General features: G+C 52.2%; 7 protein-coding genes across 11 annotated transcripts; 5 read left to right on the top strand and 2 right to left on the bottom strand.

Annotated features, from left to right (window-relative positions):
• The first annotated feature begins 12,488 nt into the window (after positions 1 to 12,488).
• On the top strand, positions 12,489 to 22,018 carry CDC42EP2 (CDC42 effector protein 2). The gene is made up of 2 exons (XM_079102946.1): positions 12,489 to 12,626; positions 17,173 to 22,018. Exon 2 carries the CDS (start codon positions 17,507 to 17,509, stop codon positions 18,167 to 18,169), a length of 663 nt encoding a protein of 220 aa, XP_078959072.1. The 5' UTR covers positions 12,489 to 12,626; positions 17,173 to 17,506; the 3' UTR covers positions 18,170 to 22,018.
• A 4,766-nt stretch (positions 22,019 to 26,784) lies between these two features.
• On the top strand, positions 26,785 to 41,072 carry DPF2 (double PHD fingers 2). The gene is given in 14 exon segments (XM_079104186.1): positions 26,785 to 26,910; positions 30,653 to 30,813; positions 31,422 to 31,529; positions 31,845 to 32,008; positions 32,900 to 32,992; positions 33,167 to 33,245; positions 33,752 to 33,793; positions 34,797 to 34,931; positions 35,447 to 35,575; positions 35,724 to 35,770; positions 35,773 to 35,832; positions 35,834 to 35,839; positions 37,157 to 37,238; positions 39,797 to 41,072. Coding segments are annotated over 14 exon segments (1,215 nt in total). The 5' UTR covers positions 26,785 to 26,878; the 3' UTR covers positions 39,874 to 41,072.
• Positions 41,073 to 42,906: 1,834 nt separating this feature from the next.
• Positions 42,907 to 45,397, top strand: LOC306639971 (tigger transposable element-derived protein 3-like; the record flags this gene model as incomplete). The annotated part of the gene is given in 5 exon segments (XM_079103667.1): positions 42,907 to 43,081; positions 43,963 to 44,494; positions 44,496 to 45,248; positions 45,250 to 45,366; positions 45,368 to 45,397. Coding segments are annotated over 4 exon segments (1,416 nt in total). The 5' UTR covers positions 42,907 to 43,081; positions 43,963 to 43,978.
• Positions 45,398 to 52,803: 7,406 nt separating this feature from the next.
• Positions 52,804 to 58,060, bottom strand: LOC306639974 (solute carrier family 25 member 45-like). Its single transcript, XM_079103674.1, is given in 7 exon segments — positions 52,804 to 53,392; positions 53,517 to 53,775; positions 56,026 to 56,166; positions 56,169 to 56,213; positions 56,504 to 56,575; positions 56,787 to 56,830; positions 57,837 to 58,060. Coding segments are annotated over 7 exon segments (867 nt in total). The 5' UTR covers positions 57,874 to 58,060; the 3' UTR covers positions 52,804 to 53,123.
• A 3,525-nt stretch (positions 58,061 to 61,585) lies between these two features.
• On the top strand, positions 61,586 to 114,916 carry FRMD8 (FERM domain containing 8). Of its 5 annotated transcripts, none has more exons than XM_079103672.1 (13): positions 86,313 to 86,460; positions 88,542 to 89,239; positions 89,366 to 89,429; positions 89,553 to 89,637; positions 91,306 to 91,473; positions 95,144 to 95,245; positions 95,448 to 95,506; positions 95,594 to 95,760; positions 104,325 to 104,552; positions 106,755 to 106,878; positions 107,731 to 107,874; positions 111,215 to 111,419; positions 113,357 to 114,916. In XM_079103672.1, exons 4-13 carry the CDS (start codon positions 89,553 to 89,555, stop codon positions 113,473 to 113,475), a joined length of 1,401 nt encoding a protein of 466 aa, XP_078959798.1. In that variant the 5' UTR covers positions 86,313 to 86,460; positions 88,542 to 89,239; positions 89,366 to 89,429; the 3' UTR covers positions 113,476 to 114,916. The 5 variants fall into 5 exon arrangements, with proteins under 5 accessions (XP_078959794.1, XP_078959798.1, XP_078959797.1 ...); XM_079103671.1 differs by having other exon boundaries at positions 89,366 to 89,456; XM_079103670.1 differs by having other exon boundaries at positions 88,542 to 89,429.
• On the top strand, positions 70,402 to 73,502 carry LOC306639510 (tigger transposable element-derived protein 3-like). The gene is given in 3 exon segments (XM_079103163.1): positions 70,402 to 70,576; positions 71,454 to 72,187; positions 72,190 to 73,502. Coding segments are annotated over 2 exon segments (1,413 nt in total). The 5' UTR covers positions 70,402 to 70,576; positions 71,454 to 71,469; the 3' UTR covers positions 72,885 to 73,502.
• On the bottom strand, positions 80,333 to 86,125 carry SLC25A45 (solute carrier family 25 member 45). Its single transcript, XM_079103673.1, is given in 13 exon segments — positions 80,333 to 80,711; positions 80,713 to 80,781; positions 80,783 to 80,880; positions 81,004 to 81,025; positions 81,027 to 81,079; positions 81,082 to 81,169; positions 81,173 to 81,208; positions 81,210 to 81,260; positions 81,262 to 81,264; positions 83,521 to 83,706; positions 83,996 to 84,067; positions 84,276 to 84,319; positions 85,323 to 86,125. Coding segments are annotated over 13 exon segments (996 nt in total). The 5' UTR covers positions 85,360 to 86,125; the 3' UTR covers positions 80,333 to 80,474.
• Positions 114,917 to 115,316: the final 400 nt, after the last annotated feature.

Here is a 115,316-nt window from a genome sequence, read left to right as displayed (position 1 = left end):
GGAAAACCCCGGGCGGGCTGGGCCGCGTGAGGGAGCAGCGGGCTGCCTGTACCTTGACTCAGAGGTAATAGGTGACTTAACAGCGGCCAGCCCTGCCTCCCGCCTCCTGACGGTGACGAGAATCAAGCGGCAGATGGACTGGGCCTGGGCAGGACTCCCTTTCAGCACAAGGAGCTGCCGCTTCGTTTCGCTATTTTTATAGCCACCTCAGTTTTACTTTTTTTTTGTTTGGCTGCGCTGGGGATTGAACCCAGGGCCTTGTGCATGCAAGGCAAGCACTCTACCAGCTGAGCTGTATCCCCAGCCCTACACCTCAGTTTTAGAGACGAGCCCCAAACTGGGGAGCTGAGTCCTCCACCAGCTCCTCCATACAAAGCACGCTGTGGCGCTGGAGGAGGCGAGGTCCCTGTCCCACAACCTGATTGAGTCACCCCAGTTCAAGAGCCTTTGTGTATCTACTAAATATCAGCCAGTAACAGCCCCTCCCTGCCTTGGGAAAGCCAGGCCTGGGAAGATCAAGCAGCAGGCTCTGGCCATGATAAAGGAGGGCTGGGAGCCGCATGGGGGACATGGGGGCCCTTATCACCCCAGGCGATGAGGCTCTGCCGGGAGCCACGGCCCTTGGCAACTATCCTGTTGATTCTGAAGAAGCCTCTGGGGAATGATAACATCTCGCCCCCCCCCCCACCCCTCTTCTTCCAGACTTGGGAAGATCTGGAGGCAGATCGGGATAGGACTGGGGTGCTGGCAGAGAGGAGGGCGAGTGCAGGGAGGGGCCAAAGGCCTTGGAAAGCCAGCTGGAACTCCCTGTCTCCAGGCATGAATGACAGCCGGGAGGCTGTTGCCTGGATACAGGTCGTGTGACTGCTGGAAATGATCCGCAGGCCGAGCAGGCATTTAAGATTCAAACAAAAAAGGCAGGATGCAGCCCAGAACGCAGACAGGTCTGGCAGACGCGTCTCCCAGCCTCTCTGCCACCAGACGTTTCCTTTTTGCTCTCATCAGGAAGTCAGTGCCAGGCGTCTGCCAGCTGACTGTCCCTAGACCCTGCTAAAGCTGTGTCCAGTTTCCTGCAGCATCTGTCATCCCCGGGGCTTGTGCCCGCATGCGCTGGGACACACAGAGGGAGGCATTGGTGGTGGAGGGTGGAGGCTGACTGGGTCCGGTGCTTGCACCCCTCCTTCGTGGCATCTCCCCATGTCCCAAGACCAAGGGCAGTGTAGCTCTGAAGAGGCAACGTCCGGCCCTCACCGGGGTCTCCTCCTCACTCCCACAGGGAGCCTGGGCTCAGGAGTCAGGCCTCGCACTGCGAGGGTCAGGGGATCGCTGGCAAGGAACTGAGGCCCCCACGGCTCCTGCGTGTGGGAACTCATCACGGGAGCAAAGCGGTGAATTCGCCCGAGGGGCACCCGGGGTGGGAGGGCCAGGCCAGGCCATGTCGCTGGCACTTGGACCTCTCCATCCTGCCTGGCCTCTGCAGCCACCCAGCTTGCTGTTTTCTTTCCTTTGACCCGAGGGTCACCCAGCCCCGCTCTGCCACTTCCTCTGGTGCTGGCAGTAGCCATCTGGGCTGATTCCTTACTTCTTCATTTCCTCTGCCTGACCCTTGGCCTGGCTCATGACAGAACCACCTGACCTGAGAGCCAGTCCTGCCTGGGCAAGCATGGCCTCCCTCCCAAATGGGAGCCTCAAACTTGGCACGAAAGGCCTTGACTGACTGGATGGAGGAAGGTTTGACATTTAAAAAGATTTTATTGAGGTACAAGAACTGTGCACTTCTGTGATTTTGCACATATCCACAGCGCTGTGCAAATATCTCCACAGCATCCTTCTGGAATATTCTCACCACACCAAAAAGAAACCCATACCCAATATAGCAGTCAATCCTCACTCCCCCTGCCCTAGGTCCTGAGAATTACTAATCTACTTTCTTTATAGATTCACCACTCTGGGCATTTAGTATAAGTAGCATCACTCAAACAGGGTCCTTTCTGTCTGGTTTCTTTCACTCAGTATATTTTCAAGGTCCACTCCTGCAGTACCACGTGTCAGTACTTCTTTCATTTTCCAGGGCTGTGTGATATTTCACTGTAAATGCTGAACTGTATTTCATTCATTGGTTCATCCCTGGACACACACCCTGAGGTTGTTTCCACTGTTGGCTGTTGTGAATATCAGACACCCATGTATACGTTTTTGTGTGAACATCTGTTTTCAGTTCTCTTGGGTATGTTCCCAGGAATTAGGGAGGAGCGAGCGGGTTGCTGTAGATTTAAGGAGGAGAAAGAAGGAGAGGAAAAAGAAGAGACAAAAGGGCGCAAAGGGCCTGAAACAGTTTCAGGAGCCAAACAGTAGTGTCTAGACTGCATGGCAAAGGAGCTTGGGCTGGGTTCTGTCACCCCAGGACACCTCCTGAGGCTTCTGAGGAGCAGGGTGGACAAATACAACCTGCATCAGAAGCCTGGCAGTGCTGGGGAGAGTGAAGTGAAGCTGGGGAGCTCAGAGGCCATTTTATGAACTCTCAGCAGAGAGTCACCCAGCACCCACTCCCCATTCCTATGGGAACAGCGCCCCAGCCTCTCCACAGGGTAAGCACCTTTCCTCCGCACTCTTTTTTTTTTTGCCTGAACCCAACAAAGTATTGCATATCCTGGCTTCAGTGACTGGTCAGGAATGGGTGTGACCTAAGGCTTTCCAAAAATAATGACTGCAGGGCTTCTTCCAGGGCTAAAAGACACAGCTGCGATGGCAGAGTTGCTGCAGTCATTTTATCACCATGAGGAGAAACACATTCTGAGTGTTTCCTCTGGAGGAAACCAGAGGACACAGTGCCAAGAGATGAATAGGGGGGTCAGGACCAGCTTCTGGTGTCTAAACTGCACTGAAGCTAGCCTCCTCTATCCCAAACACAAACCACAACTGTCCCTCACCCTTTCTTTTTTCTTCGTCTTTTTTTCTTCAGCTTAACCTAGTTTGAATTTTCTGTCACTTGCAACCAATACGATGAACGAGGACAGCAGGACGTGAAGGCCGTCAAGGAACAGGCAGATGAAAGGCAGCTCCGATCAGAAGGAAGGGGAGCAGCGTGTCCGAGGAACTGCGCGTACACTGACACAAGCTCACGTCCAACCCTCCCAGGAAACCCGCCAGCAGGCTCTGAGGCTCTGAGTCACAGGTCTAAGGAAGCCGCGGGCTGGGATTTAAACCCAAATGCTGTCTTCCCACCCTGCCATGCTGAGGAACATGGCCACCCAACCAGGACAGACTTAGGAGGAGTCCCAGGTACCAGCCCCAGCGCCGGGAGCACGTGGGGGCAGGTAGGTGAGGTGCTGGAAGGTGCCTGGTCTGCGGGGCAGGATGGATGAGGACAGCGCCTGGGGTCGCCGCTGCTGGGAGCAGCTCTGGAGAGGGAGACGCAGGGCTCGAGAGCTGGGAGCCCGGAGGTGGCGAGAGGGTGGGCCAAACTGGGTGGAGGGGACCTTGGACACTTTTCCTTAACAGCAGGGCAAAGGGCGGGACTGGCTTGGGGAGGGCGTGGCAAGTTTCTGGCAGGGAGACCAGAGGACACTCCTGGACATCCATCTACGCCAGGCTCAGCCAAGTGCCTTCAGGAGTTTGGACCCCTCTGTCACCCACCCCCTGCCACTCTGGGTTCTCTGTCCCCGAGTAGCCAGGGCTGTCACTGTTCCCTCCAGGTGTGCCCTGGAAATGCCCTGGGGCCCAGGCTGGGCCACCCTCTAGTCAGATTGGGCACACAGCCAGCTCCAGATTCCCGTGCCCAGAACCACCCTCCTCCCCGTCCCCCTCATCCTCCTGCTCCTCCTCCTCTTCCTCCCCCTCCTCCTTCTGGGCTGCAGGCTACTCCCTGCCCGCCCAGAGCCCTCCTGACAGCTGAGGGCCTGCAGCTGCCCAGAGCAGGGGGCCTCCTGAGAGTCTCAGGGACAGCTGCTGCCCCCTGACCCTGCTGACCCTGCTCCCTGGCAACCCGGGCTCCTGTCCAGTGGCCTGTGGGGTCTCCTCCGCCTGCTCTTATCCTTGCCACATCCTCCTAGGGTCTGAAGTATTTCTGAGAAAGAGCCCCAGGGCCTCCAGGGCTGAGTCAGCAGCCCCCCTGCTGGGGGAGAGGCGGGTGGGCAGAGGAAGCCCCCAGCCCGGCAGAGGAAGTGGCTCCCCCAGCAGGAGTGGGAGGCTCTGGGCGAGGGTCGCCATCCTGTCCCCTCGTCAGCGCTGGGCCCTGCTCGCCTGCTCTCCCAGCACGGAGCAGGGCAGGGGGGCAGACAGGGCTGCTCCAGATTCCCGGCAGGGTCTTCACCAAGCCACTGTCCCCTCAAGGACCCCAGGCCCCTTGAATGATCAGCTTCCTGGAACACTTCTGGTGGCCGAAGACGCCTCTGGGAAGGGTGCCAAGGGCTCGGGCTGCAGGTGGGAGAGCTCAGGGAAGCATCTCATGTCCACCCTGAAATCTTTTTTTCTTTTCTTTTCTTTTCTTTTCTTTCTTTTTTTTTTTTGTACCAGGGATTGAACCCAAGGGCACTGAGCCACATCCCCAGCCCTTTTTATATTTCAAGTCAGGGGCTCACTAAGTTGCTTAGGGCCTCACTAAATTGCTGAGGCTGGCTTTGAACTCGCCATCCTCCCGCCTCAGTCTCTGGAGCTGCTGGGATCACAGGCATGCATCTCTGTGCACAGCCTCCCTTAAATCTTGCCAGAAGGGGCTGGGTTTGTGGCTCAGTGGTAGAGCGCTTGCCTAGCATGTGTGAGGCACTGAGTTCGATTCTCAGCACCACGTATAAATAAATGAATTAAATAAATGTCCATCAACATCTAAAAAAATTAAAAGAAAAAATCTTGCCAGAAGTCTTTCGTGCATGTGAGGAACAGCGTTGGTACAGGATGACTCCCTGCGGCCCGAGATGTGCCTCTGTGACTCACAGTCCACTCTTGTGCTGGAAAACCATGTAGCTATAACAACGTGACGTTGAGAACATGCTCCTCATGGTGTAGGGAGAGATTCGGTTCATTTTCTGTTGCTAACCATGCAATACAATAGACTAGTAGGTAATAAAGAAAAGAGGGAGCAGGGGATATGCTCAGTGGGGAGAATGCTTGCCTCACAAGCACAAGGCCCTGGGTTCTATTCCCAGCCCCGAAAAAAAAAGAAAAGAGGGGTTTTGTTGGTATTTTTTGTTTGTTTTGGTACCAGGGATTGACCCCAGAGGTGCTTTACCATTGAGCCACGTCCCCAGCCCCCCCCTTTTTTTTAAATGAGGAAACCAAATTTATTAATTATGGATGTTCCAATGGCAGTTTATTAGATATTATCATAGCTTATGTTAACACCTGTTTGCAGAAAAATTATATCCTTTATTTTTTTTAAATAATTAATACTTCTGCAAGGTAAATGTCATTCCTTGAAGTAGCAAATTTTCTAATTCTCTGACATGTCACGGTTTTACCTTGCTATCAAAGTCATTTTTCTACAATGTACACACTAAACTTTGATGTGGACACAAAATTCCTTTTACATGCTCTGGTTCTTCATGTTAAAATATGGTCACCAGATCCAAAATGCCAGGGTTCTTTTAAAGGTTAAGATTTCAACAGAGAAAAAAAAAAAAAAAAAATATATATATATATACATACTTTATTATATATAAAGAATAACAAAGAGTTTAATTAGATAAGCAAAAGAATATAAATTTTAGTCATAACTGATAATTTTGAAAATTCTTTAAATCAAAGTGACCTCCTCCAAAAGACATAGGCCTTAGGATGGGACCTCAAAGTCATGAATCAGAATTCTGTGCAGTTCTCCTGTAATAGCAGTTTATGTTCTGGAGAAGCTGGTTTTTGTGGGGGCTAATAAAGGAATGACATGCTTTCATAGCTAGGGAAAACCAATTAAAGTATCCCTGAAGGAAGCCCAGCCTTTTTATTTTATATTTTGAGACAGGGTCTAAGTTGTTCAGGGCCTCACTCAGTTGAACTTGCCATCCTCCAGCCACTGGGACTACAGGTGTCCACCACCATGCCCACAGAAAAGAGATTTCATTTGGCTCACAGGACTGGATGTCCAAGGTGGAAGGGCCACATCTTGGTGATGGCCTTCTTGCTGGCAGAGTCCTAGGCTGCGTAGGGTATGAAATGGCAAGAGACAGGGAGTATGCATGTGTGTGTGTGTACTGGGGATTGAACCCAGAATGCTTAACCACTGAGCCACGCCCCAGCCCTTTTTTATATTTTATTTACAGACAGGGTCTCACTGAGTTGCTCAGAGTCTTGCTAAGTTGCTGAGGCTGGTTTTGAACTTGAGATCCTCCTGCCTCAGCCTCCTGAGCCACTGGAATGACAGGCATGTGCTACTGCGCCAGCTCACAATGGGGCTTAAACTTCAGTTTGAGATTTTGGAGGAAACAAAGCATATTCAAACCTTTGCAACTGGTCTCCAAAACAGTGTTAGCTGAAAAAAGGCAAGGTGAAGACCAGAGTAAACAGCAGAGGCTTGATGGGAGGTGACTTCCCGTGGCCCCTTGCAGAGTCACCCCCTCTGCCCCCATCAATAGAACCTGCAGGACTTTGGGGCTCTCCTTATCTATAGATTGGCCAGTTGCATCAAAAAGATGGAAGGGGCTTTGGTTGTACTTGCAAAGAACAACTCTGGCAGGGGGACAAGAAACTGTCAATCACTGCCAGTTGTCTCTGGGCGGGGAAGTGCGTGACAGAGGGAAGGAGACTTTGCCTCTCAAATCGTCCGAATTTCAAACGACCTGAAGTCATGTCCTTGTACAACAAGTAATTCAAATGAAAAAACTGCAAGTCGGCTCAGGACACAAGACCCTTGCCATCCTCCAGTGCACTCAGAAACTCCCCCGAGCTACGCCCGCCTGCAGTTACTCTGTAATAGGATTTACCTCTTGGTGGCGAGTAACAGAACCCCAACCCCAACTGAATTAAGCAGAAACTGGAATTTCTTGGCTTATGCAATGGAAACCCTTTCAGGCATGACTGGTTCCGGGAGCACAGGCAATCGCATTGAGCTTCTGTCTCTTTGCTCTGCTTTGCTCTATGTTAATTCTCAGGCAGACTCTTCCCTCAGGGTGGCAAAAATGAGCAGCAGCATTCTTGGGCTGGCATCTTGGAATTTGTAGCCCTAACTCCCAGCAAGTCCCCAGGCTGATGCTGCGTGGTGTGGCACGCCCATCCCTGAGCTATTCCTATGGCTCAGAATGGCCAAGCCCAGGCTTCGAACCCACTTTTAGAACTTGGGGGGCAGGTTCCATCACACGGGAGACTCTACAAGATTGCATTCTGGATGTCACCAGAATAAAAGGGGTGGACACTGGGCATGGAAGACAGTGCTTGTCCTTTCCCTCTTGGACTGCCCCCTCCTAGGACAGGCCTCCTGGACATCTTGCCTCCTGATCACATGGTGCCTTTGCTCACAATCCTCCCGGCCTTTGCCTGTACCGGGCTTCTTCCTGCTCCCCCGGTGGTGGACACAGCGGCAACTCCAGTGTCCTTCTGTGTCTCCACCTGGCAAACTCCTATTCATCTGTCAACACCCTGCTCACTTACCACCTTCTCCTTCAGTCCCTCCTGGCTCTCCCTTCTGCTTCCATCGCTTGGTAGAACAAATCCTTCTCATGACTGTTCTCTTTGGTTCTTCAGGCAATTCCCAATTGCCACCTGAGCCGAGCTGATTCAGAGCCTGTTGGTGCCACAAGGCCCTGGCCCTGGCACATCTCCGACTGACTTGGAGTCCGTCATCTGCTTCCTGAGGGGTTAGCTATTCTCCGAAGGTGGGCCACCTGTGTCTTCTCACTCCAGTTCAGCCCTAGGCAAGGAGAAGATGGGTTTTGAGATTAATGATGTGGTGTCCCTGACGGCGTGGGAAGTGTTGAAGACGTTCCCTAGGCCAAATGACAGCCGTGGGGCTGGATGTTCCCAGAGGCTCTGGGAGGAAGTGCCCGGGCCTGTCCCTGCTAGGACAGGGCTGTCACCACTCTGGAAACCCCCATGTCACTGGGTCAGAGGCCAAAATCCAGGCATAAAGAAGAGTGTCCCCAGCAAGGCCCTGCCACTACCCGACTCCCAAAGAGGGGTCCAAGGCAGAGGGAGCGGGCTGAGGGTAACACAGAGTGACCACTCACCTCCAAGCCCAGCCTCTGCTGGGTCAAGTTCTCTGAAGGGGGTGAAGAGCGAGTAGGGCAGGGCTGCAATTGGCGGGAACCCTGGGCGGAAGGAAATGAGGAACAATCAAGACAAACTTCAGCCCAGGCCTGGGGTGGGCTCAGGACATGGCCCTGCAGGCTGCGCTTGGCTGGGACGCTGGGACACCCACAGGTAGATGCTGCTCCTTTCCAGCTCCCAGCTGATCTGTGGGCCTGCTCAGGGAGCCAGGTACTTCCTGAGACTTCATCTCTTCTCCTCACCTCCCCTGGACACACGTCCAAGAGGACCCCACCCTTCCCCTGGGGCTCTGCTGCCAGGTCTCCATCAGGGTCCTGCATCCCCAGGTGGTGGAGTAGGAGGAGAGAGGACTTCCTTTATGGTCTTCCCATGCTGGCCACCCTTGCAGGAAGGGACTTCCGACTGTGGTCCCTAGGGCCCTTAGTGACTGACGGATTTCCAGGAAGAAGGAGCCAGGAAGGAAGGGCTGAATCAGTCCCCTTTGTGTGTGTGTGTGTGTGTGTGTGTGTGCGCGCGCATGTGTGTGTGGTGGTCAGAGTGGGGGAGGGGCTGTGGGGCTGTGGGACTGTCCCAGGGCATGGGAGGCTCCAGGCAGAGGGAAAGGAAGTTGAATACCCCATTCTGGTATCTCTGTACTGGGGGCTGCCTTGCCCCAGCCCTCTTGACCACCAGAGTGTCCAGGAGCTCCTCCAGCCCCCAACTGAGTCATCAGACCCAGGCACAGGGTCCAGGCTGGGGGTGACTCTTGCCTCGGTGTCTTTTGGGTCAGAAATGCAGGACACACACACACACACACACACACACACACACACACACACACACAGAGGCAGGTACCGGCAAATACCTGAGACGCTGTGTGAAAAAGCCAGTTTTAGTAACTGAAGTCCCACTTTAGAAATGCTTAATTGCAGGTCCCTGAGGCAATGCTGGGTGTGTACACAAAGACTTCATCCGTTCAGCAGAACCTCCTCAGCGTCTCCGGGTCCCCAGCCAAGTGACAGCCTCATCTGTGAATGGGGAGAGGGAAGTGCCCTGCGCTCTTGCAAAGGGCAGAATTCAGGGTGTTGGCAGGAGTGTCCAAGCAGCAAGGGGGCTGGCCCTACACAGAGGTTTGTCACACGGGGCCCTCAGAGCACAGATGGCAGCTCCAGTCCCGGATTGGAGCCCCGGTCTGGCCTCCAGGCTGCAGGAGGAGCTCAGGGGCTCAGAGGCTCTGCTGCTCTGGACTTCCCTCCAGGGCCCGAGCCCGCCCTCCTCAGAACCTTTGCAGAGAGCTCTCTAGGATGGTTCCTGCTCTGGTGGCTCTGACCAAGAGCCCAAGCCCTCTCCAATCCTCCATCCCTGGAACTCTGTGTGTCCTCATTAGGTCTGAATACAGCTCCTGACCCTCCCCAACCCCCATCTCCAGTGAAGGACTTTGGGGGGCATTGTGTAGGAGTGGGGACTTCAGCTCAGCTCCGGGTGGCTTTATCATTAGAGCTGCTCCTGGTCAGGCGGCAAGGCCAGCTGCCCACTACCCACAAACACTACTGTAATGTTTCATGAAACTTGCTCCCTGGGGCCCACGTGTTCCCGTTAATAAAGTGCATGCAAGGTCCTTGTCTGGGACTCATATGGCCTGATACTATTCCCCTGTTTTACAAGCAAGGACACTCTGAAAGGGAAAGTTCTTTACTGCAGGCCTCAGAGCAAGTCATCAGCAGAGCCAGCTCAGAACCTGGTTGGTGGCTCAAAGGTCAGAGCTCAGGGTACTGAGCTGTCCCTCCTCTCCCAGCGATCCACTGGGGAGGGCAGAGAGGACAGTTGCTGAGAAGCCTGAGGGAGGGGGCCTCCTTCATGTGCTGCCACTCTCAGGCCAAGCAAATTATGGTAGCACCCCAAAAAGAGTCTCTCTTTTTAAAATGTTTTAGGTACTGGGGATTGAACTCAGAGGCACTTAACCACTGAGCCACATCCAAGCCCCTTTTAGATTTTATTTAGAGATAGGTTCTCACTGAGTTGCTTAGGGCCTCAATAAGTTGCAGAGACTGACTTGTGATTCTTCTCCTGTCTCAGCCTCCTGAGCCACTGGAATTACGTATGTATGCCACTGCACCCGGCCAAATTTGAGTTTCTCTTTTACAAGGGGATAATGATTTGAGCTCTGGCCAGTCACCAGGCCCACAGGAGGAATGGCAGTATTCAGTGACAAAAGGCAATTGGTAAGGGCATAGGTGGGTCTGAGGGGGTAGGTCCCTGGCAACACCCAGTGGCAAGAAGGCGGAGAGGCACAGTCTTTAACCATACTCTTGGTCCATATTCTGCTGCTATAACACAATACCACAGACCCGGTGGCTTATAAATAAATGGAGATTTATTTGGCTCATGATTCTGTTTTGTCCAAAATCACAAAGCCAGCAACTGATGAGGGCCTTCAAACTACGTCACCCCATGATGGAAGACAAGAAGTGGAGAAGGAGAGACATTGAACTTGCAGCCTCAAGCCCTTTTATAATGGGCACCAATCCATTCCCATGACACAAACACCTCTCATCACATCCACCTCCCAACACTGTTTTAAGTTTCCGAAACATGCTTTTGGGAGGACATATTCAAACTGTAGCACTCACCTACTCCACAACTGGGCCTTGGGCCATCCTTCCCTCTTCTTGAACTTTTCAGACCTGTTTTCCTCCAAGCCACCAGGCTAGTCCTGGCAGAAACCTCCTCACCCATCCTCCCTAGGGAGCTGAGAGGGGAGCTGAGCAGGCTCAAGATTAAAACCTGAAACTTCCCTGTATTTGTTTTTCCACTGCTGCTGGAACAAATTAACACAAGCGTGGTGGTTTAAAACAGCATGGATTCATTATCTTATATTCTGTAAGTCAGAAGTTCAACGCAGGTTGCACTGGGTTAAGATCAAGGTGTCAGCAGGGCCGTGTTCCTTCTGGAGACTCTTGGGGGAGAATCTATTTCCTTGCACAAATTCCTTGGCTTATGGCCCCTTCCTCCATCTTCAAAGACAGCAGCACCGCATCCTCTGGCCCTTTTTCCAGAACCACGTCTCTTTCTTTGACTCTCCCCTCTGTCTCCTCTTCTATTTTGAAGGGCCCTTGTTATTACACTGGGCCCACCCAGATAATTCAGGACAACCTATTTTAAAGTCAACCGAGCTGGCCATGGTGACACATGCTTGTAGTCCCGACTACCTAAGGGCCAAAGTAGGGGGATCACTGCTTCAGCCCAGGAATTCAAGACCACCCTAGATAACAGAGTGAGACCCTATCTCAAATAATAATAGCATGAAGTCAACTGATTAGCAAATGTAATTCCCTCTTTTGATGTGACAAAACATTCACAAATTCCAAAGACTAGAATATGGACATCTTGGGGAGAGCATTCTTCTGTCTACCAAAACCCCTTCCCTCCTGACCCTGCCTCCCTAAGGGCCCCTCCTACATTCACAGCATGGAAGCTGAATCTCCTGGTCCCACAGGACCTTCTGGGCTGACACCCTGTAGAAAATGCAGTTCCCCTCACCTGATCACTATCCACCTCTTTCTTTACCTCGCTCTTAGCACCAACCCACCTGAAAGGATGTCACTTTGTGCTTGGGACCTTGGATTTCTTGACTTTCCCTTTATTGAGCTTTAGGTTCCAACCCAGAGGGGTTTGAATTCCCACAGCTTAGTCCATAGTAGATGCTCAACAAATACCTGTTGAACACTGAATGGAGCAAGGACAGTTTCCCTCCAGACACTGTGTGCCTGTCAATATTTCTAGTACCTTATGACTCTATGTCGTGAGTCAGAGCCCCACCTCCGCTCTGGAAGTCACTTAGCTGGACAGCAAATACAGGTGTGTCTAGACCACACACTGTTTGTGGTCTCTCTCTCTCCACCTCTCGCTCTTCTGGGAGCTCATAAGCTCTTCAAAACGCTCATAAGATTGTGAGGTTTTAACGTGAACACTTCCAAGGCCCATTCATTCGCGTAGTAGCCCTTGAATATACTTGTGCCAGGCCCTCCCGGGACACAAGCCATAGTAGGGAATCAGTCCAATGCCCAGTGGATTATGAAGAATTCCATCTTCCTGCAGCAGCTTCCCCGGGCTTTCTAGAACCAAGGGCTCGGTTCCTGGGGTCACACCCTGAGTCCACGGGGAACAATCGGTATCCGACCGCGCCGGCCAGCCCTGGACTGAGGCCTGGGGCGCGCGCGGCCTCTGTACCCCAAACCAAAGCCCATGCCCGAAGGGCGCACTGGGCGGTGCCCGGGCGGGGCAGGGCTGTGGGCGGGGTCCTACTGGGGCGGCCCGGTCATTGGACTTGCAGGACGAGGGCGGGGCTTTAGGACCACTGTCCGCACAGTTAGTTCACAGCCCGGGTCCGGTCCCACAGCCTCTCGGTCGAGCTCGGAGCGTTTGCCGCCGCGGGTCCGCCGACCGCGCTCCTTACGGTGAGTTCGGGTCAGGGTCCTGCAGCTCTCCCGCGGCTCCTCGGGGACCCCTGGGAGGCCCAACCCGGAGGCTCCGGGTCCCAGCTCTCGCCCCGGCCCTGGTCCCACCACCGCTCAGGTTCTTTGGCGGCGCCTCGGGCTCGGTGGGGTTTTCCTCTTGCGCCTCGGTCCTCGCCGCCCCGCCCGTGACTCCCACGGCCCCTGGGGCGCCGCACCCCGCAACCTTAAAGTCTGCCGGAACCTCGGTCCGAGCCCCGGACACCCAGAAGCGCCCTCCTGCCACCCAGTGTCCCCGCCCGGGCTCCGGCCGTATTTTTAGCCGATGGTGAGATGGTCTCCTATCTTTAGCCGCGGCTGCAGTGTCCTGAAACGGATCCGGGCTGGGCTGAGCTGCACTCGGACAGGGGACCGGGAGGGGTCGGCGCCGGAATCCCAGCCCGGGCGGAGGAACCCGACCCGCGGGAGGGGCGGGGGCTTGGACGCCAGAGCTCTGGCCTGGCGCCGAGCGGACACTCGGACATCGCCCAGGCCGGGAAGCACCAGGGAGGCTCCTCCCAGAGCTTGGAGACAGGGGCAGAGTCCCCCATCGCCCCTTTCCCCCACTCATTGTCTGATTGTGCGACCAGTAACTCCCAAGAGAAAATGATCCCGCAGACAATCCGCATCTGATACTCGAACACGCAGTTCCTCGGGGACTCCTGCCTGGAGCCCGAGGCGCGCTGGAGACCCTGTTGCGCTCTGGGACTCCTCCAGGACCGGACGATAGCGGGAGCGCGCGCGCCACCTAGTGGCTGCAGAGCCAGGCGCCGTTCCGCACCCGACGCCAGGAGACCCAGCCGCCCGCTAACCAGTACTTGGCGCTGGCCAACTCCGGGCTGGCTAGGAGCAGTTAGTTCTTGATGTTGTTGGAAGAAGCATCCCACAGAACCAAAGTGCTTGAGGAGGGCCTTGCAGATATTTGCTGAATATCCATTTGACAGGACCGAAAGTGGCCCCTGCGCCTACTATACAATGGAGCCCTCACTTGCAGTACAGCAGTGAGGCCTCCAGTGGTCTCAGCCCATTTTCTGGATGAGGAAGGTGAGACCCAGAGAGGAACGGTGTCTTGCCCAAGATCACACACTCCCGGATGGAACTGGATCTAAAGCCAGTCTTCTGGTTTCTAGGTCGGTGCCTGCTCCTTGAACATCCCTAAGGGGGAGTGGCCTCATATTCCTCGAGCCGCTATCTCCAGGAAGTCATTTTCTGTGAGGGAGGTCCAAAAAATCCCAGAGAACCCGGATGGCTCCCATCTGCTCCTCCTTCCGCTGCCTGGGGCTATTCCATTGGCCACCCAGGAGCAGTGTTGTCCTTACAAGATCTCATTCTCATGTCTCTGGACACTTGCAAGTTGAGGAGAGCCGGGAGCCAAAGGGCATGACTAGATGGAGGAGGCCTGGGAACCTCTCCTACTCCCAATCAGATCACACTTGATGTAGCCCACTACATTGGAGCCACATGGGCCAGGCTGGGTATCAATGCCAACTCTTGCTAATTAGTTGGCCTTGGAAAGTTCCTTAACATCACTGGGGTTCAGCTCCTGCTTCTGTACAGGGCAGTAAGGACACTCACTGGGATGTGACTGGGAACATTAATATGGGAAGCTGCATGTCAGGCTGGGGCCTGGGGTCTTGTGGTTGCCAAATCTAAATACTTGAGTCTTGTTGGTTGTAATTCCCAGCTCTCCCCTGGGTGGTTGCTGTGGGCCCCACCCTTCCCCTTAGCCTCTGTTCTCCCCACATCTGGAATTGGGTGGGTACATTGGCTCTGAGTGAGACAGCTGTCAGGGACGCCCACTTTGCTGTGGAAACACTCAAGCTGGCTTGGTGCTCTAGTGTGATTTAGGGAGGGGGGGAGGACCTGGCCCAGACTCTGGGCAAATCCCATTAGTCAGCCCCTCTCTCCATCAGTGAAAAGGAAGGAAAAGCTATCCCAGGACTCCCTCCTGACAAGGAGATGGAATTGAATATTTGTCAGCATGCCCCTGGGCCCGGCGTGGTAGACATAGGACGAATCGGTTTCCAGGACCCTGGGAGGCCCACCACCTCCCCTCCCTGAAGCTCCTTCCAACTTTGGCTGGAATGCTGCCACGGAGAGTCACTCCTTCGTTTCCTGTTCAGCTGCAGGTGCTCTGGGAGGAGCAAGAGTCCATGGTTCAGCCTGATTGACCTGGGGTGTCCGGTCTTGGGGTGGGGTTTCCTAAGCCAAGGCCTGCACTGGGGGGAAGGAATGCATGCCCCTCCTGCATCCTCCTTCCTCCTTCCCGCCTCCTCCTGCCCAGGATGGACGATGAGGAAGGGGAACTGGCAGATGCCTCCTTTGCTCAGCGCCTGGCTGACCTAGGGGGCAGGGCAGCAGGGGAGTGCAGTGGGAGAGGGCAGGCTCATCCTGGCTCTGCCCATACCTGCTGGGTGACCTTGAACAAATTTTTTTCTTTGCCTTTCTATGCTGATTGCGCATCTGGGCTCCTGCATGTCTGTATTGTGCCAACCAGGCCCTCCATGAACCACCCCCAGGAAGCAGAGGACATACTTAATCCATTTCCTTTTTTGTTAAACCAGTATGACACCCTTTCATGGTGTATTTATTTTTTCCACATTAAAAAATAGCTTTATTTTTTCCTGACTACAAAAATAATATATGCATATAAATAGTGCATGTTCATTCTTACGAAGTTGATGGCACACGCCTGTCATCATCAGGACTTGGGAGGCTGAGGCAGGAGGATTGCAAGTTCAAGGCCAGTCTGGGCAATTTAGAGAGACCCTGTCTCAAAATTTTAAAAATGAAAATTAAAAGGGTTAAGTGCCCCTGGGTTCAATCCCCAGTACCAAAAAGAAGTTGATGACTGGGTGCAACTCAGTGGTAGCACACTTGCCTAGCATGTTCAGCAAAGCCCCAGATTTGATCCCCAGCAACACACACACACACACACACACACACACACACACACAAGTTGAGTTTACAAGTCTGAATGAGAAAGAGAAAGAGAGAAATTAACCTGATATGCTACCACCTTGAGACAATCACCGTCAGCATTAGGACAAACACTCTTTGGTGTTTCTGAGTACCACACACGCACACCACGTTCTAGTACCCGGACCAAGTGTTACAGATCACTTTTACTGAGGATACCTTTCCTTCCTTCTCAGTGACTCCACACCTCCTCTCTGTCGCTCAGCCATGTGACAATCTAGATTCTTCCAGAGTCATCTGTCTTTATAGAAGATAGACTCCTATACAGACCCATACATGTATATTCTTATATGTACACATATGGGAAGGAGTCATTACTCTCAATAAATGGCACCATCTATACCATATTTTTGCATTTTCTTCTCTCTGCAATACCTTGTAGGAATCCTCCAAAAATAACTTTTTTTTTTTTTTTTGTTTTGCTGGGGACTGAACCTTGCATGTTAGCCAAGCATTGTACCCTAGCCCTGATACCTCTAATTTTTAATAATTTTTTTTTTTCTGGTGCTAGGGATTAAACCCACAGCCTCACACGTACCAGGCAATGACTCTACCCTGAGCTACATTCCCACTCCAAAGCCCCTAATTTTTATAGGGGGTGATAGCAGGGTGGTTGTATTGATTGAGAAAAAGCCCAGAGGAATGGCAGGTATAGGGTTTCCCCTGAACACATCTGTACTCCCCACCCACCTGCTCTTTAGGTGTGGGCGGGGAGCAGGGCTGCATTAGGCCAGGGGCCCGCCCATAAGAACTTCTAACATGGAGGAGGAGAAAAGGGAAACTCCCAGGAACTCCCCTCCAGGTGGGATGTGAGTGGACCCGTGGGAGTTGTCCTCCCACCCTCACTGTTGGCAGAGCACCTACTGCGCATCCTGCTGCAGGTCACAGCTAAGCAGGAAAGACAGTTTTCAAGTTCTCTATCCCCAGTCGAGTCAGGTATTGAGACGGTGTGTGAGACCACCACACATGACCGACATACATGTCATGAGGCATAACGTGTCATGATGTGCAGTGGAGATCAGGGTGGGGAGAGATTCTGGGGGGGGGGGGGGCGGTGGTGATGGGCAGAGCCAGGGGTGCAGGGCTAGAGGTCAGAGTAAGACTTTGTACATGACTTCACACCTATTGTTCAAGTTCCAAGCCTCAGTTTTGTGCATGTAAAGGGAGGGGCTTGGAGCCAGTGTACTGCCCCTTTTATTGGGGTGGGAGTACTGGGAATCAAACCCAGGAGTACTTTACCACTAAGTTATATCCCCAGTTCTCTTTATTTTGTATTTTAAAACAAAGTCTCACTAAGTTGCTACAGCTAGCCTCAAAATTGCAATCCTCCTGCCTCAGCTTCCCAGATGTGTACCCGGCACCTGGCTAGTGGTCTTCTCTTTAAGATGCGGTGGATCCATGAAGACCTGCTTCTTCCAGGCTTCCCCAAGGAGAGGAGCCGAAGTTGGACTCTCAGAACTAATGCACGGGAACCAGGAATGAGACAGTTGCTCCTCCTGCCACTGACTTGTATATCCCCTTTGTGTTTCAGCTCCTCAGCCCTGGACCCAGTGGAGAATCTCAGGAACAAGACCAAAGCACATTGCTGACATCAGATTCTCCATCTTTCTGCCTCCAGTTCTCAGAAAAGAATTTCCAACCCTTTGGGAAGAAAGTGACTTTTGTTATCTCCACCTCTGCCTTCACTGGCCTTTAATCATCTTTTTTGCAATTCCTTGGGTTAACTTTGGTTCCATCCCGCACCCTGGTCTTCAGCCCTTTGGCAAGTTTCGGCATCTGAACGTTACACTCCGCAGTCAGAGTTTGGTGTTGAGAGGAGGCGCATAAGCTGTGGGCTGAGCAACCAGGCCTGGGGTGAGGTCACCATGTCCACCAAGGTCCCCATCTATCTGAAGCGTGGCAGTCGCAAGGGCAAGAAGGAGAAGCTGCGGGACCTGCTGTCCTCGGACATGATCAGCCCACCACTAGGGGACTTCCGCCACACCATTCATATCGGCAGTGGAGGTGGTGGGGACATGTTTGGGGACATCTCCTTTCTGCAGGGCAAGTTCCACCTTCTGCCAGGAACTGCAGTTGAGGAGCCCGAGGAGGATAGTGGCTTCGACCTCCCCTTCCAGTTCACGCGCACTGCCACCATGTGTGGTCGGGAGCTCCCCATGGGGCCATTGCTTCCTATCGAGCCATCGCCTCTGCTCAAGAATGCCATCTCCCTACCTGTCATCGGTGGGCCCCAGGCCCTTACCCTGCCCACAGCCCAGGCCCCACCCAAGCCCCCTCGCCTGCACCTGGAGACCCCTCAGCCTTCCCCACAGCCTTCCCCACAAGAGGCAGGAAATGTGGACATCTGGAGGACTCCAGAGGCTGGCTCACCCCACAATGGGTTGACCCCAGAGTCAGGGGCTGAGGAGTCCTTCCTGTCTCATGCCAGCTCTCTGCTGTCCCTGCATGTGGACCTAGGGCCTTCCATCCTAGATGATGTTCTCCAGATCATGAATCAGGACCTGGACAGCATGAAGATCCCTACATAGGACCTCCGTTGACCAGGCAGGGTGCCCAGGCTGGGGTGAGGCCAGGAGGCCGGGTGTGGACATGGCTCTGGCCCAGGAGTCAAGGATGCCGGGCCCACCTGTGGTCTCTAGCCAGTGATTCTCCTTGTGAGCCTTTTATCCCCCTTCCTCCATCGTCTCCCCACAGGCACAGTGTGCCTCCTTGGTTTCCCTTAACAACCCACCAAGGACACCTGCAGAAGTCAGCCTAGAGTGCCGTGAGCATCTTGGACCCCCTGGATCCCCTGGACCCCCGCTGCCAACTGCCCTTTCTCCCCTCAGGTTCCTCGGGTGAAAGCTCTGCTGAAAGAGTCCCTTTCCATTTCCTCTCCACCTCCGCCCCACTGGATGCCCTGCCTGAGGGCAGGGAAGGAGGTAGCTGGAGAACTTGGGCACTTGGCACACTGCTCCGCACCTTTGGTTTTGTGTCCTGGACTGGGAGCCTCATATCAGTGATGTGTCCTGCCTTGTGCCCTGTCCCATCCCTTCCTCACATGACCAGGGAATTCTGGTTGCAATAAAACGTGCTGCTGCCAATGGCTGAGCATCCTGTACCCTTGCCCCCAGTTTCCTCCTGAAGGTGGGCCAGTCTTCCTGAGCTGTGGGCTCATGTGGGGAAGGCGCCATGCCAGAGGGCTTGGTGCAGGGCGGGCCCTACCCGGCGGGCCCTACCCTCAGGAGGGTCGTACCTGATCAGATCGCTGAGTGAGAACGCAGCAGGAGCAAGCCCAGTGTCCACTGTGGGTCTTCAGGTGCTTGCTGAGCTTGGGTCCAATCCCTGCCTGGGCAACTGGGGTTGGACAGGGGAGACCAAGGAGCCTGTGCAAGGGACCAACAGCAACATATGGGAAGGAGGGCTGGGCCTGGGAGAGACTGACCCTGCTGACCAGTGAACTCCATCAGCAGCTGTTTATTGAGCATCCATAGTCCACCTGGCAGGGCTGCCGGTGCTGGGGACCCAGGGCAGATGGGATCCCTGCTCTCCTGGAGCTTGCATGCTGGTGTGGGGAGGACACTAAACATATGAACCAGTAAAACATGATCTCCAGCTTGGTAAATGCTAGAAAGCAAACAACACTATCAGGAATGCCAAAGGGACAGGTGTGCTCCCTGGATGGGGCAGGTAGTGTCAGGGCACAGCAGGGTGATTTGGTGTGGCTCTGAGCCAAACCTGAGCTCAGTGGTTTATGCTCAGGCATGAGCAAAAGACACTGAGGCACCAAAGTGAATGACAGAGGAGCTACTGTGAACCTGGGTAATGGGCTGGCATCTGCTGGGAACATTTTTGCTGCTTGCCAGTCTGAAGCTGAGGCATCAGAGTTACTGAAAGATTTGAAGCAGGAGAAACACGTGGTCAAATCTAGATTCTAGAAAGGTCATCACCCAGGATGAGTGGAAGATGGGGGCAGCCTGAGGACAGGAGGACAGAGCAGAGGGAGATGTGCTAAGGACACTGGGTACCTGGTGCAGACCAAGTGCAGGCCACAGCGGCCCCACCCTTCCCCTCTCCACTCTTATTTATTCTTTCCACCCTTCAGCCCCAGACTCTCATTTTACCCCATCCTTCTTGCCTCCAGGAAGGGGCAGAATATGACCAGGAGACCTGAATTTATTTGTGCACACTTGTGCACCTCTCTCTCTCTCTCTCTTCCTGGTTTCTTTCAGTACTGGGGATTGAACCCAAGGGAGCTCTACCCTCTACCACTGAGACACATTCCCATCCTTTATATTTTGAAACAGGGTCTCAATAAGTTGCTTTGGCTGGCCTCAAATTTGTGATCCTCCTGCCTCAACATCCCAGATTGCTGGGATTATCAGAGAGCACCACCATGGCTGGCTGCATTTTTTAAAATTGTGGTAAAATATGTGTAACATAAAGTCTGCTTTTTTTTTTTTTTTTTTTTTTTTTTTTTTTTAACACACTGAGGATGGAACCCAGGGCCTTGTGCATGCTAGGCGAGTACTCTGCTACTGAGCTACATCTCCAGCCCCAAACTCGACTGTTTCAAGTGTACATTTCAGTGGCACTAAGTACATTTACACCATCACCACCAGTCATCTCTAGAACTGTTTGTTTTCCCAAACTGAAACTCCATACCCCATAAACACTAACTCCCCAGGTTCCCTTCCCTGATCCCTTGGACCCCATTCTACTCTCTCTCCCTATGAATCTGACTATTCTAGATACCTCATGCAAGTGAATCATACAGTATTAGTCTTTTTGTAACTAGCTTATTTCATTTATCATAAATCCTTGAGATTCATCCATATAGTAGCATATTTCAGAATTCCCTCCTTTTGAGGATGATTAGTATTCCATTGGATATACAGGCCACAGTTTGCTCATTCATGCATCCATCGGTGGACACTTGGACTGCTTCCACTTTTCAGTCATTGTGCATAACGTGGCTATGACATGGGGAGATGCAAATATCTGTTCAAGATCCCGCTTTTAGTTCTTTGGAGGATATACCCAGAAATGGAATCACTAGATCACATGGTAATTCTATTTTTAATTTTGGGGGGAACCCCCGGGCTGCTTGCCATGGCACCTGGGCCATTATACATCCCCTCCAAGCATGTTATTTTTCATTTGAATGTTTTACCCTCCTTCAGAGGTTGGGGATTCACTATCCGGAGTGGGATTTGACCCCCAGTCAGAGGGACCCATAGCCTGTACTTGACTGCAAACCTCTATCCCACAGGGCTACAGTTGCGGGCCCTGGTAAAGTCTGTGAAGGCCAAGGGTGGGGGAGCCACAGGGCCAGCACCTTCTCACCTACAGTCTTCTTGGTGCTCAAGAGGCCTGTTCCCTTCTGTCTGGGGTCATCTTCCTTAGAAGCTCACCCAACCAGCCTCACCGTGGACCTGAACTGAGCCCAGAGGAGCCATGGAAGGAGGACATTGTTTTCCTGTGTCCCCAGAAGTGCTCTCAACTCACCCTGCACCAGGCATCAGCCACAGGATCCTGGGAAATCACTCAGGATTGCCATGTTGGAATGATGACTTGAATCATCAGATTTACCTGATACCTCCTTACAGGAAGCTGAGGATAGAGAGAAGAAAGACTTGCCCTTTTCAGCTTGTAAAAGCACCATGTCCCACAAACACCATACTCAAGAGGACTTCCCCAAGATGGGGAGAAGTTGTTGGACAGACAAAAAAAAAAAAAAAAGAAAAAAAGAAAAGAAAAGAAAAGAAAAGAAAAATATCCCCACATTCCACTGCTTTTTAGATGCCTTGATGCATGTCCTTATTCTGGTATTTAGTATTTGTTTAAGAAAACAAACAAACAAAACAATGTATTTAGCCTACCTGTTGTCCTGTTAATTCTAGGGCCCCTGGAGACCAAAATCTGTTAGGTAAAATGGTATAGTATTTACATATAACCTACACACACACCTCTGCATGCTTTTTTTTTTTTTTTTTTTTTGTATCAGGGATTAAACCCAGAGGTGCTTAACTTCTGAGTCACATCCCCAGCTCTTTCTATGTTTTATTTTGAGACAGGTTCTTGCTAAGGTGCTCAGGGTCTTGGTAAGTTGCTAAGGCGGGCTTTGAACTTGAGATCCTTGAGATCCCTCCAAAGTTGCTGGATGACAGGCGCGCACCACCACACCTGACAGAAGCTACAAATTTTTACTACAACAAACCTGTAACTGGTTTGAAGACCAGTCCTCCATAACCCAAATTGTGTTCCCTTTGCTTTCAGCCTGTGTTTTGGTTGTGCAGGTTGGCATGACCCAGAACTAGAACTTCATTAAAAAAAAAAAAATTAGAGCCCTTGATGACTCTTCCTGTATAGAGTTAACTTTCTCCCCAAGCTTATTTCAAAAGATTTTAAACTTAAAGAAATGGAAAGAATAGCACAGTGACCATTTACACAACCTTCATCTAGATTTACTAATTATTATCACTTTGCCTCCTTACTTTATTTCTTTCCATGTACAAACCTTTTCCTGACCTTTTGAAAGTAAGCTGCAGATGTCATATTTTATACTAAATATATTAGCACTTTTTTTCCATTGTCTTATTTTATTTATTTTATTTTTAATTGGCACATACATTGTACATATTTAAGGGGTACCATTTGATGTTTCAATACATGTATACATTGTGTAAGATTCAAATCAGGATAAACATATATATTTCCTCAAAGATTTATCATTTATTTGTGGTAAGATATTCAAAATCCTTTCTACTAGCTTTTTTTTTTTAACTATACAGTACATTATTATTATCTATAGTTACCCTACTGTACAACAGAACACCAAAACACATTTCTCCTATCAAACTATAATTAATATCCATTGACTGATCTTTCATTAACTCTTTATTTAGTTTGCTTGTGCTCTATTTGGCTTCTTCTATTTGGGGACTGGGGTCTTTCAGCATTTTGAAAAATTAGCAGTCATTTTCTTTAAATATTGCTTCGGTCCTCTATTTTACCTTCTAGGACCCCAATTAACATTCATTGGAGCTCTCACTATTTCCTCTTTGTCTCTAATTCTGTATTTTCTGTTATTTTGTCTTCCCATGCTATATTGAATGTAATTTCTTCCTCTCTTCTGTTTCACTCATTCTCTCTTCAGTTGTGCCTAATCTGCCTTTAATTCATTCATTCATTGTGTTCTTTATTTTGGTTACTGTATTTTCTGGTTCTAAAAGTTCTGTGTGGTTCTTTTAAAACATGTCATGGCACTTTTTAATACATACTTGTTTCCTACATATATTTTTATGCTTGATTTTAATTTATTTAAGTAGGCGATGTTATTTTATGGTATCTTAAATCTTTGTGGGTCAATTTATGTTTTCTACTGTACAATGTTTCTTGTTGTATAATTGATTTTTTTTTTACTATGAGTTGGACATTGTGTCTCAAAATATATTTTTTAGAAAGGATAATAACACATTCCTTCAGAAAGAATATGACTTGGTACCAACTGTGCTTGCTTTTGCCAGGTAAGTGGGAGCATTATAAGAATAGGTTCACCTTAATTCAAGTTCCAGGCTGACCTTTCCTGTATCACCCAGATAATGGGAGTCCATAGAATGTGGGTCCCATCTTAAAGTGTGTACGTATCAGTGAGGAGCATCTGACTTCCTGGCTTGGGCAAGTTCTGGGTTTTGATTTTTGTTCCTCCCCCTAAAGACTGACAAACGAACGTTAAATTTCAGAGTTCTTTTTTTTTTTTTTTTTAATATATTTTTTAGTTGTCAATGGATCTTTTATTTTATTTATTTATATGTGGTGCCAAGTATTAATCTCAGGGCCTCACACATGCCAAGCAAGCACTCCACCACTGAGTCTCAACTCCAGCCCCCATAAATCTCAGAGTTCTATCTTTCGGAGTAGTAAATGCTCCCAGGACTAAAATTGCTTTGAATGCTGGGCGTGTTCCCTGGGTTTTAGCCTCCTCAATGTTGGCCCAGGAAGTCCTCACTGTATCGCAGGGGAGTCACAGGTTTCCATTCCTATTTCGCCCTGCCCCACTGGTCACAGCGATCCTATTTCCCCTTGACAATCAGAATCAATGACCCCAGCCAACCCTGGACTCTCTATTATGTTCGTCCTCAGTGGCATGTGGAACACAAAATGGGCCATTGACAAACCTAGCTCATGATTTAGAGAAATCGTTACTGTGCTCCCTGGTGGAAACATTCCTCCCTGGAATCCTAAAGACTAAGTCAGCCAGAGTCCAGAGTTGCAGGAACAGGAAAAAAACATTTTGCAAAAGAGTCATAGTTGAGATTACAAGAGACAGCACTCCCATGTTCACTCCTTGCTGTGAGAGAAACGTGTGGATTCTTGTTGCTGGTTCAGAACATGTACAGTAGCTATTACTGGACGACATAGCCTCTCTTAAAAGAAGTTGGGTATGGTGGTGCACACCGGTAAATCCAGCTACTAGGCAGGTTAAGGCAGGAGTATTCTAAGTTGGAGGCTGGCCTGGGCAACTTAGTGAGACCCTGTCTCTAAATAGCAAACAAAAATTGTTAGCTGGGCGTCTGGCGCATGCCTATAATCCCAGAGACTCTGGAGGCTGAGGCAGGAGGATCCCAAGTTCAAAGCCAGTCTCAGGAACATAGCAAGATCCTAAACAACTTAGTGAGACTGTGTAAATAAATAAATAAATAAATGGAAAGGGCTGTGTATGTGGCTTAGCGGTTAAGCATCCTGTATTAAATCCCCATAAACATGTATACACACACACACACACACACACCACAACTCTAAAAAAACTGAAAGCTCAGTTCTTTTAGATGCTGGGCTCATCAATTACCTTTCCAATTATATGGATCTAGTCTACTTGTTATTACTAATACTTTAAATTCAAACTTTTTGTTGAAATATATAACACAGAGAAGTACATAAATATTGTGTAGCTCAATTAATTTTTACAAAGGGAAACAAAGCTGTGTAACCCTGAACCAGATGAAGAAAAAGAACATAACTCACAACTCAGTAACCAACTCATGCCCCCTTTCCTGACTTCTACCCCCATAGATTAGTGTGTCTGTTTGTGTCACTTTACATAATCATACATTATGTCTTCTTTTAAATTTGACTTCTTTCATTCCATAATGTTCTTGAGATTCATTCATGTAGTTGTAAGGTAATACATACTATACACACATTGCCATTTTTGTATTTGGTGTTTTGGATGGAACCCAGGGCCTTGCCCATGCTAAGCATACACTCTACCACTGAGCCCAATGGTATTTAATCCATTGTATTGACTGGCAGCAGGGTTTCCAGTTTATTTATTACAAATCATGTTGCTGTGAACATTCTTGCATATAGTTTTTGGTGTATACATCCAGGAATGGACTTGCCAAATATGTTTTTTCAGCTTTAAGGCTAGTATACTTTTTTAAAATAAATAGTTTTAGTTGTAGATGGACACAATACCTTTATTTTATTTATTTATTTTTATATGGTGCTGAAAATTGAACCCAGTGCCTCACATGTGGTAGATGAGCACTCTATCGCTGAGCGACAACCCAGCCCAGGGCTAATATACTTTTGATTCCTGCTGTGGAGTCACCTTTGATAACCCTCATCCACACTTGCTTCCCTGGGGTAAAAAAATTTGCCCATGTCATCTCTGGGTCTTTCTTCCAGACTGCCAAAACCCACTCTGCAAGTTTGTTACTGGTACAGAGTCAGCACTGACAAACACCTCAGAATTCTCACCTCCCAAAACTGACTTTAAAGTACATCCGGATTCTGAAATACGACAATGTGGAGGGAACCCGTGTGCATCTTGGAATAGGTGGAATAAGGAATATCTGGGACATGAAAAGGACCAAGTCCTGGGGATCCTGGCAGGTTGAACAGGGGAGACAGGCTGAAGGAACCGCCAGAGCAGCAGGACAGAAAGTAGTGCTCAAGGATGTCATGTGGGTTGACAGGCTCACGAGGACAGTGAATAGATCTCTAAACCTGTTGGAATGGAGGCTGTGGTGACTTTGTAAGAGCTGTTTCAAATAGACAGGTGAGAACAAAATCACCATTAAATTGGGTGAAAGACAGACTTGGAAACAAGGCAACAGAGAGGGAATATAAACAGAAAATCTGCTTTGAAAGGGTGAAAAGAAATGGTGTGACAATCAAAAGCTGACTCGGACATAAAAAGAGGCTTTTGATTTTCTAAAAGGGGATATGAGTCCATGTTTGCACTCGGATTTGCGTGAATCAATAGTGATGGAGAAATGAATGGTACAGAAGAGAGAGGGATAGTTGCAACAGGCAAATTCTTCAAAATCTAAGCGAATGGAATGAGCTTAGATAGGAGTAGGAAGCAAGGGAGAGGAGGCAGATACCAGTGAAGTTGGGGGGATGAGCTTAGGGGCAGGGAAGTAAGGTATCTTTGGTCAGATCGCAAAGATCAGGCCAAAAACGCCTAAATCAGGGTGTTCACGTTTCTCTCTACAATGGGCAGTGCCGTGCTTGCCTAGCACGCGCGGAGGCCCTGGGTTTGATCCTCAGCCCAGCATCAAGGAGTTTATCTTTACCAGGCGGTGGTACACACCTAAAATCCGGCTTCTCAGGAGGCTGACGCAGGAGGATCCTAAGTTCAAGGCCAGAATGCGCAACTTAGTGAGACCCTGTCACAAAATGAAAAGGACTGGAGCTGTGGCTCGGCGGCAGAGCACTTGCCTAGATGGGCGAGGTCCTGGGTTCACTTTCCAGTACTACTAAATAAATAAATAAAATAAAATAGGCACACGTTTGGGAGCACAGGTGGACTTCAGCTACCCACCAGCCCTCCCCTGAGAGTGAGGCTAAAGGTCAGCGAGGCTGGCGCTTGCGTTCCAACCAGCCCATCTCCGGGCCTCCCAACTTTCACCAACCCTTGCTCTCTCATCTCCGCACCAGGTCGAACCTCCCTCCGTTCTCCCGCTCCCCTAATTGGGAGAGGCGTGGCTCCAGCTGGAGCTGGAGCTGCCGGGTGAGCGGCTGTCTCCAGTCGCGCCTGCGCGCCGCCCGGCCCATTCCCCACCCACTTTTCCCTCCCGGCGCGGGCAGATAGTGGCGAAGCCGGTCCTCCAGTGCTCGCTCTCGTGCGCGTTCGCCCCCGGGTCGCGCCTGCGCAGAAGGACGAGGAAACGGTGCCCCGTGCGGTCCTGGCGCCTGCGCGCTGCGGGCTCCGGGGCCTCCCGGCCTGAGGGAGAGGAGCAGGGAAGATGGCGGCTGTGGTGGAGAATGTAGTGAAGCTGTAAGTGGTCGTTTCTTTCTCTCCCAGGCCGGGCGGTCTCGTAAGGGTCCCCAGAGGGGCGGTGCGGTAGACAAGACGCAGAGAGGGACATGCCCGGGAAGGCCATGCCGCGACTCCTAGCGGGGAGGGCCACAGGAGACTCCGGAGAAGACGTTGCGCTTCTTTGGAAACTTGTGGAGGCCCTGAGGGGGGCACTCGGGCCCCGCACGGACAGCCTCCCTGCGGGACTGGGCGGCGGACGCTGCTCGGGGCTCGCGGCCTCCGAGCGTGGTGCCTGGCGGCCTGCGACTCCCGGTCTCGGCCCCTCACCCCGGACGCCTCGGTCGGAGGAGCCGGGCGGCCCCAGCGGCCCCCTCCCCACCGCGGCCCGCGGCGCCCCGAGCCGCCCGCCGGGCCGGCCCTGCGGGGTCGGTGCAGCCGGCTGTGTGGGGGCAGGGCAGCGGGCACCCAGGATTAGAAATAATTCTTGGGAGGAACTGGTCAGAAGGGAGGGAACTTGGGGGAGTGGGCACTTGCGCCGTCGAAAGCCGGGAACCGGACCGAAGCCGTCCGGGACGACTTAATAATAGGCCACCCAGGCCTTAAAGGGGGACATTCCCGGTACCGTTCGCCACGTCGTGCTGGTCGGATCGCCAGCAGTTAGTTACTGGTGTTGGCGACCGGAGACAGGCCTTTTAGCTGCGTCCGGTAAACTAAAGGTGTTTGGGGACTTCTGTATATTCCAGATTGCTTTCTTCCTGAAGAAGAACTCGTGCGTTTTCAGATGGATCGGTTCATTAATGCCCGGTGGGCAAATGATGCAAGAATAGGACAATTGAGAGTTGTCTAGCTGTCCAGTCAGGGTATTGGGTTTGAATGGATGACAGGGTGAGGTTTGGGACCCATACTTGGACTCAGCTTCTTATCTGTCTTTGTCGTAGACTAAACCCCACTCTCCCAAGGGCCTTTTTTTTTTTTTTAAGGTTAAGTTGCTTCTCCCCCCCTGCCTGGAGCCTTTTTCTTCTAGAATGCTTTCCCACTTCCATTAAGCTAAGTGCCTTTTCCTCTTGTGGGTTATTATTTTTTTTTTTTTTAACTTGCTTTTTGTTCTATCCTGCTCTTTCAACCACCCCTCCCAGCACTATTATCTTTCTGATCTGCCCACTCCAGTTTCCCCAGCTCTCTCTTCAGGCAGACATTTCGTCAATTTAGAAATGATGCTGTGGATCTCCCATTTTTATCCTTGTCCATCCTGATTCAGATGTTCTTTGTTTCCCTGCCTTTCTCTTTGTTGACTTTCCCCATCCCATTGTAAAGGGAGGATTTCACACAGATTTCATGATTGCCAGAAAAGGATCCAGGCTTCTAGGTTTTGAGAGTTATATGTAATGAGGCTCCTCATGTTGAAAGACTTTCTTCAAGAAAATGGGTTGCCAACCCTTTCATGTAGTGTTGTAAGTTACTGGTTGCCCATTTATGTAGAGCATGACTTTTCATTTCTCTTTAAAGAGCTGTCGAGATTGTGAGGGTCACCAGCCACTGACTCCTGAGTACAAATAATGAGAAAACAGCTTTCTCCTCAGTTGTAGCTGCAGAGGGCTGTGGGCCACAACTAATACCTTCCCCCACAGAACTTTGACTTCCAGAAGGGGCTTTTATTCCTCTTGTACCATTCTTGCCATGGAAAGAGATGCTTTTCTGGCACTTCTCTTGATTATAATGTGACTATAATGTGACTATTTTCTGACAGTTGAGGTTATGTGTTCAGGTCAAGACTTCTAGCTCGTCTTTTCTGATTTTCATCTTGCCCTGGGAGAAGAAATTTTGTATTTGCAAATTCTGTGTCATTCCCAAATGAGAGGTCAGAATTGAAGTCTTTAAGGGGTCTTACTAGAGTAAGATACTAGTGTAAAGTAACTGACTGCTGACTAATTTGGAAACTTTTCAAGTTAGGTAAAAAGATCTAGAGAATTATGTTAGCTTGCTACAGCAGCTCTAAGTTCATAAGAGCTCTTTCTCTCTTGTTCTCTTATCAGACTCTCCCTGCAACACACATTAGTATTTCATTCCCAGCCCTCTTACCCAAATGGTTGCTTATCCCACCTTACTTAGAAGAGCTCTGACAGAAGAGCTCCCATCCATTCCCCAAAACCTCCTTGCTCTGATTTCGCAGCCTTCAGCCCGTCTGGCCTTTCCTTCCATTTGACTTCCAGTGTCAGTATCAATTCCCATCAGCAGAAACAAAGGAGCTGCTGCACTCAGCCTTGTTTATCCAATTTCCCTGTGTGATGAGGACGTGGCTGCCTCCTAAAGGCGAGCAAATGTGAGCCTGTTTGCTTCTCTGCTTTGCTCTCCAACACAAGATTCATGCCTACCTCAAATTACAGTCATTATATCACTTCGAATCAAGCCAGGCTATGCTTGGGGTGTTACTGACTCTGTGTGGTGTGTGTCTTTTTCATTTGCTGGGAACAGGCTAAGCTGTGCAGTGCTGTATTGTGGCCACTCAGTAACAGCCCCCTCAGATTCCAGAGCAGGGTTTGTCAGCATAGTTTGAGTTAGAGAGAGTAAGGCCACAGAGCCTTACTCTTTGCAGCTTCTTAAGCTGGGCTCTGTGTCAGATCCTGATAATGTTAGAGCTCCTCTGGTCCAACCTTCCCAGTTCATATAAGAGCAACAGAGGTCCACATGAGTTGGTGAAATATGCATATTCGTGTGATGACTTGCAGCCAAGCCAGGTCTTTTTACTCCCAAATCCAGTCTGATGTGTCCCAGACATCTTCATGGGTAATGGGGACTCTTTGGGAAAGAAATTGCCTCTGCTCTCATTTTATTAATTTTGTGATTGATTGAATGTGGCTCAATGCAGGAGGCCCTGGAAGATTGATTAAATATAACTGTTGCAGTTAGTTTAACCTCCCATTTCCAAAATGCTTATTAAGCCCTGAAAGACACGGACAAAATTGATTCTTTGTACAGGATTGCTTCATTGTATGTGCTTCTTGGAACCACATAGTTCCTGGCAATGTGCAGTTTTCCAGCTTTTTGAAGCACTTAAGGATTTCCTCTTGCTTCAGCTCTCATGTTAAGTCTTAGTGTCCTTGTCAGTAGTGGTGCTCAGTAAAAGCTTCCAGGAACTTCAGGTGTTGAAGGCCTGGAAGCCTGCAAGTTCTTATTCACCTTTGGTTACACTAATGGTAGCATCTTGTAACACCTCAGCACCATACCTTGCTTTTTCCTAGTTATCATCAAAATTGATTGATATCAGTACATGATATGTATGGCTAAATAGTAATTCATGGGATGCATTTTGAAAAGTCCACTGGGCCTTGGTAAATTCACTTCTGCATTTGTAAGATGGGTTAGCATATTCTGCTCAAAGCCATGAGGGTTAAGAAAACTAGGATCTTAGCTAGCCAGGGCTCTTTTGAGAAGCAGAGGAACATTTATTTCTCCCCCTCTCTTTTTTCTTTAGTACTGGAGCTTAAACCCAAGACTTTACACATGCTAGGCATGTGTTCCACCACCAAGCCACATCCGCCAGCACCTTTTCCACTTTTTGTGGGTTAAGACTTAAGTCTGATTAATTTGTAAAGTGCCTTTCCTATGATGACTTAGTGAAGGGACTTAGTTCCCACAAAGCGGAGGTGGAGACAAATAGAACTAAAGATACAGTGTCCCATTCTCCTGAGCCTTCTAGAGAGGCAGTTGTAGGGGAGAGGATGGCTCAGCAACTGTGTCCTTGTTTATATCTTCTGGCAGGCCTTGGGGAGCAGTACTTACAAGATGCCATGGAGCAGTGCCACAATTACAACGCCCGCCTCTGTGCTGAGCGCAGCGTGCGCCTGCCATTCTTGGACTCACAGACTGGAGTAGCCCAGAGCAACTGTTACATCTGGATGGAAAAGCGACACCGGGGTCCAGGTGAGGGTGCATATTCAGGGGAAGGGGACTCAGGAATGCAAGGAGGAAGAATCTCCTTCTTCTTATGGAATAGTTGAGGGTTCCCACACTGTTTCCCACCTGTATGAATATGGGCTTCCCATGATTAGAAACCAGGGATGATGAAGCAGATGGGTTTGTACCAGCACCTTTGTTTTCTGCACTGCCAAGGCCATTATTGGGCTTCTGGAGAATAATGTGTTAGCCAAGCCCCTAAGCTCTTTTTTTTAATACTGGGGATTGAACCCAAGGTACTTAATCCCTGATCCACATCCCAGCCCCCCTTTTTTTTTTCTTTTTTTACTTTTTGACACAGAGTCTTGCTGAATTGCTTAGGACCTTGCTAAGTTGCTGAGGCTGACCTCGAACTTATAATCCCCTGCCTCAGGCTCCTGAGCTGCTGGGATTACAGGCGTGCACCACCACACACAGCTCACATCTTTCTTTTCTCCCCCTGAATATCCTGTCAACCCTGGCCTCTCATTGTTAGTTTTTCTCCTTTGAAAAGTCAAGGGAGCCTACTCATTTAGAAAGTGTTTGGTGTCATTTTCTAGGACTGAGTTAGGGGATAACTTTTCTTCTTTCTACAGGTTTGGCTTCTGGACAGCTGTACTCCTACCCTGCCCGGCGCTGGCGGAAAAAGCGGAGAGCCCACCCGCCTGAAGATCCCCGGCTTTCCTTCCCATCTATTAAACCAGGTAAGCGATACCTTCCCTGAGTAGGGGCATGGCTTGCTGCATGGCAAGAGGCCTGCTAATCAGCTGTCACTACCAGGCTTGTGCTAGATCACGCAGATGTTAAAATGAACTTAGGTATGATTCCTTCCTTCAGAGAATTCAGTCTAGTAGTAGAGATAGGGAAACATCTAAGCTGCAGGCCACATGAACTAGGGTTTCTTGATTCCTAGGCAGCTAGAGAAGAGAAGACAGCGGGTGTCCTTTTTTTGGTCCTGGCACTGTGTAGACTCAGAACTTCACCCTTCTGAACTTTATTTCATCCTGAACCTGTTTCAGACACAGACCAGACCTTGAAGAAGGAGGGGCTCATCTCTCAGGATGGCAGCAGTTTAGAAGCACTATTGCGCACTGACCCCCTGGAGAAGCGAGGCGCTCCAGATCCCCGAGTTGATGATGACAGCCTGGGCGAGTTTCCTGTGACCAACAGTCGAGCACGGAAGGTATGAAATTTCCTTATGTCTAGGAAGCTTTGAAGAAGGCCAGCCTCCTCTTCATGGGAAAGGAAGCACCTAGTTAGCAGAACTGAAACAGATCAGTGGGAGAGTTTGTCCAGCAAACATGAGGTCCTGATTCAATCCCAGCACTGTAAAAACAAAGCAGAAGCTGAGGCAGCCCCTTCAGTTCTGTTTCTGTACTGAATGGATTCTCTGTTGCTGTCTTGACTTTCCTACTCCTTTGCTTTTCAGTATGGATTCTCATTCATTCATCCTTTTTTTTGGTACTGGGGATTGAACCCAGGGCCTGGTGCATGCAAGGCAAGCATTCTGCCAACTGAGCTATTTCCCCAATCCTACTCATTCATTCTCTTTTGCACAAAAGTTTCTATCACAAAGTTTTTTGGCATAAGAAGACCTAAAGATAATGCCAGGCACTCCCCCCTTTAACCCTGTACAGCTTTATGAGGTAGGTCTTGTAATCCCCATTTTGTGGGCAGGAATGCTGAAGCAGAGGTATTTTAAATTTTTCCACAAAGTCACGCAAGTAAGCAACAAAGCTCTCATTTAAACTAGTTTGCCAGAAAGGAACTACCAACAGTGTTCTCCCATGGTGGCCAGAGATAGGCATGGCAGGAAAGCTTTCTGGAGCATGGCATTTGGGCACTCAGAGATGGTGGGAAAAGCATTCTAGGTAAGGGAACAACATGAAGCAGCACAGAGGAAGGAAAACATTGAAGGGAACAGGAATGCAATTGTAGCGGGGGATGAGGCCGATATGAGTGGGACCAGGTCACAGGGGAGGTTTTGGGCAAGGCCGTGAGTGGCCAGTCCTGTGGCGAGGGAGCTTTAGGATCCACGCTGTTTCTGCTCACTCTAATCCTCTTGTACACTCAGCGGATCCTAGAACCAGATGACTTCCTGGATGACCTTGATGATGAGGACTATGAAGAAGACACTCCCAAACGTCGGGGCAAGGGGAAGTCCAAGGTGAGGGACCAGTGTGCTGCCTGCAACTTGGGGCACTGTGGCCCCAGGAAGTCTAGGTTTTATTTCTTGTTGCCCTTTTCCTTTTTAAGGGAGATTTGCAGCCACTCACAGGAGAGGTTTAACTTCTGCAGCTCAGATACCTTAGCAAGGTCATCATTTTGCTTTTTTTGGCAGGGTAAGGGTGTGGGCAGTGCCCGGAAGAAGCTGGATGCTTCCATCCTGGAGGACCGGGACAAGCCGTATGCCTGTGACAGTGAGTGCCTCATGAGTGGGTGGGTAGTCCTTGCCCTGGACTCAGCTCCTGCTCTGGATGTCAGAGGAGGGAGGGTTATGTTCTTGCTTTGAGTAGTAAAACAAGCCTGGGCTCTCATCCTGCCTGCTGACTGGTTCCCCCCAAAACTCCAGGGAGGCCTGGGCCTCTGCTCTACAATGGGTGGGACCTGCATGCTCTGGGAGAGATTTCTGCTGTCCCCTGGGACAGGGGAGTGGGGAGGGCTCCAGCATACAGGGTTGACCTCTCAGTGGGCAGCATCCAGGTCTGCTGGCCCATCAGGCCAGGGTGCAGGGGGCTGGCCCTGAGGTCTTCAGTGTCTGTTCTCTTTCCCTTTGCTTTGGCTTGCCCCACTTCGTGCCTCCACCCTGGAGCACCATCGCCGCTGGGGTTCTCTCTCGCTTGCTCCGCTTTCCTGCTGCTGCTGCCGCCCCGTCTCAAGTGTGTCAGGCCTCCTTTCTCATGCACTTTTTCTTTCTGTCTTTCAGATAGTTTCAAACAAAAGCATACCTCGAAAGCGCCCCAGAGAGGTAGCTCTCTCCAACTTTCAGACTTTTGTTTTACCTATCCCTTTTCCCTCCTCCCTTGTTCCTTCTGTCTTTCTCATCTCTGTGATGCTAGTTTGAAATGTCTGGAATGGACAATGGGGGAAGGAAACGTGGAACTGTAGTTGTGCTCCACTCTCAGAGTTCTGGAACTGCCTTTACCACTGCTTGTCACCACAGACTTACTCTTAGGGCCCCCCGGGCCTAGTGCATGGGTAACTTCAAAAGCATTTAAGGAACCCTTTAAAGAGATATCTGTGTGTTCTCCCCCCTTCCCAACAGTGCTGCTTGGTGGTCAGCTCATGTTCCCACCATCCCCCCCCACTCCTTCTCCATCCTCTTTATTCCTTCCTGCTGGCCCTCTTACCCTTCTTGGTGTCACTGCTCAAGATTATAAGTTGCCTTGTGGGGATCTGCTTTCCTTGCTAGTTGGAAGGGATGGATAGGGCACTGATTGGGAGTGTGTTTCAATATGTTTAGGGACTAGCTGCCCTAGCCGGCTTAGTTGGTAGGTTGTCCCCAAAATTCCTACCCCCAGTCCTTTGTCCATTCAGCAGGTGTGGCTCGATGGTACACATGGATAGCATGAACCTCCCAAACTACTGAGGAGTGAGAGTTGAAGTCTCTTCCTTGCTTTTCCCCTTTGTATCATAGTGCAAGACCTAGATACTTTTCTTCCCTTTCCTGACTTGGAGCTTCCCAGACTGTTACTATTCCAGGACAAGTGGCAATGCAATAAGGGCTGAGCCCCCAAAAAGCCAACATGGAAGAGTAGTGGTGACCATGGGGTTGGGTTTTAGTGCAGGGTTTAGTCCCAGAAGTTTCGGAGCTCCAGGGCCTGCTGTTCCTTACTATAAAGGGAGGGGGCTACTGTCAGGGTTTGCCTCAGAACAGAGCTGCTGGTGCAGGGATGGTTGGCCCTATGCCTCAGAGTGGGGATGTGGCACCCTGTATCCTAATGCCTTTCCCTGTAACTTCCTCCACTTAGTTTGTGGAAAACGTTACAGAACGACCCGGCCTCAGTACCACTACGCCCACTCCCACCTGGCTGAGGAGGAGGGTGAGGACAAGGAAGACTCCCAGCCACCCACCCCTGTTTCTCAGCGGTCTGAAGAGCAGAAATGTAAGCTGAGGTGTCAGAGGAAGTGGGCAAGCGGGAAGGGGAAGATTCCTTATGAATGCTCCTCCTTGCGGGAATGCTGAGCAGCCTAGGAACCCTCAAAAGCATCATCAGAATTCTCTTGCCAAGTGTGGTGGCGCATACCTGTAATCCTAGTAGCCCAGGAAGCTGAGGCAGGAGGATCAAGAGTTCAAAGCCAGCCTCAGCAACTTAGTGAGGCCCTGGGCAACTTAGTAAGACCTTGTCTCAAAACAAAATATAAAAAATGGGCTGGGGGGCTGGGGAGATAGCTCAATTGGTAGAGTGCTCGCCTCGCAAGCACTAAGGCCCTGAGTTCAGTCCCCAGCACTGCAAAAAAATAAAAAATAAAAAAAATAAAAATGGGCTGAGGATGTGGCTGAGTGATTAAGTGCCTCTGGGTTTAATCCCCAGTACCAAAAAAATAATTTCTCTCTCCCTCTCTCCCCATCTCCCCCTCTCTCCCCACTCCCCATCACCCCCCCCCCCCCGCCCCCCAGCCAAGAAAGGTCCTGATGGATTGGCCTTGCCCAACAACTACTGCGACTTCTGCCTAGGGGACTCAAAGATCAATAAGAAGACAGGACAACCTGAGGAGCTGGTGTCCTGTTCTGACTGTGGCCGCTCAGGTACCTTCACTACCAAGGAGAGGGCTGCCACAGCGCCCATTCCCCGGGAGCTCTTGGCCTGCTGACTTCTGGCACTGTCGCAGTCAAGCAGCTCACCTCGCTTCTCCCCACATTTCTGGGCCACCTGTTCACTCACCTCCCCCCACAGGGCATCCGTCTTGCCTCCAGTTCACCCCAGTGATGATGGCAGCATGTGAAGACCTAACCGCTGGCAGTGCATCGAGTGCAAGTGCTGCAACCTCTGTGGCACCTCCGAGGAATGACGTGCGTGTCCCACCTGCCCCAGGGTGGCTCCTCCCAGGCCTCCGCTGCTCTCCCCACAGTTCCCTACAAAACGAGCTTTCGTTTCAAAGGAGCAAGATCCCTCCCACAAACCCCTCCCCAGCAACCCCATGGAACTTGGATTTGTCGGCAAATTCAAGTTCTTGAGCTCCAGCTTTAGGTCAGACATTGTTCTAAGGCTTCCGAGGATTACTAACAAGACAGACAAGATCCCCTGCTTTCATGGAATTTGGTGCTTGTGGGAACAGCAATAAGCAAGGAGATGAGAGCTTTTATGATGTGCTTGAAGAAAACGAAACCAGTGATGTGGTGGCGAGTAACTGGATACTGATTTAGATTATAGTCAGAGATGACTTTTCTGAGGGGGGTGAGGTTGGTGTTGAAATTTGGATGATACCAAGGAGCCAGTCCAAGAAGTTTGGAGGTAGATCATTTTCTTTTTTTTCTTTTGTTTTTTGTTTTGCTTTTTTATGTGTGTGTGTTTTTTAGTACCGAGGATTGAACCCCAGGGGCGCCTTACCACTGAGCTACATCCCTAGCCCTTTTTTATTTGACATGGGCTCACAGTTGCCGAGGCTGGTCTTGAACTTGTGATCCTCCTGAGTTGCTAGGATTATTCATGTGCATCAGTGAACCTGGCAGTAGTTAGAGCATTTCAAGAAAGAAAGCAGCCATACGAAGCCTTCAGTCTGACAGGCTGGGTGTATCCAGAAGGCTGGTGTGGCTGACTGGAACCTTCCTATGCAAGGGAGAGCATGAGAGTAGATCAGAGAAGTAGGCACTGCCAGACCTTGGGTTCTGGGGTTCTTTTGGGGGTGATGGGGATATCCTGGAGATTGAACCCAGGGCCCCTCATACTGCTAAGCATGTGTTCTACTACTGAGCGTTCACAGGGCCCTGGACCTCATGTTCTAATTCAAATACAGTATAATGTTGTTAAAGTCTTTTAATTAGGAATGTATACTCCGTTTTACATTTTAAAAAGATAATTTTGGGTTCTTCATGGAGAAGAGATTTTATGGGAAGGGTGGGATGCCATTTGATCAGTTAGAAACTGGTAGGATCCAAGTGAGGGGTGACTGAGTTGATGTGGGGTGGAGATAAACTGCAGTAGTTTCCTACCCAGAGATTCGCACATCTGTTCCTTACCTGCCACTTGTCCCTGTCAGAGTAGCAGTGTTCTCAGAAGCCCTCTTCCTGTCCCTCCCTCTCCCTTCCCTTTACTCCCCTCCCTCCCTGGGCCTTACTAAGGCACATAAATCATTGAGTCCCCTTCCTCTTCTTTATTGTCTTCTGTAGGACCAGCTGCTCTTCTGTGATGACTGTGACCGTGGCTACCACATGTACTGTCTGACCCCATCCATGTCTGAGCCTCCTGAAGGTAGGTGGCAAGATCTTTTTATTTAAAACAGTTATTTTGTTAGTAACTTAGAAAATCACCTATACAGAAATATACTGAGCTCTGTGTCTTTATATTATCACTTTTTTTGTTATTTTTTGTTGTGTTTTTGATTTTTTTTTTTTGGCGGGGGGGTGGTGTTAGAGATTGAACCCAGGGCCTTGTGCATGCTAGGCAAACACTCTACCAACTGAACTGATCCCAGCCTCTATATTATCAGTTATTTATTCTTGCAGGTTAATAAATAAGACACCTTGCTTAGCTCAGTTCAGGATTATTCCTAGCATTTCAGCCTGAATGGTTTAATGTTTGCCCCTTATCATTGATTATATTTACAAACAGCAACCTATGAGAAAACAAACTGAGCAGAAAAAAGTCACCCAGAAGGGGGAGCTTGGCCTTTCAGCCAGTGCAGAAACTGAGTTGATTTGTCCGATGTGAAGCTTCTCTTTCATCTCTCTGAACTTGACAGATTTGAGTGTTTGCTTCCTCTCTGCCTCTCCAGTAGTTTACTTTAATAATGCTCCAAGTTTAATGTTTAATAATGTTTAGAGTTTATGGAAACTCATTGAAACCAGTAGTGGCCCTAAGAAGCAGCTACTTCTCCACAAGTCCCCCTCCAGCAGGATTTCTGTGCCTAGACACCCTCCTATGTAGAAATTCAGAAGCTTACTGAGGAAGACACTAATGTCCAGTAGCTGCACTGTGCACAGAGGATGTGGGCCAGCATCTAGGTAATAGAATTGGTTCACTGTGTGCTGAAAGCTAACTTACAATTTAAGTCAAACTGCTGTCACCTTATAGAAAACGAGGCCACTAACAAAGACTGAGTTCTTTAGTAGTACAGGGGAGCACTCAGCTATTGCCATGCCCAGTTTATAAATTAGCTTGGAAGAAGTAGTGTTTTGTACCCATCAAATAGCATCTTACAGATGAAATCTGTGTTAACTCCAGAACGACTTTCCCATTGGTGTCCTGTCTGACACCAGGTAAGTGGATAGCTGCAGCTGAGTGTCCTCTGGAGTGTCAAGGCCACCGAGTGGCAACCCCTGAAAATCACTAGATGGTCTCGGACCCTAGGTCAGGGTTGGCAAACTAGTCCGTAGACCAAATCCAGCTGCAGTTTTTTTGTATAGCTTGCAAACCAAGAATGGTTTTGACATTTAAAAAAAAATTTTTTTTTTTTTTTTTTTGTAATTATAGATGGACATCATGCCTTTATTTATTTATTTGTTTCTTATGTGGTGTTGAGGATTGAGTTCAGTGTCTCACACAGGCTAGGCAAGCACTCTGCCCTGAGGCACAACCCCAGCCCCTAGTTTTTACATTTTTAAAGAGAATTTCTAAAAGAAGAGGAAGATTCAAGTGTAACTATGTGGCTTCCAAAGCTTAAAATAACTAACATTTTGGCTCTTTGTAGAAAAGCTTACCAACCCCTGCTCACTGACCTTGGGGTTAGAAAGGACCTTCCTCTTTCTTTTTTAAGTCACATATCTCTGAAGAGTTAATAAAAACTGTGGATTCTTTCTCCCAGAATAATGTCCAAAGTCACATGTACAATTATGCTTAGAATTTTAAAAAATTAAGGGCTAATTTTTGTCCCTCTCTTAAAAAAAAAAGAAAGAAAGAAAGAAAGAAAGAAGAATCCAGTCATAGTAAACGTTAATAACAAGATCTGAGCCATTTATTTTTCTTACAAGTGACAATTATCTCCTATTTTTCTGTGAACTTAGTCTTGGGTCTTAATGATTGAATTATCAGAGATCAGAGTTCACCCCATTTTCACAAAAAGCTGTCTTTTGTTTGTTTTTGTTTTTGTAGTATTGGGGATTGAACTCAGGGCCTTGCATGTGCCAGGCAAGTGATCTACCATTGAGCTGTATCCCAGTTCTTTTTATTTTTTATTTTGAGACACGATCTTGCTGAGTTGCCCAGGCTGGCTTTGAAATTGTGATCCTCCTCCTTCAGCCTCCCAAGTAGCTAGAATTGCGGTGTGCACCACCACACCCGACAGAATTGTTTGTTTGTTTGTTTGTTTGTTTTTACCACGGAACCACATCCCCAAATCTTTTTATTCACGTATGTATTTATTGAGACAGGGTCTTGCTAAGTTGCTGAGAACTTCAGCCTCCTTAGTTGCTGGGATTACAGGCATGTGCAGTCGCGCCCGACTCTGAGGCCTCTTTGCATTACCTTTGTTCTTCCTTTGGGGCCATGAATACCATGTCTGACTCTTCTGTAATAATACAGCTAAAACTGGGGCACTTTAAAAACTTGTCTCTGCCAAGGCCCTCCTGCAAGTCCCAGGGCATCTGATTTAACAGGGCCAAGAGGTTCTGGGCGTCTTTATTTCATCCTACAGCTGATTGCTGCTTTCATGTTCATGAAGAATGGTATTTCATGGTATTAAAGACCAAGAAGGCGACCATGAAACTGCTGCTGCAGGATTTCTCTCATCCTGCTTGGATGTGTAAAGAGTGGAAGGACAGCAGATAGGGGTGGTGTAGGGCCCACCCTGACCTCATTGTGCTTCTCTGCAGGAAGTTGGAGCTGCCATCTCTGTCTGGACCTGTTGAAGGAGAAAGCTTCCATCTACCAGAACCAGAACTCCTCCTGATGTGCCACCCCCAGCTCCCCCACATATCTAAGGCTGTTTCTCTCCTCCACCTTGTTTTTTCATACCTTTCCCTTCCTCCTCTCTTTCACAAGTCCAGAACCTGGGGTGGTCATGCCAACCTGCCTTTGGCAACAGCAAGCAGAGGTGGCAGCTCTGACCACCTCTGGCCCCAGGCCCTCAGGGAGAAAGGAGCAGCACGCTGTCCCGAGGTAGACCTGTGGGCCCAGCTTCTCTCTGCTCTCCATGAAGTGCATTCACTCTGCTTGCCTTGGGCCCAGGCCTTGGTGATCACAGGGTTCAAACTGTATCCTCCGAGAAAGAGTGGGAGAGCAGCTCACTTCTCTCTGCCCAGCTTCTGCTCTGGTCTCCAGGGTTTCCTCCCCAGAGGCGAATTTGGCCGGGCCTGCTTGATGGGAGCATCTGGGAGTGAGCAAGCTGAGGCTGCGCACCAGGAGCCTTCCATGCCCTTTGTGCTGCTTAGCTTTGCCTCCTCCTTCCAGGGTGACCCTTTGTCCTGCTACCAGGGGTCTTTTGCCTAGCCAGGATGCTCTTGGTCACCCTCCTGGCTTTGCCGTATCCTGCCCCACCCCACCCAGGGGAGTAGCAGCTCCACCTGTCCTTCTTGTGCTTGCCTGGCTCACTTACCAGTGCTCTCTGGAGACCCAAGCATTCCCCACCCTCAGAACCTCCTGTCTTCTGCCTCCCTCCTTGTTCCTTTTGCTTTTGTGGGGAGAAGGGACACATCAGGGGGCCAGGCCAGCAGTTTGGGGGCCACAAGGAGACGTTGGATAATGTGCCTGTTTTTTAACTCGACAAAAAAGCCTACCTCCAGAATCCCCTTTTTGTTCTTCCTGGACCTGGGCATTCAGCTTCCTGCCCTTTACTGAATTGGAAGCTTATGCCTCCTGCCTGTGTATCCTGGCTCCCAGGTCACAGGAAAGCCGCAAAGATGTCCCCTTCTTCCCTTGCACGCTCGCTAGCAGCTGGTAAGGTCTTCATGCCCTGATTCCTTGGTTTTCTGCTTAGTGGCGCTGACATTAAGTAGGAGAGGGATGGTCCATGCCAGGACACCCTGGAATGGCCTTCCCTTTGCTCGTGGGCAGGCCCTAACTCACTGTCGCTTTGGAGTTGTGTCTTTTCCCCCCTTTCTTTAGTTCCTGTATTCTAAACATTAGTAAAAATAAACATTTTTACACAGAGCCCTCTGCTGGATGGTTTATCTCCTAACTCCTGATTAAGAAGGCCATGTCATCTAAAACTCTTCTTCTTTCAGACAGCGTTTTGTTGTTGTTTTTTACCACTTTGAAATATAGCTTTTTTCCCCCCAAAATCAAAATTTTTGTTGAACCCAGTATCTAAGCCCATAAAAAATTATTTTGCTAGTTTTAATTTGTTATATAAATTCAAGTTTATAACAATTTCTTATAAAGAACAATGAAGCTGTTTTGTTCAATACAAAATTTGGGTAGAAATAACTTTAGCATCCTGTTTATTTCTGTGCTTTGGTTGGTTGGGAATATTCTGCTAGACTTGGATAGACGTGGTGACAGGTTTTATAATAGTTTACCTTGAAATCTCACTTAAAAGGATCCAGAAGCTTGATTATTACATAAATATAAATGACAGTCACAGGAAACAAATGACATCACCATAGGGCACATAAAAAGCTTTTGCACAAATAATGAGGGCGGCCTCCATCAGTGGGGCTTCAGTGTTGGTCTCAGCCCTGCCTGTCTCTCATGTTGCTTCCTACAGTGCTCCTGGGGCAAGAACTGTCGGCAATGCGGTTCTGCCAGCTCTGCAGTCTTTCCCAGGTTACAAAATGGGTCCCTTGAGCCAAAGTAAACATTTTGATGCTATGTAGAGGCTCTTGTTATGTCTCACTCAAGTGTGTGTTGAAGTTTTAAATTTTGCTTGTGGTGCTGGGGATCAAATGCAGGACCATGCAAACCGTAGGCAGGCAAGCACTCTACCACTGAGCCACACCCCAGCCCTTAAATATTTATTTTAAAGAAAGATTTCATTTATATGTCCTCTGGAGTCTCCTTTGTTTTGTTTTGTTTGTGGAACATCCTGAAAGTTGTCTTTTGGAAGACTGAGCTCTGGACTGTTCTATTACACCCTATTAGTAAATAGGGGTGTTCTGGACTGGGTTGTGACTCGGAGCTGAGCACAGTACATCCTCAAGCGTTTACACTAAGTAGGCCGGGAGCAGAGGGAGTGGGGCCACCATCCTTGGCGCCTGAGTGAGGGCCAGAAAAGAAAGGTGAAAATGAGAACACTGAAGCTGGCATGAGGGAGCGGGAGAAGGGTTTGCAGGAGATAGGACTTGGAGCATCTGGTGGAATGCAGGGGGATGGAAACCTGTAAGAAAGGAAGGTGGGGAGGGGTAAGCTGGGGCTGCAAGTAAAATGTCCACGTTTTTAGTTCAGGTCTGAAGGCTAGCAAGGAAAGGAATATTAGATCTTGAGTTTAGGAACTTGAGTCTTGCCAAGAGGTACCAAAACTAACAAAAACGAGTCCTTACTTGCCCTAATCTGAACTGGTTCCAGGCAAATTAGTGTTCGGTAGCCTAATTGTTAAACGTGAGTTCAGCGCTGTCCATGGTAACTAGCTTTTGTGTAGCTTAAAGCTCGCGTCCATTTTCTCCTTTCATCATTTTTCCAAAACAACTCCGTGAGGGTCATTAGCCCCATCTAGTAGATGGAGGAGCGGGGTGCCTAAGGTCATGACCAGGAAGGTCTGGGGACGCACGACTGCCCGAGGGCTCATCAAGCCCGGGGCCCGGTCCCGCGCTGGTAGGGCCAGGGGAATCCCGCCGGGTCCTGGCTTCCGCCCCCCCGCCCCTTCACTCTGGAAGCCCCGCCCTCAGAGGGCCCGACGAACCGCCACTTCTGCGGCCTCCAATGAGGCATGGTTGGGGGCGGGACGGGAGCCGCTGGGGGCCAATCTGATTGGACGGGGGCGGGGCTACAGCGGGTGGGAGCCCAGGAGCCGCATCGCGGTCTTCCCAGCCGGGAGAGAGCCCGGCGCGGGCGGCGCGCACGGGGCCCTGCTGTGCGCGCGCCCGCCGCCCGCGCAGCCCCTCAGCCCGCTCCGCCCTCGGGGTCGTGGTGCCAGTCCTTCCCCTGCTGTGCAGTCGCCGCCCGGACAGGGACTGGGGAGCCGGGTTGGGGCAGAGGCGCGAGCCACGAGACTAGCGCCTGAGGTGGGTGCGGGAGGCCCGGCGGGCGGGCGGGGGCGGGTCGGCGCCCGGATCTGCGCCTGGGTCGGTCCTGCCGACTGACTCTGGATCGAGGTGGGGAGAGGCCGGCCAGGACACAGAGCCCGGCTTCCGGCCTGCCTGGATCTCAGGAGCTGGTTCCCGCTCCCTAGTACCCGTCGCAGGCCACCACCCTCCCCTTGGTGGACACCCCACCCCTCTCGCCGCCTGCAACCTCCTCACCCCTCTCGCCCTTTGTCGCCTGTGCACCTGCACGCTCGCTCTGCCCTCTCACTTGTCCTCCAGGTTGGACCCTCCCCAAGTCTTGCCCTTCTCCTTGCCCCCTACCCACCCAGCACCAAATTAGACTCGCCCCAGTTTGTTCCCTAGACCCATCTTTCCCCCTTTGTCGGTCGTCTGTACACCTGTCCATCTCAACTCTGTTCATTCACCCCACTACCCTGCCCCCTAACATTATCTGAATCCTGCCCAGGCCATCGACCTCATCTCCCTCCCAGGGTCCCCACCACCACACCCTGATTGTCCCCTACACCTGCCCCAGCCTCAGGCCCTCTCCAGTCCACACTCCTTTGTTGTCTCTGCAGCTGTCCCTGGACTCTATTCATCCTTCTCCCCCAGTGATGCCAAACCCCAGCCCAGACTCTCCTCTCCCTCTGATCAGAGATGCCCCCTCCCAGCTCTGTTCTGGCACTCCTCTGGGTAGGGTCCAGCCCACTCCTTACTCTGCCTGGTCATTTCCCTCCTCTTTCAGCTGGTCGGGCCTCTCTTGGTCTCGGTGCTCTAACCCGTGCCCTGTCCTCACATACCCTTTCTTCCTTCCTGTACTCCTCTCCCATCCCACTATTCCTTATCTCCTCTCTCTACAGGTGCCCTGGAGGAGCCATGGAATTGAGCAGCAAGAAGAAACTCCATGCCCTGTCCCTGGCCGAGAAGATCCAGGTGCTGGAACTCCTGGATGAGTCTAAGATGTCTCAGTCAGAGGTAGCTCGGCGCTTCCAGGTCTCCCAGCCACAAATCTCACGCATCTGCAAGAATAAGGAGAAGCTGCTGGCAGACTGGTGCAGTGGTACAGCCAACAGGGAGCGCAAGCGCAAACGGGAGTCCAAATACAGTGGGATCGATGAGGCTCTGCTCTGCTGGTACCACATCGCCCGGGCCAAGGCCTGGGACGTGACAGGACCCATGCTTCTCCACAAAGCCAAGGAACTGGCAGATATCATGGGCCAGGATTTCGTGCCCAGCATTGGCTGGCTGGTCCGCTGGAAACGCCGAAACAATGTAGGCTTTGGGGCTCGCCATGTCCTTGCCTCTCCATTCCCTCCCGAACCACCTCCCCCAGGGCTCACATCTCAGGCCCAGCCGCCTCTTTCCCTTAAAGACTTCTCCCCAGAGGACGTTTTTTGGTTGTGCCGAAGTGCCCTTGCTGTATCGGGCAGTGCCTGGCAGAGCAGCTGCCTGTGATCAGGTGCAGGTACTGCTGTGTGCCAACAGCAGTGGCACGGAGAAGCGGCGGGTATTGGTTGGCGGGCTCCCCACCGCTCCAAGATGCTTCTTTGGGGTCAGCAGTGAAGCGCTGCCTGCCTCCTACTACCCTGACCCAGGCATCCCCTGGTCAGAATGGTTGACGCAGTTTGACCAGGACATGGGGCAGCAGGGCCGACAGGTAGCCTTGCTGCTGGCTGCCCGAGTGGTGGAGGAGATGGCCGGCCTGCCTGGGTTCCACCACGTGAGGCTCCTGCCTCTGTCCGCCTCCAGCACCACACCTTCCCTGCCTGGCTCTGTAGTCTGGGCCTTTAAGGCCCACTACCGACACCGACTGCTGGGCAAGCTGGCTGCTGTCCAGAACGAGAAGGATGGCACCTCACTGGCTGAGGCGGGGGCCGGCATCACAGTGCTGGACGCTCTACACATGGTGGCCGCTGCCTGGGCCAAGGTGCCTCCTCAGCTCATCTTAAGCAGCTTCATTCAGGAAGGGCTTGCTCCTGGTAAAATGCCCCCATTCCCAGACAAAGACTCTGAGATGCCGCCGGTCCCCAGGGGGCTGAGCCGGGAGGAGTTTTCCCGCTTCGTGGACCTGGAAGGCGAGGAGCCAGGGCCTGGAGTGTGCAAAGAGGAGAGGGGCACTGATGGCGAGGAGGCGGGCAAGGAGGACGGCTTTCGAGCCCCTGCCCACCAAGGCTGATGCCCTGAGGGCCCTGGGCACCTTGAGGAGGTGGTTTGAGTGCAACGGCACCTCCCGGGAGCTCTTTGAAAAGTTCTACGACTGCGAGGGCCGAGGTGGAGCGACTCTGCTGCCCGTGAGGCGCGGGCCCCACCAGAGCCCTTCTGCACTGTTTCCCATGGAAACGCCTCTCCAGAAGGCAGATCGGCTCTTTCCTGTGGAAATACAGTGTGTGGAAGAGAGGAATTGGGACTCCAGGTCTAAGTTCAGAGCCAAAGGGCTCAAGCCTGAGAAGAGGCTCCAAAGTGGGGCCTGGAGGTTGGGAGTCTGGGCTATGTAGTTTCCAAACCCTGTAGAAGGGTCTAGAGCCTTGGGAAGGAGTTTGGGGAAGCTGGGACTTGGCAAGGTAGGACTTGGGCTTCATAGACAGTGGCTCCATCCCTTGAACACTGTGTTAAAACAGTTCTGCTTCGGGAATAAAGTTTTTAACTAGAGAGAGGCCAGGGTGTGATTGTTATCGGAGGAGGATAAAATCTTTCAATTCAAATTTGAAAAACCAAACTGCTGACAGTTACCCCGGTGCAGCTGTGGGTGACTAGTTGGGCTCCTCCTCCCAGAGTTCCAGCATCCAGGACTCTCAGGTGTGGACACTCCTCCTGGCCCATCCTGGTAAGAAGTGAGGCTTGAGGACAGACACATCTAGAGGCTGGTCCCTGACATTCTACAGCTCTGATCACTTTGATCTCAGATTTTGTGTGTTTGGGGTGGGGATGGGAGGTAGGCCAGGGATGCAAAAAGGAGACAGAACTTAAAATAATCATTTATTCATTCACCATGGCCCACGTCTACAATCCCACTGACTTACGAGGCTGATGCAGGAGAATAACATGTTCAAAGTCAGCCTCAGCACCTTAGGTCCCAAGCAACTTAGCAAGACCTTGTCTCAAAATAAAAAATAAAAAGGGCTAGAGATGTGACTCAGTGATTAAGCACCCCTGGGTTCAATTCCTGGTACAAATTAAAAAAAAAAAAAAATCTAATTCTCAGGTTGGGGGCGTGGCTTAGTTGTAGAACACTCACCTAGTATGGGTGAGGCCCTGAGTTCAATCCTAGCACTGCAAAAAAGAAAAAAGAAAAGAAAACCAGGAGCTGAAGAAATAGCTCCTCTTGGAGAGTGCTCACCTAGCATGCACAAGGGCTGCGGTTCGAATCCCCGGCCCCTCAGAAGGTGGGGGGCGGGGAACCTAGTTCCAGTTGTTCTATGAAGAGCACATAGGGTAGAAGCAGGAAGACCAATTAAGTTAGGATGCTACTGCAGTTGACAGGGCATAAGGAATGAAGGAACGCCCAAGTAAAGGGGACATCCGCACTTCCCAACAGATCTTAGATCCAATTCTGAGGACAGATCCCCCAGAGCCTCCTGCATGCTAAGCACAAGCCCTACTTACACCTCCGCCCGATTCTAATATTTAACAGGCTCGGGCAGCCCTGTCCCATTTAGCAGGTGTTCCTATATGCAAAGTGGGGGAGGGGACAAAGAAATGAAATGCTTGACTTCAGCTCATTTACAAGCTTGGAATGAATGTGCTGTGTCTAGAAGGCACACAAGGCTCCAGGGCAGCAAAGGCAAAGAAGAGGCCATCCCTGCTGGGAAGATGCTCACAACCCTAGAGGGAGAAACAGCAAGCCACCTATAATGCAGGTCGGAGAACAAGACAGCCAGCACCCTGCCTCAAGGTCCTTCAGACAATTAATATTTATAAAGGGTTTACGCCTCACCAGGCATACTTTCCACATGTGATTAGATATTATGTATTTAGATATTCTTGGTAAATTATGTAATTAGATATATAGTAGATATTCATTCCATTAGATGAACTTATCATCATCATTAGTCTTGACAAGATGATGGTCTGATGCAGAGAGCTCAAAAGAAGAAAGCTTAGCTCCCAACTTCATATCATCTCTGCGCTGCCCTGAGTAGTTTCTTCCCATCTCTTATGGGGAATTTTTTTGTTCTTTGGTTGGCTACATGCTAAGCATGTGCTCTACCACTGAGCTATCCTCCCAACCCCTGCTTTTTTTTTTTTTTTTTTTTTTTTTTTTTTTTAGCTATAAACATTTATTTTTCTTTTTCTGTACTGGGGTTTGGGGTGCTTTCCCACTGAGCTTCATCCTCAGCGCTTTTAATTTTTTATTTTGAGACAGAGTTTCACTAATTTGCTGAGGCAGCCTCAAACTTGCCATCCTCCTGCCTCAGCCTCCTGAGTCACTGGGCTTACAAGCATTCCGTACCAAACTTGTTTCTTCTAATTCTGTTAGGTATGTCAATATTTCATGAGTGGTTACTTTTTACATTCTATATCTGTTACATCGAATATCTGAAATCCTTGGGGAACTAAATCTTTTTTTTTTCCTTTTTGTTTTGTCAATTTTTTGAATGTTTCTTTTGTTTCAATTTCATTGATTTCAGCTCTGATTTTAATTCTTGGGGGAACTAAATCTTTTGCTTTTGTTTCTACTGATACTTTAACTCATTTTTTTTTCTTGTGTGGTCATTTATTGTTGTGGATATTAAAAAATATATCTGACAAAAGGCGATTGAATATATTCAAGGTGTACCATATGATGATTACATATACGGTACATTGTATGATCATGTGCACAAATTAGTTCACATCCATCCCCACCCATACTGGGCATTCTGTCCCCAGAACTTGTCCATCTCATAACTGAAATTTTATGCACTTTGACCAATGTCCCCTCATTTTCCCCACCCCCAGCACCTGGTCACAACTATGCCACTCCCTCTTCAGCTCTTTGGATTTCTCTTGTGAGATCATACTATATGTGTCTGGCTTGTCACTTTGCATAAGTTCCTCTAGTATCATCCATATCGTTGCAAATGGCCGGATTGCCTTTTTATGGCTGAATAATATTGTAGTTTTTGATCCTTCACTGGTCAACGCACTAAAGGTGTTTCTGCGTCTTGGTGATGGTGAATAATGCTGCAGTAAATGTAGAGTACATCAACAAATTCCACTACAGTGCATAGTCATAAACACCTAAAAACCCATGGAGTACGGCTATGTCTTCAGGATGCTGCTTTCATTTCCTTGGACATATACTCAGAAGTGGGATTGCTGGGTCATATGGTAACTCTGTTGAAAGTTTTTGAAGAAACTTTATACTGCTTTCCACCCCTGGGTGAACTGGCTGAACTGATGCACATCCCCTCCCCACCCACAGGATATAAACTGTCCCTTCAGTTCACCACACTCTGGCCAATGCTTACTTTTCCTTTATCCTAGGGATTTGAAGCAAGGGCCTTGCTCAGGCTATGGAACCATGGCTCAGTCTTCTTTTGCTTTTTTTTTTTTTTTTTTTTTTTTTTTTAAAGCAGTGGTAGGGATTGAACCCAGGGCCTTGTGCTTGCAAGGCAAGCACTCTACCAACTGAGCTATATCTCCAGTCCTTTCTTTTGCCTTTTTGGTAACAGACATTCTAACAGGCGCAAGGCGATATCTCATTATGGTTTGCTTATTTATCTCTATTTTTGTGGGGCTTGAACACTGGTCCTTGTGCATGCTAGGCAAGTCTCTGCACCCCCAGTCCTCTTTAGGTTTCCATTAGAATTTTCCTAATGATAAACGATGCAGAATACCTTTCTGTATTACCTATTGGCGGCTCTTGTGTCCTCTGTAGAAAAATGTCTAGTCAGGGTCAAGTCCTTTGCCTTTTTTTTTTTTTTTCCTTTTTATTTTTTGAAACAGGGTCTCACTAAGTTGCTTAGGGCCTCACTAAATTGCAAGGCTGACCCTCCTGTCTCAGCCTGTAGAGTCACTGGGATGACAGACATGTGGCACCACACTGGGCTCCTTTGCCCATATTTTAACCAGGGATTTTGTTCTTTGTTTTCCTTTTTACTGTCAAGTTGTGAATTAAAAAGAAAAAGAAAAAAAAAAAAAAATGGGTCGAACCTAATCCCCGGAACACCTGAAGTTCCTGATTTAAAACTTTCGCCTTAAAAAAAAAAAAAAAAGCTCGTCCTTAAAAAAAGTGTAGTTACTCCCACCAGGCAGAAGGAGGCGCCACTTACATGATGAATTAATTTCTCCGAGGCAGGCTGCAGGACCTGGGACCTGAAGGGAGCAGGGATATGGTTCTAACTCTCAGGGGAGCCTGATCTTACTAATTTTTTTCCACCAGGATGGAGAAAGGCAGCTTTCGCTTTAGATTCCCTTTGCTGGCAAGCGAAGGTTTTCAGTCTGCTCGTTCACTGAAGGTACAGCCCCTTTCAAGATCTTGGCCTAATTCAGAAGTCTCGGACTCAGCTCCCACTGGATGGTGTCTGCTCTTCTGTTCCTTATAGTTCTTTACTGTCCAGGGCTTGGCGTCAGTGCTTGCCCCATGCGCAGCCCTAGTTCCCACACCTGGGTTTATACTCACTACTTCTTGTTTTCCTAAGATCTGTGAGAAGTTTCCTTACCTCTTGATAATTTAGAAAGGGATGTATTTTTTTTTTTATTCATTCATCAATTTGATTGAACCCAGAGGCACTTTACTATTGAACTACATCCCAGTCTTTTTTTTTTTTTTTTTTTTAATTTTGAGACAAGGTCTCACTGAGTTGCCCAGATTGACCTCCAAGTTGCAATCCTCCTGCCTCAGCCTCCACAGAGCTGGAACTAAAGGTGTGCGCCACCAATGCCCAGTTTTGTTCCTCTTTTCTATAAAGCATCAAAGTTCTTGTCAGTCCCTTGAAGACAGATCTTTGGTCATTGTTCCTCTGAATCTGTTCTTCCCTGCATGGTCATGCTGATTAAAGCTCCTTTCCTGCCCTTCAACACTGTTCGGCTCTTCGACTGGCATATTGAGATGGGTGGCCAAGCCTGGCCTATTGGGACCTCTGGGACCTGTGCCCAAGCACTCTGGTAATAGTCCAAGGGCTCTGCCAGTTTTCTTTGATTCACAACTTTATTTATTTATTTATGGTCCTGGGGATTGAACCCATAGCGCTTAACCACTGAGCCCACGTGGCTCAGCTGAGTTAGTGGAAAGAACTGGTGCCTGGGAATCTGTGACTTCTCCTGGACCCTGCCATGTACCCCCCTGATTCTTAGGAGTTCAGGGGAGGAGAGCCCCAGGCCCTGCCAGAGGCCTCTGGATAGAACCAGAGAAGAAAAATGGAAGCCTAGATATACAGGCACAATTACTACTCCAAAAGGGTGTGATTTTTTTTTTTTTTTTTTTTTTTTAAATAAGGGTTCCTTGATTTTTGTCTCTTGCTAGCTGTCATGTGGTGAGAAATTGCAAACTCCAAAGGGCCACTCAGGCCTTTTGTCCCCTCCTTGCCATTTAAAAAGCCCTCTCCCCTTCCATGTGTGCAGAACAGCCAACTGCCCCAGCGTTCCAGTGTCTGCCATGCCCCTGCTGCCTTGTCTGACGTGCAACCCCTGGTCCTGCAGTGGTACTGGACTGGCCCCAAACTATCTGACCAGAAGGGATCTCAGAGGGAAAACTGCGGCAGAAAACTGAAAAGGACTGTGATGGTCTCAAGTCACCTGGGAACTGGTCTCAGGGTGACTCTGTGTTTTTCCAAAGAGCAGAGATTTCTAGAAACTAGTTCAAAGGCTGCTATCATACAACACTTCTGTTCTGGAGCACCCAGAACACTGATTCTTAAACTTTCATGTGTGTAAATCACTGGGAAAACTTTCGACAGTACAGATCCCAAGGCCCTGTCCCTGGAGATCTGGATTGGCAGGTGCGAGGAGGGCAGGGCCTTCTTCCTGGCTCACCTGCCCCACAGACGCACTTGGATTAGCATGGACCAGATACTCACAGTCCCTTACCCATGGCTTAGCTGGGGTGAAGCGGAGAGGTGGGCAGTGTGCCTCAAAGTCACCCAGGTTCTGGGCCAGCAGGGTACCTCCTGCATCTTCAGAAGCGACCTTCTAGGGGTCAGTCTGGACACTTGTAGCCAACAGGGAGGGCTTTCTTTTGAAGCAAGCGAGGGGAAATCTGCACACATCCCTCTGGCTCCCATTTCTCTAGCAAGAACCTAACCCTAGCTGCGAGGAAGGCTGGAAAATGAAGCCCTGCTCAGGGCCACCTGCCCAGCCACCATGCTCTGAGCACGGAGAACCATTCAGGGTGGCTGCTGGCTGAATGCAACACATGGGCATGGAGGGGGGTCCCATGGGCCCATAGGGGAGCGGTCCTGGCAGGTCTGCCCTAGGTCAGTTGAAACTTAGGTGACTTGTGGAGACAGCCACAGTTGAGGCAGAGCAATGTAGCAAAGGCACTGGGCTCTGGGGTTGGAGGCCCAGATGCATTCAGGCAGGTTGTGACTTCCAGCTGTGTGACCTTGGACAAGTTGCAAAATATCTCTGAGCCAAGGCCACCTCCTCTGTAAACTGTGACAGTCACATGGGATAGGGTCTACAAGGGACCCCCAAGCAATGGCAGAAATTCAGGTCATCACAGGGCACCTCAGGCTGATAGCAGACCAGATTGGGACATTAGTGGGTACAGGCTCTGTTGAGCTTCATTGTCAATGACAGGAACCCGCTTAGCCAGTTTTTAATTCCCACCTGGCAAGTGAGATGGGTGAAGAAGACGTGGGGTGGATGTGGGCAGGGTGGACACCCCGACCTCTGCACCCTTCCCCTGGAGACGACCTGGAGAGGGTCAAGGCAGGCAAATGGTGGTTGGTAGGTGCAGGAGACAGCAGTGTGTCCCAGGACCAAGGGAGCAGGTGTGGGGACTGAAGTGGGGAGACAGGGCGGGGGTGCAATCACACTGCATCTAATGAGCACTTACTGAATACATCTGCTCTAGCATGGGGTTGTGCTGAGAGACGAGTACCACCCCTGGCCACAAGGTGCTCATAGGACGATGGAGAAGCCGAGTAGCAAATCAACAACCATGAAGCAGTGCAAGCGGGCCAGGACGCCTGGGAACCCCGGAGCTTGGCTGAGCAGGGCAGGAAGTACCCTGGAGACAGTGCTCTGCTGTGTCTTGGAGGAGAGCAGAGTCAGCTGGGGAGGACAGAGGCACACTGCCCGGCACTGCCCCCACTAGCCAGGGGGGATGAGCCTTCCAGGCCCAGGCCACAGCGAGCACAGCTTGTTCATGTCCACCAAGTGACCAAGGAGAGGAAAGCCCAGTGGGGAGATAGCCAGGTAGAGGTGGGGTTTGGAATTTTCCAGAAGACAATGAGAGCCCCTGAAGGATTCTGGACAGGGATGGACAAAAGGTCACACCATGCTGCAGTCACAGGAGGAGAGCTTCAAAAGGAGGGGGTGGGAAGCAGAGCCCAGCATGCTGTTTCTGGACCCCTGGGGATGGTGGCATGGAGGTGGCCTGAGAGCTCCTTAAGAGGGGACATGGCAGTCAGGCATGGTGGTGCCCGCCTGAAATCCCAGCAATTCGGGAGGCTGAGGCAGGAGATCACAGGTTCAAAGCCGGCCTCAGCAACTTAGTAAAGCTGTAAGCAACCTAGTGAGACCCTGTCTCAAAAAACAAAAAGGGAGGATGTGGCTCAGTGGGAAAGCACCCTCGGGTTTAATCCCTGGTACAAAAAAAGAGAGGGAACATGGCAGAAGTGGGGCTGGGATGTCACCAGCACCCCTGGCTGCTTCCTCGTGTCTGTGCTTCCTGGATCAGGGAAGCAAAGGATCAAGGTGAGTGGTGCCGGGCAGGAGCCGGGATCGTGGCTTTCTGCTCAGGTGTCCCGCAGCCTGGTCTGGGGTAGGAAAGGCCGAGCCTCTTGCATTTGAATTCGAGCTGGGTGCTTTCTGCGTGGCTTCCCATCTCACAGTCAGAGTCCTGTGGGGGAGCTGCTGGCATTGCCCGCCAGGCTCATCCCCACGAGTACAGGAAATACTCGTAGCTGAGGAAAGTGACAGCGTTGACAGGGAAAGCACGTGCGCTGTTGATGGTAAGCCCCCGGAAGAAGACCCCCAATCCCTCCTGCCGGAAGCTGCTCACCATGCAGTCCAGCAACCCATGGTAGGCTTTCGGCCCCAGCCCGTCCATCTGCATCCGGGACTTGATCACGTCTAAGGGCGTAGCTGTCACCCAGGAGGCAATGCCTGCAAAGCCCCCGGCCACCAGCACTGTGGCTGAGCCTGGGGTAGGGAAAACCCAGGGTGGGGTCAGATCTGCAACAGAGCACCCCACCCCCACCCTCCCCAGCCTCTGCCCTACCCCCACCCCCACCCTAGCCCCCGACCCTATCATCACTTCACTTACTGGGGTTCTGGCCTTCTGGAGTGTACTGGCGACAAAGCCCTTCATAGGTGACAAAGTAGATTCCCAACGTGGGGGTGTCCCTCAACATTAGGGTCCAGGCTCCTCGGAACAGTCCCCGAGGACCCTCTTCCTGGAAGATAGTGGCAGCGCAGTGCACAGGCCCCCGGTACCGGGGTTGGGGGCTCCCTGGCTGAACCCTTGACTCTGTCTGGTTTTGTAGCCGGACTTTGATGAGGTCAAAAGGGGCCAGGCAGTAGGCCTGTTGGGAAGGAAACGAGAAGGCCCCAAGTGGCGCTTGGGCTGGTAACTGTTCCCTTATGATAAGAGGAGGGAGGGGCAGAGGGGCTGCATCAGCCTGTGGGGACCACACCGGGTCCCACTGCCAGCTGCTGGCCTCTCCCACACATGGCTGGGCATGGGCCAGGGCGTCCTGATGGAGGACAAGCCACCTCCCTAGGTATCGGGCTCTGCCCCCACCTCATGCACAGCACCAAGCTTGCCTGGAGGGCACAGAGGACAAGCCCAGATTGTTTGTACAGGCGTGGGAGTGAGCTTGGACCTCCCAAGATTCAGGGATGTGCAGGCATCTGCAGTAACCGGGCTGAACAAAGGATTCAGTCTGTGACCAGGGAACAGCGAGAACCAGTCCTCCCCAGGATGAAAGAGGTCACCTCATTGTCATTGTTCTAGTTACAGGGCCAGCTCCCCAGGTTCTCCCTTCCTCTGTGTGTCACCCCTCAGAGGCCTGTGGCCAGCACTGGTCAGCCCTCCCTGCCTCCCACCAAGCCCTGGCCACAGTACTCCAACAAAGACTTCTGAGTGTGGGACAGTGGGCGACGGGTGGATTCGGCAGGTCACAGAAGTCTTATTACTGTCTTAGGTAGACAAGAAAGATTTGGGGTAGCCATGGGACTGGGCCCTGGGTGAGGGTGGGTGCTGAGGGAATACAGAAAGAAGGGGGAGGGCTGGGGTTGGGTCAGGGATGCAACCACATTGTTCAGATAAGCTGCTGAAGTTCAGGTGAGAGCTGGGGTCCCTGCTGAGGGGACATGTGTGGGTTTTGTCTTGTGGGAGCGAACTGAGCTCAGTTCCTCAGCCTCAGACATGGCTGGTGGTACAGGGGCTGGAGATGAGCCTGGAGGTGTCCACACTTTGTTTACTTTGATCTAGCAGGCAGGGTTGTGGGGTGAAGACCCCCTTTGTGAGACGGGCCCTAATGCTGCCCTCCAGAACCTGCTAGCAAGGCTGAGCTGAGCCCTTGGCCAGGGTGGTCTTCTGAGACTGGACTCCTGGGAGCTGAGGAAAGTGCTGGGCCAAAGACCTGGGCATCTGTGCCACAGGGGCATCAGGTGTTACTTCCCCAGTGAGCGGTCAGGCTCAGCCAGGCCAAGAGCAACGTCCCTGCCCTTCAGAGGATGCCAGTCCTCCCACTTCCTCTCACCTGCTAACTAAAACACAGTTCTGCTCCAAGACCTTGTTACACCAAAGCTATAGGCTTGACATGAGTCCCAGGCTCCAGTCAGCTCCTGGGCCCAGTCTCCGTCCATGGCCCTGATTGTCCCGTTTTGCTCTCCAAAGATCTAGCAGAAAGAGTGACTGAGGTGCGGGGCCTGGCTGGGCCGAAGTCAGGCCACTTTGCTGAGGGTCTCAGTTCTCTTCACTGTTTTACAGAGTGTAGAGCTTGGGGCTTAGAAATAGGTAGTCACGCCTGCCACACAAGAAGGGGCAGAATCGCCACGACTTCTGGGGTCTCGTTAATCATTAATTCACTTAAGTGTGCAAGCTCCACTCTTGCTCTCTGCCCCATGAAATGTGTCAAGGGCATCATGGCAGGTGCTGAACAGACGGTTACCCAGGTGCCCAGCTGGGGCATGGGACAGAACCAGTCTCTCTGCCTCTTTCTGTTCAGGTTCCCTCTTGCCTCCACCCCGCCCCTCAAAAGCCCACGAACTACAGTGCTGAGAACAAAACCAAATGACTGGAGTGACTTAATGATTAATATCCTGGGCCTCTCCCAGTGAGATCTGTGGCCTGGAGCCTCAGGTGAGGCTCCCAGATAGTGGCCACCAGGTGTTGAGGGCAAGGGCCTGAGCCAGGCAGGGCTGGGTGCTCCCAGGACCGTGTCAGAACTGCCGCAGGCTAGGCTCTGAGCTGTCGGGTCTAGTTGTTCGGAGTCAAAGGTCGCCGTGGAGAGGTATCTTTCCACAGATCTGAGGTTGGCAGACCCCTCTGAGGTGGACGAGCCCTGTCAGCCTGAGAGCAGGCTCCAGCTGCTTCTCTGAGGCCTCCTCGCGGCACTGCCAACCAACTTTCTGCCCTTCGTCCCCTCTGTTCTCCACGACCTCACCCCAGGTGGGCAGCCTGGCAGGCCACCAGGTGCAGCACCACACATGCCCTTCAGCGGGGCCTGCCCACCTGTAGCTCTGAGTCACCAGAGGGGTGGGGAGGGGACAGACCCTCTGGTCAGCACTGTACCGCCTGTGTGTATGCCCATGTGCCACCCTCTCACCTGCAGAACCCCGCCAGTGCAGCCTGCTACAAAGACATGTGTGTAGCTGGGGGGCTGGGCCCGCCGTTCCTGGTGGGAGGTCGCTGTGAGTGCCAGCAGGGTGTTGCTGTAGACCCCGAACAGGACAGAGTTGACCACTGCCTATGCTGGCCAATAGGGAAGCTCATTCCCTTGAAGAAGCCCAGGAGCTGCGGGGCAACATGGCGGCACTAGGGTAGGCACGGCGGGCCGCGCTCTGCCCTTACAGCCCCAGCAAGGCTCCTCCCTCCTACTCCCCACTCCTGAGCCCTACTCCAGGGAGGTGGGGTGGTGAGATTGGGAAGGCCTGGCTCTATCCCTGAGGGGCTAAGCTACCACCCGGCGCTCCAACCCCAACACTGGATCTTTTCCCTTCTGAGGCAGAGGCCCCCTGCTGGGGGAGAAGGAAGCCTGAGTCACCAGCCCCACAGCCCCCCACCCCAAAGAACTGATCCACCCACGACTCATGGCGGTAGATCTTGGCCATGCAGTCCATGATGCCCTGTAGGTGGTCTGGGTCTGCAAACCGTACCTGCACGGGAAGGGACAGGTGCGGGATGGGCAGGCAAGCCAAGCCAGGGCTGCATGCATGCCAGGCGGCCAGCTCTGCCCTCTGCCCCTGGAGCAGGAAGCCAGTGGGCAGGCGAGACAGGGTGAGCCCCCGTCAGCCAGCCCCGATCCGGCCCACCTGACATTCGGTTCAGGCCAGATAGTCCACTCCTCTGGTGCTTCTCCTGACTCACCTTTACAGTGTCAAAGGGATGTCCCAGGACCAGGCCCAGAGCTCCTGTGGTGACAAGAAGGTGCTATGAGTGAGGGCTCATGCCAGGCCCAGGAAGCAATTCTGTGTGAGAGGAAAGAGGGATTCAGGCAGGAGGAAGGAGGCCTGGCCTTCTCAGACACCTGCCACTCACCTTCCCTCCAGACTTCATGGAGACTCCAGCTGGCCCCGCCCGACCTTGCATGCTATGCACTGGGCCAGAAAGGCACTTGTTGAAGGACTGAGACCCTGGGCCCCACCTACGGAGGCACATGCAGGAGGGAAGAGCCACCGCAGGTGCACCGTTCACACTGACTAGAGAACAGAAGGTTCTGGAAGGAATCTCCACCTCAGACTCTCCTCCATCTCAGTGTCGTGGCCTTGCTCCTGGGGACTCTGCCCTCCTGGCACTTGCTACCCCCAGGCGCTGCAGTGCGGAGCTGGAGGGTCCTTCCAGGAATCCAACTGGCACCTGGGGAGGAGGCCCTACCTCCCCACTTCCCAGTATCATCCTCCACAGCAGAGGCTTGCTCCGGAAGCTAGAGGTTGGCTCCTCAGCAGGTGGGTTCAGAGTGTCCTTCTCTTCCTCCTAAGAGGAATGTCACCCAGAAGCTGTTTTGGGTATACAACCACAGCATGGCCTCAGAGCCCAGGGCTGCAAACCCATGCCAGGTAGGGCAGAGGCCCAAAGGGGAACTCGGGACAGCAGGTGAGGTCAAAAGTGAACTTCCTTCTGGGCCCTGCAGGGTGGGGCCTGGTGGGGCTGGGGACTTGTGGTACAGTGTGTTCCTTAGCTCTGACTACTAGTGGGTGTCAGGCTGGGTAGTCTTGGGATGCAGAAGCAGCCCCTCTGGCCCGTACCTTCCTCTCCTCTCCTCCTTCCCCACAACTCCCAGGAGGCTCCGGGGACAGCTGGCTTTGGGGCCTCCAGGGAATCAGAACTTTGGCCTCAGTTCTTCATATGTCACCCACCTTCCCCAGGAAGTGACCCACCCTTGGAGGTGATGTGACAGAAGGAAGAAAAATGTCTCACCAGAGATCCAGCCAGCCATGAACTCCTCCACGGGCATTTCTGCGCTCAGCAGGAACCGCGCTCCACACGGGAGACGGGTGAGTGTGATTCCCCAGCCTTCCCTGGAGACGGGCAGATAACCTCCCACTAATGTTTAACTCTGACTGAAGGGTGAGAAGTGGGCCCAGCGCCCAGACCTTGGGCAACCAGGAGTGGGGAGCGAGCCAACTTCAGTGACCCTGAGACTGGAGGAGGTGTGTGCAGAGCAGGGAATCTTCTGGGGCAAGATGATGGGCCGCCAACCTGCTTGATTCCCGTTCTGGTCAATGACAGCCTTGCTGAGTGGGCTGAGATGGCAGCTGGGTTCCAGCTGGCCAGACCCCTCCAGGGCTGCCTCAGTCAGCAAGAGACAAGGCCTGCTCCGCCTGTCCAGGCCAAACTCCTCTTCAAGTCCACTGGAAACACCGGCCTTGCTCACCCCAGCCAGCAGCCAGACCTGGTGGCAGCAGAGTGTGGCCACTAGGTGGCAGGCCCAGCCCACAGTGGCCTGCAGCAGCCACCCAAACAAGACACAGTGGGAAGGACCCAGAAAAAGGAGGCGCCAGCCCCAGAAAGACTCACCAGGCCCTGATGCCTGTCTGCTCTCTCCAGAGTTGCTTAGGACTCTGCATGAGTCAGAAATGCTGCCTCCCTCGGCCTCCTGTCCCCTAGGGAAAGCTGGAGGTTCTCACTATGTAACGGACTGTGTGTCTGCAATGGCGCCATGCTGCTCTGGGTCAAAACCAAAGTCTTGGTCAGTCTCTCCCCTCCCTCACCCTCTTGCCTTCCTCCAGGGAAAGATGGAACACGAAGGTCTTTGCCAGATGCCGTTGCCTAGATATTAGCCTTGCTAGTCTTCGAGCTGTGAGAAATGTATTTCTTTGGAAACAGAGGGACTGAGATGGAATCCTTCCTGGCTTCTCTGAGCCCTCGAGGCCCCACCCATCCTCCTCTGACCTCACCTCCGGCCTCCCTGGCCTCCCTACTCTTCTTTCCAACAGGCCCCCGCCTCCGGGTCTTTGCACTGGCTGTTCCCTCTTCCTGGACGCTCTCTCCCGCGCTTCCTCCAAGCTGGGGCTTAAACGTCACCTCCCCAGGGAGGCCTCCAGAACCGTCCCCTGTAACGTTACACCCCGCCCGCCCCGCTCTTCCTCTCCTCCACCGACCCGGAGGGTCTGGGCAGACACGAATCCCTGGCTGTTCTGTCTATTGTGTCTCAAAGGCGTAGGGCCGTGCGTGGCACAGGGCAGGAACGCCGGCTGAGTGAATGGATGAGCGGAAAAGTCTGGGACTAGCATGGGTGGCCAGACCTGCGGCTCCCGTTCTCTCTCCCCACTGGCAAAGGGCCCAAAACACCCCGACCTCCACTCCGGGTCCCCTCGTAGCTCTTGGTGTCCTATCGGATGCCCAAGGACAATCCGGCTCGCCTTCCCCCCGGCTCACCGCGGTCAGAGCGGAAACCGTCCACCTCTGAGGGCGGGCGGCCCCAGGAGGCGGGGCCTCGTCGCCAACCTCCTCCCCTGGAGCTGTCCCGGGCTGCGGACCGGCGATGGGTGGGGCCGCCCTCGTCTGCCACCCCTTCTCCGGAGTGACATGGCAACCCCTTCTGTGGGTCTTGGGGTCCTTTATTACTTGCCCAAGTAGGGCATCAGCCCAGCGATTGCTGCGTCCGAGCCTCTTAGCCCTAAGGCCTCCTTTCAGAGTGGGCCTCTTTTTCATTCCCACCGTCCCAACCCACTTCAAAAGAACCCCTTCTCTCTGGGAGCCTCACAGAAGGAATCCCGCCATGGCTGCTGCTTTCACGGCCTTCCTGCAAATTCCACCAGGTTCATCCTCCTCACAGCAAAGCAGGACTCTCATCTTGTCACTTTCTAGCTCACAACCTCCACACTGTCCTTATTCCCTGACGCCTTCCCCACTGGCCATGCCCCTCACCCTGGGGCTCAAGAACCACTACCACCAGTTGTACCCAGGTGCCCAGGGCTTTCCTGTATCCTAGCCATCTCACACAGCTGCTGCCCTTCCTCACCTGGTCGGCCCACCTGTCACTCAGCCTTCTGGACTCTTCCAATGGCCCTGCTTAGTTACACCCAGGTTCTAGTCTCCACACTGCTGCCACCACATGCACTGCCAGGAGTCAGTCTCCTTGTTTAATCTTTTCAATCCCGTTTCCTCATTCATAAAATAGAGATATAATATTCACCTCAGTATGTGATAAGAATTTAATCGTGTAGAAAAGTGACACATAAATAGTATCTGCTAATGATCATATTTCCACTTCTAGGAACCTTGAGGACATGAAGAAACTGCGTGAGCAAGAATCAAAGACCTTCCTCTTCCTGCTTATAGTATTTGTAGCTCTTATGGCAATACTGTCACCATCTCCAGTTTATTTATTTTTACATTTTTTTCCAGTATTGATGATTGAACTCGGGGGTGCTCTACCACTGAGCCACATCCCCAGCTCTTTTATTTTTATTTTGAGACAGGGTCTCACTAAATTGGTTAGAGCCTGGTGAAGTTGCCCAGCCTGTCCTCGAACTTGTGATCCTCCTGCCTCAGCTTTCCAAGAAGCTGGGATCACAGGCATACACCACCACACCTGACTATAATTACTCTTCATATTACTAGAATAATACTAGTAATTAAGACAGGAATAAAAGAACTTGTGATTGCCCAGATTACGACTACCAGGTGACCCACAAATACTCTGTGAATTACAACCTATGAAATTGGTGTAGCTTGTGAATTTATTACTATTCAATAAATTTTGATATAGTGGAAAGACATGAATGTGCTTGATCCACGTTGTTGACATAGCTCACTGACAACAACCAAGTTCCCCTTTTGCTGATCCCCAAGCCCATTGTTGTCTTGCAACAACCTCCAGTTCCTCTGAATTGGGCAAATGCCCAAGTTTTTCTTCCTGTGTTCTGCACCTCAGACACACACATATCTCATTGCCAGGACATGTTGGTGACGTGAGCTGTTGGATAGGTGTTTCACACCTGCCTCTTCAGAGCTCCAATGTCTGGAAATACCTCAAGGTCTCCGAGGCTGTGTGTCCTCAGATAGCCAAGGATCATGTGACTGTGCCCTGGAAAAACTGCCTGACCTCAGTTTTTGACCTACACCTACACAAATAATTTGAGAGAGAGAAGGGTCCTTGGCACTAATGGAGTCCCATGTCATTTTACAGATGAGGAAACGGATTCCCAGAGGGGAAGGAACTTGACTGTCTCATGAACACGGCCCAAGAACTCATCACTTATGGCCAGGGGGCTCTGGAGTATAGGCCGCTGCCTGCGACACCTCTGACCAGCGCCCAGCCTAGTGTGGCCATCTGAGTGGTTCATCCAAGCATCTTCATTTGTCAGGCGGGGGTCGAACCCAGTCACAAGGCGAATGGAAGTGAGCGCCTAGACCCTCGCCCCCCGTCCCCGGCTTTCTTGAATCTTCACCACACACCTACTGCAGATCAATGGCCGGGGACTGCGGTAGAGAAACTGGGCCTGGGTCACTTGAGTTGGTGACCCTGTTGGTTCACGTCTCCCAGGGGCGTGACCACCCCAGGGGCGTGGCTGGACTCGCCAGGGGCGAGTCGGGCATGCGCGGCCTGCGGGGGGCGTTGGTCGCACCGGCGCCGGCAGAGAGCGTGCGCGGCGGCCTCAGGCTCCGATTGGCTCCAGCGGCCGGGGAGGCGGGGCCCTGACTGCGGCGCTTCCTCCTACCGCGGCTTCCTCCTACCGCGGCTTCCGCGGCGCAGCCCCAGCGGCGGTAACGCCTGCAGCAGCCTGGAGTCGAGCGGTGGTAGGCTCGGTGGTAGGGCTGGGGCCGGAGCTGGGGGTCAGAGTCAGTGCCGAATCCTGCCCTGAGGCGGCGGGCTCTGCGACCCTGCGAGGTGAGAAGGCGGCCACTCCCTGACTGGGTCCCCGCCCCGCCCGGGGGATCGCAGGGCTCTTCCTGGAGGGTCCGGCTTAGCGAATTTCGACCACCGCCCCTGTCATTGCTCTGATCCCTTCCACTAGCCCGGATCTCCAGTCAGCGGAAGGGCACGCTCCAATCCAGCCTGCACAGTTGGTCCCTCCCCAGGCAGGTTGTTCAGCCTTGTAGACCCAGGTCGGGACCCCTTCCCTTACTCATGAAGAGCTGAAGGAGACCCTCAGTCCCCACCTCTGGACCCCCAGTAACTGCTATTTCTCTTTCCCTTTGCAGATGGACGGGCCAGAAGGTATTGCCGGTCAGCTCGGCCCAGCTGAGAGGTCCCACCGAAGCAGCGTGTCCTCAGTGGGAGCCCGAGGTGGGTCCCTGCCCTCTTCTCCTCTCTGTTCCCCCCTGGAGATGTGGCTCTGCCTTGTCTTCTCTTTTACTAATCTCATGTATTAGGACATAAGGTGTGTTGAGATGTGGCAAACTTACACAAGTCAGAGTCAGAGGACCTGGGCTTTGTGGCTAGCTTAGTGATCAAGTTAATACGCTTCTTGAATTCCTGTTCTCATTTGTAGAACAGGCAAGTCTCACCTAGCTGTGAAATTCGAGTGAGAACGCATGAATGAAAAGTGACACCTTCACTTTCTTTGTTCCTTTATTTTTCACAAACAGCCTTTTGAAAGCAGGGATCATTATCTTCCCTTTATAGGGAGAAAATTGGGCCCTAGAGAGGTTAAATCACAGGCTATTGGAACCCTCCAGCTAATGATAAACTTGAGCCTTCTTTTCTTTGCCTCTGTTTTTCCTCAGCCTCCAGGAGATGATTTTTGATCTCTCAAAGTAGCTCTTGGGGCAGAAGAGACTGGGGGTCCAAAAAGTACTTTCACTGTGTTGATTCTCAAGTGCGCCCTTCCATTTAACTGGCTTCTCTTCATTTTGGTTAACAGCCTCTTTGAGGCAGGGATATTATTTCTGCTTTTGTAGATGGGTCAACCATCTGACTAAAGCCTAGCTAAAGTCAGCCAGTTAGACCGAGAGACCAGACAAGAATTGGAACCCTAGGATGCCGGCCTCCAGGCTGTGTTCCTTTGCTGCTGCTGTTCCGGGGATGGGAATTTGAATCTTGCTGCCCTGACCAGGGTCTCCCTGTGCCTTTGTGCTTCAGATGGGAATCCCGTAGCTTGTCACAAGAGAATGTGCTGCTCTTGGGTTGCCCTTTCCTAGACTGCTTTTTTTCTTTTTCTTTTGCAGCACTGGGAACTAAACCCAGAGGCACTCTACCACTGAGCCACTTCCCCAGTCCTTTTTAGTTTTTATTTTGAGACAGGGTCTCACTAAGTTGCTTAGGGCCTAAGGGCCTAAGTGGCTAAGGCTGGCTTTAAACTTACGATCCTCCTGCCTTAATATCCCAAGTCCCTGGGATTATAGGTGTTCACATGGCTCCCTAGCCTGCTTAAGGCTGTCCTGAAAGGCCACAGTATTGACTCCTATGGCTTGAAGAGTCCTGAGGAAGCAGAGACATGGACCTTTCTTTGATCTGGGGTGGCCTTAGGAATCCTCATTCCCTTCTTAGCCTGGACTAAAGAGAGAATGAGTCTAGCCTAAGGGAAACTGGGGTTACTAGCCCTCCTCACTCCCAGCCTGATAGGCTAACTACCGTGACCTCAGAATGGGTTCAGCTTGCGTGCCATAGTCCCTACCTCTGGAATGTTCTTCAGGGCAGAAGTAGAGCAGTCCTTAGGGTTGCCAGAGAGCTAGAGGCGGGGGTTTATTATGACCAGCTCTAAGTTGACCCTTAGGGTGGGGGTAAGGCTGGTGTGTCTAGGCCAGAGTGCTGGGTTTCTGGGTGGTTTGAGGGTCTCATGGAAGTCCTGGTGGGCAGCACTCCTAATGGGGGTCTTTTAGAAAGTACGTTGGGGCTCTGTTTCAGGAGTGTAGCCTCAGTCACCCCCACGGGGTGTAGGACTGGAGGGTGCCTGGTCGGCCTGGCTGTGCCTGGCAGTGGGCCTTAGCTGACCCCTCCTGGCTTCCATCACAGCTGCTGATGTACTGGTGTACTTGGCTGATGACACAGTGGTGCCCCTGGCTGTGGAGAACCTACCCTCACTCAGTGCCCACGAGCTGCACCGGGCAGTCCGGGAGGTCCTGCAGCTTCCAGACATTGCCCTGGATGCCTTCGCACTCTGGCTTGTCTCCCCGCTGCTGGGTAAGGCTTGGTGGTGAGCAGCCCTGGGCGGGAGGGTTGGAAGAGCACTGACCAGTGCTAGAGGGAGGGGGCAGCTTCTGCAACCTCTGGCGACTTACTACACATCAGGAAGCTGGGACTTGGGTCTGTCCTGGAGCGGACTACCCCTTTGAGGATCCAGAGCCCTGAGGAACACTTTCTTTCGTGTGACTGGTAGCAGAGGAAGGGGCTGAACCAGGACTGGGAGAGGGAGGAAAGGGCTCCCTGTTCACTGCGCACACCTTTCATGCCACAACCTGGGCTGCACTCTGCAGCAATTTCACATCCTGTGGCCCAGACCTGTTCTGCAGTGAGGAATCTGAGGCCTCGAAAAAACAAGGGAGTGCTGGCCCCCTACTGTGTCCTGTTCCTTGGGTTGGGGAGGAAAGTGAGGTATAACCAGCCGCAGTGATGTTGAGGCCTTTGTCGAGGGTGGATAGACCAGGAAGAGGAAAGGACATGATTTCTTTGCACAGGGTCTCAGCCCTGCCTGGTTTTTGACCGTGTGAGTACACACTTCCTGCCCTTTCTGATTGGGACCCCAAGGATGGGGGTGGAAGAGGGGGCAGTGGCTCTCCAGACCCTTACCCAGGGATCCCTGGGTGAATAGGGTCCCTGAACCTGCTACCTTGAACAGGAAGAAGGCCAAGGGACAGGATGCCCATGTCATCATTTGGGAAACTAAATTGGTGCCATGACCAAATGTTTTCTGAGCTTAAATATTCCCTTTGTTGTAGAGGAACAGGGACAGGGAGGTGGACTGGTTCCCATTGAGAGGGTGAGCAGGAGAGCCTAAGTCCAGCCCCAGGGCCACCTCCTCTCCTGAGGCCTCTGGGGTTTGTGCCTCTCCCTGGAGGGAGCATCCCAGTGAGCGAGCTCCCAGCCCCCACTACCCCCCAGCCCCGCCAGCTCCTGCACAGCTGCTGCTCTCTGGCTGCCGCCCACCCTCTTCCTGCTGACCCATGTCTGGCCATCCCACGCTCGGCCCAGCTGCCCCCCCTTCACCCTCAGAACTGCTGGTCAGGGCAGTGGGCCCTTTGGCTGTATCTTTGGAGAGCTGGAGGTGGAGGGCCCAAGTGGGTGGCCCCTGCCCTGCCTGGGAGATTCCCGGTGCTGCTGCAGGGCAGCTTACTCCCCTCTCCCCACCCCCCCTCGTCGCATTCCTCTGCCCAGTGGCAAGAACTGAATGGGCTGCCTGTGTGTCATGGCCCGTCCGGGGGGAGGGTGGCTGAGGCTGCTACATAGTTCAACACCCACGTCGTTCCCAGCCCGCTTTGGAGGCTGAAAGCCTGCACTTCACCTTTGCCTCAGGCCTCAGAACCCCTGATCTCCCCCACAGCACGGTTGAAGCGTAAGTAGCAGAGACCCAGAGTTCTCCTTTGAGGCAGGGCACATGGTACCATCTGCAGGAGCCCCTTTGAGACCGCACGTTTTGGTGGAATTGGGCCTACTAGACGCCACTGTGACTACATGGGGCAGGGCTCCAGGGACTGTCAGTCTCATTTGAGTGACAGCTTCCAGGCGAGAAGGCCCCATGTGGAAGTCTGGAACCACGGGGTTAGTGTAGTCCTTTTCTGATGACAGGACTCCTCTGAGCTGCTGGGACTTAGTGAAGGCAGAAGGATGTCCCTGTCCCTAGCTCTCCGCTTCCCACAGTGTGTCCAGTGGATCCCAGCTGGTAGGTTACTGTGTTTACTCCCTAAGGAGGTACAGAGCCCTCTGGCCCTGGGCAGCGTTGGGCATGCTGGGGCTACCAGACTGATGGAGCCCGGCCCTCAGTGAACTCGAAGTTGGTACTTTCAAGTTGAAAGTGTGGAAGGGAAGTTTGCAGAACAGAGCTCTACTCCTGACCAACTTCTTGGTCCTTGGGCAGTCCCCATTCTTCTGTGAGTGATCCTGATGCCCTCGCAGCCTTGACATCCTGTGAGTCTCCAGGTAGAACAGAAAGAGGGACTGATCAGGCAGGAAGGTGGCGAGGGAGCCCTTCCTGGAGGAGAGAGGAAGGAGCTCTTGGGATAAATGTGGTTGTACTTTGTATGCTATTGGGGTGTGTGTGTTGGGGGGTGACATGGGTGGGGCCAAGGATGTGGGCAGGAAATGAGGGTTGTGGAGCCTCTGGGAAGTCTGGATCAGAAACAATGGGATAAGAAAGGACTGGAGAAGCTGGACCAGAGGTTAGATGGAAGAGCCTAAAGATGGGGGCCAGTTTGGAGGCTGTGGCTCCTGTTTGAGATCAGGATCAGGGTTGGAACTGGGTGTGGTGGCATGACCTGTAATCCCAGTTATTGGGGAGTCTGAGGCAGAAGGATTGCCAGTTTGAGGCCAGCCTGGGCAACTTAGCAGGACCCTGACTCAAAATTTTAAGAAAGCAAAAACCTGTGGTAGAGTGCCCCTGGGTTTAACCCCTAGTACCAGAAAAAAGAAAAAGGGGAGATCAGGGTCCAGGTGGAATTTCCAGAAGGTTCAAAGAGTGTAAATGAGAATGCTTGGCACCAGGCTGGCAGGACAAGACACTCAGCCATCAGTGGGGAGAGGGAGAGAGAGGACGGAGATGTGGAGCAGAAGATGGAGTGGCAAGTAAGTGGCAGGTGTTTTGCCACTCCCCCTCCTGCATCCTCAGCAGGCACCTCAGTTCATCTGAGTGACTTTGGAAACCCTCACACCTCTCAAGGGCAGTACCCCAGATGGCCACTGTCAGCTAGTGGAGGGGCCCTGGTCTGAGGGGCTGAATCCTGGACTAACAGCACAAGTCTAGGCCGGTGAGTGGAGTGCTTAGTCCTTGTGCCAGTCCATGTTGGGGCCCCGTGTGCCCAGGACCTACTCGTGTCTGTGTGTCACTCACAGTCTAAGGCAGGCTGAGGCAGTAAAAGATTGTCAGATGGTGGAAAATTCTGGAAAGACAGGCAAATGGCACAAACATGAGATGGGAAGTTTCGAGGAGGTGCTGCCTTAGTTAGGGGTCCAGGACATATGACCTCGAGCTAAGATCTGAACTATCCAGCCATGTGCAGATCTGGGAGACAGGAGTCCAAGGCAAGAAAAGCAACAAGCACAGATTGTCCTCGGGACAATGAAGCTAGAAATGCCTGAGTGATTTAAGAAGGCCTGTGTGGCGGGAGCAGAGCCAGGGAGAGCGAGGAGGCAGCCAGGTGAGAGCAGCCAGGCAGGAGCTGGGCGGCATGGCACTTGTGTGACAGGAGGTGAGGGGCTCGCAGGAGGGAGGATCGCAGGGTAGAGCTTGGCCAAGGGGAGGCCATGGGCCAAGAGGGCAGCTTCTCAGACCTCTGGACCTCATCACCAGCCTCAGGTTCCGTGTCCTGGGGGTTCCGGGCTCCTCGGCATGCCCCTCCCCCAGCCCCTTCTGTCCACCTCAGCCTCTCAGCTCCAGCTCGCCCTGGGCTGGAGTGAGTAGGGGCAGGCTCTGTCTGCAGCCTGACACCCTTTGTGACCTTGGACAAGCAGTTTAACCTCTCTGAGCCCTATTTCCTCTGCAGGTGAAATGGACATTAGAGTCACTAGGGTAAATGCACAAGAACCACTTGAAATGGTTTGGGACAGGGTACCTGCTCAGTTACTGTTGCCATGAGGGGCAGTTATGACGGGGTGGGTGGGCTCCATCACCTGCTCCCGAGGCTGCATGAGTGCCTCTCCTCTCATCCTGCAGAGGTACAGCTAAAGCCCAAGCACCAGCCCTACAAGGTGGGCCGACAGTGGACTGAGCTGCTGCTGCGCTTCTCCGATGCCCCGGATGATGACGTGGCCATGGGTGGGTGCACTGGGCAGCAGGGATGGGCGCCTAGGGGAGCTGAGGAGGGGCAGCTGGGAAGCAGGCGGACGCGTGGTGCACTGTGTGGCCCTCTCACGGGGCCCTCAGGCACAAGAGTGTTCCAAGTCGAGGTGGGTGAGGTTGGGAGGGCAGTGCTGGGCAGAGCAGGGTAGCTGGCCGATGATACCTCTTCCTTCCCCAGACGAGCCTTCCCTGCAGTTCCGAAGGAACGTCTTCTTCCCCAAGCGGCGGGAGCTCCAGGTGAGGCAGCGAGCCTGGCCGCGTGGCTCCCCTTCCCTTCCTGCGGCACGCCAGCTGGCTGAGCCTCCCCTGCCCACTGGCCCACAGATCCACGATGAGGAGGTGCTGCGGCTGCTCTATGAGGAGGCCAAGGGCAACGTGCTGACGGCGCGGTACCCGTGTGACGTGGAGGACTGCGAGGTGCTGGGAGCCCTGGTGTGCCGGGTGCAGCTTGGGCCCTACCAGCCCGGCCAGCCTGCTGCCTGCACCCTGAGGTGAGGGCAGGTGACCCGAGGAAGGGGTGCCTGATGGGGGAGATCGCCCCCACTGAGGAGTGGTCCGTGGTCCTGCAATGTGGGGCACAGTCCCACCATCTGCAGGCCTCAGTCCCATCACACATGCTCACTTTGTGGCCTTGGGTGAGTTGCTCCACCTCTCTGAACCGCCTTTTCCTCATCTGGGCAGTGGGAGACCTGGGTTAAGTGCTGCCATTCCACAGCTGAGAGGCCCTAGATGCATGTGAGGTGGAGGCGGCCTCTGGCTGAAATCAGGAGGGAGCTGGCCTTGCTCTTTGAAGTCACAGCCAGGGCCTAACCAAATAGTGACTCTGCCGTGACCAGTAACAGTCCAGCTTCATTCCAGACCCAGGGAATGGCACCCGTTCCCCAGTACTCATCTAGCAGCTGTGCACCTCCCACACCTCAGGCCTGCGTGCATGACCCAGTATCTAAGCCCATAAAAAATTATTTGCTAGTTTTAATTTGTTATATAAATTCAAGTTTATAATAACTTATAAAGACAATGAAGCTGTTCAATACAAAATTTGGGTAGAAATAACTTTAGCATCCTGTTTATTTCTGTGCTTTGGTTGGTTGGGAATATTCTGCTAGACTTGGATAGACGTGGTGACAGGTTTATAATAGTTTACCTTGAAATCTCACTTAAAATGGATCCAGAAGCTTGATTATTACATAAATATAAATGACAGTCACAGGAAACAAATGACATCACCATAGGGCACATAAAAAGCTTTTGCACAAATAATGAGGGCGGCCTCCATCAGTGGGGCTTCAGTGTTGGTCTCAGCCCTGCCTGTCTCTCATGTTGCTTCCTACAGTGCTCCTGGGGCAAGAACTGTCGGCAATGCGGTTCTGCCAGCTCTGCAGTCTTTCCCAGGTTACAAAATGGGTCCCTTGAGCCAAAGTAAACATTTTGATGCTATGTAGAGGCTCTTGTTATGTCTCACTCAAGTGTGTGTTGAAGTTTAAATTTTGCTTGTGGTGCTGGGGATCAAATGCAGGACCATGCAAACCGTGGCAGGCAAGCACTCTACCACTGAGCCCACCCCAGCCTTAAATTTTATTTTAAAGAAAGATTTCTTTATATGTCCTCTGGAGTCCTCCTTGTTTTGTTTTGTTTGTGGAACATCCTGAAAGTTGTCTTTGGAAGACTGAGCTCTGGACTGTTCTATTACACCCTATTAGTAAATAGGGGTGTTCTGGACTGGGTTGTGACTCGGAGCTGAGCACAGTACATCCTCAAGCGTTTACACTAAGTAGGCCGGGAGCAGAGGGAGTGGGGCCACCATCCTTGGCGCCTGAGTGAGGGCCAGAAAAGAAAGGTGAAAATGAGAACACTGAAGCTGGCGGGGCGGGAGAAGGGTTTGCAGGAGATAGGACTTGGAGCATCTGGTGGAATGCAGGGGGATGGAAACCTGTAAGAAAGGAAGGTGGGGAGGGGTAAGCTGGGGCTGCAAGTAAAATGTCCACGTTTTTAGTTCAGGTCTGAAGGCTAGCAAGGAAAGGAATATTAGATCTTGAGTTTAGGAACTTGAGTCTTGCCAAGAGGTACCAAAACTAACAAAAACGAGTCCTTACTTGCCCTAAATCTGAACTGGTTCCAGGCAAATTAGTGTTCGGTAGCCTAATTGTTAAACGTGAGTTCAGCGCTGTCCATGGTAACTAGCTTTTGTGTAGCTTAAAGCTCGCGTCCATTTTCTCCTTTCATCATTTTTCCAAAACAACTCCGTGAGGGTCATTAGCCCCATCTAGTAGATGGAGGAGCCGGGGTTGCCTAAGGTCATGACCAGGAAGGTCTGGGGACGCACGACTGCCCGAGGGCTCATCAAGCCCCGGGGCCCGGTCCCGCGCTGGTAGGGCCAGGGGAATCCCGCCGGGTCCTGGCTCCGCCCCCCCGCCCCTTCACTCTGGAAGCCCCGCCCTCAGAGGGCCCGACGAACCGCCACTTCTGCGGCCTCCAATGAGGCATGGTTGGGGGCGGGACGGGGAGCCGCTGGGGGCCAATCTGATTGGACGGGGGCGGGGCTACAGCGGGTGGGAGCCCAGGAGCCGCATCGCGGTCTTCCCAGCCGGGAGAGAGCCCGGCGCGGGCGGCGCGCACGGGGCCCTGCTGTGCGCGCGCCCGCCGCCCGCGCAGCCCCTCAGCCCGCTCCGCCCTCGGGGTCGTGGTGCCAGTCCTTCCCCTGCTGTGCAGTCGCCGCCCGGACAGGGACTGGGGAGCCGGGTTGGGGCAGAGGCGCGAGCCACGAGACTAGCGCCTGAGGTGGGTGCGGGAGGCCCGGGGGCGGGGGGGCGGGTCGGCGCCCGGATCTGCGCCTGGGTCGGTCCTGCCGACTGACTCTGGATCGAGGTGGGGAGAGGCCGGCCAGGACACAGAGCCCGGCTTCCGGCCTGCCTGGATCTCAGGAGCTGGTTCCCGCTCCCTAGTACCCGTCGCAGGCCACCACCCTCCCCTTGGTGGACACCCCACCCTCTCGCCGCCTGCAACCTCCTCACCCCTCTCGCCCTTTGTCGCCTGTGCACCTGCACGCTCGCTCTGCCCTCTCACTTGTCCTCCAGGTTGGACCCTCCCCAAGTCTTGCCCTTCTCCTTGCCCCCTACCCACCCAGCACCAAATTAGACTCGCCCCAGTTTGTTCCCTAGACCCATCTTTCCCCCTTTGTCGGTCGTCTGTACACCTGTCCATCTCAACTCTGTTCATTCCACCCCACTACCCTGCCCCCTAACATTATCTGAATCCTGCCCAGGCCATCGACCTCATCTCCCTCCCAGGGTCCCCACCACCACACCCTGATTGTCCCCTACACCTGCCCCAGCCTCAGGCCCTCTCCAGTCCACACTCCTTTGTTGTCTCTGCAGCTGTCCCTGGACTCTATTCATCCTTCTCCCCCAGTGATGCCAAACCCCAGCCCAGACTCTCCTCTCCCTCTGATCAGAGATGCCCCCTCCCAGCTCTGTTCTGGCACTCCTCTGGGTAGGGTCCAGCCCACTCCTTACTCTGCCTGGTCATTTCCCTCCTCTTTCAGCTGGTCGGGCCTCTCTTGGTCTCGGTGCTCTAACCCGTGCCCTGTCCTCACATACCCTTTCTTCTTCCTGTACTCCTCTCCCATCCCACTATTCCTTATCTCCTCTCTCTACAGGTGCCCTGGAGGAGCCATGGAATTGAGCAGCAAGAAGAAACTCCATGCCCTGTCCCTGGCCGAGAAGATCCAGGTGCTGGAACTCCTGGATGAGTCTAAGATGTCTCAGTCAGAGGTAGCTCGGCGCTTCCAGGTCTCCCAGCCACAAATCTCACGCATCTGCAAGAATAAGGAGAAGCTGCTGGCAGACTGGTGCAGTGGTACAGCCAACAGGGAGCGCAAGCGCAAACGGGAGTCCAAATACAGTGGGATCGATGAGGCTCTGCTCTGCTGGTACCACATCGCCCGGGCCAAGGCCTGGGACGTGACAGGACCCATGCTTCTCCACAAAGCCAAGGAACTGGCAGATATCATGGGCCAGGATTTCGTGCCCAGCATTGGCTGGCTGGTCCGCTGGAAACGCCGAAACAATGTAGGCTTTGGGGCTCGCCATGTCCTTGCCTCTCCATTCCCTCCCGAACCACCTCCCCCAGGGCTCACATCTCAGGCCCAGCCGCCTCTTTCCCTTAAAGACTTCTCCCCAGAGGACGTTTTTGGTTGTGCCGAAGTGCCCTTGCTGTATCGGGCAGTGCCTGGCAGAGCAGCTGCCTGTGATCAGGTGCAGGTACTGCTGTGTGCCAACAGCAGTGGCACGGAGAAGCGGCGGGTATTGGTTGGCGGGCTCCCCACCGCTCCAAGATGCTTCTTTGGGGTCAGCAGTGAAGCGCTGCCTGCCTCCTACTACCCTGACCCAGGCATCCCTGGTCAGAATGGTTGACGCAGTTTGACCAGGACATGGGGCAGCAGGGCCGACAGGTAGCCTTGCTGCTGGCTGCCCGAGTGGTGGAGGAGATGGCCGGCCTGCCTGGGTTCCACCACGTGAGGCTCCTGCCTCTGTCCGCCTCCAGCACCACACCTTCCCTGCCTGGCTCTGTAGTCTGGGCCTTTAAGGCCCACTACCGACACCGACTGCTGGGCAAGCTGGCTGCTGTCCAGAACGAGAAGGATGGCACCTCACTGGCTGAGGCGGGGGCCGGCATCACAGTGCTGGACGCTCTACACATGGTGGCCGCTGCCTGGGCCAAGGTGCCTCCTCAGCTCATCTTAAGCAGCTTCATTCAGGAAGGGCTTGCTCCTGGTAAAATGCCCCCATTCCCAGACAAAGACTCTGAGATGCCGCCGGTCCCCAGGGGGCTGAGCCGGGAGGAGTTTTCCCGCTTCGTGGACCTGGAAGGCGAGGAGCCAGGGCCTGGAGTGTGCAAAGAGGAGAGGGGCACTGATGGCGAGGAGGCGGGCAAGGAGGACGGCTTCGAGCCCCTGCCCACCAAGGCTGATGCCCTGAGGGCCCTGGGCACCTTGAGGAGGTGGTTTGAGTGCAACGGCACCTCCCGGGAGCTCTTTGAAAAGTTCTACGACTGCGAGGCCGAGGTGGAGCGACTCTGCTGCCCGTGAGGCGCGGGCCCCACCAGAGCCCTTCTGCACTGTTTCCCATGGAAACGCCTCTCCAGAAGGCAGATCGGCTCTTTCCTGTGGAAATACAGTGTGTGGAAGAGAGGAATTGGGACTCCAGGTCTAAGTTCAGAGCCAAAGGGCTCAAGCCTGAGAAGAGGCTCCAAAGTGGGGCCTGGAGGTTGGGAGTCTGGGCTATGTAGTTTCCAAACCCTGTAGAAGGGTCTAGAGCCTTGGGAAGGAGTTTGGGGAAGCTGGGACTTGGCAAGGTAGGACTTGGGCTTCATAGACAGTGGCTCCATCCCTTGAACACTGTGTTAAAACAGTTCTGCTTCGGGAATAAAGTTTTTAACTAGAGAGAGGCCAGGGTGTGATTGTTATCGGAGGAGGATAAAATCTTTCAATTCAAATTTGAAAAACCAACTGCTGACAGTTACCCCGGTGCAGCTGTGGGTGACTAGTTGGGCTCCTCCTCCCAGAGTTCCAGCATCCAGGACTCTCAGGTGTGGACACTCCTCCTGGCCCATCCTGGTAAGAAGTGAGGCTTGAGGACAGACACATCTAGAGGCTGGTCCCTGACATTCTACAGCTCTGATCACTTTGATCTCAGATTTTGTGTGTTTGGGGTGGGGATGGGAGGTAGGCCAGGGATGCAAAAAGGAGACAGAACTTAAAATAATCATTTATTCATTCACCATGGCCCACGTCTACAATCCCACTGACTTACGAGGCTGATGCAGGAGAATAACATGTTCAAAGTCAGCCTCAGCACCTTAGGTCCCAAGCAACTTAGCAAGACCTTGTCTCAAAATAAAAAATAAAAAGGGCTAGAGATGTGACTCAGTGATTAAGCACCCCTGGGTTCAATTCCTGGTACAAATTAAAAAAAAAAAAAATCTAATTCTCAGGTTGGGGGCGTGGCTTAGTTGTAGAACACTCACCTAGTATGGGTGAGGCCCTGAGTTCAATCCTAGCACTGCAAAAAAGAAAAAAGAAAAGAAAACCAGGAGCTGAAGAAATAGCTCCTCTTGGAGAGTGCTCACCTAGCATGCACAAGGGCTGCGGTTCGAATCCCCGGCCCCTCAGAAGGTGGGGGCGGGGAACCTAGTTCCAGTTGTTCTATGAAGAGCACATAGGGTAGAAGCAGGAAGACCAATTAAGTTAGGATGCTACTGCAGTTGACAGGGCATAAGGAATGAAGGAACGCCCAAGTAAAGGGGACATCCGCACTTCCCAACAGATCTTAGATCCAATTCTGAGGACAGATCCCCCAGAGCCTCCTGCATGCTAAGCACAAGCCCTACTTACACCTCCGCCCGATTCTAATATTTAACAGGCTCGGGCAGCCCTGTCCCATTTAGCAGGTGTTCCTATATGCAAAGTGGGGGAGGGGACAAAGAAATGAAATGCTTGACTTCAGCTCATTTACAAGCTTGGAATGAATGTGCTGTGTCTAGAAGGCACACAAGGCTCCAGGGCAGCAAAGGCAAAGAAGAGGCCATCCCTGGGAAGATGCTCACAACCCTAGAGGGAGAAACAGCAAGCCACCTATAATGCAGGTCGGAGAACAAGACAGCCAGCACCCTGCCTCAAGGTCCTTCAGACAATTAATATTTATAAAGGGTTTACGCCTCACCAGGCATACTTTCCACATGTGATTAGATATTATGTATTTAGATATTCTTGGTAAATTATGTAATTAGATATATAGTAGATATTCATTCCATTAGAGAACTTATCATCATCATTAGTCTTGACAAGATGATGGTCTGATGCAGAGAGCTCAAAGAAGAAAGCTTAGCTCCCAACTTCATATCATCTCTGCGCTGGCCTGAGTAGTTTCTTCCATCTCTTATGGGGGAATTTTTTTGTTCTTTGGTTGGCTACATGCTAAGCATGTGCTCTACCAACTGAAGACTATCCTCCCACCCCTGCTTTTTTTTTTTTTTTTTTTTTTTTTTTTTTTTTAGCTAATAAACAATTTATTTTTCTTTTTCTGTACTGGGGTTTGGGGTGCTTTCCCACTGAGCTTCATCCTCAGCGCTTTTAATTTTTTATTTTGAGACAGAGGTTCCACTAATTTGCTGAGGCAGCCTCAAACTTGCCATCCTCCTGCTCAGCCTCCTGAGTCACTGGGCTTACAAGCATCCGTACCAACTTGTTTCTTCTAATTCTGTTAGGTATGTCATATTTCATGAGTGGTTACTTTTTACATTCTATAATCTGTTACATCGAATATCTGAAATCCTTGGGAACTAATCTTTTTTTTTCCTTTTTGTTTGTCAATTTTTGAATGTTTCTTTTGTTTCAATTTCATTGATTTCAGCTCTGATTTTAATTTCTTGGGGGAACTAAATCTTTGCTTTGTTTTCTACTGATACTTTAACTCATTTTTTTTCTTGTGTGGTCATTTTATTGTTGTGGATATTAAAAATATATCTGACAAAAGGCGATTGAATATATTCAAGGTGTACATATTGATGATTACATATACGGTACATTGTATGATCATGTGCACAAATAGTTCACATCCATCCCCACCATACGGGCATTCTGTCCCCAGAACTTGTCCATCTCATAACTGAAATTTTATGCACTTTGACCAATGTCCCCTCATTTTCCCCACCCCAGCACCTGGTCACAACTATGCCACTATCCCTCTTCAGCTCTTGGATTTCTCTTGTGAGATCATACTATATGTGTCTGGCTTGTCCACTTTGCATAAGTTCCTCTAGTATCATCATATCGTTGCAAATGGCCGGATTGCCTTTTTATGGCTGAATAATATTGTAGTTTTTGATCCTTCACTGGTCAACGCACTAAAGGTGTTTTCTGCGGCTTGGTGATGGTGAATAATGCTGCAGTAAATGTAGAGTACATCAACAAATTCCACTACAGTGCATAGTCATAAACACCTAAAAACCCATGGAGTTACGGCTATGTAGTTCAGGATGCTGCTTTCATTTCCTTGGACATATACTCAGAAGTGGGATTGCTGGGTCATATGGTAACTCTGTTGAAAGTTTTTGAAGAAAACTTTATACTGCTTTCCACCCCTGGTGAACTGGCTGAACTGATGCACATCCCCTCCCCACCCACAGGATATAAACTGTCCCTTCAGTTCACCACACTCTGGCCAATGCTTACTTTTCCTTTATCCTAGGGATTTGAAGCAAGGGCCTTGCTCAGGCTATGGAACCATGGCTCAGTCTTCTTTGCTTTTTTTTTTTTTTTTTTTTTTTTTTTTAAAGCAGTGGTAGGGATTGAACCAGGGGCCTTGTGCTTGCAAGGCAAGCACTCTACCAACTGAGCTATATCTCCAGTCCTTTCTTTGCCTTTTTGGTAACAGACATTCTAACAGGCGCAAGGCGATATCTCATTATGGTTTGCTTATTTATCTCTATTTTTTGTGGGGCTTGAACACTGGTCCTTGTGCATGCTAGGCAAGTCTCTGCACCCCCAGTCCTCTTTAGGTTTCCATTAGAATTTTCCTAATGATAACGATGCAGAATACCTTTCTGTATTACCTATTGGCGGCTCTTGTGTCCTCTGTAGAAAAATGTCTAGTCAGGGTCAAGTCCTTTGCCTTTTTTTTTTTTTTTTCCTTTTATTTTTTGAAACAGGGTCTCACTAAGTTGCTTAGGGCCTCACTAAATTGCAAGGCTGACCCTCCTGTCTCAGCCTGTAGAGTCACTGGGATGACAGACATGTGGCACCACACTGGCTCCTTTGCCCATATTTAACCAGGGATTTTGTTCTTTGTTTTCCTTTTTACTGTCAAGTTGTGAATTAAAAAGAAAAAGAAAAAAAAAAAAAAATGGGTCGAACCTAATCCCCGAACACCTGAAGTTCCTGATTTAAAACTTTCGCCTTAAAAACAAAAAAAAAAAGCTCGTCCTTAAAAAAAGTGTAGTTACTCCCACCAGGCAGAAGGAGGCGCCACTTACATGATGAATTAATTTCTCCGAGGCAGGCTGCAGGACCTGGGACCTGAAGGGAGCAGGGATATGGTTCTAACCTCTCAGGGGAGCCTGAATCTTACTAATTTTTTTCCACCAGGATGGAGAAAGGCAGCTTTCGCTTTAGATTCCCTTTGCTGGCAAGCGAAGGTTTTCAGTCTGCTCGTTCACTGAAGGTACAGCCCCTTTCAAGATCTTGGCCTAATTCAGAAGTCTCGGACTCAGCTCCCACTGGATGGTGTCCTGCTCTTCTGTGCCTTATAGTTCTTTACTGTCCAGGGCTTGGCGTCAGTGCTTGCCCCATGCGCAGCCCTAGTTCCCACACCTGGGTTTATACTCACTACTTCTTGTTTTCCTAAGATCTGTGAGAAGTTTCCTTACCTCTTGATAATTTAGAAAGGGATGTATTTTTTTTTTTATTCATTCATCAATTTGATTGAACCCAGAGGCACTTTACTATGAACTACATCCCAGTCTTTTTTTTTTTTTTTTTTTTTAATTTTGAGACAAGGTCTCACTGAGTTGCCCAGATTGACCTCCAAGTTGCAATCCTCCTGCTCAGCCTCCACAGAGCTGGAACTAAAGGTGTGCGCCACCAATGCCCAGTTTTGTTCCTCTTTTCTATAAAGCATCAAAGTTCTTGTCAGTCCCTTGAAGACAGATCTTGGTCATTGTCCTCTGAATCTGTTCTTCCCTGCATGGTCATGCTGATTAAGCTCCTTTCCTGCCCTTCAACACTGTTCGGCTCTTCGACTGGCATATTGAGATGGGCTGGCCAAGCCTGGCCTATTGGGACCTCTGGGAACCTGTGCCCAAGCACTCTGGTAATAGTCCAAGGGCTCTGCCAGTTTCTTTGATTCACAACTTATTTATTTATTTATGGTCCTGGGGATTGAAACCCATAGCGCTTAACCACTGAGCCCACGTGGCTCAGCTGAGTTAGTGGAAGAACTGGGTGCCTGGAATCTGTGACTTCTCCTGGACCCTGCCATGTACCCCCCCTGATTCTTAGGAGTTCAGGGAGGAGAGCCCCAGGCCCTGCCAGAGGGCCTCTGGATAGAACCAGAGAAGAAAAATGGAAGCCTAGATATACAGGCACAATTACTACTCCAAAAGGTGTGATTTTTTTTTTTTTTTTTTTTTTTAAATAAGGGTTCCTTGATTTTTGTCTCTTGCTAGCTGTCATGTGGTGAGAAATTGCAAACTCCAAAGGGCCACTCAGGCCTTTTTGTCCCTCCTTGCCATTTAAAAAACGCCCTCTCCCCTTCCATGTGTGCAGACACGCCAACTGCCCCAGCGTTCCAGTGTCTGCATGCCCCTGCTGCCTTGTCTGACGTGCAACCCCTGGTCCTGCAGTGGTACTGGACTGGCCCCAAACTATCTGACCAGAAGGGATTCTCAGAGGAAAAACTGCGGCAGAAAACTGAAAGAGACTGTGATGGTCTCAAGTCACCTGGGAACTGGTCCTCAGGGTGACTCTGTGTTTTTCCAAAGAGCAGAGATTTCTAGAAACTAGTTCAAAGGCTGCTATCATACAACACATTCTGTTCTGGAGCACCCAGACACACTGATTCTTAAACTTTCAGTGTGTAAATCACTGGGAAAACTTTCGACAGTACAGATCCAAGGCCCTGTCCCTGGAGATCTGGATTGGCAGGTGCGAGGAGGGCAGGGCCTTCTTCCTGGCTCACCTGCCCCACAGACGCACTTGGATTAGCATGGACCAGATACTCACAGTCCCTTACCCATGGCTTAGCTGGGGTGAAGCGGAGAGGTGGGCAGTGTGCCTCAAAGTCACCCAGGTTCTGGGCCAGCAGGGTACCTCCGGCATCTTCAGAAGCGACATTCTAGGGGTCAGTCTGGACACTTGTAGCCAACAGGGAGGGCTTTCTTTTGAAGCAAGCGAGGGGAAATCTGCACACATCCCTCTGGCTCCCATTTCTCTAGCAAGACCTAACCCTAGCTGCGAGGAAGGCTGGAAAATGAAGCCCTGCTCAGGGCCACCTGCCCAGCCACCATGCTCTGAGCACGGAGAACCATTCAGGGTGGCTGCTGGCTGAATGCAACACATGGGCATGGAGGGGGGTTCCCATGGGCCCATAGGGGAGCGGTCCTGGCAGGTCTGCCCTAGGTCAGTTGAAACTTAGGTGACTTGTGGGAGACAGCCACAGTTGAGGCAGAGCAATGTAGCAAAGGCACTGGGCTCTGGGGTTGGAGGCCCAGATGCATTCAGGCAGGTTGTGACTTCCAGCTGTGTGACCTTGGACAATGTTGCAAAATATCTCTGAGCCAAGGCCACCTCCTCTGTAAACTGTGACAGTCACATGGGATAGGGTCTACAAGGGACCCCCAAGCAATGGCAGAAATTCAGGTCATCACAGGGCACCTCAGGCTGATAGCAGACCAGATTGGGACATTAGTGGGTACAGGCTCTGTTGAGCTTCATTGGTCACTGACAGGACCCGCTTAGCCAGTTTTTAATTCCCCACCTGGCAAGTGGAAGTGGGTGAAGAAGACGTGGGGTGGATGTGGGCAGGGTGGACACCCCGACCTCTGCACCCTTCCCCTGGAGACGACCTGGAGAGGGTCAAGGCAGGCAAATGGTGGTTGGTAGGTGCAGGAGACAGCAGTGTGTCCCAGGACCAAGGGAGCAGGTGTGGGGACTGAAGTGGGAGACAGGGCGGGGGTGCAATCACACTGCATCTAAATGAGGCACTTACTGAATACATCTGCTTCTAGCATGGGGTTGTGCTGAGAGACGAGTACCACCCCTGGCCACAAGGTGCTCATAGGACGATGAGAAGCCGAGTAGGCAAATCAACAACCATGAAGCAGTGCAAGCGGGCCAGGACGCCTGGGAACCCCGGAGCTTGGCTGAGCAGGGCAGGAAGTACCCTGGAGACAGTGCTCTGCTGTGTCTTGGAGGAGAGCAGAGTCAGCTGGGAGGACAGAGGCACACTGCCCGGCACTGCCCCCACTAGCCATGGGGGATGAGCCTTCCAGGCCCAGGCCACAGCGAGCACAGCTTGTTCATGGTCCACCAAGTGACCAAGGAGAGGAAAGCCCAGTGGGGAGATAGCCAGGTAGAGGTGGGGTTTGGGAATTTTCCAGAAGACAATGAGAGCCCCTGAAGGATTCTGGACAGGGATGGACAAAAGGTCACACCACTGCTGCAGTCACAGGATGAGAGCTTTCAAAAGGAGGGGGGTGGGAAGCAGAGCCCAGGCATGCTGTTTCTGGACCCCTGGGGATGGTGGGCTAGGGAGGTGGCCTGAGAGCTCCTTAAGAGGGGACATGGCAGTCAGGCATGGTGGTGCCCGCCTGAAATCCCAGCAATTCGGGAGGCTGAGGCAGGAGATCACAGGTTCAAAGCCGGCCTCAGCAAACTTAGTAAAGCTGTAAGCAACCTAGTGAGACCCTGTCTCAAAAACAAAAAGGGAGGATGTGGCTCAGTGGGAAAGCAACCCTCGGGTTTAATCCCTGGTACAAAAAAAGAGAGGGAACATGGCAGAAGTGGGGCTGGGATGGTCACCAGCACCCCTGGCTGCTTCCTCGTGTCTGTGCTTCCTGGATCAGGGAAGCAAAGGATCAAGGTGAGTGGTGCCGGGCAGGAGCCGGGATCGTGGCTTTCTGCTCAGGTGTCCCGCAGCCTGGTCTGGGGTAGGAAAGGCCGAGCCTCTTGCATTTGAATTCGAGCTGGGTGCTTTCTGCGTGGCTTCCATCTCACAGTCAGAGTCCTGTGGGGGAGCTGCTGGCATTGCCCGCCAGGCTCATCCCACGAGTACAGGAAATACTCGTAGCTGAGGACAGTGACAGCGTTGACAGGGAAAGCACGTGCGCTGTTGATGGTAAGCCCCCGGAAGAAGACTCCCCAATCCCTCCTGCCGGAAGCTGCTCACCATGCAGTCCAGCAACCCATGGTAGGCTTTCGGCCCCAGCCCGGTCCATCTGCATCCGGGACTTGATCACGTCTAAGGGCGTAGCTGTCACCCAGGAGGCAATGCCTGCAAAGCCCCCGGCCACCAGCACTGTGGCTGAGCCTGGGGTAGGAAAACCCAGGGTGGGGTCAGATCTGCAACAGAGCACCCCACCCCCACCCTCCCCAGCCTCTGCCCTACCCCCACCCCCACCCTAGCCCCCGACCCTATCATCACTTCACTTACTGGGGTTCTGGCCTTCTGGAGTGGTACTGGCGAACAAAGCCCTTCATAGGTACAAAGTAGATTCCCAACGTGGGGTGTCCCTCAACATTAGGGTCCAGGCTCCTCGGAACAGTCCCCGAGGACCCTCTTCCTGGAAATAGTGGCAGCGCAGTGCAACAGGCCCCCGTTACCGGGGTTGGGGGCTCCCTGGCTGAACCCTTGACTCCTGTCCTGGTTTTGTAGCCGGACTTGATGAGGTCAAAAGGGGCCAGGCAGTAGGGCCTGTTGGGAAGGAAACGAGAAGGCCCCAAGGGGCGCTTGGCTGGTACTGTTCCCTTATGATAAGAGGAGGGAGGGGCAGAGGGGCTGCATCAGCCTGTGGGGGACCACACCGGGTCCCACTGCCGATTGCTGGCCTCTCCCACACATGGCTGGGCATTGGGCCAGGGCGTCCTGATGGAGGACAAGCCACACCTCCTAGGTATCGGGCTCTGCCCCCACCTCATGCACAGCACCAAGCTTGCCTGGAGGGCACAGAGGACAAGCCCAAGATTGTTTGTACAGGCGGGGGAGTGAGCTTGGACCCTCAAGATTCAGGGATGTGCAGGCATCTGCAGTAAACCGGGCTGAACAAAGGATTCAGTCTGTGACCAGGGAACAGCGAGAACCCATTCCTCCCCAGGATGAAAGAGGGTCACCTCATTGTCATTGTTCTAGTTACAGGGCCAGCTCCCCAGGTTCTCCTTCCTCTGTGTGTCACCCCTCAGAGGCCTGTGGCCAGCACTGGTCAGCCCTCCCTGCCTCCCACCAAGCCCTGGCCACAGTACTCCAACAAAGACTTCTGAGTGTGGGACAGTGGGCGACGGGTGGATTCGGCAGGTCACAGAAGTCTTATTACTGTCTTAGGTAGACAAGAAAGATTTGGGGTAGCCATGGGACTGGGCCCTGGGTGAGGGTGGGTGCTGAGGGAATACAGAAAGAAGGGGGAGGGCTGGGGTTGGGTCAGGGATGCAACCACATTGTTCAGATAAGCTGCTGAAGTTCAGGTGAGAGCTGGGGTCCCTGCTGAGGGGACATGTGTGGGTTTTGTCTTGTGGGAGCGAACTGAGCTCAGTTCCTCAGCCTCAGACATGGCTGGTGGTACAGGGGCTGGAGATGAGCCCTGGAGGTGTCCACACTTTGTTTACTTTTGATCTAGCAGGCAGGGTTGTGGGGTGAAGACCCCCTTTGTGAGACGGGCCCTAATGCTGCCCTCCAGAACCTGCTAGCAAGGCTGAGCTGAGCCCTTGGCCAGGGTGGTCTTCTGAGACTGGACTTCCTGGGAGCTGAGGAAAGTGCTGGGCCAAAGACCTGGGCATCTGTGCCACAGGGGCATCAGGTGTTACTTCCCCAGTGAGCGGTCAGGCTCAGCCAGGCCAAGAGCAACGTCCCTGCCCTTCAGAGGATGCCAGTCCTCCACTTCCTCTCACCTGCTAACTAAAACACAGTTCTGCTCCAAGACCTTGTTACACCAAAGCTATAGGCTTGACATGAGTCCCAGGCTCCAGTCAGCTCCTGGGCCCAGTCTCCGTCCATGGCCCTGATTGTCCCGTTTTGCTCTCCAAAGATCTAGCAGAAAGAGTGACTGAGGTGCGGGGCCTGGCTGGGCCGAAGTCAGGCCACTTTGCTGAGGGTCTCAGTTCTCTTCACTGTTTTTACAGAGTGTAGAGCTTGGGGCTTAGAAATAGGTAGTCACGCCTGCCACACAAGAAGGGGCAGAATCGCCACGACTTCTGGGGTCTCGTTAATCATTAATTCACTTAAGTGTGCAAGCTCCACTCTTGCTCTCTGCCCCATGAAATGTGTCAAGGGCATCATGGCAGGTGCTGAACAGACGGTTACCCAGGTGCCCAGCTGGGGCATGGGACAGAACCAGTCTCTCTGCCTCTTTCTGTTCAGGTTCCCTCTTGCCTCCACCCCGCCCCTCAAAAGCCACGAACTACAGTGCTGAGAACAAAACCAAATGACTGGAGTGACTTAATGATTAATATCCTGGGCCTCTCCCAGTGAGATCTGTGGCCTGGAGCCTCAGGTGAGGCTCCCAGATAGTGGCCACCAGGTGTTGAGGGCAAGGGCCTGAGCCAGGCAGGGCTGGGTGCTCCCAGGACCCGTGTCAGAACTGCCGCAGGCTAGGCTCTGAGCTGTCGGGTCTAGTTGTTCGGAGTCAAAGGTCGCCGTGGAGAGGTATCTTTCCACAGATCTGAGGTTGGCAGACCCCTCTGAGGTGGACGAGCCCTGTCAGCCTGAGAGCAGGCTCCAGCTGCTTCTCTGAGGCCTCCTCGCGGCACTGCCAACCAACTTTCTGCCTTCGTCCCCTCTGTTCTCCACGACCTCACCCCAGGTGGGCAGCCTGGCAGGCCACCAGGTGCAGCACCACACATGCCCTTCAGCGGGGCCTGCCCACCTGTAGCTCTGAGTCACCAGAGGGGTGGGGAGGGGACAGACCCCTCTGGTCAGCACTGTACCGCCTGTGTGTATGCCCATGTGCCACCCTCTCACCTGCAGAACCCCGCCAGTGCAGCCTGCTACAAAGACATGTGTGTAGCTGGGGGGCTGGGCCCGCCGTTCCTGGTGGGAGGTCGCTGTGAGTGCCAGCAGGGTGTTGCTGTAGACCCCGAACAGGACAGAGTTGACCACTGCTATGCTGGCAATAGGGAAGCTCATTCCCTTGAAGAAGCCCAGGAGCTGCGGGGCAACATGGCGGCACTAGGGTAGGCACGGCGGGCCGCGCTCTGCCCTTACAGCCCCAGCAAGGCCTCCTCCCTCCTACTCCCCACTCCTGAGCCCTAATCCAGGGAGGTGGGGTGGTGAGATTGGGAAGGCCTGGCTCTATCCCTGAGGGGCTAAGCTACCACCCGGCGCTCCCAACCCCAAACTTGGATCTTTTCCCTTCTGAGGCAGAGCCCTGCTGGGGAGAAGGAAGCCTGAGTCACCAGCCCCACAGCCCCCCACCCCAAAGAACTGATCCACCCACCGACTCATGGCGGTAGATCTTGGCCATGCAGTCCATGATGCCCCTGTAGGTGGTCTGGGTCTGCAACCGTACCTGCACGGGAAGGACAGGGCGGATGGGGCAGGCAAGCAAGCCAGGGCTGCATGCATGCCAGGCGGCCAGCTCTGCCCTCTGCCCCTGGAGCAGGAAGCCAGTGGGCAGGCGAGACAGGGTGAGCCCCCGTCAGCCAGCCCCGATCCGGCCCACCTGACATTCGGTTCAGGCCAGATAGTCCACTCCTCTGGTGCTTCTCCTGACTCACCTTTACAGTGTCAAAGGGATGTCCCAGGACCAGGCCCAGAGCTCCTGTGGTGACAAGAAGGTGCTATGAGTGAGGGCTCATGCCAGGCCCAGGAAGCAATTCTGTGTGAGAGGAAAGAGGGATTCAGGCAGGAGGAAGGAGGCCTGGCCTTCTCAGACACCTGCCACTCACCTTCCCTCCAGACTTCATGGAGACTCCAGCTGGCCCCGCCCGACCTTGCATGCTATGCACTGGGCCAGAAAGGCACTTGTTGAAGGACTGAGACCCTGGGCCCCACCCTACGGAGGCACATGCAGGAGGGAAGAGCCACCGCAGGTGCACCGTTCACACTGACTAGAGAACAGAAGGTTCTGGAAGGAATCTCCACCTCAGACTCTCCTCCATCTCAGTGTCGTGGCCTTGCTCCTGGGGACTCTGCCCTCCTGGCACTTGCTACCCCCAGGCTGCAGTGCGGAGCTGGAGGGTCCTTCCAGGAATCCAACTGGCACCTGGGGAGGAGGCCCTACCTCCCCACTTCCCAGTCTCATCCTCCACAGCAGAGGCTTGCTCCGGAGCTAGAGGTTGGCTCCTCAGCAGGTGGGTTCAGAGTGTCCTTCTCTTCCTCCTAAGAGGAATGTCACCCAGAAGCTGTTTTGGGTATACCACCACAGCAGGCCTCAGAGCCCAGGGCTGCAACCCATTGCCAGGTAGGGCAGAGGCCCAAAGGGGAACTCGGGACAGCAGGTGAGGTCAAAAGTGAACTTCCTTCTGGGCCCTGCAGGGTGGGCCTGGTGGGGCTGGGGACTTGTGGTACAGTGTGTTCCTTAGCTCTGACTACTAGTGGGTGTCAGGCTGGGTAGTCTTGGGATGCAGAAGCAGCCCCTCTGGCCCGTACCTTCCTCTCCTCTCCTCCTTCCCCACAACTCCCAGGAGGCTCCGGGGACAGCTGGCTTTGGGGCCTCCAGGGGAATCAGAACTTTGGCCTCAGTTCTTCATATGTCACCCACCTTCCCCAGGAAGTGACCCACCCTTGGAGGTGATGTGACAGAAGGAAGAAAAATGTCTCACCAGAGATCCAGCCAGCCATGAACTCCTCCACGGGCATTTCTGCGCTCAGCAGGAACCGCGCTCCACACGGGAGACGGGTGAGTGTGATTCCCCAGCCTTCCCTGGAGACGGGCAGATAACCTCCCACTAATGTTTAACTCTGACTGAAGGGTGAGAAGTGGCCCAGCGCCCAGACCTTGGGCAACCAGGAGTGGGGAGCGAGCCAACTTCAGTGACCCTGAGACTGGAGGAGGTGTGTGCAGAGCAGGGAATCTTCTGGGGCAAGATGATGGGCCGCCAACCTGCTTGATTCCCGTTTCTGGTCAATGACAGCCTTGCTGAGTGGGCTGAGATGGCAGCTGGGTTCCAGCTGGCCAGACCCCTCCAGGGCTGCCTCAGTCAGCAAGAGACAAGGCCTGCTCCGCCTGTCCAGGCCAAACTCCTCTTCAAGTCCACTGGAACACCGGCCTTGCTCACCCCAGCCAGCAGCCAGACCTGGTGGCAGCAGAGTGTGGCCACTAGGTGGCAGGCCCAGCCCACAGTGGCCTGCAGCAGCCACCCAAACAAGACACAGTGGGAAGGACCCAGAAAAAGGAGGCGCCAGCCCCAGAAAAGACTCACCAGGCCCTGATGCCTGTCTGCTCTCTCCAGAGTTGCTTAGGACTCTGCATGAGTCAGAAATGCTGCCTCCCTCGGCCTCCTGTCCCCTAGGGAAAGCTGGAGGTTCTCACTATGTAACGGACTGTGTGTCTGCAATGGCGCCATGCTGCTCTGGGTCAAAACCAAAGTCTTGGTCAGTCTCTCCCCTCCCTCACCCTCTTGCCTTCCTCCAGGGAAAGATGGAACACGAAGGTCTTTGCCAGATGCCGTTGCCTAGATATTAGCCTTGCTAGTCTTCGAGCTGTGAGAAATGTATTTCTTTGGAAACAGAGGGACTGAGATGGAATCCTTCCTGGCTTCTCTGAGCCCTCGAGGCCCCACCCATCCTCCTCTGACCTCACCTCCGGCCTCCCTGGCCTCCCTACTCTTCTTTCCAACAGGCCCCCGCCTCCGGGTCTTTGCACTGGCTGTTCCCTCTTCCTGGACGCTCTCTCCCGCGCTTCCTCCAAGCTGGGGCTTAAACGTCACCTCCCCAGGGAGGCCTCCAGAACCGTCCCCTGTAACGTTACACCCCGCCCGCCCCGCTCTTCCTCTCCTCCACCGACCCGGAGGGTCTGGGCAGACACGAATCCCTGGCTGTTCTGTCTATTGTGTCTCAAAGGCGTAGGGCCGTGCGTGGCACAGGGCAGGAACGCCGGCTGAGTGAATGGATGAGCGGAAAAGTCTGGGACTAGCATGGGTGGCCAGACCTGCGGCTCCCGTTCTCTCTCCCCACTGGCAAAGGGCCCAAAACACCCCGACCTCCACTCCGGGTCCCCTCGTAGCTCTTGGTGTCCTATCGGATGCCCAAGGACAATCCGGCTCGCCTTCCCCCCGGCTCACCGCGGTCAGAGCGGAAACCGTCCACCTCTGAGGGCGGGCGGCCCCAGGAGGCGGGGCCTCGTCGCCAACCTCCTCCCCTGGAGCTGTCCCGGGCTGCGGACCGGCGATGGGTGGGGCCGCCCTCGTCTGCCACCCCTTCTCCGGAGTGACATGGCAACCCCTTCTGTGGGTCTTGGGGTCCTTTATTACTTGCCCAAGTAGGGCATCAGCCCAGCCGATTGCTGCGTCCGAGCCTCTTAGCCCTAAGGCCTCCTTTCAGAGTGGGCCTCTTTTTCATTCCCACCGTCCCAACCCACTTCAAAAGAACCCCTTCTCTCTGGGAGCCTCACAGAAGGAATCCCGCCATGGCTGCTGCTTTCACGGCCTTCCTGCAAATTCCACCAGGTTCATCCTCCTCACAGCAAAGCAGGACTCTCATCTTGTCACTTTCTAGCTCACAACCTCCACACTGTCCTTATTCCCTGACGCCTTCCCCACTGGCCATGCCCCTCACCCTGGGGCTCAAGAACCACTACCACCAGTTGTACCCAGGTGCCCAGGGCTTTCCTGTATCCTAGCCATCTCACACAGCTGCTGCCCTTCCTCACCTGGTCGGCCCACCTGTCACTCAGCCTTCTGGACTCTTCCAATGGCCCTGCTTAGTTACACCCAGGTTCTAGTCTCCACACTGCTGCCACCACATGCACTGCCAGGAGTCAGTCTCCTTGTTTAATCTTTTCAATCCCGTTTCCTCATTCATAAAATAGAGATATAATATTCACCTCAGTATGTGATAAGAATTTAATCGTGTAGAAAAGTGACACATAAATAGTATCTGCTAATGATCATATTTCCACTTCTAGGAACCTTGAGGACATGAAGAAACTGCGTGAGCAAGAATCAAAGACCTTCCTCTTCCTGCTTATAGTATTTGTAGCTCTTATGGCAATACTGTCACCATCTCCAGTTTTATTTATTTTTACATTTTTTTCCAGTATTGATGATTGAACTCGGGGGTGCTCTACCACTGAGCCACATCCCCAGCTCTTTTATTTTTATTTTGAGACAGGGTCTCACTAAATTGGTTAGAGCCTGGTGAAGTTGCCCAGCCTGTCCTCGAACTTGTGATCCTCCTGCCTCAGCTTTCCAAGAAGCTGGGATCACAGGCATACACCACCACACCTGACTATAATTACTCTTCATATTACTAGAATAATACTAGTAATTAAGACAGGAATAAAAGAACTTGTGATTGCCCAGATTACGACTACCAGGTGACCCACAAATACTCTGTGAATTACAACCTATGAAATTGGTGTAGCTTGTGAATTTATTACTATTCAATAAATTTTGATATAGTGGAAAGACATGAATGTGCTTGATCCACGTTGTTGACATAGCTCACTGACAACAACCAAGTTCCCCTTTTGCTGATCCCCAAGCCCATTGTTGTCTTGCAACAACCTCCAGTTCCTCTGAATTGGGCAAATGCCCAAGTTTTTCTTCCTGTGTTCTGCACCTCAGACACACACATATCTCATTGCCAGGACATGTTGGTGACGTGAGCTGTTGGATAGGTGGTTTCACACCTGCCTCTTCAGAGCTCCAATGTCTGGAAATACCTCAAGGTCTCCGAGGCTGTGTGTCTCAGATAGCCAAGGATCATGTGACTGTGCCCTGGAAAAACTGCCTGACCTCAGTTTTTGACCTACACCTACACAAATAATTTGAGAGAGAGAAGGGTCCTTGGCACTAATGGAGTCCCATGTCATTTTACAGATGAGGAAACGGATTCCCAGAGGGGAAGGAACTTGACTGTCTCATGAACACGGCCAAGAACTCATCACTTTATGGCCAGGGGGCTCTGGAGTATAGGCCGCTGCCTGCGACACCTCTGACCAGCGCCCAGCCTAGTGTGGCCATCTGAGTGGTTCATCCAAGCATCTTCATTTGTCAGGCGGGGGTCGAACCCAGTCACAAGGCGAATGGAGTGAGCGCCTAGACCCTCGCCCCCCGTCCCCGGCTTTCTTGAATCTTCACCACACCCTACTGCAGATCAATGGCCGGGGACTGCGGTAGAGAAACTGGGCCTGGGTCACTTGAGTTGGTGACCCTGTTGGTTCACGTCTCCCAGGGGCGTGACCACCCCAGGGGCGTGGCTGGACTCGCCAGGGGCGAGTCGGGCATGCGCGGCCTGCGGGGGCGTGGTCGCACCGGCGCCGGCAGAGAGCGTGCGCGGCGGCCTCAGGCTCCGATTGGCTCCAGCGGCCGGGGAGGCGGGGCCCTGACTGCGGCGCTTCCTCCTACCGCGGCTTCCTCCTACCGCGGCTTCCGCGGCGCAGCCCCAGCGGCGGTAACGCCTGCAGCAGCCTGGAGTCGAGCGGTGGTAGGCTCGGTGGTAGGGCTGGGGCCGGAGCTGGGGGTCAGAGTCAGTGCCGAATCCTGCCCTGAGGCGGCGGGCTCTGCGACCCTGCGAGGTGAGAAGGCGGCCACTCCCTGACTGGGTCCCCGCCCCGCCCGGGGGATCGCAGGGCTCTTCCTGGAGGGTCCGGCTAGCGAATTTCGACCACCGCCCCTGTCATTGCTCTGATCCCTTCCACTAGCCCGGATCTCCAGTCAGCGGAAGGGCACGCTCCACATCCAGCCTGCACAGTTGGTCCCTCCCAGGCAGGTTGTTCAGCCTTGTAGACCCAGGTCGGGACCCCTTCCCTTACTCATGAAGAGCTGAAGGAGACCCTCAGTCCCCACCTCTGGACCCCCAGTAACTGCTATTTCTCTTTCCCTTTGCAGATGGACGGGCCAGAAGGTATTGCCGGTCAGCTCGGCCCAGCTGAGAGGTCCCACCGAAGCAGCGTGTCCTCAGTGGGAGCCCGAGGTGGGTCCCTGCCCTCTTCTCCTCTCTGTTCCCCCCTGGAGATGTGGCTCTGCCTTGTCTTCTCTTTTACTAATCTCATGTATTAGGACATAAGGTGTGTTGAGATGTGGCAAACTTACACAAGTCAGAGTCAGAGGACCTGGGCTTTGTGGCTAGCTTAGTGATCAAGTTAATACGCTTCTTGAATTCCTGTTCTCATTTGTAGAACAGGCAAGTCTCACCTAGCTGTGAAATTCGAGTGAGAACGCATGAATGAAAAGTGACACCTTCACTTTCTTTGTTCCTTTTATTTTTCACAAACAGCCTTTTGAAAGCAGGGATCATTATCTTCCCTTTATAGGGAGAAAATTGGGCCCTAGAGAGGTTAAATCACAGGCTATTGGAACCCTCCAGCTAATGATAAACTTGAGCCTTCTTTTCTTTGCCTCTGTTTTTCCTCAGCCTCCAGGAGATGATTTTTGATCTCTCAAAGTAGCTCTTGGGGCAGAAGAGACTGGGGGTCCAAAAAGTACTTTCACTGTGTTGATTCTCAAGTGCGCCCTTCCATTTAACTGGCTTCTCTTCATTTGGTTAACAGCCTCTTTGAGGCAGGGATATTATTTCTGCTTTTGTAGATGGGTCAACCATCTGACTAAAGCCTAGCTAAAGTCAGCCAGTTAGACCGAGAGACCAGACAAGAATTGGAACCCTAGGATGCCGGCCTCCAGGCTGTGTTCCTTTGCTGCTGCTGTTCCGGGGATGGGAATTTGAATCTTGCTGCCCTGACCAGGGTCTCCCTGTGCCTTTGTGCTTCAGATGGGAATCCCGTAGCTTGTCACAAGAGAATGTGCTGCTCTTTGGGTTGCCCTTTCCTAGACTGCTTTTTTTCTTTTTCTTTTGCAGCACTGGGAACTAAACCCAGAGGCACTCTACCACTGAGCCACTTCCCCAGTCCTTTTTAGTTTTTATTTTGAGACAGGGTCTCACTAAGTTGCTTAGGGCCTAAGGGCCTAAGTGGCTAAGGCTGGCTTTAAACTTACGATCCTCCTGCCTTAATATCCCAAGTCCCTGGGATTATAGGTGTTCACCTGGCTCCCTAGCCTGCTTAAGGCTGTCCTGAAAGGCCACAGTATTGACTCCTATGGCTTGAAGAGTCCTGAGGAAGCAGAGACATGGACCTTTCTTTGATCTGGGGTGGCCTTAGGAATCCTCATTCCCTTCTTAGCCTGGACTAAAGAGAGAATGAGTCTAGCCTAAGGGAAACTGGGGGTTACTAGCCCTCCTCACTCCCAGCCTGATAGGCTAACTACCGTGACCTCAGAATGGGTTCAGCTTGCGTGCCATAGTCCCTACCTCTGGAATGTTCTTCAGGGCAGAAGTAGAGCAGTCCTTAGGGTTGCCAGAGAGCTAGAGGCGGGGGTTTATTATGACCAGCTCTAAGTTGACCCTTAGGGGTGGGGTAAGGCTGGTGTGTCTAGGCCAGAGTGCTGGGTTTCTGGGTGGTTTGAGGGTCTCATGGAAGTCCTGGTGGGCAGCACTCCTAATGGGGTCTTTTAGAAAGTACGTTGGGGCTCTGTTTCAGGAGTGTAGCCTCAGTCACCCCCACGGGGTGTAGGACTGGAGGGTGCCTGGTCGGCCTGGCTGTGCCTGGCAGTGGGCCTTAGCTGACCCTCCTGGCTTCCATCACAGCTGCTGATGTACTGGTGTACTTGGCTGATGACACAGTGGTGCCCCTGGCTGTGGAGAACCTACCCTCACTCAGTGCCCACGAGCTGCACCGGGCAGTCCGGGAGGTCCTGCAGCTTCCAGACATTGCCCTGGATGCCTTCGCACTCTGGCTTGTCTCCCCGCTGCTGGGTAAGGCTTGGTGGTGAGCAGCCCTGGGCGGGAGGGTTGGAAGAGCACTGACCAGTGCTAGAGGGAGGGGGCAGCTTCTGCAACCTCTGGCGACTTACTACACATCAGGAAGCTGGGACTTGGGTCTGTCCTGGAGCTGACTACCCCTTTGAGGATCCAGAGCCCTGAGGAACACTTTCTTTCGTGTGACTGGTAGCAGAGGAAGGGGCTGAACCAGGACTGGGAGAGGGAGGAAAGGGCTCCCTGTTCACTGCGCACACCTTTCATGCCACAACCTGGGCTGCACTCTGCAGCAATTTCACATCCTGTGGCCCAGACCTGTTCTGCAGTGAGGAATCTGAGGCCTCGAAAAACAAGGGAGTGCTGGCCCCCTACTGTGTCCTGTTCCTTGGGGTTGGGGAGGAAAGTGAGGTATAACCAGCCGCAGTGATGTTGAGGCCTTTGTCGAGGGTGGATAGACCAGGAAGAGAAAGGACATGATTTCTTTGCACAGGGTCTCAGCCCTGCCTGGTTTTTGACCGTGTGAGTACACACTTCCTGCCCTTTCTGATTGGGACCCCAGGATGGGGGTGGAAGAGGGGGCAGTGGCTCTCCAGACCCTTACCCAGGGATCCCTGGGTGAATAGGGTCCCTGAACCTGCTACCTTGAACAGGAAGAAGGCCAAGGGACAGGATGCCCATGTCATCATTTGGGAAACTAAATTGGTGCCATGACCAAATGTTTTCTGAGCTTAAATATTCCCTTTGTTGTAGAGGAACAGGGACAGGGAGGTGACTGGTCCCATTGAGAGGGTGAGCAGGAGAGCCTAAGTCCAGCCCCAGGCCACCTCCTCTCCTGAGGCCTCTGGGGTTTGTGCCTCTCCCTGGAGGGAGCATCCCAGTGAGCGAGCTCCCAGCCCCCACTACCCCCAGCCCCGCCAGCTTCCTGCACAGCTGCTGCTCTCTGGCTGCCGCCCACCCTCTTCCTGCTGACCCATGTCTGGCCATCCCACGCTCGGCCCAGCTGCCCCCCCTTCACCCTCAGAACTGCTGGTCAGGGCAGTGGCCCTTTGGCTGTATCTTTGGAGAGCTGGAGGTGGAGGGCCCAAGTGGGTGGCCCCTGCCCTGCCTGGGAGATTCCCGGTGCTGCTGCAGGGCAGCTTACTCCCCTCTCCCCACCCCCCCTCGTCGCATTCCTCTGCCCAGTGGCAAGAACTGAATGGGCTGCCTGTGTGTCATGGCCGTCCAGGGGGAGGGTGGCTGAGGCTGCTACATAGTCAACACCCACGTCGTTCCCAGCCCGCTTTGGGAGGCTGAAAGCCTGCACTTCACCTTTGCCTCAGGCCTCAGAACCCCTGATCTCCCCCACAGCACTGGTGAAGCAGTAGCAGAGACCCAGAGTCTCCTTTGAGGCAGGCACATGGTACCATCTGCAGGAGCCCCTTTGAGACCGCACGTTTTGGTGGAATTGGGCCTACTAGACGCCACTGTGACTACATGGGGCAGGGCTCCAGGGACTGTCAGTCTCATTTGAGTGACAGCTTCCAGGCGAGAAGGCCCCATGTGGAAGTCTGGAACCACGGGGTTAGTGTAGTCCTTTTCTGATGACAGGATCCTCTGAGCTGCTGGGACTTAGTGAAGGCAGAAGGATGTCCCTGTCCCTAGCTCTCCGCTTTCCCACAGTGTGTCCAGTGGATCCCAGCTGGTAGGTTACTGTGTTTACTCCCTAAGGAGGTACAGAGCCCTCTGGCCCTGGGCAGCGTTGGGCATGCTGGGGCTACCAGACTGATGGAGCCCGGCCCTCAGTGAACTCGAAGTTGGTACTTTCAAGTTGAAAGTGTGGAAGGGAAGTTTGCAGAACAGAGCTCTACTCCTGACCAACTTCTTGGTCCTTGGGCAGTCCCCATTCTTCTGTGAGTGATCCTGATGCCCTCGCAGCCTTGACATCCTGTGAGTCTCCAGGTAGAACAGAAAGAGGGACTGATCAGGCAGGAAGGTGGCGAGGGAGCCCTTCCTGGAGGAGAGAGGAAGGAGCTCTTGGGATAAATGGTGTACTTTGTATGCTATTGGGGTGTGTGTGTTGGTGGGGTGACATGGGTGGGGCCAAGGATGTGGGCAGGAAATGAGGGTTGTGGAGCCTCTGGGAAGTCTGGATCAGAAACAATGGGATAAGAAAGGACTGGAGAAGCTGGACCAGAGGTTAGATGGAAGAGCCTAAAGATGGGGGCCAGTTTGGAGGCTGTGGCTCCTGTTTGAGATCAGGATCAGGGTTGGAACTGGGTGTGGTGGCATGACCTGTAATCCCAGTTATTGGGGAGTCTGAGGCAGAAGGATTGCCAGTTTGAGGCCAGCCTGGGCAACTTAGCAGGACCCTGACTCAAAATTTTAAGAAAGCAAAAACCTGTGGTAGAGTGCCCCTGGGTTTAACCCCTAGTACCAGAAAAAAAGAAAAAGGGGAGATCAGGGTCCAGGTGGAATTTCCAGAAGGTTCAAAGAGTGTAAATGAGAATGCTTGGCACCAGGCTGGCAGGACAAGACACTCAGCCATCAGTGGGGAGAGGGAGAGAGAGGACGGAGATGTGGAGCAGAAGATGGAGTGGCAAGTAAGTGGCAGGTGTTTTGCCACTCCCCCTCCTGCATCCTCAGCAGGCACCTCAGTTCATCTGAGTGACTTTGGAAACCCTCACACCTCTCAAGGGCAGTACCCCAGATGGCCACTGTCAGCTAGTGGAGGGGCCCTGGTCTGAGGGGCTGAATCCTGGACTAACAGCACAAGTCTAGGGCCGGTGAGTGGAGTGCTTAGTCCTTGTGCCAGTCCATGTTGGGGCCCCGTGTGCCCAGGACCTACTCGTGTCTGTGTGTCACTCACAGTCTAAGGCAGGCTGAGGCAGTAAAAGATTGTCAGATGGTGGAAAATTCTGGAAAGACAGGCAAATGGCACAAACATGAGATGGGAAGTTTCGAGGAGGTGCTGCCTTAGTTAGGGGTCCAGGACATATGACCTCGAGCTAAGATCTGAACTATCCAGCCATGTGCAGATCTGGGAGACAGGAGTCCAAGGCAAGAAAAGCAACAAGCACAGATTGTCCTCGGGACAATGAAGCTAGAAATGCCTGAGTGATTTAAGAAGGCCTGTGTGGCGGGAGCAGAGCCAGGGAGAGCGAGGAGGCAGCCAGGTGAGAGCAGCCAGGCAGGAGCTGGGCGGCATGGCACTTGTGTGACAGGAGGTGAGGGGCTCGCAGGAGGGAGGATCGCAGGGTAGAGCTTGGCCAAGGGGAGGCCATGGGCCAAGAGGGCAGCTTCTCAGACCTCTGGACCTCATCACCAGCCTCAGGTTCCGTGTCCTGGGGGTTCCGGGCTCCTCGGCATGCCCCTCCCCCAGCCCCTTCTGTCCACCTCAGCCTCTCAGCTCCAGCTCGCCCTGGGCTGGAGTGAGTAGGGGCAGGCTCTGTCTGCAGCCTGACACCCTTTGTGACCTTGGACAAGCAGTTTAACCTCTCTGAGCCCTATTTCCTCTGCAGGTGAAATGGACATTAGAGTCACTAGGGTAAATGCACAAGAACCACTTGAAATGGTTTGGGACAGGGTACCTGCTCAGTTACTGTTGCCATGAGGGGCAGTTATGACGGGGTGGGTGGGCTCCATCACCTGCTCCCGAGGCTGCATGAGTGCCTCTCCTCTCATCCTGCAGAGGTACAGCTAAAGCCCAAGCACCAGCCCTACAAGGTGGGCCGACAGTGGACTGAGCTGCTGCTGCGCTTCTCCGATGCCCCGGATGATGACGTGGCCATGGGTGGGTGCACTGGGCAGCAGGGATGGGCGCCTAGGGGAGCTGAGGAGGGGCAGCTGGGAAGCAGGCGGACGCGTGGTGCACTGTGTGGCCCTCTCACGGGGCCCTCAGGCACAAGAGTGTTCCAAGTCGAGGTGGGTGAGGTTGGGAGGGCAGTGCTGGGCAGAGCAGGGTAGCTGGCCGATGATACCTCTTCCTTCCCCAGACGAGCCTTCCCTGCAGTTCCGAAGGAACGTCTTCTTCCCCAAGCGGCGGGAGCTCCAGGTGAGGCAGCGAGCCTGGCCGCGTGGCTCCCCTTCCCTTCGTGCGGCACGCCAGCTGGCTGAGCCTCCCCTGCCCACTGGCCCACAGATCCACGATGAGGAGGTGCTGCGGCTGCTCTATGAGGAGGCCAAGGGCAACGTGCTGACGGCGCGGTACCCGTGTGACGTGGAGGACTGCGAGGTGCTGGGAGCCCTGGTGTGCCGGGTGCAGCTTGGGCCCTACCAGCCCAGCCAGCCTGCTGCCTGCACCCTGAGGTGAGGGCAGGTGACCCGAGGAAGGGGTGCCTGATGGGGGAGATCGCCCCCACTGAGGAGTGGTCCGTGGTCCTGCAATGTGGGGCACAGTCCCACCATCTGCAGGCCTCAGTCCCATCACACATGCTCACTTTGTGGCCTTGGGTGAGTTGCTCCACCTCTCTGAACCGCCTTTTCCTCATCTGGGCAGTGGGAGACCTGGGTTAAGTGCTGCCATTCCACAGCTGAGAGGCCCTAGATGCATGTGAGGGTGGAGGCGGCCTCTGGCTGAAATCAGGAGGGAGCTGGCCTTGCTCTTTGAAGTCACAGCCAGGGCCTAACCAAATAGTGACTCTGCCGTGACCAGTAACAGTCCAGCTTCATTCCAGACCCAGGGAATGGCACCCGTTCCCCAGTACTCATCTAGCAGCTGTGCACCTCCCACACCTCAGGCCTGCCGTGCATGATCTGCAGGCCTTGGCGGGGCAAGGACTGAGCCTGCCCTGGGGGCAGACCAGGCCGTGGTCTCCCTCCACGGAGGATGACGCTGCGGGTTAGAGGTGGTTTCAGGGGTGCTGACGCCTACCCTTTTACACTGGATGAGGCAGGAGAGAGGTGTGCAGGACAGGGACCCTGTGCTGCAGCTGATGATGGAGCCTGGCAAGGACCAGCCCAGGCTTGGAGCCGAACCTGAGGGCTCTCAGCTGAGCTGGCTCACGGCCGGTGGCCATGGGGCCCAGGCCCTTGCAGTAGGCGCATCTACTCCTTCCATAAGTGACAACATAGCAGCTCAGACTGTTGGCACGCACCAGCCTTTGTCAGCTCAGACACGCTCAGGCCTTGGGCCCAGTGGTGTAGCTGCTGACGGTTAGTCTCCCCTTGTGCAACCAGAGCCCTAGGACTCATTCTGGTGACTGGTGGGTTGGTCCCAGGTCCACCCAAAGGAAGCACTATGAGCAGGCGGCTGAGTGCCTGCAGCCTTGGTCCTCCTGTGGGTCCCACCATGAACCCACACAGACTCCATGAGCTGAGGGCAGGAAAGGCTAGGGTTTTTTTGGGGTTTTTTTTGTTTTTTTTTTAATTAAAAGCTTTTTTATTTTTACAGACTGCATTTTGATTCATTGTACACAAATGGGGTACGACTTTTCATTTCTATGGTTGTACACAATGTAGATTCACATTCATGTAATCATACATATACATAGGGTAATGCTGTCTGTTTCATTCTACTATCTTTCTGTCCTCCACGTCCTTTCACCCCATTTTCCTCTACACCTTTCAAAGTTCCTTCATTCTTCTCTTCCCCCCACAACCCCCCTGTCATTATATATTGTCATGCACTTATCAGAGAAAACATTCAGCCTTTGGTTTTTTGGGCTTGGCCTATTTCACTTAGCATGATATTTTCCAGCTTCATCCATTTACCAGCAAATGCCATAGTTTTATTCTTCTTCATGACTGAGTAATATTCCATTGCGTATATATACCACAGTTTCTTTATCCATTTGTCAATTGAAGGGCATCTAGGTTAGTTCCACAATCTAGCTATTGTGAATTGAGCTGCTATGAACGTGTGGCTGCATCACTGTAGTATGCTGATTTTAAGTCCTTTGGGTACAAACTGAGGAGTGGGATAGCTGTGTCAAATGGTGGGTCCATTCCAAGCTTTCTAATCCACACTGCTTTCCGGAGTGGCTGTACCAATTTGCAACTCCATCAGCAATGTATGAGTGTGCCTTTTCCCCCACATCCATGCCAACACTTATTATTGCTTGTGTTCTTAATAATAGCCATTCTAATTAGAGGTAGATGAAATCTTAGGGTGCTTTTAATTTGCATTTCTCTAATTACTAGGGATGATGAACACTTTTTCATATATTTGTTGATCACCTGTATATCTTCTGTGAAGTGTCTGCCCATTTCCTTAGCCCATTTATTGATTGGTTTCTTTGTATTTTGGGTGTAAAGTTTTTTAAGTTCTTTATAAACTTTGGAGATAGTGCTCTGTCTGAAGTGTGTGTGGAAAAGATTTTCTCCCACTCTGTAGGTTCTCTTTTCACATTATTGATTGTATCCTGTGCTGAGAAAAAACTTTTTGGTTTGAATCTATCCCATTTATTGATTCTTGCTTTTATTTCTTGCGCTATAGAGGGGGTCTTGTTAGGTAAGTCTGGTCCTAAGCCAGATGGAGATTCGGGCCTATTTTTCTCCTACTTGGTGAAGGGTCTCAGGTCTAATTCCTAGATCTTTGATCCATTTTGAGTTGAGTTTTGTACAGGGTGAGAGATAGGGATTTAGTTTCATTTTACTGCATATGGATTTTCAGTTTTCCCAGCACCACTTGTGAACAGGCTATCTTTTTTCCATCGGAAGTCTTTGGCACCTTTGTCTAGTATGAGGTTCCTGTAAAATGTGGGTATGTCTCCGTGTCTTCTATCCTGTACCATTGATCTACCTGTCTATTTTGGTGCCAATACCAAGCCATTTTTGTTACTATTGCTCTATAGTAGAGTTTAAAGTCTGGTATAGTGATACCTCCTGCATCACTCTTCCTGCCCAGGATTTTTGGGTCTTTGGCTATTCTGGGTCTTTTGTTCTTCCAGATGAATTTCATGATTGCTTTTTCTGTTTCTATGAGAAATGTCATAGGGATTTTAATTGGAATTGAATTAAATCTCTATAGCACCTTAGGAAGTATGACCATTTTGATAGTATTAATTCTGCCTATCCAAGAACATGGGAGATCGTTCCATCTTCTAAGGTCTTCTTCAAATTCTTTCTTTAATGTTCTGTAGTTTTCATTGTAGAGATCTTTCACCTCTTCGATTAAATTGACTCACAAGTATTTTTTTTTTTTTTTTGAGGCTATTGTGAACGGAGTTGTTTTCCTCATTTCCCTTTCAGATGTTTCATCACTTATGTATAAAAATGCTTTAGATTTATGCTTGTTGATTTTCTATCCTGCTAATTTGCTGAATTCATTGATGAGATCTAGAAGTTTTCTGGAGGAGCTTTTTGAATCCTCTAAATAAATAGAGAATCATGTCATCAGCAAATAGTGACAACTTGAGTTCCTCTTTTCCTGTTTGTATTCCTTTAATTTCTTTAGTCTAATTGCTCTGGCTAGTATTTTAAGTACAGTGTTAAATAGAAGGGGTGAAAGAGGGCATCCCTGTCTTGTTCCAGTTTTTAAAGGGAATGCTTTCAGTTTTTCTCCATTAAGAATGATATTGGCCATGGGCTTAGCATAAATAGCCTTTACAATGTTGAGGTATGTTCCTACTATCCCTATTTTTGCTAGTGTTTTGAGCGTGAAGGGGTGTTGTATTTTGTCAAACGATTTTTTTGCATCAATTGAAATAACCATATGATTCTTATCCTTAAGTCTATTGGTATGATGGATTAAATTTATCGACTTATGGATGTTAAACCATCCTTGCATTCCAGGAATGAAGCCCACTTGATCATGGTGCACTATCTTCTTAATATGTTTTTGGATACGGTTTGCCAGGATTTTGCTAAGGATCTTTGCATCTATATTCATCAAGGATATTGGTCTAAAATTTTCTTTCCTTAATGTATCTTTGCCTGGTTTGGGTATGAGGGTGATATTAGCTTCATAGAATGAGTTTGGTAGGGTTCCCTCCTTTTCCATTTCCTGGAATACTTTGAGAAGTATTGGAATGAGTTCTTCTTTCAAGGTCTTGTAGAACTCGGCTGAGAATCCATCTGGTCCTGGGCTTTTCTTGGATGGTGGGCTTTTCTTGGATGGTAGGCTTTTGATGGCTTCTTCTATTTCATTGCTTGAAATTGATCTGTTTAAATTGTGTATGTCCTCCTGGTTCACTTTGGGAGGAGCACACGTCTCTAAAATTTGTTGATGACTTCGGTATTTTCTATTTTGTTGGAATATAGATTTTCAAAGTAGCTTCTCATTATGTTATGTATTTCAGTGGTGTCTGTCATGATAGTTCCTTTTTCATCATGAATTTTAGTAATATGAGTTGTCTCTCTCCTCTTTGTTAGTGTGGCTAAGGGTTTGTCTATTTTGTTTACTTTTTCAAAGAACCAACTTTTTGTTTTGTCAGTTGTTTGAATTTTTTTTTTCAATTTTATTGATTTCAACTCTGATTTTAATTATTTCCTGTCTTCTACTTTTGGTGTTGTTTTGTTCTTCTTTTTCTAGGACTTTGAGCTGTAATGTTAGGTCATTTACTTGTTGACTTTTTATTCTTTTCTTGAATGCGTTCCATGCAATGAATTTTCCTCTTAGAACTGCTTTCATAGTGTCCCAGAGATTTTGATATATTGTATCATCCTTCTCATTTATCTCTAAGAATTTTTTTATCTCCTCCCTGATGTTTTCTGTTATTCATGTTTCATTCAATAGCATATTATTTAGTCTCCAGGTGTTGGAGTAATTTTTATTTTGTTATTGATTTCTAATTTCATTCCATTATGATCTGATAGAACACAAGGCAGTATCTCTTTTTTTGCATATACTAAGGACTGCTTCGTGGCATAACATATGATCTGTTTTCGAGTAGGTTCCATGTGCTGATGACAAGAAAGTGAATTCGCTCGTTGATGGATGGAACATTCTATATATGTCTGTTAAGTCTCAGTTATTGATTGTGTTATTGAGTTCTATGGTTTCTTTGTTTAGTTTGTTTGGGAGATCTATCCAGTGGTGACAGCGGTGTGTTAAAGTCACCCAGAATTACTGTGTTGTGGTCTGTGTGATTCTTGAAATTGAGAAGGATTTGTTTGATGTACATGGATGCACCATGTTTGGGGCATAAATATTTACGATCGTTATATCTTCCTGATTTATGGTTCCCTTAAGCAGTATGAAATGTCCGTCTTTATCCCTTCTGACTAACTTTGGCTTGAAGTCCATTTTATCTGAAATAAGGATGGAAACCCCCACTTTTTTACTGAGTCCATGTGTGTGGCAGGTTTTTTTCCCATCCTTTCACCTTTAGTCTGTGGATGTCCTTATCGATGAGATGAGTCTCTTGAAGGCAGCATATTCTTGGGTCTTTTTTTTTTTTTTTTTTTTCTCCTTGGTGCTGGGTATTTGAACCCAGGGCCTTGTGCTTGCAACTGAGCTATATCCTCAACCTCTGTTGGGTCTTTCTTTTTAATCCATTCTGCCAGTCTGTGTCTTTTGATTGGTGAGTGTAGGCCATTCACATTCGGGGTTATTATTGAGAGATGATTTGTATTCCCAGTCATTTGGGCTTATTTTTGGTTTTTGACTTGACTTAGTTTCTCCTTTGATTGTTTTTTTCCTTTAGGGTAGTTCCTCTCTTTGCTGATCTACATTGTTGTTTTTAATTTCCTCCTCTTGGAATATTTTGTTGAGAATATTCTGTAGCACAGGCTTTCTATTAGTAAATTCTATTAACTTCTGTTTATCACAGAAGGATTTTATTTTGTCTTCAAATCTGAAGCTTAGTTTTGCTGGGTATAGGATTCTTGGTTGGCAACTGTGTTCTTTCAGGGCTTGAAATATGTTGTTCAGGCCCTTCTAGCTTTTAGAGTCTGGGTTGAGAAATCTACTGATATCCTTATTGGTTTCTCCCTATATGTAATCTGATGCTTTTCTCTCTCAACCTTCAAAATCCTATCTTTATTTTGTATGTTAGGCATTTTCATTATAATGTGCCTTGGTGGGGATCTGTTGTGAGTTTGTGCATTTGGTGTTCTGTAAGCCTCTTGTCTTTGATTTTCCATTTCATTCTTCAGGCTTGGGAAATTTTCTGGTATTATTTCATTGACTAGGTTGTTCATTCCTTTGGTTTGTATCTCTGTGCCTTCCTCAATCCCAATAATTCTTAAATTTGGTCTTTTCATGATGTCCCATAGTTCTTGGAGATTCAGTTCATGCTTTCTTACCATCTTCTCTGTTTGAGCAACTTTGTTTTCAAGATTAAATATTTTGCCTTCTTCCAAGTGGTCTAGTCTTTTGGTGATGCTATCCATTGAGTTTATTATTTCCTTCATTTCAAGGATTTCCATTTGAGTTTTTTTTTGAGAATCTCTATCTCTTTGTTGAAATGATCTTTTGCTTCCTGCAGTTGCTCTTTCAATTGCTTCTTGGTATTATCATTCATTGCCTGCATTTGCTTTCTTATCTCATCCTTTGCTTCATGAATCATCTTAATCATGTATAATCCAAAGCCCTTTTCTGATATTTCTTCTACCATACAGTCACTGGATTCTATTAATATAGAATCTAGATTTGTTTGGATCATTTTCTTCCCTTGTTTTTTCCTGTTGTTCATTTATCTTCCCCTCTAGCAGTCAGATCTGGAGTATTGCAATTTCCCCTCTATAGGCTTATAGTGACCCTATACTCCAAAACCTTTTCTTTAAGGGGGAGATCAATATTAGCAGTGCCCAGTTCAGACAGTATGCAACCCTAAACCAAATAGCCCTATGAGAACGTTAATAATATTGGCATAATAAACAGAATGTGTTCGGTTATTATCTTCAGTATAACAAATAGATTTGCAATAAGGTCTGTAGTTTCTAATGGAGGACAAAGAGGATGGGGAGGGATGTAGGATGTAGCTATTAATGGAATAAGAAAAGAATATGTAGAAGTTCTAGATAATAGAAAGAGTGAGAGTGTAATCCAAAGAAGTTGGTTGTTAGCATGTGAAAAGGGAGAGAGAGACTCTGAGGGAACAGGTAAACAAAAGCAAAAGAGAGCGATAAAAGTAAAGAAATAAAATCTTAAAAATTTTCAATAAGGAAAAAAAAAAGAAAATCTATGCTGTAACAGTCACATAGTAGTCAATCCTCCCAGTCTTCAGTAGCCTGATGCATGAGAGGTCCCTGACAATGAGCTTCCAGTCTCCAGCAGGCGTTAGAGGCTAGGTTTTCTCATGGCAAGTGGGAGCTGTTCCAGAGAGAAGAGATGTGAGGGGACAGGTGACAAATGTCCAGAGCAGCCCTGAGGAGGATGGGCAGCCCCCTGGGGCCCCTCTTCATGCCTGCTGTGCCTGGACCTCCTTCCCTCTGCCCTTCTGCTGCAGCATCTGCCCTTGCCCCCGTGGCCTGAAGTGTTTGGGGCCCCAGAATCCCCAAGGCAACCCCTCTGCTCGGGGGAAGACAGCACAGGAAGACTTCTTAGCACTCACCTCGGCCTGGGCCCATGGCAGCGCCCCAGCCTTCTGTGTTTGTTGGGATTTGTGTCCATTTCACACAGAGGGAGCCTCACAGACCCAGAGCCCCAGCCAGTCCACAGTCCCCAGAATCCCCGGGTGGCCTAAGATGGGTAGGTCGTTGCACTTACACTGAGATTCTTTCCTGCTCTGTGTGCCTGTGTGATGGACACCCTGTTTTTCATGAACCGATGCTGATCCTAGGCTGGTGTTTTGGCATCTTTATCTGGCAGAAGAAAGCATGGGGAGTGTCAGGCCCCTGGCACCAGGTTTTGGTCAGGAACGCTCCCCTCACCCAAAGCCCAGTCATCCTTCCATGACGAAACAGATGCCGCTCTGAAGGCCCCTGCCCATCTGGGTCCCACTGGGCCTGCCCTCAGCTCTCTCTTTGGTTCCCAGCCTTCCCTGCACCCTCTCCTGCGTGCCTGGTGCCCCCGACTTCCTGTACTCACTTGGCCCTGAGTGTCTGTGAGCCCTTGCAGGACCTGGTGGGGGACCCCTCCGCAGTGGCTGGCACGCCACAGGTGCTGACAGTGGTGTGTCTCTCCTGGGGTGAGGATGGGGCCTGGTCGACTCTATCTGTCCCATCTGCCAGCTTGGTGGGTTCTTTGGGTTTCCTGGATGGGGAGCTGGTGCTGAGTGGGAGCCAGACAGGGCCTCCCATGTGGAGGCTGTACACCTGAGGATGGTGCCGTAGGCTGGGGCAGGACTCGCAGGACAGTCAGGTGGCCAGGCTCCTGGCCAGATGGGCTGGCACCTGGAGCAGCAGCAAAGAGCAGGATATTGTGGTGAGACCTGGGCTGCCCTCACGGGCTCTTGCTCCAATCCTGGGCTGTGCCTGGAGTCTTGCCATGTTTTAGAGTCAAGGTAACTGTCACCGGTACTGGTGGCAGCGTTACTATCCCCATTCCGCAGATGAAGGAGCACTGAGCAGGGAAGGTGCCTCTTGCTGGTTGCACAGCTGGTGGTGGCGGTCTGACCCCAGAGCCTGCCCTGTGGAGGGGGCAGATCTGCCCGGCCGTCGTCTGGTGCACCGGTGTGCCTGCCGGGGCCTCTTCCCCAGTCTCTGGCTTGGGAGTCATGTTATCTGCTCACCCTGTTTTCTCTTAAAGGGGATTGCTCCCCAGCTGCCCTTCACAGGGGCCCTCCACACCAGGTGGTGGCAATGGAGCCAGGCGCAGCAGGCCCCTGCTGAGAAGGGATGTGGGATTCCCTCTAGCAGTCAGTGTCCAGAGCAGGGACCTCTGGCACCCCCACTGGGAACAGAAGGACCCTGGTGCGATTGTATGTCCTGTGGGTCCCCAAGCTGGACCACCAGAGCTCTTCCTTTCCCCATGGGTGTGGCACCCACATCCCGAAGTCCTTGGCACCTCCGGCAGGGCCACCAGCACCCCCTTCCTTCCTTCACAGAGAGAAGCTGGACTCCTTCCTCCCTGCCCACCTCTGTAAGCGGGGCCATGGCCTTTTTGCTGCTCTCCGCGGCCGCGGGGCCAAGCCTGGGACCGGCGAGCAGGGCTTGCTGAACGCCTACCGCCAAGTGAAGGAAGCAGTCAGCAGCGGTGACAGCCCGCGCGAGGCCACCCTGGGCTCCCACTACCGAGCCTACCTCCTCAAGTGCCACGAGCTGCCCTTCTACGGGTGAGCAGCCTGGGCCCTGCTCCCTGCTCAGCCGGGCTTGTCCTGGCAGCTGTCCGCGAGCCCTGCAGCTCCAGCTGCTCCCTCCTTCCCGTGCAGCGCTGTCTTGGCATGAGCACCTGCCTAGGCCGGCACCTTGCTCCCTCCCTCCTGTCTCAGGCCAGGACACCTTGGATGGGTCTCCTCCCACCTGCCCTGGTCACTTGATCACTGGCCTGGCTGAGCGTCCTTCAGTCAGCTCCTAGCTCACCTTGTCAGCGTATAACAAATAACTCCTGCGGACCTACTGCACGCTGGTATGCCATGCACGCTGGGGGGACGTTGGTGAGCCAGAGACCCTGTGACCCGCCTAGTGACGCTGCTGTTGGAGTGGGTGGGGAGCGTGAGGTAGGCACGGCAGTCAGGAGAGCAGAGGAGGGTGTGGCAGCGACCCACAGGCTTGGCTCAGGCCCTGTGGTAATGACAGAGAACTGAGGTGACTGAGGTCAGGAGCGTCTCTAGAGGACAGGTGCCACCTGCTGCAGCGCTGCATCTTCCAGTGCTGCATCTTGCACGGCTGGGCACACCCTCGTCCTCCAGGCGGATGACAGACCTCAGCCTGGTGGAGGGAGGAGAGCTCAGCAGCCAGTGAAGCTTTTTTGCTTTTTCCTTGCGCGCGTGCTGGGGATGGAACCTGGGGCCTTGTGCGTGCTAGCCAGGCCGGCACCCCACGGCTGAGCTGCGCTTTACCATTTAGGTGCTGGGGTTGAACCCAGGGGCTCTTTACAACTGAGCCACGTACACCCCAACACGTTTTATTTTGTGGTTTTTTTTTTTAGTTGTTAGTGGACCTTTATTTTATTCGCTTACTTATGTGCGGTGCCGAGAATCGAGCCCAGTGCCTCACACATGCTCTGCCACTGAATCAGAGCCCAGCACTTTTTATTTTGCATTTTTAAATATTTTTTTCTTTTAGTTGTTGATGGACTTTTATTTTGTCCATTTATTTATACGTGGTTCCAAGAATCACATATGCGAGGCAAGTGCTCTGCCACTGAGCCACAACCCCAGCCCTTTATTTTGTATTTTGAGACAGGTTCTCACTAAGTTGCTTAGGGCTTTGCTAAGTTTGAGGCTGGCCCCCAACTTGCGATCTCCTGCCTCAGCCTGCTAAGTCGCAAGGACTACAGGTGTGCACCGCCACGCCATGCCTAGCCTTTTCATTTTCATGGAATTTTGTTGTAAAAACTGGAAGTCAAGAAACAGCAGTTGTGGGCACTGTAGGTGAAGTGACTGTGTGTGTGTGAGTGTGAGGTGGGGAAGATATGACCTGAGAGAGCCACAGGCTGATGGGGAGGTGGGCCTCTCAGGCTGCTTCTGGTTCCTCACAGCCAAGCCTGGAATGGGCAAGGGGTAGAGAATCCTGCATGAGTCACCTGGCTGCAAGGGGAGCTGGGATTAACTCAGGCTCTCACTTAGCCAAGTGCCAGGGCAAGGGTGAGCCATAGGATGGGAGAGGTGGTGGCCTGCAGGAGGGGAGGTGGCACATCTTTTCCTTCTCAGTCTTTTTTGTGGGTACCAGCGATTGAACCCAGGGACGCTTAACCACTGAGCCACATCCCCAGCCCTTTTTTGTATTTTATTTAGAGATCTTGCTGAGTTGCTTAGGGCCTTGCTAAGTTGCTGAGGCTGGCTTTGAACTCATGATCCTCCTGCCTCAGCCTTCCAAGCCACTGGGGTTACAGGTGTGCACCCCCGCGCCCAGCTCCCTTGTCAATCTTGAGCCTAGGAAGTTGCACAGAATCTTGCTGAGTTGCTTAGGAGCCTAAGAATTTATTCCCCTGAGCAACCCTCACCATCTCTTGTGTCCCAGCAGGTCCTCGCTGCTCAAGCATCTTTGTCCTGGACAGTGGGCAGGTGTCCTTAACCTCACCCTCAGTTCTGAGTCCCCGGCTCCAGCCATTCCTGATGCAGCTTTCTGTCCCCCTGTCTGGGCCCAGGCTCTCTCCTCCATCTACAGCATCCCTTGCCGTCCACTTCCTTCACTGGTAGCTCCAACGTGGCCACCCCCACAAGGCCTCCCCTCACCCTGCTCAGTAATTTTCCTCCAGGGCAGGTTTCTGCTTAACCCTGTCACCCAAACAGCTTAAGCCATCTTAGGGCCCCCGAGCAGTCCTTCCAGTGTGCCCGTGCTAGAAGGAGTGGCTGACCTCGTCCCCTCCCCAGGTGTGCCTTCTTCCATGGTGAGATTGACAAGCCAGCCCAAGGCTTTCTGCACCGGGGCGGACGCAAGTCAGTGACTGTGGCCATCAGTCTGGAAGGCGTGCATGTCATCGACAGCAGGGAGAAGGTACAGCCTCCAGGTCCTCCTCTGGGGTGGGGCCTGAGGCCACCTCAGTGGGTCAGAGGGGAGTGGCATCTTACTCAGGCCTTCCTGTTTCCCCTGGGCCTGTTAGGGGCCTGGGGGAGGGGGCATGGACCGTCTGGGAGTGACCCTGCCTCACCCTACTGTCTCTGGAGTCCTGCTCATGATCCTGAGGGCTTCCTTGGGTCAGCTCTGGGTCAGCTTTTCTGCCTGGCATGCTGGGCCATATGTGGCCACAGTAGGGAGGAGGCTGCAGCAGGGATCTCCCCTTTGAGTGCAGGGAGTCGGGTGCCTCGCCAATGATGGCAACCAGCTGCTGGTATTCTAGAAGGACCCCATGGCTGGAGCCGAGGAGGGCTACCCAAGGCCCGCTGTTCCCTGGACATGGCTGGCTTGCCTCTCTGCCCGTGTAGACATCTGTGCCCATGGCCCTCCCTGTGTGGTGACAGCTCCCCTCACCTGCACACAAGTCCCCTCCCAAGCTGGCTGAGGAGTTTTGATTGGCATCCCTTTGTCCCAGGGGAGGACTCCTGCCCTTCCTGGCCAGCTGGTGTCATGGCAGAGACCTCTCTCTCCCACCTGCCTCTTCCCCACGTGACTCAGCCTTGAGGGGCTTGCCAGCTGGTGGGGAGCTTGAAGAATGGGATTCTTGGCCTCTGGACCCCAGCCCCAGGAGTGTGGTGAAAGCCAGCTCCTCTCCTGAGAGAAGTGCAGACGGAATTTAGACTCGGCCTCGGAGGAAGGAACAGGCCGTCAGGAGAGCCCTCCTGGCAGAGGCTGAGTGGGACAGGGTGCGGCAGCCACCCTGGGTATTCAGGCTGCCCTTTCCCCTGGCAGCACGTCCTCCTGGGCCTCGGCTTCCAGGAGCTGTCCTGGGACCACACCTCCCCCGAGGAGGAGGAGCCTGTGCTGTGGCTGGAGTTTGACGGGGACAGTGAGGGCATGCCGGTGAACAAGCTGCTCAGGATCTACTCCAAGCAGGTGAGCAGCTGGCGTGCGGCGTGGTCTGGGCCCGGGGCTGCCCAGGGCCTGGGGAAGGGCTGCCTGGCTGCTGCCTGGAAGCGGCCCCTGGAGCTCCAGAGGGCTGCCCTGCAGCGCTTACAGCGGTGGCGGCCACTGCACGTGGAGCAGCTGCTCCTTGAGGCTTCTGCGCATGAACAGCGGCGCCATCTCCTCAGTGCTGCGCCTATTCCAGGTCTCAGGGCAGTGCGGACGCGAAGGCGGGGCGTCTGTGCCGCGTCCACTCACTCGCAGCGAACGCCCTTCCGCCCCGCCTCGTTCCCCGCCTTCTCCCGCCCAGGACATCAGAGGCCTTCCCCGCCGCAGTGAGCCTCTGCGGGGACTGTTCTGGCTCCTCCTCTCCTCTGTCGCACATAGACAAGCTCAGGGACTTGGGCCTTACCAAAAAGCGGGGAAACAACAACCGCACAGGGCGACCAGCTGTGCTCCGCCCTTCAGTGTAACACGTGCAGCCTTCGGGGGCTCCTCTTTTCAGGGAGGGAGGAGGTGCTGGGACGAACCGGTGTCTTGGGCCACACTAGGCGCCAGCGCCCTCACTTGGCCCGGCTCCAGTTCATTCCCTGTTCCCGAGTCCCAGTCCCTTGTGCAGGTGTGCAGCGCTTTCATCCACCCGCCCACGGGGAGGGCGGGGGGGGGCTCAGTTTCTTCCTTCTATAGGTAAAGCTGCTCTAAACATTTACTGCAGGTCTCTATGTGGACACAGATCTCCTTTTGTATAAAAACCTAGGAGTGGGATTGCTAGGTTGTGTGATCAACGTAGAAACTGCCAGACTGAGCTCCGTGGCACACACCTCTAATCTCTGCAGCTTGGGAGACTGAGGCAGGAGGATTGCAAGTTCAAAGCTAACCTCAGCAATTTGGCAAAGCCCTAAATAACTTAGTGAGACCCTGTCTGAAAATAAAAAATAAAAGTGCTGGGGATGTGGTTCAGTGGTTAGGCACCCCGGGTTCAATCCCTGGTAGCAAAAAAGAAAAAAAATTCCTGGATTTCAGATTTTCACAGAAGGATGCTCAACCTAAGTTAAATCTTGAAATCAGGTAGTTTTATCTCTAGAACTTGGGTTGGTTTGCTTTTGTTTTTTCAAAGTTGCTTTGGGATCAGGCATGGTGGCACACACCCTTGATCACCAGCTTGGAAGGCTGAGGCAGGAGAATCACAACTCAGCAAGACCCTGTCTCAAAAAAATAAAAATGGGGGCGGGGGTTGTGGCTCAGTGGCAGAGCACTTGCCTAGCATGTGTGAGGCACTGAGTTCGAGTCTCAGCACCACATAAAAATAAATAAATAAAATAAAGGTTCATCAACAACTAAAAAAAAAATTAAGAATGAATAAATAAATAAATAAATAGGATTGAGGATATAGTTCAGTGGTCAAGCACCCCTGGGTTTAATCCCAGTACCAAAACATAATAAAAAAATGTATTCTGGCTATTCTAGTTCCTTTGCAATTTCCATATGAATTTCAAAATCACCATGCTGATTTCCACCCTTCCCCATCCCCCCCCCCCAAAAAAAAAACACCACCTGGGATTTGTTTTTGTTTTTGGTACTGGGAATTGAGCCCAAGGGTGCTCTACCACTGAGTTACACCTCTAGATCTTTCAATTTTTATTTTTAAGCAGGCTTTTAATAAGTTGCCTCGAACTTGGGATCCTCCTGCTCCAGCCTCCCAAGTGGCTGGGACTATAGGCATGTGCCACCCTGGGCACCACCTGGAATGTGATCAGGCTTGCCTTGATGACTGTGGGGTAACTGCGTCACTTCAGTCCACAGGGTTTCTGGGGAAGGAAGCCCAGGCCTCCTGCATGCTCGGCCACTGCTGTGCCACCTCTTCTTTCTGTGTCTCCTCCATCTGCTTGTCCTTGGTTTCTTTCATCAGCATTTTGTTAGACTTACCCCTTTTTCTTTTCCTTTCCTTGCTTCTATTGGGTGGTGCACTTTCCGTGTTGATGGCAGCCATGTGTCCTGCAGCCTTGTTGGGCTCACTCACGAGGTCTGGTAGTTTTTCTCCAGGCCGTTATATTGTCTGTGAGTGGGGAGAGTTACAACTGTCACTTTCTGGTCTACATGCCTGTCTACATGCATGTGCTACATGCCTGTCTACATGCATGCATGTGCTGCCTGGTGTTCTGAGGGGAAGGCCTGGTCCTGCACCGTGTGAGCGGGGCATTACTCTGGGCTCCTCCATGACCCTTCATGGGACCAAGGAGACCCCTGGAGCCTGGCATGCTGGTCATCCCCAGCGGCTGGTGAGTGCAGTTCTGTGAATGGGCGTTTGGAACCCCCAAAGCATCAAGCTCTGCCTCAGCTCTTGTTCTATGGGGCTTAGGGTACACCTCTCACTCTTGGGCAGTGAGAGAGGAAGGCCCATGTGGACTGCCCAGAGGGCAGTGCAGAGACTAGGCCTCAGCTGCTGCTCTTCCTCCTGGGCTGGGGGGGGGGGGGGGGGGCTGCCCACCCTCACACTCTTCCCAAGTGTGCTGCTGCTGAGGCCTTAGGCCACACTGGGGATGGTCAGGCTGGACCAGTTCAGGGGCTACCGTCAGGCACTGACCCATCTGTATAATCTGTTCTTGGTTCTGGGAGCTTCTCCTTGGGAGCACGAGGGCCTGGCTCACTCCTGCCATTTGCCAGTCCCAGCAACAGCACCTGGCTCACCATAGGTGCTCAGAGGGATGCCACCCTTGGACAGCCTTCTGTGACTCCCTGAGAAACCCAGGTCCCTGTGTCATGCCCAGCTGTGCCCCCAGACATCTGGCTACCTCACCTTTTATGTCAGTGTGCATTCAGTTTCAAATCTGTTGGTAAGATGTCACTTTGGAAGAATGTACTCATGGGGAGCCACCCCCGCCAGTGACATCACCCCACTTCCTGGAGCCTGCAGGTGCTCCCAGCCAGCACACAGTGGCTCTCTGTAGCCGCTGAGTTTCTGGAAGCCCAGCTGGGCTTCTCCCACCTGCTGCCGCCCAGTCAGCCTTCCCAGGCTGTGCCTTCTGACTGGAATGTTCTTTCTTTTCCACTTTACCTCCCACGCCAGGGGACGCCACTCACCCACCAGGCCTCACCTCTGAAGGCTTCATGTGGGACACCTCTCCTGCCCCCTGGTCCCTGGAGGCCTGCTGCAGCCCTCTCCTTCCTTCCTTCCTTGGGATTGGCGGTGGTTCCTAAGACCCCTCCCCCCACCTGCCAGTGCCCCAGTCGAGGGCAGCGCCATGGGTCTGTGTGTGTGATTGACGTCACTTAGCCCTGGGCATGGAAAGGCTGGGCCACAGGCCTCACACTGGCCCTGCTGCTCTCCCAGGCCGAGCTGATGAGTGGCCTCATCGAGTACTGCATCGAGCTGAACCAGGCCTCTGAGCCCGCTGCTGCCCCGGAGGGCATGTCCGGCGCCCGCTCGGCCCCGGGCCCCTCACCACCTCCCGCTCAGCGCCCCAAGCTGCGGAGGCAGGGCAGCGTGGTGTGCAGCCGCATCCAGCATCTCTCCACCATCGACTACGTGGAGGACGGTGAGCCACCCGGCATGCGCACGTACATCACACGTGCACGCACACTCACGCGTGCCACGGGAACTCCAGTGGGTGGGGCTCTGGAGCCATTCCAGACACGGTAGGATGCGTGTCCGCCACGCCCAGGTTCTCTGTTCATCTTGGCAGCACTTTTGATACCGGGGATTGAATCCAGGGGTGCTTAACCACTGAGCCACATCCCCAGCCCTTGTTTTATTTTTTGAGTCCTCCCTCCTCAGCCTCCTGAGCTGCCGGGGTCACAGGTGTGCGTCACCACGCCCAGCACATTTAAATTTCTTCACGCGAAGCCAGGCACAGCGGTGCACACCTGTACTCCCACCACCTTGAGAGGCAGGAGGACCGCACGTTCCAGGCAGCTTCAGCAACTTAGGGAGACCCTGTGCCAAAATAAGGGGCTGGGGACATAGCTTAGTGACAGAGTGCCCCTCTGTTCAATCCTTAGTACTGAAAAAAAAACTTTGTTTTTTAACCAACTAGCATGTTATTTTTAGTCTTATTTCCAGTCTTATTTCCTTATTTATAGGTAAATTGTTAAAACAACTTGCCTATAGCTGATTCCTTGCTTGGATTCTGAACTGTTTTCTAAGAATAAATTCCTGGGAGTGGACATACTGGGTCCCAGGATGTGCAATTTAAGGCTTTGGATACCTGGCACCTTCCAGAGAGGCTGTGCCCACCTGTGCCCTCCCAGCGGAGAGGGCAGCCCTCTCCACCCTCACCCACCCTGGCCATGATTACCATGGGAAAGAATTCTTGGTGTTTGGGTACCAGTGAAATTTTGGCATATTTACGTGCTTGAACATATTTATATTTTCTTCATGAAAGACCGTTCATTTCTTTTGTCCATTTTTGTTTTGTTGTGTGTGTTTTCTAATTTTTTTTTTTTTCGTTGTAGATGGACACAATACATTTATTTTCTTTTACTCATTTTATGTGGTGCTGAGGATCGAAGCCAGTGCCTCACACATGGGAGGCCAGCACTCTACCATTGAGCCATGATCCCAGCCCCTTGTTGTTTGTTTGTTTGTTTATTTATTTATTTATTTATTTATTTATTTATTGCGGTACTGGGGATCGAACTCAGGGCCTTGTGCTTTACCAGCTGAGCTATCTCCCCAGCCCTATTTATTTATTTTTTAATGAGCATCTTGAAGTCAGTGGTACCCTGGGCTCTGACTTCAGCACTACAGAAACAAAATGATTAACATCTCACAGCCGTATGGTACTTATAAGAACCGGCATTTGATATGTTATTGTTAACTAAAGCCCACCCTTCATTCTGATTTCCTTAGTTTTTGTCTAATGTCCTTCTGTCCCAGGGTTCTAGCCAAGAGACATCACATTTAGTTGTCACATCCCCTTAGGCTCCTCTTGGCTGTGACAGTTTCTCAGACCTTCCTTATTTGGTGACCTCACAGTGTCAAGGCATACCAGTCCAGTCTGTTGTGGAATGCCCATATTGAGTTGGTCTGGCGTCTTGAGTAGCCTGGGCTCGTGAGTTCTGGGGTAGGAAGACCACAAAGGCAAATGCCATTTTTATCGCCCGCCACGGGTGCCCAGGATGCGTCTAGATGTCGACCTTGATCACCTAGCGTGATGCTGGTAACTTGAGAGGATTCGGTTTCCAGGGTTCACCTTTAGTCAGTCGTGTCCATGGCAGGAATCTGGCTTCTTTGGTCAGTTGAAAGGTTTTAGTGCAGGTTCCTCAGACAGCTCTCTGGCCCATGGTCAAACGCAGGGCCATGTACTCCCCTCATCCTGTCGCTTGTGGTAGAGTTGGAGGATGGACAGGTCTAAAGTGGGGCCTCAGTTCAGACAGGCCCCAGAGGGAGCCGTCCACTGGAGCCAGACGCGGCTTCCTGGGGCCCAGGCCGCCCCTCGCGGGGCCTCAGTGTGTTCCTCTGGCCTCCCTGCAGGCAAGGGCATCAAGCGAGTGAAGCCAAAGCGCACCGCCTCCTTCTTCAGCCGGCAGCTCTCCACGAGCCAGGGCAACTATACCGTGGTGCAGCCCACCGACAGCCTGGAGCAGGGCTGAGGGCAGCCAACTCCCAGGCCAGGGCCAGGCTGTGTGAATCTCCAAAGTGAGCGTGTGGCAGAGGCTGCCTTGGTCTCTCAGGGCCTGCTGTGTTTCAGACCATGGAGAAGCGACTTCTGTGCCTGGACAGTACCTGGACTGCAGAGCTGGCCAGTGGCATCCTGCGGAGTCCCTGTTACAGCCTGCCTTCCCTTGCCTGGATCTGGGCTCAGCTGCTATCTCAGGACCACTAGATCGGGCCCCAGCTGCCCCCTCCCACCCACAGACACACCTTCATGCCCATCTCAAGGCGGACAGTGTCCTCTGCTCTGAACATACTGCTGGCAGCTTTGAGGGCCGAGGATCCGGGCTTGGGACCTGCAGGTTCACAGTGTGCCTTTGATCTTCCCCCGGACTTTGGTCCTGCATTCCTCTGCCGCATTCCATCCGACACCACCGACACTGCAGGATGGGCTGGCGCTCCAAGGAGGTGGGAGGGCCTCCTGGAACTGGACCATACAGAAGCAGGCAAGGTCCCCTGAGCCACTCCTGCCTGGCTGAGTGGGACTACAGGGAGTGGGGCAGGGTGCCCCCCACTCAGGTGTCCCCTGCCCACACACAGGATACTAAGCAGAAGGAAGGTGCCTTCTTGTTAGCCTTCGGTAATGTCACTGTGCTGGGAGGTGGCCGTCCTGTCCAGCAGGCGCACCGACCCACACTCCACACTGGGAAAAGCTCCTGAAAAGCCCTTTGTCACTCTCATAGGTCCAGGCTGCTCCCCCAGTGGGCCACCAAACCTGCCCACCCTGCCTCTCTACACTCCCCACCCTCAGGGCCAAGCATCTAGGTTCAGTCCTGGTCCTCTGCTTGGTTTGGTGGAGCCTGTGAACCCTGGCAGTTGCCAGGAGGCACCCTCTTAGCTTCAGGGCCAAGAGTGCCTTCAGGGACGCTGGGGGGCTCCCTGGGGGCCAGCCCCTACAAGAGACCTGCTAGATGGTCTCTTCTCCCCCAGGGACACTGGAAAGGGGACTTGGATGCAGGTGCTTGACTGCTTTCCCAGTTTTGTCCTCCTGGCAACCGTGGCTTCGTGTTGGAAATTCTCTGTGAGGAGCCAGGCCCTAGAAGGAGGGCTTCTAGTCCCTTGGGCTTCTCTGTGAGGACATGGCTCTCAGGGCCAGGAAAGGCAGGCCTGGGCGACACAGGGCTTATTCTGGTCACTGGGGCCCACTGACTGTCACTGCAGGTGTATTTTTATCTGATGGGCCCAGGTGCGTGGTGCCGGGTGTGCTTCCGGTCTGCAGTTGCCCTCTTCAGCCTTTCTCACGGTTCCTGAGCACCACTGTGCTGTGACCTTCTCTGCCTGCCCTTTGGGACAAAGCGGTATTCTACTAAATGTCCTTTGAATGTTCTCATTCTTTTGTATCATGTGACTTATTAATAAACCCATTTCTAGCAAACTCCAGCGTGGCGTATGGACTACTGAGGGTGTCACTGCAGCCTGGGACTTGACTGCAGGCACCTGTTTGGTGTTTAGGATGTGTCAAGCCCTCAGGGTCGCCACACCCAGCCCCAGGGGAGTTCTATAGTCCTGGGGGTCCCAGCAGACCACCCAGGGGAAGGGTGATTGAGGAGGGCTCTGCAGAGGCCCATCCCTCCCTTGAGCTCCTTGTGCCCTGGGCCTGGCCAGAGGCCATTTGTTCCCCACAGATCCCACTGGTAGCACCCAGATTGGAGGGCAGGGACAGCGCCACACCCACCCTGGAGCACGGTGGGCCTTGCAGGAAGTTGCTACAGCGGTGACACAGGCCGTGGCCCTGCTGGATGAGCAGAGGTCGAGACCCTGGAGATGGAGGGAGTGGGCC

This window comes from Sciurus vulgaris, assembly GCF_902686455.1.
Source record: "Sciurus vulgaris genome assembly, chromosome: 11".
NCBI classification, from domain to species: Eukaryota; Metazoa; Chordata; class Mammalia; order Rodentia; family Sciuridae; genus Sciurus; species Sciurus vulgaris.
Note: the sequence above shows the minus strand (reverse complement) of the source record. Positions and strands in the feature narration are given on the sequence as shown.

Excerpts from the sequence above, each read along its gene's own strand:
- FRMD8 (XM_079103668.1), top strand. The coding sequence starts at position 62,070 with ATGGACGGGCCAGAAGGTATTGCCGGTCAGCTCGGCCCAGCTGAGAGG. Across the intron at positions 63,991-67,672 it reads GCTTGTCTCCCCGCTGCTGG|AGGTACAGCTAAAGCCCAAG; the intron begins GTAAGGCTTGGT and ends CTCATCCTGCAG. Across the intron at positions 106,879-107,730 it reads TCATCGACAGCAGGGAGAAG|CACGTCCTCCTGGGCCTCGG; the intron begins GTACAGCCTCCA and ends TTCCCCTGGCAG.
- CDC42EP2 (XM_079102946.1), top strand. The coding sequence starts at position 17,507 with ATGTCCACCAAGGTCCCCATCTATCTGAAGCGTGGCAGTCGCAAGGGC.